Here is a 144,179-nt window from a genome sequence, read left to right on the forward strand (position 1 = left end):
CATCAGCAGACACTGATACACTTAATCTCATTATCCAAACCATTGACATAGATTGTAAACAGGTGGGAGTTCAACATCATCCCACTGGTTGTGTTGTGAGGCAAATGAGGCTACTCGCAACTTTAGTTAAGCTTTAAGCAACTCATTTCTGTAATACATAACTTCAAAGCGTCTGGAAAATATCGCTGATTCCGCAGGCCTCGCTGACCCGAGGCCCCGCACATGCGCACACTTCAGGTTGCCAACATCTCAACCCAAAACGTCACCCATTCCTTCTCTCCAGAGATGCTGCCTGTCCCGCTGAGTTACTCCAGCATTTTGTGTCTACATTTAGTTTACACCAGCATCTGCATTTCCTTCCTACACTTAAATATGACCTTTATAACACTACTTTTCCCTTCCCATCCAAACCACCTGGTACTTTCCCTTGCAACTGCAGGAAATGGTACACTTGTCGCTTTACCTCCCCCCTCGGCTCCATCCAAGGACCCAAGCAGTCTTTCCAGGTGAGGCAGAGGTTCACCTGCACCTCCTCCAACCTCATCTATTACATCTGCTGTTCCAGTTGTCAACTGCTCTACATCGGTGAGACCAAGTGTAGACTTGGCGATTGCTTCGCCCAACACCTCTGGTCAGGTTGCAATAACTAACCTGATCTCCTGGTGGCTCAGCACTTCAACTCCCCCTCCCATTCCAAATCCAACCTTTCTGTCCTGGGTCTCCTCCATGGCCAGAGTGACTCCCACCACAAATTGGAGGAGCAGCACCTCATATTTCGCTTGGGTAGTTTACATCCCAGCGGTATGAACATTAACCTCCAAATTCAGGTAGTCCTTGCTTTCTCCCTCCTTCCCCTCCCCTTCCCAGCTCTCCCACAGCCTTCTGTCTCCGCCTCTTCCTTTGTTTTTCCCACCCCCCCCATCAGTCTGAAGAAGGGTCTCGACCCGAAATGTCACCTATTCCTTCGCTCCATAGATGCTGCCTCAGCCTCTGAGTTTCTCCAGCATTTTTGTCTACCTTCGATTTTTCCAGCATCTGCAGTTCTTTCTTAAACTTTATAACACTACTCTTGGTTTTATCTCTATCAATCAATCCTCAGTCCAAATCAATATATTACTGTGATATACGCGTGCAAATTTAATTTAATAATCTCTTATATGACTCCTAATTGAAGGCCTGAGATTCTAAATACACCACGTTCACCGGTTTCCCCATTTGATTGTCATAGAGGTAAGCCATTCAGCCCATCACATCCATGCCAACCAATGTGCACCCATTCGTATTAATCCTATCTTCCAACCCTTGGCCAATCCGGGAACCCGCCCCACAGAGGGATAGTGTTGAGACAAGCCTGGCCCACAGAGGGTCAGTGCTAAGGGAACACTCAACCCGTGTACGGACTGTCAACTGAGTAGAGGAAGTCAGATTCAATTTATTACAAATGTATTTATTAAACATTGCAACAAAATAGTTGCTCAGCCAAGTATTGTGGCTCTGGAATATTAATGTAACATTATCCGTATTCAATCGGTCTTCCTGCACCCGCAGCTTGCAAATTGTGGTGTGGCCGGGTGTTAGTTGTAGCCGTCAGTAGTTCCTGTACAAACAGTGCTGAAGGAAACCCGACCCACGTAGGGCCAGTGCTGAGGGAACACAGACCAACAGAGCCTCAGTGGTGAGGGACCCCTGGCCCATAGACAGACGGTGCTGAAGGGACATTGTACAGACCATGTACAGAAGCCAGAGTGAATTTATCACAAATGTATTTATTAAAAATTGCATCGGAATAGTTACTCAGCCAGGTATTGTGGCTCTGGAATATTAATGTAACATCATCCATATTCAATTGATCTTACTGCACCTGCAGCTTGCAAACTGTGGTGTAACCGGGTGTTAGGTGCAGTCGTCAGTAGTTCCTGTGGAAACAACACTGTATTGCACTTTAAACCCCGGGTAACTCCTGTGTTTCCCAACAAGCAAATCAAAGAAAGCTTGGAAAAGTCTTTTGAAATTTAGCTACTATCGTTTTAATCAAAATTCCATAACTTGCAAGCTGCACAGCACGGCGCTTAGCACTGCCTTCAATCCAATCCATGAGCCTCTGATTTGCCAAGTCAGACTATATTTTCACAATAAATTTAATACACATTAATAACACGCTTCTAAAAAATGCAAAAAACTTCCAAAAACGCTTTAAAAAAAAAAAAAGGCCTGTACATTCAATATGTTGACAATAATAGTTCCCAACCTACTCAGAAGAGAATAAATTGTTGAAGGCTGATCCAGACTCACATTGTAATGTCACCTTACCAGAGCCTTTCGTCTAGCATTGTTAAATCAGCAAAGTCCACATGTAGGTGTGTACGTGTCTTTTGCGACCACAGTGCAACCTATTACCGGTGGCCACTCTGTGTCAAGGCAGCACTGGCATTTGCTGCCAGGGACCAGAGGCATGCACCCATTCTGCAGCCGGATTCCTTCAGCAGTGACAGTAGCTGGAGGCCTGGCGACAGGTAGGGAGCCAGGTTAGTACCCTTGACAACTGGCTAACTCAGCGAAGACTGGGAGCCTGCCTCCATCATAGTTGAAACCCATTGCTCTATATCAAGGGGGCCGAATGCAGACCCACATCACATCCCTTTGCGAGGGACTATGATTCCCATCAGGGATGGTTTTCCTGGGACAAGAAGCTGAGAGAAATGGAAGAGACTTTTACACCATTGGAATGTAATCATTCTTGTGAAAACAATTGTTATTGAAGCGATTTCTACAATGACTCAATGGAGTAGCTGAAGAATCTGCTTGATTTGAGCCAGCCCCATAACATGCCACAGCAATACAGCACAGATACCCGGGTTTGATCATGACTACATGTGCTGTCTTTACGGAGTTTGTCCGTTCTCCTCCTGACATGCGTGGGTTTGCTCCAGGATCTCCGGTTTCCTCCCACACTCCAAAGATGTACAGGTTTGTAGGTTAATTGGCTTGGTATCATTATAAATTGTCCCTAGTTTGTGTAGGATAGTGTTAGCATGCGGGGATTGAGGGTCAGCGCGGACTCGGTGGGCCAATGGGCCTGTTTCCACACTATTTCTAAGCTAAACTAAAACTAAACTAGGCAGGTGAATGGGAGGATGCCTCGCCCATCCTACAGAATAGCAAGTCCACTGCTCATTTCCAACATCCCAGACACATTGGAAACCGACAGCAGCAGGTATCATTCCTGTCGGAATGTCAACACATTGCTCAATCAGGGAACCTCCAGCAGTTGACCTCAAACCTCTCCTGAAGGAATTTTACACGTATCCTGACATACACTGGAAATGTCAGATATTTACAGTCTTAACCAGCTACATCATCAGAAAACTGAAGATTTTTATGGCAGAAATTGGTGGGAATAGTTTAGAATAACATACTTGCTAAGAACCAGGATTAATGTCAATGGGTTGTATTTGAAATTCAGAAAATGTATGTGACTGGAAAGGAATTTTGAATATTGGGAGTTTGTAGCAATATTGAAACATATTGGATAGGAAAAGCTGACTTGATCTACCTGTACCTTCATATACAAAATGATGAAGAGCAAAACGAATCCAATGTCAATGAAGGAAAATACTGAGAGGTTCCTCTCTGAACTTTAATAAACGTAGAACAGTACAGCACAGGAGGAGGCCCTTCAGCCCACAATGTCTGTGCTGAACATGATGCCAAGACCAACCCTGCTAGCATATAATCCATATCCCTCCATTCCATGCTTATCTGAAAGTCTCTTAAATACCACTATCAGATCTGTCTCCACCACCACCCCTGGCAGCTCATTCCAGCTCGTTCCAGTCACCCACCATGGTCTGTGTAAAAAACTTGTCTTGCACATCCCCTTTAAACTTTGCCCATGCGAACAAACAAATTAGGAACAGGAGTAGGCCATTAGGTCCCTTAAACCTGCACCATCCTTCATACGATCGTGACGAAGCTGATTCATATCTTTCAATGATGATCATAGTTGGTCAAATTGTGGAATGGTACCACCTCTATTGTGTGGACATTGTTAGACTAATTACAGGTAATGATGAGTCAGTGCGTGGGAGGGAGATGATCGTCTGATTGAATGGTGCCAGAACAACCATACTCTCAACGTCAGTGAAACCAAGCAGCTGATTGTTGACTTTAGAAGAAAGCCAAGGAACCACATACCTGTCTTCATCTGCAAGTTGGTGCTGGAGAGAGTCAATAACCTCAAGTTCCTGGGCATGCATATCTCTGAAGATCTGTCCTGGACCCACACATTGATGAAATCATAAAGAAAGCCCATTAACTCCTCTACTTCGTAAGAAGATTGAGAAGATTTGGTATGCAAAAGTGGATTCTTTGAATAAGGTGAAAATAGATGCAATGGATTAGCGAAAGGGGTGATAGGTTACCAAGGACAGACGGGAATATCGTGTCAAGGTTTGAATCAGTTTAGCTGTGATCTCATTGAAGGTGGAGCAGAATCGAGGGGCCATGTTGGCCTACTTCTGCTTGCATGGGAAACCAGGGCACAATTTCTATAGTCATGAACAAGAGTATTACCACATTTAAATGGCTCGTTACATCATTATTGTCACACAATTCAAAGCCAGAAAAAATTACAAATTTACAAGAATTCTTCGGAATAAAACTATCTTTAACCATTTCCATTTGTTTTGAAATGTTGGATTCAGAATAATGCATCTTATCACATGCTGGTTGTGTAAAAGTTCAGTCCTTGGGATACTAACATGCTGATCTCTCCATTGCTCAAACACACTTTAGTGGCCTTAAGCAGTCTAAGATGGAAACATTTTGCCAAAGGTGTGTTTGGTGTAATGTAATTAACCCGCAGAAAGAAGTACTCCACATCAGCTCCCCTAATGTGAAGCACTGCCCATTCTCCTCAGAGTCTGCATTAGGGATGGAATAAGCTTATCTGCTCTGCCAATTACCCCTTTGTTGGTATCCGGATTCCCCTTGTCACATATGGACTGACCACGCCGCAAGCTCTGGAATTTCTACACTGTTTTGTGTACTTCATTTTGCTCCTTTGAGACGATTCGTTAAATTTACCCATTTGACCAACAGTTCAAACTGTTCCTGACCTCCCTTTTCTTTTTAGATTGGGTTGAGAATTGCATTCCAGTGAAATCTTTGCTTGATTCATCACATTGGACGTGCTGCCTAAATGCAGTTGTTGAACAACAAGCGAGATTCTTGCTTAATGTTTGTTGGTCAAATCATTGCTTTTTGCTTTGGAAAGTGCGTTACCTGCTCCTTCTTCCTACCTGACCAGCAGGTGTCTTCCTGCAGAGCAGAGACCTGCGAGCACTCACTGTCAGTGCTGTCATCAGCTGGAGCCTGAAAACTCTATCCCCCTTCCCAGCCCCATCTCATTTCATTTCTGGGAAACACGAGGCAGCTGATCGACAAATGGAAAGGATTAATGAGGAGCTTCATCATTTTTCTATACATATAAATAACCATCTTGGCGTCACTTTCACCAGATGCAAAACACTCCCATTGTCATCTCCAAGAAATCGCCTATTGGTCGCAGGCCTTCCAACCATGGGAATTCTTTCCGAATTTATAGACAAGTCTCCGGCCGTCCACCCGTTCCAAGATCTCGCGCTTGTAATAATATCTGGCAAATAAAAATACAGTTCGGTTTAGTTTATTTTAGGGTTACAGCACAGAAACAGGCCCTTAGGCCCACCGAGTCTCCACCATTCAGTGAACCCCATACACTAGCACTCTCCTACACACTAGGGACAGTTTACAATTTCTACCAAAGCCAATTAACCTACAAACCTGCATGTCTATGGAGTGTGGGAGGAAACCGGAGCACCCGGAGAAATCTCACGTGGTCACGGGGAGAATGTACAACCCTCATACATTCAGCACCAGGAGTCGCGATCAAACCTGTGCCTCTGGTGCTGTATTGCTGTGGCATGTTGTAGGAAGGCTCAAATCAGGCAAATTCTTCCTCAAACAGAGTACTGCTCCATTGCGTAATTGTGAGCCATCTCCTCAATAACAATTGTTGTTATTCCACCACCCATTCTGTGCGCTGGGAGCAATTTACCTACAAACACACACATCCTTCGGATGATGAAGGAAATCAAAGCATCCAGGGGAAACCCTCGAGGGAAACATGCAAACTCCACATGGACAGCACCTGTGGTAAGAATTGAACCCGGGTCACTGGAGCTGTGAGATGGCAGTTCTACTAGCTGCATCACTGTGTTGCTTCACATAACTTGTAACATTGAGATTGAGCAAGTTTGGTAGTATGATGCAAATTAACTGGTTGGCTCCAATAACTTAATTCTGTACAACATGACGCTCTGAAATGTTGGAGGACATTATTTTCTACAAAGGGAGGTCAAAGGTTCTGTTTTGTGGAGAGTGACTCATCCTTGCCCTTTCTTTGTTTCTACCGCCAAGAAAATGTTTACTCCCTTAGTGGGTCACACCTCAGTAAAGTGCATAAAACCCTATCAATGCTGTAAAGTGCAGGTTCATGTTATTTAACAAACCCACACATATTCAGCTTCAACATATCGAGCGGGATTTGTAATCTGAAAAAAGTTGACGTAAAAACAAGGAGAAAATCAGCAATTAAAATGTTGTGTAATATACCTATTGAACATGTTATGTGTAGGAAGGAATTGCAGATGCTGGTTTAAGCCAAAGATAGACACAAAAAGCTGGAGTAACTCAGCGGATCAGGCAGCATCTCTGAAGAGGAATAGATGACGTTTCGGGTCAAGACCCTTCTTCAGACCATGTTAAATATCTCTTCACAGGATGAATTCCAAGATGGAAACAAACTAAAGATTGGAACCTATCTGTTACATACACTCACCAAAGGTCAATTTAAATCAAGTTCATCAAAGACCTTTTAATGAGTGCCCCTTGACTTTCTCCATCTAGATGCTGATGGAACCTGTTCCCCGGAACGTTCTTTTCCAAGGTCCCCTCCTGACTTGGACTATTGTTCCATGGTAGCTGGGAAAGAATCTGGAAGTCTAACTAATAGAGTAGGTCCCTTCACCATCTACATTGCAGTGGTTTGAGAATTGCTTCCTGGGCCGCCCTCATGATTGGGAGTGACATTACCACTCCAGTCTTGCAGCAGCTGAGCTGGCTGATGGTGCCAACATGGGGGCTGCATACTCTGCTACAGAAGGGGCGGGTGGTGGCTGACATAACGGGCAGCCGAGTATGTATGAGATGGTGCACTCCTGCTGCCTTTGCAGGGCCTGTGTGCACTCCCGATCATACTTCTCAATCCCATCCCAGATTGCTCCTTCTCCCTCTGAGCAGACCAGGGATCCCCGGGAAGTCAGTGGAGATGATGAATTGAAAAATACAGCATGGAAACAGCCCTTCGGCCCACCGAGTCTGTCAATCATGTCAAACCGTTCACATTAGTTCTATGCTATCCCACTTAAGCATCCACTCCCTGCACACCAGGAGTAATTTACAGAGGCCAATTAACCTACAAACCCACATATTTTGAGGATCTTGGAGGAAACCGAGCTCCTGGGGGAAACCGAACGTGGTCACAGGGAGATCATACAAACTCTACACAAATAGCACCCAAGGTCACGTTTGAACCCAGGTCTCTGGCGTTGTGGGGCACCAGCTCTACCAGCTGCGCCGCTGTGCCACCCTATGATGCATTTCTGCAAGGAAGCTTTGATTTCATCTTTGAATCTTTTAGACACAAAACGCTTCTTCAGTCCTTTAATCCCCTGGTAATCTCCTCCCGTGACAGAGCTCGGAACATAATGCAGGTATTATCACAATGTTTAAGATACATTTAAACAAGTACTTGGATAGGATAGGTTTAGAGGGATATGGACCAAAAGCAGGCAGGTGGGATGTGCATGTTGGTCGGCAAGGGCAAGTTGGGCCGAAGGGCTTGTTTCTATGTTGTATGACTCTATAATGTTGGTTTAAATTCAACAATTGTAAGAAACATCCCCCCCCCCCCCCACCATCCCACCATCCCACCATTCTTTACTGTGCTCCTCTGCCCCATTGCACACCCATTCTCTCACAATCCACCCCCCACCCCCTTACCCTGCTCCTTTCCCCCACCATACACACACCTCCTACCCCCAAGTCCCTTGTTTCCCTTTTATTCTCCCCAGTTTCTCCTCCCTGCCACCTATATCTCTCCCTCTGGCTTTACATTTCACTGCTCTTCTCTCCTTATCTGACAGTCTTTTGTGTTCATTATATCTTTAGCCTTTGTCACTGACTCCATGCATCTGCCACTCATACCTCCCTCACCTGTATCCCCCATCATATACCAGGACTTGTCCTGCCCCATCTCTGTCTTCCAGCTGAATGCAGCAAGGGCTCAGTGATGGTGATGCCTGGGGAAGACACTCTGATATTGATTCATGCTTCTGAGTCCTGGACTACTTCCTGCAGGCTTCTCAAGACACTGGAAATAATACTGCCAACGCAGTCCCAGCTAAATGAATCGATGCCAGTGTGCTCCCTCAGATCAACATCACCAGCACTGAGCCCCTTCTTCAGTCTCTCTGAAGAAGGGTCTCAACCCAAAACGTCAGCCCATTCCTTCACTCCTGAGACGCTGCCTATCCCGCTGAGTTACTCCAGCATTTTGCGTCTATTTTCACTCACTCAGTTTGCTTGGACAGACCATGTCCATTACACGCCCGACACTAACCCCCACAACAAACAGAGACACAGGAACTGCAGATGCTGCAATCGTGAGCACACCAAAAAGTGCGAAAGTAACTCAGCTGGTCAGGTAGATCCATGAGGAACCGGATCAGTTATCTGGTAGGTGATGAGTTTAGTGCCAGGTGTGAGGTCCTGATCTTCAGATACCACACTCTTCAATCTTCCAAAGTTTGATTAATCCTAATCCCAGCCCTGCCCACGGATCCTTTTCTCAAGAATGGGTTTCTAAATATTGATATATGCCATTATGTCCAATGTCAATAGAATGTACACAGAGGATGAGAATTCTTGAATTATTTTGGATCATGTTAGGCAGATCCATTAACATACTATTCTAATCCTATAAATGCTTGGAAATCAATCTTCTTATACATTTCCTCTAAATTTGGCTCCATAAACAATTGACAAACAATGAAGGGATTACTAGAATTTGGAGTTTCATTACAGTGGGAACAATGAATTTTAAAAGATCTCGTTGTGGTTCTGTAAGGTTTAACATTTGTTGAACCAATGCAAGGTAATGTAATGCAGTGGTAATCTCATATGGGTACATGAAAGCTGAACTGGGACAGCTCTCTGAATAAGATCTTCCCACTCATGCATCTCAGCTCCATCAAGAGGAAGTGGCCCGGGTTTGATTCTCTCTGCAGCCTGGACAGTTTAATTTAATTCAGTTTAGTCTAGTTTAGAGATGCAGCGCGGAAACAGGCCCTTCGGCCCACCAAGTCCACACTGACTAGCGATCCCCTTACATTAATACTACTCTACATACACTAGGGACAGTTTTTTTTTTAACATTTATACATTTATACCAAGCCAATTAACGTACAAGCCTGTACGTCTTTGCAGTGTGGGCGTAAATCGAAGATCTCGGAGAAAACCCAGGCAGGTCACGAGGAGAATGTACAAACTTCGTACAGGCAAGCACCTGTAGCCAGGATTGAACCTGGGTCTCTGGCGCTGTAAGGCAGTGGCTCTACCGCTCCACCGCCGTGCCGCCCTACAGGTTCTTACTTAATGAGTGAGAGGAACAGCAGGAATCCTGGACAAAGGCCTTTTCACTGATATTGCTAGGTACAGTGAATGGTTTCTAGACTGGCGGATGTGGTGGTAAACTGGGCTGAGGGATGGCTTGGGGATGATTGGGCTCTCACTGAGATTGATGGAGACCAGCAGTGCAGGTATCAGTTCAGGAGCTCCCACCTCATGGCACGGCTCAGCTTCTCGTACGTCATGCTGCTGTTGTTTTTCTTCTTGCCCCAGAGCTGCGCCACAGCCTCAGACTTGAGGAAGCGAAAAACCCCTTCCGATCGGTCTTCCCACTTGATCAGTCCGGGATTCTTCTCCGAGTCCAGGAGGATGTCTCGGATAAACTCCCACAAGTGTGTTCCTCGGGGACCTGATCGAGCAGAAGGGAAAGTTGATTTCAGCGGAACTTTGCACAACATCAGCTCTCCCCACAACACTCTGCAACTATCAGAGAACTCTTTAAACACAGTTATTATTAGCATGTAGCAAATGCAGCTGAAAACTCAGCAACCACAATGATACAGCTGCCCACAACCTAGCCTGGACATTCTTCTGAACTGAAAACTTCCATTCAGTTTTGAGGGCCAACTTGTTTAGGTGAGAATTGCCGTACGTGAGTTGGTTGGTTTTTCCTATCAGTGGGACGTGCATAGAAAAGGCTGAGTGTGGGGTGAGAGGGTAGAAGTGTGATCAGGACGTGTAGGAAAGAACTGCAGATGCTGGTTTAAATCGAAGGTAGACACAAAATGCTGGAGTAACTCAGCGGGCCAGGCAGCATCTCTGGAGAGACGGAATGGGTTACGTTTCAGGTCAGACTCTGAAGAAGGGTCTTGATCCGAAACGTCACCCATTCCTTCTCTCCAGAGATCCTGCCTGACCCACTCAGTTACTCCAGCATTTTGTGGCTCCTTTAGTATTATCAGGATTCCACTCTGACAGCAGGATTGAAGGCCAGGATTGAACCCAAGTCCATGATGTGCTGAGGCAGTGGCACTATTTGCTGTGCCGCCTAGTGGCTTAGAACACTGAACAGCTGGTATAGTAAAGCTGAGTTTTAGTGCTGCTGCTACACTGCTCTAGGGACCCAAGTTGAATACAGACCGCAGGTGCTGTCTGTGTGGAGATACCATTTACTCCCTGTCACTGCATGGGTTTCTTCCATGTGCTCTGGTTTCCTTCATTCATGCGTGGGCTACTGGGTTAATTAGCCACTGGAAATTGCCAGTGTAAGAGGTGGCAGGGAGGGGGAAGTTAAAGGATGCGGTATTACTGGTCACTGTGGGCTGAAGGGCCTGTTTCTGAACAGTACGCCTAATGTCTAAATTCATTTCTTCCAACCAGCAGAACTAGTTTCTCTTTATCCAACAAAAGCTTTCACCTAACATTGTGAAATGTCGATCAATTTTCCATTAAAAATAACAACGTCAATATGATACTTGCATTCCAGTACATATCTGATCTATGATGCATGTCAAGCACTGAATAAAGCCCTCCAGCTGTGGTTAAACCGTAGCTTTGTACGACGGAGACATGCCTTCAGTGCCTATTCATTCTTATCCTCCGTAAACCTCCTGAACCATAACCAGGTGAATATTTATCTCTCACTCCAGAGCACCAACCTCCTAAAGTCAGTTGCTATGCGTGGGGAATGTCAGAGCAATATTATAAATGGATGAATTAAGAGCAGGTATGGAGTAATTCACAGCACTTCAGTGGGCTTTTGTAAATGAAGTATAGCAATGGTTGGCTTGGATTTTAAAAGCTAATGAATTATAGGGGATAGAAAGAGTGGAAGGAGTGACGTCAAGTCACGTCGAGTTGAGTTTCTTGTCATATGGATGAGTACGCTTGTGTAATGAAAATCTTGTTGGCGGCAGCATCACAGGCACACAGGCTCGGTTAACACACAAAAATATAAATCATACCTAAAATTACACATAAAATCCTGCAAGACGGTAAAATGGAGTTTGAAAAAAGACTGCAAAAAATACGACATTAGCACTAAACGCAAATAGAAAGCAAGTCTCTGGTGGTGCAAGAGGTGGTCCTTATCAGTCTGTTGCCGAGGTACGATTATGTAAGGCACCAGTAATGGTATCCAGGAAAGAATGAACAGTGGGAAAATATAGTGTTTTGAATTCAAATCTGTGAGGAGTGGTAGAATAAGAACCATAAAGTGAAAATGTATGTTAATACATAATAATCAATTTTCTTTAGCCCATTTTTCTGGGATAGTGGAGTCTACTCAATGAACCATTGAGATATACTCATTTGGCAAGGTTGCTTATCAACAATGTAACTTTAACTGCTCGGTCAATGAGAGGGGCTGGCCCCTGTAAATGTTTAAAGACTTCTCGGGATGTTAACACATTGTGGGATATTGTGTTCAAGTAGGGTGCCATGTTCCCCATAATACAATGCTGACTACACCTTGAAAGAATGTATTTAGTTTAAAAATCATTTGAAGAAACCTTAGGCCGAAAAGTATGATGCAAATTCAATTTAACACACTGTTCCCACCTCTGAGTCAGCATCGTGGAATTAGCAATATGTGTTTTGTGTGGGGGGTGGTGTGTGGGGGGTAAGGAGGAAACCGCTTTGGTCGCCTCCTCCATGGAGAGGCGACTTTTTTTTCCAGGTCGCCTCCCCCGTGGCCTAACATCAAGGATCGGCGCGGCCTTTCCCGGAGACGTGCCGGGGGCTTCAGCGGCAGGCGCAGCATGGACTCTCGGCGTGGAGCGGGTGAGCCCTCGTTGGGGCTCGCTGGAGGGGAGCGCTCCGTTTCGCTGGCCCGGGGCAGCCGGCAGCCTGAAGTCGCAGCCTGAAGTCGCGGTCTGCAGAGCTCCAGCTGGTGCGGCGTCTACAGCCCGGGATCCCTCGTAGGGGACCCGGGGGAAGAAGAAGCCATCACTGCCGGCACGCGACCAACTTCTACCGCGGGCCCGGCATGGAATTACCAACACCCCTGGAGGGGAGCTTCGACCGCCGGCCCTGCAGTCTACGGTGCTTCTGGCTACGGCGGAGACTTTAAATCTCGACCGCCGGCCTGCGGCCTACACCAACTTAAAGCCGCGGTCTCCGGTGAGGAAGAGCCGATCCTGGACCGACTCTGGACTCTGGTCCGGTCCACGGGGGGGAAATGGAGGAGGGCTGGCCAAATTTTTGTGCCTTCCACCACAGTGATGAATGCTGTGGTGGATGTCTGTTACATTTTTTATTGTGGTTGTGTGTTCTTTATTATTGTATCGCTGCTGACAACCCAAAATTCCACCAGACTGGCTGTGTGGTCATTAAAATACAATACAATACAATACAATACAATACAATTAGCACCACTAAATTTATCTGTGGCACCAGCATCAAAACTATCTAAGTCACATGAAGGTGCTCCATATATCAACAAGTTATAACCGAGTCCCAGTACAATTTTCGTCTTCTCCCCTGATTTTCAAATTCATATTTAGCATTTTTAAGCTGGGCATGACCTTGTTTAACTGGTTTTACTTGTTGCTTTCTTACTTCTTGTTAAATGGTGATGATGGAAAGATCGCATAACCTGCCCTATTTAAGTCATCAAACAGGAAATATTTTTAGGCCAATTCTATTAGTAAATGTAATGGCATGAATATAAATGCACATATCCTGTCAACATCCTACCAAAGCAATTCATCATATGAGGAGCAAGGCATTGGAAGCTACCAGAACAATTTAAACCAGAACATGATTTAAGGAGTAAAGTGGGACAAAGTAGATGTTTACCAACCTTAGCTAAAATTGATAGGCACAATATAAGGAGAACCCTTACTATAGATGTATAGGAAGGAACTGAAGATGCTGGTTTACACTGAAGATAGACAAAAATGCTGCAGTAACTCAGCGGGACAGGCAGCATCTTTGGAGAGAAGGAATGGGTGATGTTTTAGGTTAAGACCCTTCCTCAGACAGAGAGTCAGAGAAGATGGGGTCTGGAGATATGGAGGGGTAAGGTACGAAAACAACTGATCAAAGCAGACAGTGATTCCTTATGTGTAGTGCGGAAATAAGGTCAGTGACTTGCCAGTAGAAGTGCAGTGTATAAAGTATCTGCCTGGGTTACTCATCCTGTCAGGTTATGTAGTCTCTCCTGGAACTATATATGGCCCTATCAATTTGCTAAATTCAATAGATTCAAAACAGTAATTGCAGCTCAAAACTGCTTTAGCACAAAGCAGTATGGACCATCGGTAGCAGCAGAGAGATATATCTTCACAGGCTATTGTCTCATGGCTCAGCATGGGCCTCATCAGCTGCTATTCTCAATGAGGAGTGTAGAAGAGTATGTAAGGAACTGGAACGGAGAGTGAAGCTACAGTCAAAGAACACATGCATGCAATGCAGCAACATTGAGGCCTATTGAGTGAAGCAAACACACAACCAAGGGATCAATTCTAACATATCCAGAGCTGGATAGTTGGGAGGGGGCAACACCATGAGTATTCCTGTTCCTAGTGCTAAGAGTACCTGATGTATGTGCAAAAAAGGCAGATTTCTATATCTGCAAACAATTTTGTCTGGAAATCATAGAAAATAATGTAAATTGGCCAATGATGGTCGAGACCTCTGGAGAAGCTCAAGATGAACCAGTGGCAGAAATCCCGGGGGGGCAGGGGGGACATGTCCCCCCTCTGTTTTGAGAAGTGGGGGACGATCCTCCCCACCCCACAATTTTTTGTAATCCGGATTTTAAAACCCTGTGAAATCTCCGCTTTCCGTGAGACTGGGGGTGGGACTGCTGATCGAGGGCGCCGATTGGACAATAGAGACGTCGGTCAGCAGGCAATGGGGGCGGGACATGATGATTGAGTACGATGATTGGAGGAGGGAGGTGTTGGTCAGAGGCTAAAGTAGGGGGGTGGGAATGAGGATAGAGCGCGGTGATAGGAGGAGGGAGACGTGCCCAGGTCACAGGGTCACAGCAGCAGCCCTGGACACAGACCTGTGCCTCATCCGCAGCCAGGATCGATCCCAGCTCTCCGGCGCTGCAATCGCTGCCGAACATCAGATGAACCTTCCCTGTCCTCACCCAAGTGCCCCCCGCGCCCGGGGGTGGCCAGAGACGTCGGTGCCCCCTGGCCCACAGCCAGCGCAGAGAAGCAGCTCTAAACCCAGCTCAACTCTGCCTGTCCCGCCAGGTTAACCTACAGCCCTGCCTGGACTTAAGGTAATTATGGCCTAGGCTTACAGCCAGTGCGGAGAAGCAGCGCTAGCTCCACGGCTCCAGACTGGTATTCCGTAAGTCCAGGCAGGGATGTAGGTTAACCCAGCGAACCAGGCAGAGTTGAGCTGCATTTAGCGCTGGATTGAGCTGTAATTACCGTTCACAGGGCCCACAGAAGCCTCTGAAGCCTCGCGTGTGTGTGTGTGAGTGTGCGCATACGCGCGCGGCCGCCAAGAAATTGTGTGCCTCCTGTCCCCCCGGTCCCCTCCATATTTTGATTGCGATTTCCGTCACTGAGACGAACTGAGACTGAGGTGCAAATAGTGGAGCATCTCTAGCAACAACGCAGGACATAACCAGGTATCCTATTGCAGGAGGTCTGGGTGATTAGATGATGAGGATAATTCTGGATATGACTGTGACAGGGTGTTGCTTGATAACAACTTTCTAAAAAGTAAAAAGCTTTTCTTAATTTTAGATAAGTCCCTAGATGTTGCCAGGACTCGAGGGAGTGATACATATGGAGAGATTAATGAAGCTAAGACTTTATTCCTTGGAATTAGTCCTTTGAATTAATAACTTTAGGGCATAGATTTAAGATGAGATGGGAAATATTTAATATGAACCCGAGGACCAATGTTTTCACATTATATGGAGGGTGTATTTGAGGCAGGTACTATAACAGCATTTAAAAGACATATGGACAGGTATGGATAGGAATAGGAAAGATTCAGAGGGATATGGGCCTGGTAAGGCCACTGGGACTAGTTTAGATAGGGCATCTTGGTCGGCATGGAGGAGTTGAGCGGAAGACTGTATGACTATGTTAATGACTTTTCTGGGGCAACAGGAACAAATATGCTTTTCAGTGCCTAGTGTAGAACCAGGGGAAGTTACAGCATTGAGTGGGAAGGAGTAGAGCCACAGTGAAAATTCAGGATAACAATTAGGCAACTGCAGTGCTGCTGGACTGGGAACCATTAAGACTCATGTGATGAGTGAGTGAGTGAGTGAGGTGTAAGATATGGAAGGCAGAGGTTTGATTCATTCAAATCTTTGATAAGGTGCCATATGTAAGGCTGCTAAACAAGATGGAAGCCTAAGGTGGGCTACGAGCATGGATAGATAACTGGCAGAAGGGAAAGTGGGGTTGAAGGGGGGCCTTTTATGATTGGTTGCCGCAGGGGTAGGTGTTCACAATGGGTCAGTGTCGGGTCCGTTAATTTCCACGATATATTTTAATGAACTGGATAATGTGGCCAAATTTGTGGATAGGTGGAGGGGCAGGTCATAGCCTCAGAATTAAAGAGGTTCTTTTAGGAAAGACATGAGGTGTGGTCAGAGAGTGGTGAAACTGTGGAATTCTTTGCCACAGAAGGCTGTGGAGGCAAAGTCAGTGGATATATTTAAGGCAGAGATAGATTCTTGATTAGTACGGGTGTCAGGGTTTATGGGGAGAAGGCAGGAGAATGGGGTTAGGAGGGAGAGATAGATCAGCGTGATTGAATGGCGGAGTAGACTCAATGGGCCGAATGGCCTAATTCTACTCCTATCACTTTGATCTTAGTGTTGACGAAGCATAGAGTCTACAGAAGGACCTGAACAGGTTGGGAGAGTGGCCAAATGGAATACTGTAGCAAAGTGTACGGTCATGCATAGACTATTTTCTAATAGGGTAAAAGGTGTGCGGGTTCAGAAATTGGATGTGCAAAGGGACATGGAAGTCCTGGTGCATGATTCTCAATAGGTTAATTTGCAGGTTAAGTTAACAGGAAGGCAAATTCGAGAGGAGGATATAAAGGCAAGGATATAATGCTGAGGCTTTATATGGCACACTTGGAATATTGGGCCCTATATCTGAGGAAGGAAGTGCTGGTGTTGGAAAGGGTCCAGAGGAGATTTATGAGAATGATCCCATGAATGATTGGGTTAACACATGAGGAGCATTTGATAGCTCTGGGCTTGTACTCACCGGAGTTTAGAAGGATGAGGGGAGATCGAATTTAAACCTATCAGATAATTAAAGGCATAGATAGAGTGGACATGGAAAGGATGTTTCCAGCAATGGATCAAAGGGTCTAGAATCAAAGAACACAGCCTCAAAATAAAATAAAGTACCTTCAGAATGGAGATGAGGGGGAATTAATTTAGCCAGAGGGTGATGAATCTGTGGTATTCATTGCCACAGAAGCCTGTGGAGGCCAAGATGTTGGGTATTTTTGAAGGCAGAGATTGATAGGTTCTTAATTAGTAAGGGTATGAAAGGTGAATGAGGTTGAAAGGGAAAGGTAGATTAACCATGATTGAATGGCGGAGTATACGCGATAAGCCAAATGGTCTCATCTGCTCCTATACCCCATGCTTATGGTCAATGGCAGGTCTTTGGATGCCCATCTTGCATCAAAAGAGCTTTGTTATGGCGAGAATTGGGAGATTTGTCATTGCTCAAGCTTTTAAAATCGTTGCTCTGACAAAGTTGGGTAATATGCAAGGTTGTTACAAATGAAACATGAACTCCTTCACAACTAAAATATGTCAGTGGCTCTAAGGCATTTTTTGCTTTTTGAAACATGATTTAATAAGCACAGAAAGTCCAGCCCAAGACACCAATGCCAACTCTTTGAAAGAGTTACCAATGCTGCTCTTTCACAGTCGACTCTAAAGGGCCTGTCCCACTTGGGCGTTATTTGCGCATCATTTACGCGACATCATTTATGCGTCACGTTGCACGGTAGCATGTGGCGCCACAGAATTTTAGGATTCTCAAAATCCTCATGCACCACCTGCGTGACACGCAAATGACTCCCAAGTGGGACAGGCCCTTAAGATGGTCAATGTTTAACTCTCTTTCAGGGGTTTGTGTTAAATCTGTTTTAGCCACCCTTTAGGCCCTGTGCATTCCAGTTCAGTTTAGTTTATTGTCACGTGTACCGAGGTACAGTGAAAAGCTTTTGTTGCTTGCTAACCAGTCAGCAGAAAGATAATACATGATTACAATCGATCCATTTACAGTGTATTGATCCATAATAAGGGAATAATGTTTAGTGCAAGGTAAAGCCACCAAAGTCCGATCAAGGATAGTCCAAGGGTCACCAAAGAGGTAGATAGTAGTTCAGCACTGCTCTATGGTTGTGGTTGGATGATTCAGTTGCTTGATAACAACTGGGAAGAAACTGTCCCCGAATCTAGTGGTGTGCATTTTCACATTTCTATACTTTTTGCCTGATGGGAGAGGGGAGAAGAGGGAGTTTGCCAGGGTGCGACTCGTCCTTGATTATGCTGCTGGTAACAAGCCATGAAGTTACTGAATTCACTTGATCCTATTCATTAAATCTGTGTCATCTGTCTCCCAACACTTCTGCCAGTAAAAAGAGTTACAAGGAAATAAGTAAATTTGAGTGGGAAAAAAACATAATGAGCAACCCAATGACTGCATTTACAATGGAAACATTTGGCTCAAGATGTCTTGAATATTATATTTATGGGAAATGTTCCAAACAGGAAACAGTCGCTGAATTAAATCAGAAGCCTCAAAAATACAGTGCTCCTGTTTTTGCCTGAAGGCTAATCTGAAATTCCGAGTCATTATGCAACTGCACAGAACAACGCTGCAACTGATCATCACATTCTCCATCTCTCCGCAATTGATTGTCCAAGATACCACTGGTTTGATGCAGTTTAAATTGGATTATAGGTTTTTAGGATCGTGCTAATAGATTTTAACAATATGCAGATGGAGTTCAATGAAGTAGAATGCGAAGAAGTTCCTGTAGAATATAAACACCAGCCTGTATGAAATGATCTATTCCTCTGCTGTAAAATCTGTGTCATGCTGTGATGTGAAATTTGATGCTTCCTGGGAAAGCCACATATTATCTTTTACGCAACACTTTAATTCTGACTAAAACTTACAGGGACAGTAAAGGGGCTGTCCCACGAGCATGCAACTCCATGTGGCAAGCGCGACCTAACGTGGTCGCTTGAGCCGTACGGCATCGCGGGGCCGGTCCCACTTCGATCGCCGGAGCCGTATGGCGTTGTGCGGAGATGGTCCCGACATTACGCGGGGCTCCGAAAAACTGACCGTGTTCAAAAATTCTGTGAGGCAACGGCCTGCCAGCCCGCAGCCGCCTCGACATCGTACTCACCGCCTCGACGGGCATACGCGGCGTCTCGATGCCGTACGCATGTCTTGACGCCGTACGTCACGCACAAACTTCCCGCGGACTTCGCTCGAACTTCACGTCACTCACTCGACCTCCGCGCGGCCCCCGCTTCTGGTTTGGTCGCGCTCGCCGCATGCAGTCGCATGCTGGTGGGACCGGCCCTGTACGGGGATCACTCAACCTCCGCGCGGCCCCCGCTTCTGGTTTGGTCGCGCTTGCCTCATGCAGGTCGCATGCTCGTGGGACAGGCCCTTCACTCTTTCTTTCTTAGATTCCTAATACATCACAATAGGCCGATAAAGCCAGTGAAATTATACTGCTGAAGTTGGCAAAAGGCCTTAAATGTTTGAAAATAGATAAAGCACGAAATCTGGAATATCACCCAATTTCCCAGGAATGTTTGGAAAAATCCATATATTGCATTTTAACACGATTAAAAACAGCATTTTTTTGTGACATATTACTGGGTGATCTACTCATTAGAAGTGGTTATGGGAGAGGGCAGGAGAATGGGGTTGAGAGGGAATGATAGATCAGCCATGATTGAATGGTGGAGTAGAATTGATGGGCTTAATGGCCTAATTCTGCTCCTAGAACATACAAACTTGTGAACCATTGTATTGGGTAGACCAGACTGCTGGATCACAGTGTAGAATCACACACTTAGATTTGGACAGCATGGAAATGGGCCCTTTGCCCACCACACCATTACCAACTTTGTTGCCCAGCTACACTAACCCCATTTGCTCATGTAAGGAATATATTCTTCTATGTTTTGCCTATTCAAGTCTCTGTCTAAATATTTTCTAAATGCAGAGATTATATCTGTTTCCATTATCTCCCTTTGCAGATAATATTAACTTTATGTAAACAAACCATCCCCTCAAATCCCTTTTAAAACTATTTCCTTTCTCCTTAAACTTTTGCTTGTTATTTTTGAATCCCCGCATGGGGTAAAAAATGATTCAGACTATCAAGCCCATCTATGCCTCTTAAAATGTTATATCACTATCTGATCACCCCTCAGCCTCCTTCATGCTAGAGAAAACCCATCTTATCCAATCTCTCCCTATAACTAAAGTCCTCCAAACCAGACCCCATCACAGTGAAGGCAAAAGAGACTACAGATGCTGGAATCTGGAACAAGAAACAGAACATTGGAAGACCGTCCATGAACTTAATATGAACCTAATATGAACTTAATAAGAACCTAAGAGGCAACGTTTTTCATTCAGAAGGTGGTGGTTGTACAGAACGAGCTGCCAGGGAAGGTAGTTGAGGCAGGTATCATAAAAACATTTAAAAGACACTTAGACAGGAATAGAGACATAATAATGGGCCAAATATGGGGAAATGGGACTGGCTTAGATGGCGCATCTTGGTCAGCATGGATGAGTTTGTCTGAAAGGCCTGTTTCTGTGTGTAAGACTCAATGACACTATGACTCTATAACTCAGTGGGTCATGCAACATTTATAGACACAAAATGTGGATGTTGATGTTTCAGGTCAGAATTGTGCAACAGGATTGAAAGGGTAAATAAATAAAAGCTTAGGTTTATTCAGTGCAGCTTAAAGAAAAGGGAGCTTCCCGGATGAACATCAACCACAATAATAATGTGCATTTATAAAGAGCAACGAAAACAAGGTGTGTCACAGATATTGGCAAACAAAATTTGAATCTGGCTACATAACAAGATCTACATAGCAAGAAGCCAAGATGACCTGATATCAATGAACCTTTTAAAGAAGAGAGTATTGTACGATGAGTGAAGGATTCAGGAGGTTCCTGAGCTGAAAGCATGGTTGTCAACAGTGAAATATTGAAATGGGTGATGGTCAAGTGGTCAGAATTGGAAGATGCAGAAATCTTGCAGGGTTGTGCTATGGAGAATCTTACAGAGGTAGAGAGGGACAAGGCCATGGAATGCTTTTAAAACAATTTAGAGTAAATGCAGGTCAATAATAACTAAGGGCTCGAGTTTATGGACATTATGAATCTGGCTATGGTGTCACTAACTCACAGCCTCAGTTAGTTGTTCACTGCCCCACCATCACCAAAGCACTATCTGCCCAGTCAAGCCTCTGGAAGATACATAGAAACATAGAAAATAGGTGCAGGAGTAGGCCATTCTGCCCTTCGAGCCTGCACCGCCATTCAATATGATCATGGCTGATCATCCAACTCAGTATCCTGTACCTGCCTTCTCTCCATACCCCCTGATCCCTTTAGCCACAAGGGCCACATCTAACTCCCTCTTGAATATAGCCAATGAACTGGCCTCAACTACTTTCTGTGGCAGAGAATTCCAAAGATTCACCACTCTCTGTGTGAAAAATGTTTTCCTCATCTCGGTCCTAAAAGATTTCCCCCTTATCCTTAAACTGTGACCCCTTGTTCTGGACTTCCCCAACATCAGGAACAATCTACCTGCATCTAGCCTATCCAACCCCTTAAGAATGGTGTAAGTTTCTATAAGATCCCCCCTCAATCTTCTAAATTCTAGCGAGTACAAACCGAGTCTATCCAGCCTTTCTTCATATAAAAGTCCTGACATCCCAGGAATCAGTCTGGTGAACCTTCTCTGTACTCCCTCTATGGCAAGAATGTATTTCCTCAGATTAGGAGACCAAAACTGTATGCAATACTGCAGGTGTGGTCTCACCAAGACCCTGTACAACTGCAGTAGAACCTTCCTGCTCCTTTACTCAAACCTCTATGAATGTTGAATCCAATCTAAGAATCTACACTGATAATTGCCCCCGAGCAGCCAGGATTCACCTTTTCCCTGGGTATCTGATAAACTTATTCATCAAAGATGCTTGAAGCCTAATAATGGATCAAGTTTAGACATTTACTTACTGTGCTTCTTCCCATTTCCTCTCTGGGACTGAATCTGGTGATCTTTATCTTGACAATCTGCAAGGACATGATTATTATGGGAACAGTTTTATTTATTTCAGTTGGTTAATCCACTAACTCAAGCCCAATCACTGCAAATGGAGTCAAATAATCAGCCAAAGGCCGTTCCCACCCAGTGACATCCGTCACCACTGACAATGCCTCCATTGCCGGATGCCTGGGCTTGACGTCATTGTATGTCGCTCCTTGATGACATCATAATGCTTCCCACAATGCCTGTTGTCAACCGTGGAGCAGCTGATGGAGCCATGTTCGGTGGACATTTGTCAGAGTAGGAAGAAAGCCTCAGGACTCTTCATCTCTTCTTTCCCCCACCATCATGATGGCATAATTTTGGGATCAAGGTCCCACACCCTCCAACCATGAATAACCCACCCCTTGTCTTATGTCAGGAACCATGTGGTCTTCATTGCCCCCTGCAATGACAGACCTCCATCTCCATTTCCCCAACCATCCATCCACCACCCTTTAGGTTATTCTCACCAACATCATGGCAGATAACAATGTCAGGTATACATATCTGATAGTGTAAATGGATACAGTACATATCCATAATTCAACTAATTCATATCTAAGCAGCAACCTACCGAATCTCAACTCTTTAGATTTGATACTCATGTCAACTTCCTGACCTGGTATTACCTTGAGTGTCTTGGGGGACAGACGTCAATGTAATCTCTGGTCTTCCCACATCTCCCTCGTCAACCGCATCTAGAACAATGAGAATACTAAACCTCAGGCCAGGGCTTAGGCTTCCAGCATGAAAAGCCAGCAATAAAATTTAACATAATAAGGAATTAAGGGATATGGAAGGGAATGGAGGGATATGAATCATGTGCAAACAGAGGAGATTTGTTTCAACTTTGCATCATGTTAGGCACAGATATCACGAGCTGAAGAGCGTGTTCCTGTGCTATACTGTTCTATGGACTGTGGTCTATGCTGGCCATTGTGATTGTTAAGTATCCAACTTCCTTCTGAATCATGTTGATTGTTATGAAATTCAAAACAGACATATAAAGCCATTAATGTAGGGACATTGTATTTCCCCTTTATTTCATATCTGCTAATAGACTTCTGTAATTGCATAAAGTGTGGCAAGGCCATGTAATACTGGTCATCATGAGCATGAGAATTTAACTAATGAGCTAAAGTGCAACTAATCATTGCAATTTGGAAGGAAGGCATTCAGCCCATCAGATCCATGCTGCTTCCCATCAGAGCAATCCCAGCAGTCTTGTTCCCCCCTCCACTTGTTTCCCTGTAGCCTTGCAACTTATTCTGTCCCACGTGCCCGTCAACTATCTTTTGATTCTGTATGCCAACTTACCGGCACCAGGCATAATTTACGGTTGAAAATGTCACTATCAACCAGCACACTTATGGAACATGTAAGAAAAATGGAGCACAGAAATATGTTGTATTGTAACTGATTATAAACGTATGATGTTATTTTTACATATATCTCTGTGTGTTTTTGTGTTTACAGGCCTGTTAAGCTGCAGCAAGTAAGAATTTCATTGTACTGTTGCTGGTACATAAATAATAGAATACTAAAATAGTAAAACGAGGTAATCACACAAGTGCAATGAAAGACACAGTCCAAAGAAGATCATTGTTGTTGAGGTTAGTGTACTGTAGTGTTCAAGAGCCTGATGGTTGCTCGGAAGAAGCTTTTGTCTTTAACCCTGTAGTGATGGTTTTCAGGCTCCTGCACCTCCTTTCTGATGGTGGCAGTGAAATGAGACACTCTTGACACTCTTGACTCTTGACCAGGTAGTGCAAAAAGAGTAAGGAAACAGTGTAGTAAATATTGTTAAGATTACAGAGAAAGTGCTAATAAAAAGTGCAAGAGCTGCAAGGAGGTGGATTGGGAGATTGGTGAGTGCTAGTTAATTTAAAAAAAAGTTAAAATTCAGAGAAAGCCAAACGTGCGTCTGTTCCATGCATTCTTCAAAGGAAGGCATGAATTTTCCAAATCCATTCCTAGGTAGTGTTTGGAAAGAGCTGAGGCTCCTGATCAACAAGCCCTTGTTGCCCTTAGCTCCATGCACAACCTCTGACCGAGTATGTAAGATCCATGATGGGTAACGAACACATGGGAGTCCATTTCTTTCAGATATGGCAGAGATCAATCATGGTATCTGTTAAGTGTTAGTTTTATTCTTGTCATAAGTATTGGTTTATTATTATCATGTGTACCGAGATAGAGTGAAACACTTGGTTTATGTGCTACCCAGTCACATCATGCTACACATGATGGCACTCAAGCCATTACATAAGTACAACAAGTAGTGCAAACAGAGAAAAATACCAGAGTGCAGAATATAATGTTTCAGTGTTATAGCGTTGCTGCTACAGAGAAAGTGCAAATTAAAAAAAGTGCAAGGGCCGCAATGAGGTAGGTTTGGAGATCGGAGACCTCACCCCAGCTTATAAGAGAAGCATTCAGTTATTTGAGAACAGCGGCGAAGAAGCTATTCATGAATTTGAAGATACGTGGTTTCAAGCCTTTGTAACTTTTGCTCAACGGAAGAGCGGATGATCGGAGTGAAGGAATCTATTGCTACGAATATTCACCCACAAACAACGCAGATATGAACATTATGCAATAAAAAGCTGGGCAGGTGGGGCAGAAGATTGATCCCAGCAAAGGTAAAGGAGACACTGAAGATAGACACAAAGTGCTGAAGTAACACAACGGGGCAGGCAGCATCTCTGGGGAGAAGGAATGGGTGACGTTTCAGGTCGAGACACTTCTTCAAACATTCGTTCGACCCGTAATTTCACCCATTCCTTTTCTCCAGAGATTCTGCCTGTCCCGCTGAGTTACTCCAGCATTTTGTGTCTATTTTCAGTGTAAACCAGCATCTGCAGTTACTTCGTGCAGGTAAAGGATTGGGCAGAATGCTATTGTGAATGGAATATCATAGTAGGTGAGGTGGATGTGTGTGGGTGTGAAGAATACAGTGTTTGGGGGAACAGGGGCAATGTGCGGCTGGGGATCAAGCCGTGTGGGTGTGTGGGGAAGGGGCTGTATGTGGCAGGTGAAAGAGCAGTGTGTGTGGGAAGGGGGCAGTATGTGAGCGGAGAGGGAACTGTGGGTGTGGAGGGGTGTGCATTGTGCAAGTGAGAGGAGAAAGCCTGTGGGTTGGGAAGGTGCAGGGTGCGGGTATTAGGAACATTGCCATTGGGGTGTTGGTTGTGTGGGGATTGAGAGGTTTGTTCTATGCAGTGGCAACATTGTGCTGTGTAGATTTGTAGCTGAGTGGGGAATCAGGTGACACCTGTGTTTTGATTGATATATTCTTTGTATTTTAATAAGCATGTTAATTTTTTCTAATTTAATAAATGTAATAAGACTCCATAACGCTGAATCAATTGAATGAATGGACAGGTACTTACCAAACGATTTAATGGTGTCATTCACTGGGAATACCATGTCAGTGACAAAAGAACCTGAATGTAAAGGCACAAAATTAAGTTAATTATTCAATGGAGGTTCATGACAAATACTGTAATCGCCAAGTTTTCTTGATACCTGCTCAAAAGATGATTTAGCCTGTGTTGTGATTAAAATCTTTGATGAGTTCAATTGATTTCTGCAAGATCCAACACAGGCACACATTTCTCCTGAGACAGACACATAATGCTGGAGTAACAGTCAGCGGCACAGGCAGCATCTTTGGATAGAAGGAATGGGTGACGTTTCGGGTCGAGACCCTTCTTCAGAAATAGCAGAACTTGCCAACCCGAAACGTCACCCATTCCTTCTATCCAGAAATGCTACGTGCCGCTGAGTTTCTCCAGCATTTTGTGTCTATCTTCGGTGTAAACCAGCATCCGCAGTTCCTTACTATACACATTTCTCCGAAACCAGGTACTGGCCCTGTAATCGCTGGAGTTTAGAAGGATGAGGGGGACTTCATTGAAATTTACAGAATAGTGAAAGGCCTGGAGGGAGTGGACGTGGAGAGGATGTTTCAACGTGGGAGAGTCTAGGACTAGAGGCCATAGCCTCAGAATAAAAGGACTTACCTTTAGAAAGGCGATGAGGAGGAATTTCTTTAGTCAGAGGGTGGTGAATCTGTGGAATTAATTGCCACAAAAGGCTGTGGAGGCCAAGCCAATGGATAATTTTAAGTCAGAGATTGACAAATTCTTGATTAGTAGGGGTGTCAGGGATTATGGGGAGAAGGCAGGAGAATGGGGTTGAGAGGTAAGTATACTGTAGATCAGCCATGATTGAATGGCGGGGTAGACCTGATGAACAGAATGGCCAAATTCTACTCCTATAACTTATGAACCTATGAACCAAGTGATTGCAAAATGAAGTGAGCATTATTGGTATGAATCCAAATTCAACTGCAGCTGTTAGTTTCACTGACAAGCAACCCCAGGTCCAGTCCCCCACATTCAAAGCAATCATATTTACTTTCACCTTGCAAGCTGTGTTTGCTTATTGCTTGGAATTTGCTTAAGAATAAGATTCAGATTTTCCTCTCTTGTTTGTGCAAGTCTGTTGCGCAGGTCTCATCACTTTAACATTAACAGCTCATTACACAGACCAAGAATCATAATGAGACGTGGGAGACTGCAGAGCCTGGGATCTGGAGCAAAACACAAACTGCTGGAGGAAGTCAGTAGGTCAAGCAGCATCTGCTGAGCCCTGATGTACCGTCTCCAACTGAAACATCATCTGCCCATGTCCCCCCACACAGAGTGGCCGCACTTGACGAGCTAAGTTTCTCGAGCAGTTTTTTTTTGTCATTTTGGCTCAGCCTATCACCCTAACATTCTCCTTGTTAAACCCATCTCTCCCCCATCTTCCCCCCTTCATAAAAGTAACTTGCATCTCTTCCTTTCATGGACCGTTGACTGTTTCTCTTTCCGCTCATGCTGACTGACCTGCCGAGCCTTACCATTATTTTCTGTTTCATTTACTATTTCAAGCATCTGCAGTTTTTTGGATTGTCATAAGAATTGAATTACCCCGGCACTTCATTCTGGCTAGGAGCTGAGTTTATTCACATCCCTCCTGATCGAGAATGCCTGAGAGTCTGCTCACAGGCTCTCTCATACCCACATTCATGTTCTGGCCACGGAGCTAAATGAAGACAGATGGACCAGCCAATGCTGCTTGTAGCTTCCATGTTACAGATTCCATTTCGCCCTGTCATCCTCTCCTCCCACCATGGAACCAGCCAGATGTCAACGTCTCTGTGCATCTAGCCAGATGTGACTGTGAAACCTATTCCACCCACCAGCCTCCACATACAATATCATTCCCTGACATTTCCGCCAGCTTCATCGTGATCGCCACCACATCTTCCCTTCCCCATCTGCTTTCAACCGAGACCACCACCTCTGTGATTCTTCGGTTTGCTCATCTCCGCACATCCTCCTCCCCTTCCCCAGATTCTCTCCTGCAACAGCAGGAAATGCAACATCCATCACCTCTATTCAGGGACCCAGGCAGCCCTTCCAGATGAGACTGATTCACTTGCACCTCCCCTAACTTCATCTGTTGCATTTGGTGCTCTTAATGTGACCTCCTCTACATCAGTGAGACCAAGTACCGACTAGGTGATTGTTTCGCCAAACATCCGTGCTCTGTCCACCACGACCTGCTGGAGCTCCCCGTGGCAGCCACTCCCATCCCCCTTCCCATTCCCACACCGTCTTCTCTCTACTCGGCTTTCTCCCCTGTCAGAGTGGGAACACATGCAAACAGGAAGATCATCATCTCATATTCGCTTGGTTTGCCTACAACCCAAGGACATGAACCTTTAATTTTCTAATTTCAGGAAAAATCTCTTCTCCTTCTCCTTCTCATCTACCCAGCTCTCCACCCCCATACATCTTTCTTTCCACTCTCCCGGCCCCTGTCATCCATTTCCTAGACCCTCCTCCAACTCCTCTGTTCATCACACATCCCTCCTTACTCCGGGTCTCCCTTTTTACTTTCCTACCAACTCTTCTCCCTCTCCATTCCCATCCACCCACCATATCTCACCCGGTTCCACATTTTACTTCCCTCCCTCCATTTCTTATCAGATTCCACAGTTTGCATTCTTTTTTCTTCTTCACGTCACCTCCAGCCTCGGTTATTATCTCCAGCCTTCTCCCCCCCCCCTACCTGACTCTCTGTCCCATCTATCCATCCTTGCCTATATCCACCCATCCCTTTTCCAGTTTTTGCCCCACCCCTTCCCATCTTTCTATCATTTATTGCCCCTTGACTCCATCATTCTGAAGAAGGGACCCGACCCGAAAAGTGGTCTTCCCATTTGCCTCCACAGATGCTACCCGACCCACAGAGTTCCTCCAACAGTTTGTTTTTTATTGGAGAATCAGAGCAATGGGCATATGAAACAAGATGAGGTACAGGACAATAGTGGGGTTATGGGATGATGGGACAATAGGGCTAGTATAGCTTCAATGGCCCAAATGTCCTCCTTCTATGTCATACGGACATATGAAAAATAATTACTACTGTTTCTGGGAGTTTGCTGTGAGCAGATTAACGGCGATATAGCCTGGTGACTACAAGACTAGTTCTTTCTTGGTGAAAATCAAAAATAAAACCTGTAGCTGCTAGACATCTGACATAAAACTAGAAAAAGCTGGAAACATTCAGCACTAAATCTGTGGGAAGAGAAACAGCTAACGTTTCAGATCAAAGACCCTTTGTGAGACCTTCAATCTCTGTGCTGAGGGGTGCAGCAGATATTGCTAATGTTGCAAAACACTTAAAAGTTTATTTTGCTTTTAGCCTGTGAAATGTTTGAATGGGGAGGGGAGGGGGGAGAAGCAACCACATATATTGCCTCCATGATATTGTTGGGTGGAAATTGTGGTAGAGCCGGGGATGGGTTATTCAATGTAGGATGAATAGACATAATGGACTTACTCTCGTCCACTCGTGTCCTTATCTCTGGTGAACACCTGCTAAGTGGCCATCCCGCTCTTTAACATAACTGCATAACATAAATATATTGAGAGTAGACCTTAAGGCTCCAATGTAAAATAAGTCGAGCCACCACCAGAATTAATTCCATGATGTCTGGTGTCTCAGTGGCCTGGTCTGTGCTCTGTTTAACTCACCTGGAGATGCCCAACTAAAAAATGCTTCTGCAAGAGAACAACTCTTGGTTGATTTGCAATTCTTTGATAGAGGCCAAATTCAACAAATTTACTGATATAGACTGGAAAGTGGCATTGGTCAAAACTTGGTAATTTTGGTGTTAACCTTAATTTGACTTTAGACTTTGGACTTTAGGGAAACAGCACGAAAACAGGCCCTTTGGCCCACCGAGTCCGTGCTGACCAATGATTACCTCGTACACTAAAGGGCCTGTCCCACTTGCAAGCGATTGCATGTGTTTGGCGCGACCAAACATGGTCGCTTGAGGCGTACGGGCACCGTATGGCCACATGGGACCGGTCCCACTTAGAAGCGCGGAGTTGTGGGGAGCTGGTCCCGACATCGCGCGGGGCTCCGAACAACTGGCAATAACTGGCAAAATCTTCGCGCGCCAATGGCCTGTCGGCACGCAGGCGCATTGCGGTCTTGCACAGCGCCTAGATGGCGTACAGAGCGTCTTGACGGCGTATGCCTAGCGCGTGGCGTTGCGCGATGACGTCACCGCCCGACGCCGTGCGACACCCAACAACGTCATTCAGTCGGCCCGCCTCCTGCCCAGCTGATTGGTGAGTATGACGCAAATGACGTCACTCGCGAACTTAGCGCATACTTAGCGTGTATTTACCACGTACTTAGCGCGAACTTCACGTGAACTCCGCTTCCGTTTGGTCGCGCCAAACGCATGCAATCGCATGCAAGTGGGACAGGCCCTTAACACTATCCTACACACACTAGGGACAATTTACAATTTTACCAAAGCCAATTAACCTACATCTTTGGACTGTATTAGGGAACTGGAGCACCCAGAGAAAACCCATACAGTCCCAGGTAGAACAGCCAAACTCCATACGGTCAGCAGGATCGAACCTGGGTCTCTGGCGCTGTAATTGGCAGCAACTCTACCAATGTGCCGCTCTGCCACCCTTTCATTAACTTAATTGGTTTTGGTGCAAAGTTTTGCATTGATATGCTGCAAGTTCTCGCTGCTGTCAGCATGTAATGCCCAGCACGTGTAATCTGTAGCCATCTCTCAATGCAACAAACACTCGGCCAATTGCAAGTCATAAGGAACAATGGAAATCATACTGAAGGAGAATGTTGCCTGTTGCACGACTATGGGTCAATTCGGCAACTTTTATGCCAGGAAGAAAAATGATAAGGTGAAGAGAAAAACCACCAAGAATGGAGACGAATTTCCAGGACAGTCGAATACTCCAGAATGTGCCCAAATTTGCTCTATTCCAGGTAACGCCCCTTTTTAACAGCACAGGGATTTTGGGGGGGATTGTGTCTACATGCAGCTGCCATGATCTGTTTTTCGATAATAGCCACGGGATGAGGTTAGGGTGCTCTAACATTGTGCTGCATCTCAGGGTGTTCAATTCGCCCTAATAAAATATCTGATTACTAATGTTATCTCACATAGATCAAATGAAATCTCCTGGAGAGATTGAGTGCAATTGAATTAGACTGACTGGATTTTATGTTCCACTGCCATGATCTCTCATCTTAACTGATGGTGAGAGTTGTTGTGGCGTGCCCATTAGTCACCTATGAGGCATTTTTAACACTAGTTCTACAAGGGAACTTTCCACTGCATTCCCCACAGATGGCTGGAGTAACTCAGCGGATCATGAAACTTCTCTGGAGAATAGTGATGGATGAGGTTTCAGGTCAGGACTCTTCTTCATGAAAAAGTGTCCTGACCCAAAACGTCACCCATCCTCAACCTTATACCCAGCATATTCTGGGAACGTGGACCTATTTGGAGGCAAAACATTGTAATTGTCAGGACTGTGGCAAGTTGGGGAATGGGTGCTGGGGCCGTGGGAATGATGTTTAGAAACATAACCACCAGTGGTTTTAAGCAGCTTACGTAAGAATATTAGGATGCATGATGCATTATCTGCTCAATATCTGTTTCCGTAATTTAGGAGATTTTGTTATGTGAGTGGTGTTGTTGGGGCTCCTGAAGCTGTATGGTGAAAGCTTCCTGTCTCCAGACCTAATGTATAATGTTACTTGCCAAGAGGGCTAAAAATATTCTTAGTGGAGGTGCCAAAAGCCACCCATCAAGCTCTGAACCTTTTCATTCCTGCCACAACACTAATTGCTGCACAAGAGTAAGGCAGCTTGTGGGGCAAAGTGTTTGCGGGATAGGTTTGGGGGATACAAAATGTACAGATAAACAGTACAATAAAGGCTAGAATCACCAGCCTAATCCCAGGTTAATAGCATTCAATTAACAAGGCATGACATGATGAGGACATTGTTAGGCCATAGAACGATAGAGTTATACGGTTTAGAAACAGACCATTCGGCTCATCGTTTCCATGCCGCCCAAGTTGCCTACCTGAGCTGATCCACTTTATGGCAATCTGCTATAGTGTTGCCTCTCTTTAAACGTATATCATCTGAGATATAGTTGGTGGTAAGGTACAGGTTGTGAAGCTGAGTGGCTGTGTTCGCACAACTGATCCCGAGTTTTCGAGCGAGCCAGCGTGATACTTGCCTCTCTGCTCTGCCATTAGTGGCTGCCCCATTGGTGGGAGAAACTTGCTGCTCCATTTTAGGCTTTCCAGGCTGCTGAAGAGAAGTGGCCCCAGAGGACCGGTCGCACGGCTGAAGATCTCAAAGGACATGGCGCACAGCTGCTCCCCGGTCACGTCAAAGTCGTGAAAGCGAATGAAGTTGGCGTCCAGCTGGTTGGCGTCCAGCGTGTGCTGGAGCCATTCCCACACGTGGTACTTGGTCCAGAGATGGGGAGGTGCCTGCAGCCATGAGCCTCCACAATACCCGCCTGGAGCTGGGAGATACAAAAGGCATGGGAATGTTATGTCAACGTGCAGACCACACGGAGCACCTGCCACCTGCCCCCGGAGCGACACTAAGCTTCCCATTGCCTGCAATATTAATTCACCATCATGGACCCACTCTGTTTGTGGCCTTCTGAACAATGCAAACTTGAGAAACAAAATCTCATCTTGTGTCTGGGCACACTGCAATCTGTTAAAGTTTCCAACGTCAGATAACTTGCTCTTGCTTTCTGTGTCGGAAGGAACTGCAGATGCTGGTTTACACCAAAGATAGACACAAAATGCTGGAGTAACTCAGCGGGGGGTCAGGTAGCATCTCTGAAGAAAAGAAATAGGTGACGTTTTGGGGTGAGACCCTTCAGACTTCAGCTCTATCTTTCTCTTTAGTTCAGAGCAATTTTCATGCTACCATTCCTTTCCCTCTTGTTTTCCTTTCAGTTGTATTTTCTGGCCTGCTCAGCTGATCCTAGTTGGCCAGGCAACCACAACCAGACTTCACAAAACTAGGAAGATGTTACATGTTTAAGAATAAGGGGTAAGCCATTTAGAACGGAGATGAGGAAACATTTTTTCTCATGGAGAGTTGTCAGTCTGTGGAATTCTTTGCCTCAGAGGGCAGTGGAGGCCGGTTCTCTGGGCACTTTCAAGAGAGAGCTAGATAGGGCTCTTAAAGATAGCAGAGGCGGGGGATATGGGGAGAAGGCAGGAACAGGGTACTGATTGGGGATGATCAGCCATGATCACATTGAATGGTGGTGCTGGCTCGAAGGGCTGAATGGCCTACTCCTGCATCTATTGTCTATTGTCACCCAGAATCACTAGCTTATTGATGTGGTCTTGTATGTGGCTCCTCTTTGGTGGGACTGTATTCAAGTCACACTCCAGAGCTTTGGATACAAACACATAGACTGACACACAGTGGATCACTGTCCCACCAAAAGATGCCTCGACTTTCTTAGAATTAAAAAATGAATTCAACATGTCACCAATTCACAAAATAATTTCTACAAGCGCACTGTAGAAAGTATCCTGACTGGTTGCATTGTGGCCTGGTACAGCCTGGTACTTGACCAAGCCTGGTCCATCCCAGGCACAGCCGTCCCCACTATCAAAGCCATCTACATGAGGTGCTGTCTCAAAAAGGCAGCATCTATTTTCAAGGATTCTCACCATTTGCGCTATGCCCTTTTTCTGCTGCTACCATCGGGCAGGAGGTACAGAATTTGAAGTCCTACATGCCAGGTCCAGGAACAGCTACTTTCCTACAAACCCTTCAGGTTCTTGAATCGATCTGCACAACCTTAACCCTGCCCCAGCAATGGAACACTCTGAATCACCTCTTGCACTACCATGGACTTCTTTTCTAATTGTGTCTTGCGCTAATGTCTTGTTTTGGCAGAGGCAATCTGAAGGGAATGGGCTTATCAAATTTCCAGGACTTTACTAGAATATCCTGGAATTAACGATGGAACTTCACAACATTCCTGCTAACCATCAGGGGGAGTATTATACGAGAACTATCTTTTTGTTTTGGTTTTCAGCGTTAACATTTTGCAGTTCTGACAAGAATCTTTGTCATGAACTCAATTTCTCTCCCCACAGATGCTGCCTGACCTCCTGAGTATCTCTACCTTGTTCTGCCTTTCATTCAGGTTTCCAGTATTTGCTGGAAATTTGCGATTAGACCTCAGAAACAAGATGGAGGGCCAATTCCATCAAGGGGATGCCAGGTGACTGTGGGAGGGTATGAATACCATCACGGGCTACAAGCTGAAATCAGGGGAAATCTCTGGCAATGCAGCATCTCCACTGGATAAGTTCAATGCCTTTTATGCCTATTTTGAACAAGCAAGAAAAAGGCCACCTAAATGCGGCCCTCACCCCCCTGCAGGATCTGTTCCTTACATCTTGCTGGCAGTTCTCCTTTCATGAGAGTTAACTCTTGGAAAGCAATTGTCCCAGATGGAGTCCCTGGACAAGTTCTGAAATAATGCGTCAATCAACTGGCTACAGTCTTTGCTAACATATTTAATCTCCGGCTTCAATTAGTCTACATTCCCCATCTGTTTCAAGGAAAACTCCATTATTTCAGTCCCCAAGTTAAGTAAAGTGACTGGTCTTAAGCAATACCGCACAGTAGCTCTAACATGGACCATAATGAAATGCTTTGAAAGACTGGTAACAGCCTGCATTGGTACCTGTCTTTTGGTGAATCTGGAATCCCAATTTTGTATAAAGAACAAATAGGTCTACAGAAGACACAATCTCCCTTGCACTACATGCAGTCCTGGATCTTCTTGGCAATAAGGATACCTATGTCAGGAAACCATTCATTGATCACAGCTCAGCCTTCAACACCATAAAGCAGCATAATCTCATCCCTAAAATTCTCGACCTTTCAAATGTTATCACCCAAATTCAATTTGTCTAGAGGTTGTAGACAAGGATGTCCATTATCTCCGTTATTATTCGCCCTAGCTATCGAACCACTTGCAGAAAGTGTTAGAGCCCACCCAGAAATGTATGGGTATAATACTAAAGATACAGTTAATAACATTTCTTTATACGCAGATGATGTATTGCTATACATTACAAACCTAGAAACTAGTATTCCAAACTTACTAAATCTTATAACTCAACTTGGCTCATTTTCGGGAATTAATTGAAATCAAAGTGAAATTATGCCAATAACGGAACTTAACCCACATACATTGCAACAATCTCCTTTTAAAATAGTCTATGAAAAATTTAAATATCTTGGAATTTATGTAACTAAGAAATATACTTCTTTATTTAAATTAAATTTGCCTCCTTTACTTAATAAACTGCACAAGAATATTCAGTATTGGAAAACACTTCCCATCTCAATGCTCGGTAGAATTAATGCCATAAAAATTGATTTTCCTTCCACAATTACTGTACTTATTTCAATCAATTCCGATATATCTCCCCAAATGTATTTATTTTTAACTTGATTCTATTGTTACAAGTTTTATTTGGGATTATAAGAACCATAGAATATGTATAAAACATTTATTTAAATCTAAGATGAATGGAGGATTAGCTTTACCAATTTTTTTACTTTATTTTTGTGCAGTTAATATTAAAAATATGAACTTCTGGTTGGAAGATATGGATCAACAACCAGATTGGTTAAAGATGGAAAAGGAAGATTGTTTACCTTTTGAAATTGGCTCGATCTTGTTAACCCCCACAAAATTCATTAAAAACATAGTGAAAATCCGATAATATATAGTGGTGTCGAACTTGGAAACATTTAAAAATGACTTTAAAATTGGATAATTTATCACTCCTTCTCCCCATTGTAAATAATCCTTCATTTTAACCTTTTGTGTTGGACAAAGGTTTTGTACAATGGAAAAACTATGGAAGTAAAAAGGTACGACATCTTTACAGAAAAGGTTTTTTCTCTTTCATTTCAGGAGTTACAACAGAATCATGGACTACACTCAAATATTTTTTTTAGATATTTACAACTTAGAGATTATGTTAAATCACATACACAATAATATAGAACTAGGGAGCCAGAAATCCTTGACGAATGTTTGAATAAACATCTTAACACAAATAATTTAATATCTCACATTTATAATATTCTTTTAGATAGTGAGATCCCGTCGATGGAACTATATAGACAAGCATGGAAAAACGAATTAGCTCAACCCATAATGGAAGATATATGGGATGAAAGTTTACAACATATACATCAATGCTCATTAAATGCCAAACACTCTTTAATACAATTTAAAGTACTACATAGACTGCACTATTCTAAAACAAAATTAAACAGAATGTTTCCAAATATCTCTCCTATCTGTGACAAATGTCAATATTTAGAAGCTAATTTAACTCATACTTTTGTAAATTGTACAAAAATTAAAAATTTCTGGACGGTTATTTTTAAAATTATTTCTGAAGTTGTTAATATCCATTGGATCCTGATCCAAAACTAATAATATTAGGAATATCAGAACAAAGCATAAAACTTACAAGAAATTTCCTTGATTATAGTATAATAATTGGGGGAAAATCAATATTAAAATTTAGGAAAAACCCAACAACCCCCACAATTAAAAGGTACACAAAATTGCTGGAGAAACTCAGCGGGTGCAGCAGCATCTATGGAGATTACAATTAAAATGTGGATTATGGAAATGTCTGAGACCTTACATTTGGAAAAAATTAGACTTGTCTTAATTGACAAATCAGAACCATTTGCTAGAATATGGTCTCCATTTATTGATTTTCTGAAAGGGTAAATTGGTGCAGAACGGAAGCTTGACTGAAAGTTAAATCCAGGATTGGATGAATAATTATACTTTATAATGTACGGACAATCTCCAAAATTGTGTTATTGGCAATCTCTTTTATTCTTTTTTTCTCCCTCCATTCTCTCTATAGCTCTATCTTTCAAAAAAATCTATTTAAAAAAAAACAGGCGCTGTGTTAATATGTAACTGGTAAACAAATCGTGTTTTGGTTATGATATGTATATGCTTCTAATTAAAATATTTTTAAAATAAATTAAAAAAAAATTCTGTAGCCTTCATCTGCAACTGGCTTCTAGACTTCCTGACCAGCAGACTTCAGTCAATGTTTGGTCGTAACATTGACTCCATCCTGACTTTCAACACTGATGCCCTCCCTCCCCAGGGTTGTGACTCGGTCCTTTGGTCTACTCCCTGCACACCCATGATTGTGTGGCCAAGTACAAAGCCAAATCGATCTTTTAAGTTCACCAAATATAACGCTGGTGTCAGTTGGATCTAAAAAAATCATGAGACAAATTGCATGATTCTGTGAAACTTTTACAGTTGCGCTATAGAAAGCATCTCACGGGATGCATCTCAACCTGCTATGGCAACTGCTCTGCTCTCAATCGCCTGAACCTGCAGAGTCGTGAACACAGCCCAGTTCATCAGAGCCTTTGCCCTTCCTTCCATCCAGTCCATTTTTACAGGGTAGACACAAACAGCTGGAGTAACTCAGCGGGACAGGCAGCATCTCTGGGGAGAAGGGATGGTGAGGTTTTGGGTCGAGACCCAGAAGTTGCCTGACCCGATTAAGTTTATCCAGTGTTTCTGTTTATTTCAGATGTCTGGAGTTAATTGATTTTTGATTACAGCGAGGATCTTGGCCGGCCGAATAGAATTTGTGGATCCAGTGCTCAGGGTATATTCTTGTTATCACATGGAAAGGCTGGAGACTGACTTCTGCGATGTGGTGATCAAGGAAAGGAAAGGAGATTGATCATGCACGACACATCTGAAGGAACAGGGCTGTCTTTGCTAATCACATGGTGGACTCCATTGGCTTGGGAGATGGCGACAATCTCAAAATCTTCACTTCCTGCTTAATTGTTTGCCTTTCATCACAACTGGATTTGGCAGGGTTGGTTGTGGGATCCCTTAGCTCTGTCCACCACTGTGGCTTTGGCTGGTTAACAAGCATGCAGTCCTTCATAAATGCTTTGCCAGGACTTATTTTTAATCATTTATGGGAATGACAATATCACTGGCAAGGTCCCTCGATGCCCTTGAGAAGGTGATGGTGAACGGCCATCTTGAAATACTGCAGTCCTTGCAGTGAAGGTGTTCCCATGTGGCTATTGCAGAGGAAGTTACTGGTTTTAGACTCAGTCACGATGAAGGCCCGGTGATACATTTTCACATCACAGCAGTGTGCAACAGAGGGGAACATACAGGTGGTGGTGCTCCCATACACCTGCTGTCTTTGTCCTTCTTGATGGTTGAAGCTGTGGGTTTGAGAGTCACTATCAACTATTGTAGATGTCAGACTGTGGGCACGGTAAGCTGGTGTTAGAGTAACTGAACATGCAGAGCGATTTAATGGGCGACCACCAAGTGGGCTGCATTGTTCTATATTATATGTTATAGATTTTTCATCTTTCTTTGGGACACAGAAGGGGGTGAATGAGCCCTTTGTCTCTGCTGACTCTCAGAGCAAACCCTTAATCAATTTTCCCGCTTACTTCCCTGAACCTTATCTTCTCGCTCACACTGATCAAATCATACTGATTATCCACCTGCACACAGTGGCCAATTAACTTGGCCAGCCTTTGTTATGTAGGAGAGACTATGTGGGAGATGTGCTGTCTGTACGGAGTTTGTACGTTCTCCCTGTGATCTGCGTGGGTTTTCGCCGAGATCTTCGGTTTCCTCCCACAATCTGATGAGGTACAGGTTTGTAGGTGAATTGGCTTGGTAAATGTAAAAATTGTCGCTAGTGGGTGTAGGATGGTGTTAATGTGCGGGGATCGCTGGTCGGCGGGAAGGGCCTGTTTCCGCGCTGTATCTCTAAACTAAACTAAACTAAACTGAACTAAACTAAAACCAGAGGGAAGCCCATAGGATCACAGAGAGAACATACCAACACCTCATAGATGAAGATGGTTTTGTGCTTGTTAAGTGTAGTTGGAGTCAGCTGTATTCATCCATCAAACTCCTGACTGATATCTTTGGAAGGTGATTCATTTGCTGCAGTACTCGTTTGACACCACCTTTGTTAAGGGCCTGTCCCACTTACGTGTTCTTGGCACGCAAATTACGCGGCCTCGTGGTCGCGTTGAGCCGCAATGGTCCCGCGAAGGTCGGGCGTGATTACATGCGTACGCACAGCAGTCTGGAGCGCGTGACATCATTTGAAGATGGACACAAAGCTGGAGTAACTCAGTGGGACCGGCAGCATCTCTGGAGAGAAGCAATGGGTGACGTTTCTTGTCGAGACTCTTCGTCAGTCTGAAAAGATGGGCCTCGACCCGAAACGTCACCCATTGCTTCTCTCCGGAGAGGCTGCCGGTCCCGCTGAGGTACTCCTGCATTTTGTGTCTATCTTCAATTTTCTTGACCCCGCTTTGGGAGTAGAAGTGGGGGCGGATCTGGACCGCAACAGTCCCCGGCCGAGTTCGGCGATCGTTTGCCTGCTTCTGCTGCTGTTGAAGGTGAGACATTGTGTTGCGCCAGGATCCTGGGGCTGTCCCACTTTGGCCGTCAGTTCCGCGACAGGCTGTTGGCGCGCGATGATTTCGTTCACGACAAAAATTTCAGAGCCCCACACAATGTCGCGCACAACTACATACCCATCCGCGCTTCTAAGTGGGACCGGCCCTGCGCGGCCATATGATGCCCGTGCGCCTCAACGCGACCACGAGGTCACGTAATTTGCGTGCCAAGGACATGTAAGTGGGACAGGCCCTTTAGGCGTGCTTGATGCTGCTTCTAGCAGTCCTTGCAACGTAACTCAGTTATGTTGCATTACTTACCACGTGGCAGAGCAGCACAGCTGATGAAGCTGCTGCCTCACAGAGACACGGGTTCAATCCTGACCTCAAGGGCTCTCTGTGCGGAATGTGCACATTCTCTCTGTTACCACGCGGCTTTTCTCTGGGTGCTCCAGTTTCTACCCAAACCCCAAAGATCTGCAGGTTTATACGTTAACTGTCCTCTACACACATTAGGGACAATTTACAATATTACCAAGCCAATTAGCCTACAAACCTGTACATCTTTCAAGTATGGGAAGGATATGCAGGAGAGAACGTATAAACTCCGTTAAGACAGCATCCATAGTCAGGATCGAACCTGTGTCTCTGGTGCTGGACGGCAGCAACTCTACTTCTGCGCCACTGTCAATATGTAGGGAGTGGATTAGAAAGTGGGATGACATAGAACTAGTGCGAATGGGTGATCGATATTCGGTGTGGACTCGGTGTACCAAAGTGCCTGTTTCCATGCTGTTTCTCTAAACTAAACTGAACTAAACTAACTTCGTGAGTTGTTCACTTTGCTTAATAGTAATAATAAACTGATTCATGTTCTGGGCCACTAGCTGTTCTTATTTTCAGCATCATTGCCATTAAATTTTCAAAATACATGAGAGTGTACATTCAGCTGGTTAATGCTTTTGATCACATTTTTATTGTGTTCATTGATCAAAGCTGAAAAGAGTGCAGCTGATAACATAACAGTCTTGCCCCTTGCATTGGTTCGAATGATGTGCTGATTGCACAAATATTACAAGTAAATTGGAGGCAGGCGGCATAAGTGAGCTGTATGAGAACTGGATGTTTGCGTTGGCAGATGGGGGAAGGAACTTAATGACTGTGTCGTGTTGTCAGCTCTCCATCGAGTCAGAACTTGACATGATGGCGAAATCGATAAATAACAACCCAGCAAGTATTTTCACATCACTTCCAAATTTTATTTCTATTGAAGTCAAGAGAAATGAAAGTCAGAAGAGATTTAAAATGAGCTTTCAATTTGCTTTCAAATACAATTGGCCCCCAGCGTTCTGTTTTTACACATGTCCTTAAGTAGAGTATGTTCACAAGTGAGAAAACAAACAATATTAGATACGCTAACCGTATCCCCATAGTATTGCATTAAATGTCATTAAGATATATGAGAGTGATAGGGAAGAACAATTACTGGACGTGGAGGGAAAGAGCAAACCAGTATATGAATAAACATGGCATTTAATAATATATGGTGGGTTGTTCATATGTAGGGTGCCCATAAGTCAGGCATTCATAACCCAGTAATACATTTTTGTCATATTCATATTCAAAACCTGGAATGGGTGTTTGAAATGTTTTGTTTATTTAGTGTCATTACAAAATCCTACCATTGCTTTCGAGGTTGAGATTGCTCCAAGTTGGTGGTAATTGCTGTGGTATATGGTGGTTTCTGAACTGGCCATTCATAATGCTTCTGTCTTGCACAATCATGATCTGGAATCACATGGAGAGAGTCAGCTTCGCGACCTGTTCCTCTCAATGGCGTCCCTGTAAAGATGCTGGATGTTACTGTGTTGGAAAGTAGTTTCAACAACTTATACACTAGAAACAGAATTCCACATCTACTAGTTTCATAATTTCAGGTATGAGTTCTGACACCCCTATTGGACCCAATGATCATACTTTCTTTATCACAATACCAGTCCTCTGACATTGTACCTTTCTATTATAATTCAACCGATTTGCTCTTTCAGAGAATTTCTTACATCTCTTAAATAAAAGCAGAAACTGCTAGAAACACTCAGTAGGTCAGGCAGCATCTCTGGAGACAGGAATAAGAGTTCCGACCTCTTCTCTCTCTCCAGTTGCTGCCTGATTTACTGAGTATCTCAGCATTTTCTGCTCCCATGTCAGGTTTCCAGAACCTACACTTTTTTTCATTCTAGTCTTAAGTTTTATTCTTGGTTCTCTACAATAAAAGTTTGTTTGATCTTGAACTTTATCCAATAAGCGAGTTCGGTATTACAACTGCACATGCGTGAGTTTGCCCAGGTCATGGGTCATTCGGGATAAACATTCTCACCAGCTGAGCTACTGTGTGTATACATTACGATCGATAATTGTTTTGACCTGCGTTTCATACGTATTTTCCAGTTTGGCTTCTTCGAGGCAAGAAAATACTGCTGTAAAAACTATTAACTGGGTGTATTTAAGGTTCATTTGTACAAAACTACGATGATTTTGGTGGGTTTATTGGCTTTTTCTTGGTCGCTTGCTGGCCCGCTTCAGTGAGTGAGTGAGATTGTGACGATGAATAACAACCATTTTTAATTGTTTTTATTTTAGAGACAGAGGCAGGGGGCGGGGGGGGGGGAAAGAATGAAATGAAATGTATGATTTCTATAACTATCAATAGATAATATGAAAAGTATTTGTGGGGTTGTCACCTCTTACTGCACTAGTTCACAGCCACGGGCTGCATGCACGTTTGTTGACTTCTGCATGTACATGTGTAAGTAAAGTTGTGTCGTACAAAACATAGTCACAAGTCTCCTGACTGATCAGTTGATTAGCTTAGGGCTAGTCAAGTCGTGGAAGAAAATTAGTTAGCCTAATCACACAGGACTTCTGATTAATACCTACTGGCTGGTGGCTGCTGCAGCAGAGTAAATATTTAACCATGAAGGCAAGCAAGCAGTAGGAGCTCACAGAGGTGGAGAATGAGATTTAACCACTACCTAAACTTACTATTTTCTTCTGTTTTTCCACTGTCATGGGAGCCACTTAGACTAAACGTAATAGTTATCCCAACATAAAGAGTATATTTCCACATTGGCATGTTGGCACAGGTAAGATTTGCGTTGTGGGGAACCCACTTCAGTGGGCGCATCAAAATGTTCTGCATAGCTGCTGTTTTGCCCAAGTCACAGCTCTCCCCCCTTTGCCTCGTTGACTTTGGACCTAGCGACCTGCGTGCGGAGATAGATAGGGTGCTACATCCCTCCCTCGCCTCACAGAAAGCTGTTCGCGTTTGCACATGGTTGCGGGTGGTGGTAAATATCCTTAATTTAGTAGGCCACAGAATCGGAAGAAGAAAGACATGTAGTGTGTGTATTAAAATATAACATGTGCATGAGAAAGTATCCAAGACCCCTCTGAAATTTGTGAAATACATTCGTGTTCTTCCCCTTGTGCTGATGCCAAAGAAAATATTTCAATCGTTTGAGGATGGGAAAAAATCTCACACAGATTCTTTGTTTATCCCAAATGACCTTTGACAAATCCCATGATTCATTGCCCGTGTGAGATACCGAACTCACTTATTCTGATGAAGGTTCTATCAGGAATTAGACACATAGTCAGAGAGTACACAAGAATGGAAATTCAAAAGACTGCAGGTACTGGATCGAGGAGCAAAAAATGAAAATTCTGGTGGAACTCAGCAGGTCAGGCAGCATCTGTGGAGGGAAATGGGCAGTTGACAATTCAAGCCAGGACCCATGCAGTCATAGAGTTGTATGGCATAGAACAAGGCCTTTGGCCCAGCTTGTCCATGCCAACCAAGTTTGCATATTGGGTGAGTCCCATTTGCCTGCATTCGGCCAATATTTGTCTAAACCCTTACTATCCATACATCTGTCAAAATATCTTTTAAAAGTCGTTTTGGTATCTGCTTCTGTAGCTTCCTCAACCAGCTCATTCCAGATGTGGACTATCTTATGGGTGAACAAGCTACACCTGAGGTCTCTCTTAAAACTCTCCCCTCTCACTATAAGTCTAGACCCTCTAGACTTCTCTACTCTGGGAAAAAAATTGTGAGTGTTCATTTCATCCATGCCCCTCTTGATCTTATACACCTCAATAAGATTATCCCACAGCCTACTGTGTTTCAAAGAAAACATCTAGTCCAACTTATAACTCGAGCCCACAAGCCCAGGCATCATCCTCTTCTGCACTCTTTGTACTGTAGTTTAATGACATCCTTCCTGTAGCTGGGTGATCGGAACTACACACAGTACTCCAAGTGTGGTCTCACCAACAACTTGTACAGCTGCACCAGGTGTTCCAGGTGCTTCCCTCTCTGCAAATGCTGCCTGATTTGCTGAGATACAACTACTCCATGTGTAGTCGTACCAATGACGGTGCAGCTCTCAACATTTATACAGTATCCTTCTCAATGAAGGCAAGTATGCCAAACACCTTGTGCAGGAAAGAACTGCAGATGTTGGTTTAAATCGAAGATAGATACAAAATGCGGGATTATCTCAGCAGGACAAGCAGCATCTCTGGAGAGGAGTAGGTGGCGTTTCGGGTCGAGAACCTTCTTCAGGCTCTGAAGAAGGGTCTCTACCCGAAACGTCACCCATTCTCTCTCCAGAAATGCTGCCTGTCCCACTGAGTCACTATAGCATTTGTGTCTATCTTTGCTGCCAAACACCTTCTTCACCACACTCTTGACTTGGCCCACTGTTCTATGGGAACTGCACGCATTAACTCCCAGATCCCTCGGTTCTTCAACATTCTCCAGGGCTATACAATTTACTGTGTAAATTCTGCCCAAGTTTGATATACTAAAGTGCAACACTTCACACTGGTCAGAATTAAATTCCATTTGCCATTCTTCAGTCTATCTTCCCAAAGGTTCTAGATCTTGTGATAAACTTAGATTCCTTCCTCACTCTTTTCTAAACTCCCAATTTTGGTGGCATCTGAATACGTACTAACCATGTCAACTACATTGTCATGCAGATCATTAATGTGTATTACAAACAGCGGTGAGCTTAGTCCCAATCCCAACAGCACTCCACTGGCCACAGATCTCCAATTAGAAAAATAAACCCCCCACAACTATCCTTTGACACCTCCTTGCAGGCAAATTCTGAATCCAATTGTCTAGCTTGTCTTGGATTCCATGTGGTCTAACCTTCCAAGCATGCCTATCACACAGGGTCTTGTCAAAGCCTTTACTAAAGTTCATATAGACAATGTCCGCTGCCCCGTCTCTGGACTCAAGATGAAGGATCTTGACCAGAAACATTGGCTGTCCATTTCCATCCACGTATGTGAGAACCATTGTAATGAGCAAGGACCAATTTTGAAACCATTTCTATTCAACATCATAGATGCATTGTCTTTTATTTATACTTATGAGCAGTGATCGTTTTTTTAAATCAGAAGGTGCAATTAAATGAAGGCTACTCGCTATTCGAACAGTTGCTGCAATGTTACTCAGCAGGCACCTACATACAGTAGCTCATGTCACCCAGCAAGTTAACCACAGTAATTATACAGGCAATGATTGGCTCCACGGCATGTATCTGTTCAAAATTCAGACAACGCAGACCGAGGCATTCAGGGACAATTGGCCAAATGTGCAGGGAACATATAAGGTGATGTGGAGAGGGTGAGACAATGGAGAAAGTTAGCAGGATAATCCAGTCCACTCCATTGAGAGCCGTTGATGTTCTAGAACATGACACACTCAGCGAGTCATAGAGTCATAGTCATACAGTGTGGAAACAGGTCCTCCTATATAGCCCAACTTGCCCACACCAACCAACATGTCCCATCTATACTGGCCTCACCTGCCTGAGTTTGGCCCATATCCCTCTAAACCTGTCCTATCCATGTACCTGTCCAAATGGTTGTTAAACATTGTGATACTACCTGCATCAACTACCTCCTCCGGCAACTCGTTAAATAACCCAATACTGGGTGAAAAAGTTACCTGTCAGGTTCCTATTAAATCTTTCCCCATTACCTTAAACCTATGGCCCCTGGTTTTTTGATTCCCCTAATCTGGGCAAGAGACCCGATCTATTCCTCTCATGATTTTGTACACCTCTATAAGATCACTGCTCATCCTCCTGCGCTCCAAAGATAAGAGTCCTAACCTCTCTCTATAGCCCAGCCCCCCGAGTCCTGGCAACATGTATCTTCTCTGCACACTTTCCAGTTTGATGAGATGCCACTGATGAGATCAGTGAGAACAACAAATGAATGCATCAGTCATTGGAGCCGCTGCACATTTTAGATCCAACATATTTGTCACCGTTAAAACATGGTGGGTGCAGCGAGTGGAACCACTGCCTCACAGAGACAAATGTCCAAGCTCAATCCCGATCTCCGGAGCTTTCTGTGTGGAGTCTGCACGTTCTCCCTGTAATGTCGTGGGATTCCTCGGGGTGCTCCGGTTTCCTCCCGCATCCTGTGGGAATTGGTTGGTTAACATGGGAGTGAATAGGTTAATTGCTCACTGTAAATTGCACGGGAGTTGGAGAAAATGTGCAGAGAATATTAAATGGGATTAATGTGAGATTAGTGTTAATAGGTGTTTGATGGCTGATTATGGACTCTGTGGGCCAAAGAGACAGCTTCTGTGACTCACTTTATGACTGACTCTACACAAGAGCCCTCTGATACAATCTTATGTAGAACATTGGGAAATCCCAGGTAACTCCCTGAGCACTCTGTCTCACCAATGATTAGTGATAGCTACATTTAATGGGGTGTCAAGCATCTGTCAATTATTGCCATATCTAAAAAGATATATAAAACAATATATTTTTATTCCTGTGAGATTTGGCTCCATTGCCCATTCAATTATACAAAGATTAATTGCACCTATGGCTCCAGAACCAGAGTAACTGTTCGACCACAATAAGGTCACTGATGTGTTTCTCTCTCCACACATGCTGCCTAACCTCCAGAGTATTTACAACATTCTTTTATTTTGTTGTTTTGGTTAAATTGCCCAGTTAATTTTGGCAATGGATTCCAGAATTCAATTCACCATGACTAGCAAAACGACAATGAATGTCAAGATTCACCTGAATGCTGCCTCAGTAGTTTGCACGTTGCTAAATCAGATACTCTGTTTGTTACTTTTAACCAGACATGCCAGACCAGTTATTTAATGTCATAGTCATAGACTCGTTCAGCAGAGAAATGTGTCCTTCGGCCCATCAGGGCCATTCTGACCCTTTTTGCCCATCGGCACCAATTCCCTTTGCCCTCACTAGGACCATATCCATCTATTCCCTAAAAGACAAAAAGTGCTGGAGTAACTCAGCGGGTCAGGCAGCATCTCTGGAGAACATGTTCTGGGTCTCGAGCCGAAACCTCACCCATTCCTTCTCTCCAGTGATGCTGCCTGTCCCGCAGAGTTACTCCTGCATTTTGTGTCTATCTTTGATTTAAACCAGCATCTGCAGTTCTTTCCTACACATGTTTTCTAGAGATGCTGCCTGACCCATTGAGTTACTCCAGCACTTTGTATCCTTTTGCATTATCCAGCATCTGCAGTTCCTTGCTCCTTCCATACCTTGTCTATTAATGTTCCTGTCTATAAATGCCACTTAAATGTAGCAATTGCATCTGATTTCACTACCTCACTATTACCATTATCACTGTTCACGTTATACCAAGTTAAGCCCTATCTTGGCCATTCCACATTCCTCCAACCTCGTGTACTGCATCCGCTGTGCCGAGTGTCAACTTCTCGACATCGGCGAGACCAAGCGCAGGCTCGGCAATCATTTCGGTGAATACCTCTGCTCAGTCCGTCTTAACCAAACTGATCTACCAGTGGCCCAGCACTTCAACTCCCCCTCCCATTCCCAATCTGACCTTTCTGTCCTGGACCTCCTCCATTGTCAGACTGAGGCCCAGCGCAAATTGGAGGAACAGCACGTCATATTTCGCTTGGGTTGTTTACACCCCAGCGGTATGAACATTGACTTCACTAATTTAAGGTAGCCCTTGCTCTCTCTCTCCATCCCCTCCCCTTCCCAGTCCTCCCACTAGTCCCACTCTCTCCACCTACATTCTTTCTTTGTCCTACCCCCCTCCCCTGACATCAGTCTGAAGCGCCCCATAGCAGAAGCGTCCACATCGTGGTGCTGGAAACTGGAAGTATCCTGAGCTAATTCTGCTACCACCATCATCTATTGCAACAAGTTGTGGCTTCCACTGATTGTCGCCGAAAGCATGCGTCCTTTTCAGGACGGACGATGACAGCGATGTCAACATTTGTAACAAGACTCGAAAAAAGTCTTGAAGAAGGGTCTCGAAAGAAAAAGTCTGAAGAAGGGTCTTGACCCAGAAATGTCGCCAATTCCTTCTCTCCATAGATGCTGCCTCACCCGCTGAGTTATTCCAGCTTTTTGTATCTACCACACTCTGGTAGGATTGAAATAGGATGTTTATGCTTCACACAGACCTGTCCCTGAGGAAATTCTGCACGCAACACATCTCTCAGCAATTGTATTTCAGAGTGCTACGTGGCAAAAATATTTGACTTGCATTATTTGCACATGGTGATTTAGTTCCTGTTTCATTGAGTAATGAGATGTTAAGTGAACTTGTTGAGCAATATTTTACACTTCCAGAGGGAGTGGTTGCAAACGAAAAGGCATTAATCTAATATTTCATATCCCCACACTGCATGTGGAATATATAAATAACAGCTGACATCAAACAGCAGATGCATTTGAGGCTGGGAATCAATATTGTGTGGGAGGGTCTGTGGATCTATGAGACACTGCAAGGTGCTGTATGACTTTGGATTGTGACTTTATGGCAAGGATGGGTGAAGATTCATGATTTGCAGACTGCTGTGTAGACTATGTGTGGTGTGGATGTGTCATTCCTCTCGACCATTGTATTACGCTGGGGCCGGTCTAGTCATCACAGATTAAACAGTGATGTTAGAAACAGCAACATCACGTCCATTTAGCCTCTCCATGAATGGACCACTTTCACACTTTCACAACCACCTGCCTATCGGACATCTCACCATGTTTCAACATTACCTGCTGGGCTTTGTCCTGCCCCTCCTTTCCTCCAGCTTTCTTCCCCCCACCCCGCCTCACAATCAGAAAGGTCCCTTCCTGAAATGTCACACATCAATGTTCTCCAGAGATGTTGCCTGATACTCCAGCACTTTGTTTCTTTTTTTTTTGTAAACCAGCATCTGCAGTTCCTTGTTTCTGCCTCAAAATATTACAGGTTTCAATAAAATCGCTTCACATTTTTCGAAAGTTCAGTAAGAATAAGGGGTAACCCATTTAGAACGGAGACGAGGAAACACATTTTCTCATTGAGAGTTGTGAGTCTGTGGAATTCTCTGCCTCAGAGGGCGGTGGAGGCCGGTTCTCTGGATACTTTCAAGAGAGAGCTAGATAGGGCTCTTAAAGATAGCGGAGTCAGGGGATATGGGGAGAAGGCGGGAACGTGGTACTGATTGGGGATGATCAGCCATGATCACATTGAATGGCGGTGCTGGCTTGAAGAGCCAAATGACCTACTCCTGCACCTACTGTCTGTTGTATTATCTCAGTCTGTTCACGTCTCTGAACTGCCTACTTTGGGCGTATTGTTGCTTAAACAAAGTGCCAAACGTGGTGTGGAGTAGCTGAGGGTAGATTGCGGGAGTGATTGTGTGAGAGGGGTTGTATAGTGGTAAAGCTACAGCCCCATGAGTGCAGTGATCTGGGTTCAATCCTGACCCCAGGTTCTGCGTCTGTGTGCAATTTGCACATTTTCCCCCCTGCGACCATGTGAGTTTCCTCCTGGGGCTCTGGTCCCACCCGTACCCCACAGGCTGTGTTGGTTGGCAGGTTAATTGGCTGTTGCAAATTGAAGTTGAGGGGAGATTACAAGTGGGATTAATATAGGATTTGAAAACCGATGGCCAGCCCAAATACAATGGGTTGAAAGGCCTGTTTCCATGCTGCATCACTCTCTGATTTGAGTCGTGGAATTGTACAGCATAGAACCAGGCTCTTTGGCCCTTTGTGCCTGTACCGACCATCATGCCGGCCTATACTAACCCCACTTGCCGGCATTCATTATATTTCCTTCTCAGCCTTCCCTCGCCTCTCGCACCAAGGCCTGCAGGGTCTCCAGGTTAGTAACCATTGTAACTCTCATTCCCATTCTCACACTGACCTTTCCATCTTTGGACTCCTCCATTGCCAGAGTGAGGCCACATGCAAACTGGAAGAACAGCACCTTATATATCACAGGTAGTTTACAACCCAACGCAACGATATGAACATTGAATTCTCCAATTTTAGATAATTATCAATCCCCTGCCTTCTGCCCCCCCATTTTTCCTGCATCCAGCTTGTCCATTTCGTTAAATGCATTTCGTTGTCTCTGTACTGTACACTGACAATGACAATTAAAATTGAATCTGAATCTGAATCTGAATCCAGTCCTTTTATAATTTTATACGTTTCTATAAGATCTCCTCTTATCCTTCTAAATTCCAGTTAATACAAGCTCAGTCTTTCCAATCTTTCTTCATATGACAGTCCCGCCATCCCGGAGATTAACCTTGTGAACCTACGCAGCACTGCCTCAATAGCAAGGATGTCCTTCCTCAAGTTAGGAGACCAAAACTGCACACGATACTCCAGATGTGGTCTCACCTGGGCCCTGTACAACTGCAGAAGGACCACTTTACTCCTGTACAACTGCTCCTCGACCTACGATGGGATTACGTTCCGATAAACACATCGTAAATCGAAAATGTCGCGTTGAAAATGCATTTAATACAATGCGATCACGTGACCGGAAGTGACGTGCGGCTCGCTGCCTTTGCCGATCGGAAAGTCGAAATATCGTAACTCGAAGCATCGCAAATCGGGGAGCATCTGTATTCAAATCCTATACTATCACTTATGATCTTATGACTTAAGGGGGAGGGACAATAGACAATAGATAATAGACAATGGGTGCAGGAGTAGGCCATTTGGCCCTTCGAGCCAGCACCGCCATTCAATGTGATCATGGCTGATCATCCCCAATTAGTTCCTGCCTTCTCCCCATATCCCTTGACTCTGCTATTTTTAAGAGCCCTATCTAGCTCTCTCTTGAAAGCATCCAGAGAACCTGTCTTCACCGCCCCCTGAGGCAGAGAATTCCACAGACTCACCACTCTCTGCGAGAAAAAGTGTTTCCTCGTCTCCATTCTAAATGGCTTACTCCTTATTCTTAACCCAAAACGTCACCCATTCCTTCTATCCAAAGATGCTGCCTGTCCCGCTGAGTTACTCCAGCATTTTGCGTCTATCTTCGGTGTAAACCAGCATCTGTAGTTTCTTCCTATTGGCTTCATTGCCCCTTTTGAAGGAAAGCTACAACTGCAGTGTAGGAAATGTTGCATTCAGATTGAGGACACATCAAACGCATTAGCAATGAGATGCATCGTGAAGTAATCTGCCTTTTATTATTGACCTCAAGAGTGAAGAAACACCTTGATCTCCTTGGTACCGAGGGAGAGCTTCCATTCTCCTGAACAAGCAGCAAGAGACAGATTAACCCTCCTCCTCAAACAATGGCTAGTGAAGCTCAGCTACCAGAGAGAGAGATACAGATGGAAACAGGCCCTTCGGCCCACCAAGTCTGTACCAACCACCAACTTCCCATTTACACTAATCCTACACTAATCTAATGCAATTATACATTTATTAACTTCCCCCAAATTCCACAACTAACCCACACTGTGCAATAGGATGAGTTGAACCCATGAGCTGCTAATTTGGAGAGGTATTTGAAACTAACTCATCTATAATGATAGATGGTGGGAGTTGGGGGGCAGAATACCGAGCAAATCAGCAGGCATTGAAGAAATACAACTGAAGGTATCCTTCTACAGATACACCTCTCCAGGTGTACAGTAAAGAGCATATTGACTGGTTGCAACTGGGCTCGGCAACTTGAATGCCCAGGAGGGAAGAAGACTGCAAAAAAAAGTGGTGAACACTGCCCAGTCCATCACTGGTACTGACCTCCCCACCATTGAAGGATTTTACAGGAGTCACTGCCTCAAAAAGGCAGCCAGCATCATCAGGGACCCGCACCACCCTGGTCACACTTTCATTTCACTTCTGCCATCGGGAAGAAGATATAGGGGGCTGAAAAGTGTAACGTCCAGGTTCAGGAGCAGCCTCTTCCCTACAGCCACAAGGCTATTAAACACTGCAACCACAAAATAAGCTCTGAACCACATAGACTTGGGGGAATTGGTATTGTATGTTTGTTTATTTGTTTTTATGTGAATGTATGTGTGTGTGTGTGTATATAAATATATAACTATATATATACACTGAACTTGTTTTCTCATTTATTATATTGTTTACAGAGCAAGTAAGAATTTCATTTTGGGACTTATGACAATAAAACACTCTTGACTCTTGAATGGATTTCCGAGCTGGGCTGAGAAAGAAGATGAAGAAAAGACAGTGGGTAAACATGGCATGGTCTCTCTGAGTTTGGCTTATGCTCTGAAGTAACTTCACCCCTACGACTTGAGCAACTCTTGCTACCAGATCGTTGACAGGGCAGTGAACAGGACTGCAGGTGAGTCCAGAAATATTATGCTTGACCCTCTCCTTCACCACACAACAAGCTGGTCTTTTTTGTTCAGTTGTCACCTCCCCTCTTTCACCTCCTTCAACTGTGAGACGGAACCGCTCATCGCAAAGGTATTATCTACTCATGTGTTACAACCACAAAACAGTATTTGCATTTGGATGAACAGGAACTGCAAACCACAAAGGCCCAACAGATCCTCAATAGCAAGAGGATATCCTTACCACTATGTTAAAGGAATCCAAGAACCCAGACTGAAGACTTGCTTTCTGGCCTGAAATCTATTTTCAAATTCTCATTTTCAAATTTTCAAATTCTCATTTTCAAATTTTCAAATTCTTATTTTCAAATTATTTTCAAACTGGAGAACGAGATCAACCAAGACAGTGAATGCACACCCGCGAATTGGAAACCAAAGCCACATCTTTGGAGCTATATCTGTGTCAGCGTACCCTTCAGCATACTGCCTCACTTCCTAGCCAAGTTTCTGCCATACTGATCAATGGATCTGGGTTAAACCACGGGGAAATTGATGCCATTACTCCTTTCAGTCACGACCTTCTGGGGGGGGGGGGGACGGCAGTAGGAGCTCTCGGCAGCATTGGGCGGTCATAGTGTTTCTGATTGCATTGTTGCTAGATGACACCGGACGCATATTGGGGCAAGAGGAGGCCAGGCGTGCAAGGTGTGCCCAGTAGTTAACAATTAGTTGGACTGTGGCAATATAATCCGCTGTCAGCTGGCGGGGGACAAATGTTCATCCAAATCACACAACTGGCAGTAAGACCATGGGGAATGGGAACTGAGGAGACCCCTAGAGTCTGCTCCACACTTCACTCATATCACGACTGACCTCTGACCTTGTTCCATGTCACCACCTTTTGCCAAATTTTACTTCAAATATTTCACCACGGAAATGCATCAATCTTAGTTTAAAATAAATAATTTGACAAGCGCCAATTGCCACTTCCGGAGACAAATTCAAAACCTCCTCTGCATGCGGAAAATATTCCCAAACTTTACCCCAGAGAGAACTAGTCTGATTTCTTACATTACACCTCTAGTTCTAAAATTACCAAACAGCAGAAATCATTATTCCGATCATCCCATTTATTACCCATTTTATGTGATAGAAAAAGCATCAAAAAGCACCTTCCAAGGTTTCAGGAAATGCAGCCCTGGATTCTGCAATTTCTTTCCATAAATAATATTCTGGCGTCTGTGCAGCATTATAATAACCAACCTTTCTCTTGAACTGGAATCAAATTATCCCTCCGAAGATGTGGAGACCAGGTACTCCAGGTGCGATTTATCCAAAACTCTGTGTCATTGTAGCAATGTTTCCACTCCCTTCAAACAGTTGTCTAGGACAAAGATTGCCATTCCCTGCCCCTTTCAACGATTTCATGCATACTTCGTGATTTATTAATGATTCATAGTCATGGATTCCCCTTCCGCATTCTCCTTCGCCTGTACCCTACTCCTGAAGGCTCACAGTTGTCCCACCATCACCAATGTTTCACTCTTTAGAAAGTACTTTCACAATATTTTAAAAGTCAACAACTTAAGTGTACCTACATTTAAAACAATTTGCTACTTTTGCCCCCAATTTATAATCCTCTCCTCCACACTGCACATTGAATTCATTCTGTGCAACTGGAAACAAAGGTCTTTCTATCCTTGTCACCAAAGCTATTCTGTACATTGTGGTCCAACACAGATCCTTGCCCGGCCCACCAGTCGCATCCCTCAGATCCGAACACCTGCCCTTTTACTCCTAATCTCTGTCACTTGTCATACAGTCAACTTCCTGGTCAGGTCATTGACCTGTCCTCAGAATCAGGCATGTCTTACGAGGGATTTTATCAAATGCCTGCAGGAAGACCCTTTATATTACATCTCCATGCACTACTTTAATCACTGCTTGTCAAAAACATAAATAAAAACCAAAAATGCTGGAATACTCAGCAGGTCCGGCAGCATCAATCACGGCATAGATGCACCACATTCTTGAAAGTTGAGAATTGTAGTGGTCAGAGTTGCCCTTTTAAACAGAGTTGCCCCCCCCCACCCACCCCCACCTCACACTCACACTCTGAACCCAGTAACATCTATTTAACTGTGATCCTCTCCAAGATAACTCCCACCCTATTATGCAGAGAGAAAACAGCTAACTCTTCCCACAACCTACCTGTCCTGACTGACGAAGTACTTAGACGTTACTCCACCAACTTCTGAGCCAACTTTTATTAAATCAAAATTTCGAAAGCTTCTTGAACTGTTGAACAGACAACAGGATATTGACAGACAAACTACTAAGACTGGGTCAGGACAAGTGCAGCAGAAGGTGTGAGCAATTGAAGGGTTGTGGAACTTACCTGAAGCAGGTCCTGATGTGTCTCCCCAATGGCATTCGGGCAATGGATTAACCTATGGATACAGAGCACCCTGTAATAGTGGGTGGGCAGGTCGTTTCACGATTCGGATTATCCCTTTTTCTGCGTGACCAGATGAGACAAATTGGGCCAGATGTAATTTAAATAATTCAGAGGCCTCTTAAGGACTTTGCCTTCTATGGGGAGTTTCCCCGCCTTCACTTCCTTTAATTTGATTGGCCACAGTTATGAATAAAACAACAAGGAGCTTGTTAATTTGCATCCTTTATACTTAACATAAAATGCTAGTTTACCTGATCACTGCAGATGGTGTATTCGACATGTTCATTGTAAACAAGGCACCGGGCTTTTACAATCAGGCACCAAACTTCACTGGAGAAAATTATTTATTTTCTATAAATATTGTGCAGGAAATCCAGTGCAGGAAATAGAAGACTAAAATAAAAGGGATGTACCTGGCTCTGCCTCAGGTGCTAGTGCAATGTCTTAACTATTTAAATCTTTACAGTGGCAGTAGGACAAATGGTTAATTGTTAACCAGCTCCTTGTATCAACAGGAAAACCAGTCCTACTGGTTGGCCTGACTCGTGTTTATAGCAGAGGGTGAGAAAACAGGTGTCAGTTTTCTGATTAAAAGCACAGTTCCTCCTCTGATCCGGGACCACACATCAGGGCTTGGTAAAGTGATCGGGGGAATGGCCTCAGCCTTGTGTTACCACCTCCGCCCCCTCCATCCTTCTCACAGAATAGGGATAATGGTGGGAACAGGATCCACGGGCGTGATTTGGCACACAGGTGGGTCCTTCCTCTCTGCCAGTGTTCTCCTTTCCCATTCCTGGCCCAATGCTGTTGACCCCGTCAATGGAGCTGACCAAGGCTAAGCAAAGTCACCTCTCCAGCCTCACGCTCTTCATACACTTCATACAGCCCAGGCACATTCCACCTCCACCTTCCCATGGCACCATGCCCATGGTTCCCCACCTGGCATCTTCCTTTCCCCACCTCCGTTACAGAAGTAATGCAACAGACCATGCCCAGTCTAATATTACCTCTAAAAGTCTGATGAAGAAAACTCCAGCAATAGAGAGCTTTCAATAAACGCTTGCACTAATGTCTCCTGTGTTCTATGTGGACCATATCCTACCGCTACTGGTTAAACAGAGGGCAAATAGAGTTTAAGCTATTCAAGGCCAACTGGTTTGTAAACAGTTCTGAAACCCAGTCTTCTAAAAGTAACCATTCTATTTCCCTTCAAACCAAGGCACTGAGTCTGTCAACAGTTCCCTGTGCCTGTGATCCTGGTCATTACAAGTATGTTTCAGGTCTTTGCTTGGGCTTTACAACAGCACTGCCCATTCCTATGTATTGATAGATAGTAACATTCCATCGCTATCCTATGGCACAATTCACTTCACCGATGTTTATTGCGCATTTGCTGACTGTTCTACAAGGAGTTGTCCATGAGAGTAAAATTGCATTTACTGAAAGGAGTTTGAACAGGGTTTTATACACTGTGTGGATGTAAAATAGGGAAGGGATATGTGGGAAGACCTAACAGCAATATTGGGCACACTGCAGACTTTGCATTTGACAATTGTGGACGCAGCCCAGACTGTCACACAAACCAACCTCCCTTCTATTGACTCCATTTCCACCTCATGCTGCCCCGGCAAGGCCAGCAGCATAATCAGGGACACATCGCACCCCTGCCATGTCCTCTTCTCCCCTCTCCCATTAGGCAAAAGGTATCGAAGTGTGAAAATCCACACCACCAGATTCAGGAACAGTTTCTTCCCAGCTGTTATCAGGCAACTGAATCATCCCACCACCACCAAAGAGCAGTGCTGAACTACTATCTACCTCTTTGGTGACCCTTGGACTATCCTTGATCGGACTTTGCAGGCTTTGCCTTGCACAAAGCGTTATTCCCTTATCATGTAACTGTACACTGCAAACGGATTGATTGGCGATATCCGGTAGGCGGCGCGGCTCTGGCCAGCAGCGGCCTCTGCAGTCTGTCCGCGTTTTTATTATTTTCTGTCTGTGTTTTAATGTAGTTTTTGTTATTTTTTGTTGGGGTGTGTGTGTGGGGGGATGGGGGTGGGGGTGGGAGGGGGGGGGGAACTTTTTAAATCTCTCCCTGCACTGGAGACCCGACCTTTTTCTCGTCGGGTTTCCGTTGTCGTTGGGGCCGCAACGAGGAGCGGCCTCCAACAGGAAGAAGCCGGGGACTCTGGTGCTACTCACCGTCGCCGTCGCGGGGCTGGCCGAGTCCGGAGCGGTTGGAGCGGTGGAGGAGCGCTGCTGCTGCTGCTGCTGCTGCTGCTGCTGCTGCTGCTGCTGCTGCTGCCGATGCCGCTGCTGAGTCGGAGGCTGCTGCTGCGGGTCTGCGGACAGCGGCGCCGGGAGCCCGCGGATCCCTGGAGAGAGACCGCTTTTCGGGGCTCCTGCAACGGCGAATTCTCCCGCCCGTGTTGCGGGGTTGAAGAGCTCCTGGAGCGGGGCCTCACTACACCGCCCCGCGCGGCTGGAATGGCCGCGGGACTTTGCGAGCGCACGCCGGGGGCTCCAACACCAAGACCCGGTGTGCGACCTCGCACCACCCGGCGTGGCTTCAATGGCCGCGGGACAATCGCCATCGGCAGCCGGGGGCTTTGACTTTGACTCTGACATCGGGGGGGGGGGGGGAGTGCAGTGGAGAGATAAGTTTTTTTTTTTTTGGCCTTCCATCACAGCTATGTGATGGATGTTTATGTAAAATGTAATTATGTTGTGTCTGGGTCTATTTGTGTGTAATGTATGGCTGCAGAAACGGCATTTCGTTTGGACCTCTAGGGGTCCAAATGACAATTAAATTGACTCTTGACTCTTGACTCTTGACTCTCTTGACTCTTGATTGAGGTCTGAAGCAGGGTCACAACCCAAAACATCACCTATCTATGTTCCCCAGAAATGCTGCCTGACCTGCTGAGTTACTCCAGCACTTTGTGTCCAGGTAAAATTAGATGGATTAGAGTCATAGAATCATAAGAGTACCCTACCTTGTTCATGACGACTAAGTATCCTACCTAAGTTTGTATAAGAAGATATCATAAGAGTAAAGAGCAGTAGATTGTTTCTGACCTCCTTCTTCCTCATCCATTCCTTGGCATAACTAACACCATAGGACCATTTTCCTGCATTTCTCTTCATGTCCAGAAAGCTATCCATCTCTATCTTGAATAAACTTTGCAGAGTCTTCCTGGACATAGAATTCCAAAGGTTCATCACTATCAGAGTTGGGTGGCACAGTGACGCAGTGGTAGCATTGCTGCCATACAGCACCAGAGACCCGAGTTCAATCCTGACTCTGGTTCAGGGTACTGAAATATCACATTTACATAAGTATTCATTCCCTTTGCTATGACACTCAGAATTGAGCTTAGGTTCATCTTGCTTCCATTGATTATCCTTGAGATGTTTCTACAACTTGATTGGAGTCCACCAGCGGTAAATTAAATTGTTTGGACATGATTTAGAAAGGCACACACCTGTCTATATAAGGTCCCATAGTTGAGAGTGCGTGTCAGAGCAAAAACCAAGCCATGAAAACAAAGGAATTGTCCGTAGACCTCCGAGACAGGATTGTGTTGAGACACAGATCTGGGGAAGGGTATAAAACAATTTCTACAGTATTACAGGCCCCGAAGAGCACAGTGGTCTTGATCATTCTTAAAGGGAAGAACTTTGGAATCACCAGGACTCTTCATAGAGCTGGCCGTCCAACCAAATTGAGCAATTCGGGGGAGAAGGGCCTTGGTCATGGAGGTAACCAAGAACCCGATGGTCAATCTGACAGAGCTCCACAGTTTCTCTGTGGAATGGGAGAACCTTCATGTAGGACAACTGTATCTGTGGCACTCCACCAATCAGGCCTTTATGGTAGAGTGGCCAGACCGAAGCCAGTCCTCAGTAAAAGGCACATGACAGCCTGCTTGTAGTTTGCCAAAGGGGTTGTTTTCTCTGGTGCTCTGGTCAGATGAAACCAAGATTGAACTCTTTGGCCTGAATGCCAAACGTCACATCTGGAGGAAACCAGGCACAAGCTCATCACCTGGCCAATGAAGGATTCAATTCGATTCAATACCATACCTACGGTGAAGCATGGTGGTGGCAGCATCAGGCTGTGGGAATGTTTTTAAGCGGCTGGAACTGGGAGACTAGTCAGGATTGAGGGAAAGATAAACGGAGCAAAGTGCAGAGAGATCCTTGATGAAAACCTGCTCCAGAGCGTTCTGACCTCAGATTGTGGCGGAGGTTCACCTTCCAACAGGACAACAACCCTAACAACACAGCCACGACAATGCAGGAGTGGCTTCGTGACAAGTCTGTGAATGTTCTTGAGTGACCCAGCCAGAGCCCCGACTTGAACCAGATCGAACATCTCTGAAAATAGCTGTGCATCGATGCTCCCCATCCAACCCGACAGAGCTGATAAGGCCAAATTATGTTAAAAATATAAGAAGATATTAAATTGGTTCCTGGGCTAGCTTACAGCTTATATTTAGTCCCAAATTGGGCTTTTCTCCAATAGATTATTACAGAAAGTAAAGTCTAGGCCTGCCTCAGGTTGCGGTGTATTGAGATAATAAATACTATAACATTGTCTCCCAAGTGACGAGAGAGGAAGCAGAGAAGGAGCTAGATTGATCTCTTTGATGTAAAATGCCTGGCACCAAATGTCCGATGTTTATGAGGGAGGAGGTGACGAGAGAGGAGAAGCTAGATTGATCTAAGGGATTGTTACAAAATGCCTTTGATGTGATGCATTCTGTAGAAACCTTTATTCTGCTGTACCTCTGACCATGACTAATGTCTGTGGAATGTGCTAGGGTGACAAAAAAACACTATATAATACGATGTAATTCTGTTGTTCAGAGACGTGGACTGAGGACGGTGAAGTGTCTATATTGGTCACTTGTCTAGAGTTATTCCTCCCTTCCATCGGCCGATAATAAGTAAAGTTTTGAACTGGTCTACCGAACGTTTGTGTTGTCTGTTTATTAAGAAGCGAACCTGTTAAGTTGTTATAAAAGTAACTTTTTCATAGCTTGAGAGGATCTGCAGAGTAGAATGGGAGAAATTGCCCAAATGCAGGTGTGCTAAGCTTGTAGCATGATGCCCAAGAAGACTTGAAGCTGTAATCGCTGCCAAAGGTGCCTCAACAAAGTACTGAGTAAAGGTTCGAGGATAGCTAATGTTATCCCACTTTTCATGAAAGGAGCAAGAGAGAAAACGGGAAATTACAGACCAGTTAGCCTGACTTCTGTGGTGGGAAAGATGCTGGAGTCAATTATTAAAGGGGTAATAATGGGGCATTTGGATAGCAGTAAAAGGATTAGTCCAAGTCAACATGGATTTATGAAAGGGAAATCATGCTTGACTAATCTTCTGGAATTTTTTGAGGATGTGACAAGTAAAATGGATGAAGGGGTGCCAGTGCATGTAGTGTATCTAGACTTTCAGAAAGCCTTTGATAAGGTCTCGTACAGGAGACTGGTGACTAAAATTAGAGCACATGGTATTGGGGGTAGGGTGTTGACATGGATAGAAAATTGGTTGGCAGACCGGAAGCAAAGAGTAGGAGTGAACGGGTCCTTTTCAGAATGGCAGGCAGTGGCGAGTGGAGTGCCGCAAGGCTCAGTGTTGGGGCCGCAACTGTTTACCATATATATTAATGATTTGGAAGAGGCAATTAGGAGCAACACTAGCAAGTTTGTGGATGACACAAAGCTGGGTGGACTATGAAGAGGATGTTAAGAGGTTGAAGGGTGACCTGGACAGATTGAGTGAGTGGGCAGATGCAGTATAATATAGATAAATGTGAGGTTATCCACATTGGCGGCAAAAACAAGGGGGCAGATTATTATCTCAATGGGGTTAGGTTAGGTAAGGGGGAGGTGCAGCGAGACCTGGGTGTCCTTGTACACCGGTCACTGAAAGTTGGCGTGCAGGTACAGCAGGCAGTGAAGAAAGCTAATGGAATGTTGGCCTTCTTAACAAGAGGATTTCAGTATAGGAGTAGAGAGGTTCTTCTGCAGTTGTATAGGGCTCTGGTGAGACCACATCTGGAATATTGTGTACAGTTTTGGTCTCCTAATTTGAGGAAGGACATCCTTGTGATTGAGGCAGTGCAGCGTAGGTTCACGAGATTGATCCCTGGGATGGCAGGACTGTCATATGAGGAAAGATTGAAAAGACTAGGCTTGAATTCACTGGAGTTTAGAAGGATGAGGGGGTTCTTACAGAAACATATACAATTATAAATGGACTGGATAAGCTAGATGCAGGAAAAATGTTCCCCATGTTGGGCGAGTCCAGAACCAGAGGCCACAGTCTTAGAATAAAGGGGAGGTCATTTAAGACTGAGGTGAGAAAAAACTTTTTCTCCCAGAGAGTTGTGAATTTATGGAATTCCCTGCCACAGAAGGCAGTGGTGGCCAAATCACTGGATGGATTTAAGAGAGAGTTAGATAGAGCTCTAGGGGCTAGTGGAGTCAAGGGATATGGGGAAAAGGCTGGCACAGATTATTGATAGGGGACGATCTGCCATGATCACAATGAATGGCGGTGCTGGCTCGAAGGGCCGAATGGCCTCCTCCTGCACCTATTTTCTATGTTTCTATGTCTGAATACTTATGTAAAGGTGATTTTTCAGTTATTTCTTTTTAATTACTTTGCAAAAAGTTCTAACACTTTTTTCTGCTTTTTTATTATGGTGTATTGTGTGTATAAAAAAATTGGTGATAAAAAAAATAATTTAATCCATTTTAGAATAAGGCTGTAACGTAACAAAATGTGGGAAAAGTGAAGGGGTCTGAATACTCTCTGAATGCACTGTAGATGGGAGAGAAGGTCGACATGGACATAATTGACAGAAGGCCCATTTCTGTGCTGTACAACTTTATGATTCTATTATTTGAATCATAATGATTGTGGTGGATGAATTGCAGATTTTTTAAATGAGTATTGTTAATAATGAATAGTTAAAATCAAATGTAGTTCTGCCATAGAGAGACTGAGGAGAGAAACTGGCCTTCCCACCACCATCTATCGCCGCTCATCCATTTACACTCCTACACCAATCCAATTTATTCTCCCCACACTCCCACCAAATTATATACCACAGCGACATATGGGAAGCAATCAGTGGCCAATCATCCTGTCATCCACTCATCTTGGGTTCGTGGGAGGAAACTGAAGCACTTGATACAGGCTTGTATTTTGCATGAATAATTGGTTTATTATTGTCATATATACCACGATTCAGTGTGAAACTTAGTTTGTATGCTATCCAGTCAAATCATACTTCGGAAGTACAATCAAGCCATACACAAATACAACAGGTAGTACAAAGAGAAAAACACCAGGGTGCAGAGTATAGTGTGATAGCATTAGTTGGAGAGAAAGAGCAGATAATATAAAGTGCAAGGGACTAGTTCAATGTTCAAGTTCACATTTATTGTCAGATGGACATGGTGTTCCCGAGTTGGCCGCTTCTCACCGGAGACCACGGCTTCACGTTGTTAAAGTCCACAGGCTCCGTGGTCACAGCACATCCACGGCGATCCTCGGTAAAGGATCGCCCGGTCCACGATGGAAAGTCCGCGCCGCGCTTGTGGCTTGAAGCTCCAGGCCGGTCTCCAGGAAAGGCCGCACTAATCCAGTTGTTAGGCTGCAAAGGGGGGGGGATGGAGAAATATCCATCTCCGTCGAGGTAACTGACTGAAAACGGTTTCCCCCTAATCCCCTCCCCCCTTGCACCCCTACATAAGACATACCGAGAACCATTAAAACATACAATTTAGACACACTAAAAAAAAATGTCGAAATAACACACATTAACAAACAAGGCTGCCATCTCAGCGCCACCCAGTGGTAAACTACACCCTTAGTTTATGAGTTGCCCAGTGGGGAAGAAGCTGTTCTTGAATCTAGTGGTACATACATTCAAACCTGGGATTCTTCTGCTTGACAGGAGAGTGAAGGAGAGGGAATGATCGGGGTGTAAATGGTTCTTGATTACATTGGCTGCATTCCTGAGGCAGTGTGAAGTGTAGATGAAATTGACGGTGGGGAGGCTGGATTATGTGATAGACTGGACCACACGCACAGCTCCTGGGCAGAGTTGTGCCAGACCGAGCTGATAGGATGTTTTGTTCTGTGCTTCTAACTTGGCAACGGTTGTTGGAGCTTTGCCGAACCTCCTTGGTCCTCTGCAGAAGTAAAGGAGTTGGTGTGCTTTCTGGGCTGCAGATTCAATGGTGTTTGGCCAGGGCAAATTATTGGTGATATTTGCCCCAAGGAACATGAAGCTATCGACCATCTCCACTTCTGCATCATTGGTGCTGACTGGGGCGCATGTGCCACCCTGATCCTGGGGTTAATAATTAGCTCCTTTCTCTAGCTGATGAAGGAGTTAGTTATTCACTTGCGTTTGATTGAGAGTCATTCAATTTGAAAGGACAGAGTGCAAGGCGTGCAGAGTTTATGGGTTGCGGAGCTGTGCACTCGGAGACCGATCACTTTGTCGTTTTAATAACACAGCTTCAGTGATTCGCCAAAACAGCACCGAAAGTAAATAACACCTTGTGACGGTTTCTTGGGAGAGTTCCTTACCTGTACAAAGCAGGAAGGGTCAATGTCCTTTGCACATCCATCGCCAGGTAATGCTCAGGTGTAGGGGTTGCTAGCCTGATTCTCTCAGTAAACCAAATGCCGGAGTTGTAGTCCTTCCAACTGACTGGATCTGGGAATCACAAACTAACGTAAGATATGGAACTCCCCATCCCAATGAATCAGCTGCACATGATGAGCCACTTTTCTCCATTAGCAGCAAGAAGGTAGCTCCCTCCGGCATTTTGACTAAAGGTTGCTCTTTGACCAAAACTAGATCAACTGTTCCCTGGAACAGCTTCTGTCAGAGTCGAGACACAAAAAGCTGGAGTAACCCAGCGGGTCAGACAGCATCTCTGGAGAGAAGGAATAGGTGACCTTTTGGGTCGAGACCAGAGGCGACACCTGCAAAATGAGTGACTAGACGGATCAATGAATGGTATTTTGGGATTCGCTGGTGTCTAACCATTGCCCCGTGGCTCTCAGGTGGCAAGGGGAGATGTGGAGCTAATTGAAAAGATTCTGAGCTGTTGCAAAATGATGATCTTTTCCACGTGAGTGTTTGAAGAAGTTGTACTGCCACCTGGTAGGAGAACATTAAAACAGCCGCAACAGTTGAAAGCGGAAATAATTCAGCTTCCTGCATTCTGCATCACTATCTTTCTTGCCTATGTATGTTTTATTTTGTCTTGAATCAAACACACCCCGATCCAATCTCAACCTGATAAAAGGTCTCTGAACTGAAACGTCAGCTCTGTTTCTCTCCCCACAGATGCTGCCCGACCTGCTGAGAGTTTCCGGCATTTTTTGTACTTGTTTCAAATTTCCAGTATCTGCAATATTTGACTTTCCAGGCAGAGATGCAACACAGCAATCACCAATGTGATTCCCCGCATCTCACCAGATTGGAGAGAGGGGATTTAAAGCTAATTTAAACCCTGGAGCAAAGTAACCCGGTCTGCAGATGGGTGCTCTGTTGTCATTAGGTAGGATTCCAATCACCTCCAAAGATTAGGCAGTGTGCCGATCATCATGAGCATTCTGCTGGTGTGAGAGAAGTGTTCCCAAGACAGAAGATCCAAAGGGCAACCTTTGTATAGAGTGAGTTGGGTTGTTCCTCTGGATTCCCGCTGGGTTGATAGGTTGATGGCATTGTGGTGTGCATCACACAGACAGACCCCAGTGGTAGGCGCTGGGGAAGCAATCAAAGTACCGTCTGCACAACATTCAAATCTCTTCTTGGTCAGGGCATAAGCTAGTGAAGGGAGTTATAGAGTCATAGTGCATGGAAACAGGCTTGTGCTGTCTCTAGCTGGTGAGCACATATGGGTGCTGGAAACATGCACTGGGGCACTGCAAGCCTTTTGCTGAGCTGGTTTACTAATCCATATTTAACTTCCATCCATGAAGTTGAGAGACAAGAAAGGTGGTGTTTGTATTGTGCCATGCTGATCATGAAAGCAGCCCAGGTACTCTGTTGCTAAAGATCTTGCCCTTGAGCTGATGCAATACAGAAATGTGGGAATGGTCAGGAGGTTTGTTTTGATCATTTCTGTGAAGGGAGAACTATTGGCCAGGGTGCTGAGGATAACTCCCCTGATTGTTGTCAAAACATGCTGCAAGATGCATCCATGCAAGAGGACATTTAGAGCAACGGTTTAACAACTTAAAGTTGATGCATCAAGCAGTGCAGCACTCCCGCAACACCAGAGGTAGCAAAGTGGCTCTCAGTCCTCAGCAGGACCCCATGGTTGGCAGTGAAGCAATGTTGAACACTTGTTGCATTGCAGGCAAGGCAGACAAATTATACACCAGGTAAGCAAATGGAATGGTATATCATGCTGTGGCTGGCAACAGTGCCCTGACGTTCATATTTCCAAACTTTATGAATACATCGGTCTTTGCGGGAGGGATTGTGAAAAGCCTCGCTGGATGCTGAGAAGGGTGTCGTCTATGACATTGAAATTCTGTACGATTTTTTGTCCAAGAGACAAGAGCAAACTGGATCCTTTGCATCACCAATGCCGGTATGTGTGGGATATTACACACTTTACTAATCCCCTGCCTGGCACCTTCTCCCACAGTTGGATGTGCAAAGCTAACTTGTAAAGAGTACATTTACAGGTTACAGAATAAGAACAAGATGTTCAGGAACTCAAGCTCCAAACAGTACGTGGATGAACTCTACTGAACATCACACATTACATAAAGGATTTTAATAATAATAATTTTTATGCCGTACTGACGCTGCTACATTCCAAATAATAATAAGCTCCTGCTACAGTGATGTTATTACAAAAGATCAAGGGATGGTAATTAACTTAATTGGAGGCAATTATTTTAAAACTGGTCAAATTGCAATCTCTGAAATGGTAGGTTTAATAGTAAGATTAAACGAGAACTTACCAGTTCGAAATTTGATCGTTATTTTATGAGAAGTAACGTTGAGGGATTACGTGAAGAACCCGCCAGGACGCATGTGTGTCATTCTTCAAAGCAGCGGTGTGAAATCACAGATAACAGTAATGACTGAACATAGTAAGATTAGAGAAGAGGATACCAGTTGAACTTTATGATCACGGGTGAGAGCGGAGGGCACGTATTCCCTCAACGTACTCCTCATAAAATAACGATCAAACTTAGAACTGGTAAGTTCTCGTTTAATCTTACTATTTTACTTCGGAGTTACGTGAGTGACTATGTGAAGATTTCAAAGCTCTGTGATTTAATGCCGTGGAAACTAATCCATGCATCACATCTGCCTTAATTGACTAAGGGAGGAATTGTGTTAACATGTTTAAACATGAATCCGACATTGAAAATCCATGATAAATTTATTAACAACAAATTATAGCCCCTATTTCATGGGGTGAAATCATATTACAGAACTTAAAATTGATTCTGCAAAAGTTCCAGGTTTAACCACTGGTTTATGGTAGAATTGTTGGAACGTTTTTTCCCTTGACCATCCTGCTGTCTCCAGGATTTGGTCCATCGGTACGTCCAACTCCATAGCTGCCGATGTAGCTGCAGCCCTGGTGGAATGAGATTTGAATATGTTAGTATCCACCCCAGCTGTTGTTAAAACCTGTTTCAGCCATCTGGAAATAGTTTGAACCGACACTTTTTTGTGGGGTTGCTTGTGGCTGATTAGTAGTGCCATCTCATTGCCTCTGATGTTTTTGGTGTTCTCCATATATAACAATAAATGTCTTATTATACAGAGACGATCATCTATAGGGTAAGCCCTAAATTCTATTTTGAGGCATGATGATCCCGGTCTGTTCTGTTTGACTAATTCGTGAATATGAAAAGTTATATTTCTTGTTGAAGAAGTCATATTGTCCAGCCTTAACTTATGTAAAGACTGTACCCTTTGTGCTGTGGACAAAGCCATCAGCATGACTGTTTTATGCATCAGCTTTTGCAGGGACAGAGCTGTTGCTGGAGACCAGTTCCTTCACAGCGTTAGGACAATACTCACATCCCATATTTGAGAGTACCTGGTTCTTGGGGGATTGATATTAAAAATTCCCCTCATAAGTTTGGTTACCAGGGGGTGAGTCCCAACAGAATGACGCTCTGATTCTCGCCATAGATATGCTGAAAGGACACTGCTGGCGCAGTTAATGGCACTGTAACTGAGCCCCCCATCATAATGGAGGCCTGCCAGGAATTCCAGAACAGACGTTATGTTCATCGAGCTGTAAGTGATGTTGTTTCTGTGACAATATATCTCCCATTTCCTGATGTATACCAGATATTGTTTTTTGATGGACTGCCTGTGAGCCAACTCCCTTTTAACTCATCAATATCCTGATGTCCCTTCTCCCTTTAAACTAACTGGGGCATATTTCCTATGCCCCCTATAAACTTATTGGGTCCACTGGTAAATGTATTATTCTACAGAGCAACGGGGTTACATCAAGGTTGTAGTATCAAAAACCAGAGGGCGATGGTTTAAGGTGAGAGAAAAACTTTAAAGAAGACTTTAGGGGATAAGAAGACAATTTTTTTCACACTGTGTGGTTGAAGTCTGGAATGCTCTGTTTGAGGAGGCGGTAGAATCAGATATAATCACTATGGTTAAGAGACATTTAGAAAGGAATTTGAATAGATAAGGCAGAGACAGATATGGATGTATTGCAGGCTGCTGGGGTTGTTTGAACTATAGAATGGAAATGAACATGGTGAGCTGAAGGGCCCATTACTCAGCCTTACTACTCTATATATCCATGATGTCTTTGGACTTTAGAGATAGAGTGCTGCCCAGCGATCACCCTGTACACTAACACTGTCCTACACACTAGACACAATTTACAATTTTACCAAAGCCAATTAACCTGCAAACCTGCACGTCTTTGGAATGTGGGAGGAAACCGGAGCACCCGGAGAAAACCCACCAGGTCACGGGGAGAATGCACAAACTCTGTACATACAGCACTCATAGTCAGGATTGAACCGGGTCTCTGACACTGTAAGGCAACAGCTCTACCGCTGCGCTGCTATGTCACCCCCAAATGTGTTCTAAAACGAAATGTGAATCAAATGTGTGTTGAGTATTAATAGGAGTAATATCCAAAGGTTGAGAAAGCTTGCTTGCCCAGCTCTACTAAAGTCCCAAAGGTGCCGTATTATCAGAGCTTTATTGCACTTGGCATTAACGTCTGTGCTTGCAAATAGGCATGTGCACATAAACCGAGTGAGGATATATTACTGCATCTAATCAGCAACTTGCAAACACGACAGCAGTGGATCAGCGCAGAATTAAGAGACAAGGCAACAGCTGTATCCGAGGTCAACGTTCGGCTTCATGCTCAGTCGAGTTCTATTAACTTGATGGAAAGAGGCAATTTCACGGCAGTGGCAAGGCGCAGGAATTATCTGCTGTACCTGACAAGTCAATAATGAGGCAGGAAGCAAGTTATTAGACATGTGAAAGCCAATATCGTCCATGCTGTTGGAGGGAGGGAAATGTGCAGGGGTTTCCCAGGTGATGATATGCGTTGGATGAGGATTAGAGGCTCCGTGGAGAGCAGATAAATCAGAGCTGGGACACCCAGCAGGCTTCTCCCTGTCAGCCTAAAGTAATGTAGGTTTGTTGCTATTCACCAGAATGTTCCACCCAGAGGAAAGCTCGCCTTTGTGTTGTCTTCCCTACACTGTTATCACTGCAAATAACGCATTTTATCGGGATGCATCACAGCCTGGTTTGGGAACAGCTCCAACCAAGTCCGCAAGAAATTGCAGAGAATTGTGGACGCAGCCCAGACCATCACACAAACCAACCTCCCTTCTATTGACTCAGTTTTTCCTCATGCTGCCTCGACATGGCCAACAGCATAATCAATGGTGTGGCATCCTGGCCATTCCCTCTTCTTCCCTTTCCCATCAGGAAAGATTTATAGAAGTATGAAAACACACACCCACAGGGACAGTTTCTTCCCAGCTGTTATCAGGCAAGTGAATCATCCTACCACAACCAGAGAGCAGTGCTGAACTATTATCAATCTCATCAGGGACCCTCGGACTGTCATTGATCAGACTTTACTGGCATTACCTTGCAACTAAATGTTATTCCCTTATCATACACTCAATCACCATCCTTGTACTCTGTGTTTGAAATTAAAGTTTCACTGCTCAAGGACTATTTCACACTGTGTTATTTTCCGTGTTTGTTACCTGAATTCTGTTGTAACAACTCAAAGCTTCCTTAAAATGAGCTTTCCAAGAGGTCCGCGGCCCTTTTGTTCTCCACTTCCACTTATTGCCTCCCAATCACTCTGTCTCAAACGCGGGAGCTTGTGGACTTAACATTGTGAAGCTCGCAGTCACGTGGGACCAACTGCGGGAGCTCCAAGCCGCGGGAGCTTCGACTGCCCCGACCGTGGGGGAATAAAGCGAAGGAGATTAGACTTTATTGCCTTCCATCACAGCGAGGAATGTGGAATCTGCTGTGGTGGATGTTTATGTTATCTATGTAGTTGTGTGTCTTGTTGCTTTTCTTTAGTATGGCTGTATGGTAAATCGAATTTCACTGCACCTTAATTGATACGTGACAAAAAAACACCTTTGAACCTTTTGAACCTTTGAGCGCAAGGACAGTGACAATGATACAGCCATTGGATCTTCTGCCTCACAGCTTCAGCGACTCAGTTTCAATCCTGACCTCCGGTGCTGTCCGTCTGGAGTTTGCATGTTCTCCCTGTGACTGCATTAGTTTCCTCTGGGTGCTCTGGTTTCCTCCCATGTCTCAAAGATGTTTGGGGTGGTGGGTTCATTGCCTGCTGTACCTTGTTCCTAGTGTTTGGGTGAGTTAGACGACCTAGGGGGGAATCGATGGGAATGTGGGCAGAATAAAATGGGATTAGTCATGGCCATCCGAAGGGGGGGTGCGACAACCAAAATTATTTCTGAAATATTGGTCATAAATTTGGTGCAAAATTGCTCCAAATTAAGGCTCAGAATGCACCAGAGAGCAACTAAAACCCCAGAGCTTCCAGGGCTTTTAAGTAGGCTCTGGACCCTGGCCGAGAGGGGCTTCGAGCTTCGAGCTTCGCGCTCGTGATGTGCGCTACACGCACATTATTTCACATAATTTTTTTGTAATCCTGTCAACTTTTGTAATCGCATAACTTTTTTGTAATCCCCCTTTCTGAAAAGCTTCATACGGGCCTGTTAGTACTGGATTAGTGTTAACGGGTGCTTGATGGTCCAGTCTAATCAAATGGAGTTTGTTGACAAATGCGCAGGTACGGTGACGAACAGATGCAAACAAAATCTTGTGTGCATCATAGACACAGACTCAGACAACGCACTAAATGTAAATTATACATGAATTCCACATAAATTCTACACGACAATGAAAAAAAACTACATTAGACCAAAACGGTGCATTAGACCAAAAATACAATCAGAAAACAAGTCTATGATAGTGCATAGAGGTGGGCTGCAGTGTTATGTTGCCGAGATAGGATTAGCCACACTTGTGGTGGGCCGAAGGTCCTGTTTCTGTGCTTTGTGACTTTGAGACTTTGCAATGATTTTAAGGCGTGGAATGGTTGTTGGTGATGTTGAGTATGTTACTGCAGCAAACAATGCAGTTTAGGAGTGAAAGAAAGTCATTCTTCTAACAGAAACAGGCTTTGAAAGGCAAGCCATGTCAGGAAATCCTCAAGACCTAGTGAAAACAAGAGCTGTTCCTTTTGCAATGTAGTGAGAAAGCAGCATGATCAGTTTGGTCTTAGACTGTCAGGGATTGCAGAGAGCTGTCAATTTGAAGTTAGGAAAGTGAAACCGGGCGAGTCCAACAGTGCCCTGTCAGCTCTGCTTATCCAGAGTCTTTGTAGAATTCAGGCAGTGAGACAAGCCTGTCTGCAGCTTACTGTTTGTGTGGATGGGCTCAGCAATGAAACACACAGAATTTCACATTGATGACAGAACGTCAAGGAATGTTAACACATTTTGCCCAGTGCAAGATACAAATAATGAGACGGCTTAACGTCAGGGATCAGGAGGAGAAGATAGGATCCCAAAGCAGAAGCCAAAGTCATGTGTGAGATGTGTAAGAATTGCGGTCATGCATGGAATTGAAGCAATCCGCAAACCCGCACTGATTTAAAGCAGGGCTGCCAACATTGGGTGAGAGTTGGGAGTGAGAAATTGCAAGAGGCCAAGCCCGAGGGAGCACAGCGACCGGGGGGGGTGAGGGGGGGTGAGGAGGCTGTATTTGAAATTTGATGTATTCAAATCATGTTTTAGTGCACTGTAGAAGTATGATTTCAATGTTATTTGTATGACGTATTTTTAAGAGGTAACTTTTTAAGGGGTAACTTTATCCACACAAAGGGTGATGGGTGTATGGAACAAGCTGTCAGAGGAGGTAGATGAGGCAGGGACCATCCCAACATTTAAGAAAAAGTTAGACTGATACATGGATAGGACAGGTTTGGAGGGATATGGACCAAAAGCAGGTAGTATAGCTGGGACAAGTTGGCGGGAGTGGGCAAGTTGGGCCGAAGGGCCTGTTTTCACACTGCATTATACCTCCACCATGCATGAATGCTTCAAAATCAAATGATCGAGTTTTATTGCCATATACTCAAGCATAGAAACATAGAGAATAGATGCAGGAATAGGCCATCGACCCTTCGAGCCAGCACTGCCATTCAATATGATCATGGCTATTCATCTAAAATCAGTACCTCTTTCCTGTTTTTTCCCCATATCCCTTGATGTTGTTGGCCCCAAGAACTGAATGTAACTCTCTCTTGAAAACATCCAGTGAATTGGCCTGCACTGCCTTCTGTGGCAGAGAATTCCACAAATTCACAACTCTCTGCATGAAGAAAGTTTGTTCCCATCTCAGTCCAAACTGACCCCCCCTTAATTCTTAAACTGTGACCCATGGTTCTGAACGCCCCCAACATCGGGAAAATTTTTCCTGCAGTTACAGTAAGTGAAAATCTAGCAGGCAAGCAGGATGCTTTCACCAACCACCCCCATTTGAAGTCCACTATCTTCCACCGTTTCTACCGCTTGGTACTTACTTCCAGCAGCCACTGGTTGTCCTCCAGGATGCACCAAGCCGCAGCCTGACCCATGCCGGTCACCTGGGCGAATTCCCCTCCCCCTCTCTTTCCCCTCTCTCTCTCTACTCTCCCTGTTTCTCCTCTCCTCCTCTCTCTCCCCTGTCTCCCCCCTCTCTCATCCCCCCTCTCTCCCCCCTCTCTCCTCCCCTCTTAATAATACACAAACAAACACACACACACACATCCGCATCCAAGATCAGACTTTTAATAGTTACTAGCACAAGCGGGACCCATTGGGGGGGGGGTTGCCTGCAGCATTACACAAACACTAACCCCCCCCCCCCTACACACACACACACTAACCACCCCCCTTGATATTATATTAATATTATTCATAGGCTCCATTTACCCCATCCCCGCCCTATCCACTCACTCATAGCCCCCAACTCGCAGGTGCACCTAGAGAGGGAGGGGGGTAGAGAGAGGGGGCAGAGACAGAGAGAGAGGGGCAGAGACAGAGAGAGAGGAGCAGAGACAGAGAGGGGCAGAGAGATAGAGGGCAGAGAGAAAGAGGGGGCAGAGACAGAGAGAGGGCGGGGTGGGAGAGAGAAGAGGGGGGGCAGGAGAGAGGGGGGGAGACGAGGGGGGGAGGGGAGGGGGGGGGGGGGAGAGAGAGGGGGCAGGAGATGGGGGGGGGGAGCCTGTGAACTGGGCTGGAATCACCAGCCAGTGTTGTCAGTGGAGCAGAGACATGTTGGTGGACAGGATGGCAAGGGATAGGCTTATAGTATATTGGCCAGGATTAGATAAAGATGGTGAATAACTAGCAGACGACCAGTCAAGGTTGTAGAGTGATGTTTTTCATAAACATTATACTGTTTAGTTCCCCCCCTCTCTCTGACGAGAGTTCAGCAACATCCTCTCTCACTGCTCACCCTCTGAGTTCCTCCTGCTCTACGACTCTTCCTTTGCCCTGTTTTCACACCTTCATACTTCCTTATCTATCTGTCTCCCTCCTCCCTGACATCAGTCTGAAGAAGGCTCAAGCCGAAACGTCACCCCTTCTCTCCAGAGATGCTGCCTGTCCCGCTGAGTTACTCCAGCATTTTGTGTTTATCCTTGGTTTAAACCTGCATCTGCAGTTCCTTCATACACATTGCCTTATCATGGATCTATACACTGTAAATGGACCGATTGTAATCATGTGTTTCTGTTTAACTGGTTAGCACGCAACAACAAGCTTATCACTGTACCTCGGTACACGTGACAATAAACTAAACTGAACTGCTGCTCTCAACATGGCCAAAGAACACAACCTAGTCAATGTGGGAAAGGGATCGGTGACTGCTTAGTACTCATCCACAATCACGCAAAATGGTTGAAGTGAGACATGGTGGGTCCAGTCTACAATAGAGTTTACTATCAAAGAATTGAGGTACACTTTCACAGTTTGTGGCTTACGATAGGGATATGAATCACATGCAGGCAAAGGAGATTTGTTTATCTTGACATCATGTTTGTCACAGACATAATGGGCCGAAGAGCCTGTTCCTGGGCTGTACTGTTCTATCATCTATGTTCTGTGGGAGAGCTCATCTCACATCACGGTGGCCAGTGTTGATCATTCTATTTCAACACATAAAACAAGTTGGTGTTGGGTACAGCCTTCTTTCACCGGAACATCCAGGGTCAAATGGTGCAGCGGAGATCAGTGAGAATTGTTGAGAAACATCGACGAAACAAGTATTACAGGGGGTTGTAGGATTTGACAATTGGTACTTGAAGTGACTTAACAAGGGATTTGTTCATGAGTAAAACAAATCACAGTAGATACTGGTACAGTGCTTATAAGCATAACAGATTTATTAAGGAAGTCATATCCTGTACAAAGAAATCATATTTACTGAAGACAATGACACTGCCTTGCAATCTCAGGGGCAGGCTGTCTGAATGTCTGCTGCACACTCTCATTTCCTCACACTTTGCCCTCTTGACTGCAAGTTATCTTCTTTCTGGGTGCATATCTCTCTCTCTCTCTCTCTTTTCTCTCTCTCCCTCTCTCTCTTTTTTACTCCTTTTCTCTCCTTTTCTCTTTCTTTTTTTCTCTCTTTCTCTCTCCCTTTCTCTCTCTTTTTCTCTCTCTCTCTCTCTCTCTCTCTCTCTCTCTCTCTCTCTCTCTCTCTCTCTCTCTCTCTCTCTCTCTCTCCATCTCTCTCTCTCTCTCTCTCTCTCTCTCTCTCTCTCTCTCTCTCTCTCACACACACGCACTTTCTCTCTCTCTCTCTCTCTCTCTCTCACTCTAAATTCATTCTTTATACCTTTCTGCTTTAACAATCATCACAACTGTTTCTCTTGGTTGCTAAGCCATTTGTCATCTTTTATTAACTTTTGTTAACGTTTCCTATTCCTTTCCAAACAACATTCTCTGTTGCATTCATTACCTGCCCTTTCTCCCTTTTGGCAGACGGAGCCATTCCTTGTCATGCTACTTCATTTCCTCCCAGTCTGAGCTGGAATTGTCTGAAACTCTGCGACACATGACACTTGCTTCAACAACATGCTCCTTCGGAGGAGGAGGTTCAAGCCTTCCTTCGCTCACGATATTTCAATCTCAACAATCTTAGCCCACTTGTTTTAAGCACCAAACCTCAACAGTGAGATCCTGGAAAATGTAATGTTGTTGTTCTGTCCCACACTATCTACTTCCAACCTAACACCACAATCCCACAGTCTAAATTAACGTTCTGGTTTTCACACGCTGCAACTTTTAAACATCATCCAGTTCCAGCACATCCTTGCAGCTGGTGTTATTTCTGGCCACTAACCATCATATTTTGTATCTTAATCTCACCCTATTTTAATAGAATTAATACATGTTGCATTTGCTTCAACAAGCTTTACAAGGCTGCAGCCTTGATATTAAACCATAAGTGAACATTTAAAAATAAGCTTCAATGTTCTAATGCGTCACAATCGATTTAAGCTCCCTATTACAGTTGTTGAAATTTAATAAGGAACCACTAATCGCCAACATTTTCACTGAACGATGGAACAATTTACTTTCCATAAAAGGTCACTCTCCCGCTGAGTTACTGTCGGTCAGAGACTCTGAAGGAAGTGGAATTGAGATAACTCTAATCTTGAGGGGAGTGTCCAATACAAAAACCAAATTATGACTCAAGTCATGGAGGGGAACTACTCAAGCAATATGGTGAAGTTTGTGTGTTAACACCTCTGGCAAACTTGGAATTTTATAAAGGCTTGGCGGAGTGATGAGTGCAGAATATATTACAATTAAAAATGTTGTGAAATTGGAGATAAAATTATTAATGAAAATCGAAATTAGTTTGCATATTGGAGGGATATAGGCGCATAGTCCATATTCCTAAAACCTCTGCATATCCATGTGCCTCTCTGAATGCCTCTTAAATGCCATTTAATTTCAGATTTCCATAACCTGCAGTTTAATTTATTTTTCATATTTTCATATTCCTATTCCTATTCAGAAGCATATTCAGAAGCATGTGCCTATCATACTCCAGTGGGAATATCAAGGAGTTCTGTTGTTGGAAGTGCATTCTCAAGTTCAAGTGAGTTTATTGTCATGTGTCCCTATATAGGACAATGAAATTCTTGCTTTGTTTCAGCACACAGAACATAGTAGGCATTTACTACAAAACAGATAAGTGTGTCCATATACCATAATATAAATATATACACACATGAATAAATAAACTGATAAAGTGTAAATAACAGATAATGGGTTATTATTAATCAGAGTTTTGTCCGAGCCAGGTTTAATAGCCTGATGGCTGTGGGGAAGAGCTATTCCTGAACCTGGTTAGGTTCCAGAAATCGATCAAGGGGAATCTGTGGAAGGAAGCAATGACAAGCAAAGCTGAACTGAGTCCAGAGGTGAGACCTTCCTCAAGTCAAGAAGAGGGTACAATGGCAACAACACAGGTTCCATTGAGAAGACAAAAGTGTTTCAGAAAAGCTGTCAACATGACAAATCTGTAGAATGTGAGTCATTCCTTACAGAAAGAGGAGAGCAGGGTGTTGTATACAAAGTGACGTATATTCCCAGATGCTCAGCATTGTATGAGAGTTGAGTCAACCAGCTTCACGAGGTCCAGGAGCTGCTTGTCTCTCTGTATGTTCTGCATTGCTTGATTTCAATACAAGGAGAGTGCACATGCATGCCCGCATGTGCCGACATTCCCTTGTCCAGGAGCTCAGTGGATAATCCTCACTCCAGCACTGTCTTCTGGCTGAGGTCAGCTGAACCTGAATGCAGAAAGCTGAGCAGATCTTCCTGTGCAGTGCAGGAAGTGTGGCACTGTCAGACAGGCTGTCCTTTGGTCAAAAGGCATTTAACTTCTCAGTTGGATGTGAAAGATCCTATTCAGATCCTATCCCATCCCATTCCAATATCATGGAAAGAAAAATATTAAAGTAAATAATAAAAAATAGGGAAATCGAGAACCAGAGGAATATAGATTTAAGGTGAGGGGGAAAGATTTAATAGGAACCTGAGAGGAAACTTTTTCGCACAAAGGGTGGCAGGTGTATGGAACGAGCTGCCAGAGGAAGTATTTATGGCAGGTACTATCGCAACATTTAAGAAACATCTAGCCAGGTACATGGATAGGTTTAGAGGGATATGGGCCAAATGCAGACAGATGGGACTAGTGTAGATGGGACATATTGGTCGGTGTGGGTAAGTTGGGCCGAAGGGTCTGTTTCCACACTGTATGACTCTATAACTATGATTCTTGGACTATTGGATGCCTATTAATTCCACAACCAACATCACAAGATTCGATTACATGATCGTTTTATCATAACCTCAAATGATGCAGTAGAGACGAGCGCTGAGGAAACAAGTAATATAAGGGTACTCGTTTAACAAGGAGACGCTGATTACCAAACCTTGTGCTACAGAATACAGTGTTTGTTGTCATGTGCACAAATGATAGACAAACACTGAAAATCATATAATAGACACAAATAGCTGGAGAAACTCAGCGGGTCAGACAGCATCTCTGGTGAAAAGGAATAGGTGATGTTTCGGGTTGAGACCATTCTTCAGACTGAAGCGATGGAAATGTCACCTATTCCAATTCTCCATGTCTGAAGAAGGGTCTCGACCCAAAACGTCACCTATTCCTTCTCTCCAGAGGTGCTGTCTGACCCGCTGAGTTACTCCAGCTTTTTGTGTCTACAGCTTAAAGCGTAAAGTTGTTTCTTCCTATACACTGAAAATCATAAATTATACGTTATTTACACATAAATTTTACAAGAATGTAAAGGAAAAGACGATACAAAAGACAATTGGAACATTCTATTACTGCTGAGGTTACATAGGTAGGAGACACCAGAAAACCATTAGACACACAAGATGCTCGTACCTTGAGCAAAAATAAACTGGTGGATGATCTTAGTGTCGGTGAAGGGAATGGACAGGCGATGATTCACATCGAGCCCTTCTTCAGACTGATGGAGTAAGGACGAGAAAGCTGGAAAAGAGAAGTGGGGATGGGGCAAATTCCGCCGAGTGATAGGTGGATGCAGGTGAAGGGTGGGGATTAGCAGATGGGTGAAGTAAATGACAAAGGATGAGGTGAACAGGATACAAAAGGGTATCATATCAGGAAAGAAGAGAACATGTGAAATTTAAAGCAGGAGGGAAGGGTATGAGTTGAAGGAAACAGGGGGAAGGGAAAGAGTGGGGATGAAAGGGACATATAAGATTCAAGGGTGGGAGAAGAGTATACAGAGGAGGGAAGCTGGGGTGGGGGTGACGAGGGTGGTGGGAGATGATGGGAGAAATGTGTGAGTCGTGGGTGCTGGTGGGAAGGGGGTGATTGTGGCTGACGAAAGAGAGCAGGCGGTAGTGGAGTATTACGTGAAATTGAAGGATTCAGTGTTCATACCGTTGAGCTGTAAGCTGGCATATGAGGTGCTGTTCTTCAGTTTGTGTGTGGAGTCACTCTGGCAATTGTGGAGGCCAAGGTCCAAAAGGCCTGTGGAAGATTAACTGGCCACTGCCAATAGTCCTGAGTGTGTAGGTGAATCTGAGCAGAGTTGTTGGGAACGTGGGGAGAATAAAATGGGATTAGGGAAAGGTAAAGAAGCGCTTGCTGGTTGCCGGAGGGCCTGTGTCCATGCTTGATGGCCCCTATACTGGAAAGTGACGTTGGATCTTTGTACTCGGGCTACAGCTCGGCTACAGTGGAGCAAGGAAGCGCTGAAGACAGGAGTAATGAGCCCCACCCAATTTAAAGTGGTGGCTATGTGGGCATTGTCCATCCTCCTCGCTGAAGCAATGCCAATGCTTGGCAGAAAATAAAATGGGTGGAGATTGGCTGACCCTGCACCATGCCTCTGCATTTTGGATCATTGTGTTTTGATTGTTCAATTTTGTCTACACTGTGGGAGCTGCTGGAAAACAAACAAGTTCACTCAGGCGTGTAGAGAAAGGTTGCAAACAGATGGGATTGAAGATTATATTTGAAAGACAGCCGCTCACTTTCGCCCTGCAGAAGGTTTCCGACCCCTGGTCCGCACGTCAGCAGCGGCAGTTGGCTTACATCTCCGAATACACCACAGCCATCCGCTACGTCAAGGGGAAAGAGAACCGGGTGGCCGACGCATTGTCCCGCCCTGCTATAAATGCCGTGTTCGAGGTGGCGCCTGGATTGGACTATTCTGCTCTGGCGGCGGCACAGCTCACGGACGACGAGGTGCCCACCTACCGGACTGCCATCTCCGGCCTCCGTCTTGAGGATGTCCCTCTCGGTCCTGGGGGTGTGACAATCCTGTGCGATGTGTCGTCCGGTCTGCCGCGCCCCATCGTCCCTGCCACCTGGCGCCGGAGAGTGTTCGAGGTCATCCACGGACTGGCTCACCCATCAATCCGGGCGACAACGGCACTGGTGGCAGCTCGCTTCATGTGGCACGGTCTGCGCAAGCAAGTTGCCCATTGGGCTCGCACCTGCATCCCGTGCCAGACAGCAAAGATCCAGTGCCATGTCCGCGCACCTCTCCAGGAGTTCGGTCTACCTCACCGGCGGTTCGACCATCTCCACGTGGACATTGTGGGGCCCCTTCCACCGTCCCGGGGCATCACCCACCTTTTGACCATGGTGGACCGCTTCACGCGGTGGCCGGAGGCCATTCCGTTGGCTGACACCTCATCGGCTACGTGTGCTCGTGCGTTGTCCGCGCACTGGATTGCTCGCTTCGGGGTGCCGGCGCACATCTCCTCCGACCGGGGGCCACAGTTCACCTCCGAGCTGTGGTCAGCCATGGCTCGCTTGCTGGGGGTGCAGCTGCACCACACCACGGCTTACCACCCGCAGGCTAACGGTCTGGTGGAGAGGTTCCACCGGCAGCTGAAGGCGGCATTGAAGGCACGGCTCACCGGCCCGGACTGGATGGACGAGTTGCCGTGGGTCATGCTGGGCATCCGGACCGCTCCCAAAGAGGACTTGGCCTCATCATCGGCGGAGCTGGTGTACGGGTCGACACTCACAGTGCCCGGGGAGTTCGTGCCGTCGGCGCCGGAGCAGCAGGAAACGCCCTCCTCCACCCTTCAACGCCTTCGCGAGCGAGTTGGCAGGCTCGCACCCGTCCCAACGTCCCGCCATGGGACATTTCGCCCACACGTGCCAATGGCCCTCACGGACTGCCCATACGTCTTCCTGCGCCGTGATGCCCACCGGACGCCACTCCAGAGGCCGTACGAGGGCCCGTTCCGGGTGCTGGAACACGGGCAGTCGACTTTTGTCCTGGACATGGGGGGCCGGCCGGAGGCCGTGTCGATTGACCGTTTAAAGCCGGCGCACCTGGACATTGACCAGCCGGTGCTGGTTGCTCACCCTCGGCCCCGAGGGCGCCCCCCCTCACGACTCCCTCCACCTGTCACTCCACCTGTCCTCCCGCCGGTCCCTCGACCTGTCCCTCCACCTACGCCCCCGCAAGCCCCGGGATCTGCTGACTTCCGCACGCGGGCCGGCCGGGTCGTGCGCCCGCCGGTGCGTTTTGTGCCTCTGGTTCTGGGGGGGGGGGTCCTGTGGCGGCTCCTAAGGGTCGTCCCATTATACTGCCGAACCCCTCGGCACAGGAGTGGTGCAGTCCGGAGGCGGTCCTTAGCCGGAGGGTATAAAAGGCAGGGTTTGGGTGCCATCTTTCCCTGGTTTCGTCTTCCCCTGAACCGGGAGGAATTAAAGTAAAGTGCTTCTCAAACTTCGGACTACTTGCCTCATTTTGAGACCCACGCACTACAAGGTGATGTTTCGGGTTGAGACCCTTCTTCAGACTGAAGCGATGGAAATGTCACCTATTCCATTTTTCCAGGTCTGAAGAAGGGTCTCTACCCAAAATGTCACCTATTCCTTCTCTCCAGAGGTGCTGTCTGACCCGCTGAGTTACTCCAGCTTTTTGTGTCTACAGCTTAAAGCTTAAAGTTGTTTCTTCCTATACACTGAAAATCATAAAATATACGTTATTTACACATAAATGTTACAAGAATGTAAAGGAAAAGACGATACAAAAGACAATTGGAACATTCTATTACTGCTGAGGTACATAGGTAGGAGACACCAGAAAACCATTAGACACACAAGAGACACAGATGCTCGTATCTTGAGCAAAAATAAACTGGTGGATGATCTTAGTGTCGGTGAAGGGAATGGACAGACGATGATTCACATCGAGCCCTTCTTCAGACTGATGGAGTAAGGAAGAGAAAGCTGGAAAAGAGAAGTGGGGATGGGGCAAATTCCGCCGAGTGATAGGTGGACGCAGGTGAAGGGTGGGGATTAGCAGGTGGGTGAAGTAAATGACAAAGGATGAGGTGAACAGGATACAAAAGGGTATCATATCAGGAAAGAAGAGAACATGTGAAATTTAAAGCAGGAGGGAAGGGTATGAGTTGAAGGAAACAGGGGGAAGGGAAAGAGTTGGGATGAAAGGGACATATAAGATTCAAGGGTGGGAGAAGAGTATACAGAGGAGGGAAGCTGGGGTGGGGGTGACGAGGGTGGTGGGAGATGATGGGAGAAATGTGTGAGTCGCGGGTGCTGGTGGGAAGGGGGTGATTGTGGCTGACGAAAGAGGGCAGGCGGTAGTGGAGTATTACGTGAAATTGAAGAGTTCACTGTTCATACCGTTGAGCTGTAAGCTAGCATATGAGGTGCTGTTCTTCAGTTTGTGTGTGGAGGCCAAGGTCCAAAAGGCCTGTGGAAGATTAACTGGCATCTGCCAATAGTCCTGAGTGTGTAGGTGAATCTGAGCAGAGTTGTTGGGAACGTGGGGAGAATAAAATGGGATTAGGGAAAGGTAAAGAAGCGCTTGCTGGTTGCCGGAGGGCCTGTGTCCATGCTTGATGGCCCCTATACTGGAAAGTGACCTTGGATCTTTGTACTCGGGCTACAGCTCGGCTACAGTGGAGCAAGGAAGCGCTGAAGACAGGAGTAATGAGCCCCACCCAATTTAAAGTGGTGCCTATGTGGGCATTGTCCATCCTCCTCGCTGAAGCAATGCCAATGCTTGGCAGAAACTAAAATGGGTGGAGATTGGCTGACCCTGCACCATGCCTCTGCATTTTGGATCATTGTGTTTTGATTGTTCAATTTTGTCTACACTGTAGGAGCTGCTGGAAAACAAACAAGTTCACTCAGGCGTGTAGAGAAAGGTTGCAAACAGATGGGATTGAAGATTATATTTGAAAGACAGATTGTCGAAATTAATGGATGATGTGACCCACAGATCACAGAATAATGGATTTATTATGGCACAGAGGGAGGCCATTCTATCCGTCAAGTCTGTGCCAGCTCCTAGTAGAGCAACATCATCAATCCCTTGCTTCCTCCCTTCCCCCATTGCTCTCAAGGGCATCAACTACCATTTTAAGCAATTGATTCTATTTCCACCACTTAGCACAATGGTAGGGTGGAGATTGCAACCTTCACGTGGTCCGCCCTGTTTCAACGAATGCAATCAACCTGGCGTGCACTATCAAATAAGATCAAATAGAACAAGTTGCCTACAACTTTAGGCTGTGTCGCCATACACAATGGTGAACCTATAGAGCCGCTCTCTCACAATGCTAGTGACCTGGGTTCAATTTGGATGAGAAGGTACAAGGCAGGATTAGTAACTTTGCAGAGGACATTAAATGGTTCAATGATGTTTATCTGTCACATGCATATATTACACATGTAGGCGCCGCCATTTTTGACACCATTATTCAAAGTCCGATCGGCCCGTGAGCTCGATGTCTCCACTGACTTGTCCCCATGGCCTTCTATTGTTAAACTGGAAATAATTCAGAGATTTATGAGAATATCACCCGGATTTGAGGACCTGAGATATAGGAGAGGTTGGATAGGCCTAGACTGTATTCCTTGGAGATTCGAAGGATGAGAGGTGATCTTATAGAGGTGTAAAAGAACACGAGGGGAATAGAGAGGGTGGGTGCACTGTGTCTTTTACCCAGAGCAGGGGAATCAAGAATCACAGGACTTAGGTAAGTGAGGAAATATTTAACAGGAATCAGATGAGAACTATTTTCACACAGAAGGTGGTGAGTATATTGAATGAACTGCCAGAGGAAGTAGTTGAGGCAGAAACTATGACAACATTTCAAAGACATTTGGACAGGCACATGGATAAGAATGGTTTTGAGAGATATGGGCCAAATGCAGGCGTGTGGGAGTAGTTTAGGTGGGGCACCTTGTTTGGCATGGGCAAGTTGGGCCGAAGGGCATTTAACCATGTTGACCCTTGACCCAATGACTTGCCTTTCCATTCTGTTATCGCCATGGCTGCTACTGGATACACAGGAGTCCTGGCCCTGTCTCCTGCAATGCATTGTGTTGGGGCGACAGTAAGTGATGCTTTGTTGGAACAGTGAAGGAAAATGAGAATCAGGACTGTAGAGGGCAGCAGAGAGCAGCATGGAGAAACCCAGAACAGAGCATGAAGTCATTGGGTCATACAACATGGAAACAGGCCACTCGGCCCAATTCACTCCTGCTGACCATGTTGTCCACCCATGCTAGACCCATTTGCCCGTGTTGAACCCATATCACTCAATACTTTTTTTCATCCATGCACCTGACCACTACCTGGGGAAAGGACTGATCATCCACACATTCTATATTTCCTTATGAGGATAATTTTGTCCCACTGATTCAATGCTGCCTTACGGAGCAATCCCATGTCTCCATGAATTATCCCTGTAACCTATATCCCCACATTCCAACTACTACACAGTAGACTGTGGGAGAGCTGGGAAGGGGAGGGGAAGGAGGGAGAAAGCAAGGACTACCTGAAATTAGAGAAGTCAATGTTCATACCATTGGGGTATAAACTACCTAAGCAAAATATGAAGAAGTGTCTTGACCCAAAACGTCACCTGTTCCTTTGCTCCATAGATGCTGCCTCATCCGCTGAGCTTCTCCAGCATTTTTATCTACAAGTGAAATATGAGTTGCTGCTCCTCCAAATGGCGGTGTGACTCACTCTTGCCATGGATTCGGAATGGGAGGGGGAGTTGAAGTGCTGAGCTACCAGGAGATCAGGTTGGTTATTGCGAACTGAGCGAGGTGTTGGGTGAAGCGATCACGAAGCCTGCTCTTAGTCTCACCGAAGTAGACCAGCTGACACCTGGAACAGCAGATGCAATTGATGAGGTTGGAGGAGGTGCAGGTGAACCTCTGCCTCACCTGGAAAGACTGCTTGGGGACTTGGACGGAGTCGAGGGGGGGGGGGGGGGGGGGGGGGGTAAGCGGCAGGTGTAGCATTTCCTGCGGTTGCAAAGGAAAGTATCAGGGGAGGGGGTGGTTTGGGTGGGAAGGGACGAATTGATCAGGGAGTTATGGTGGGAACGGTCTCTGCTGAAAGCCGAAAGGGGTAGAGATGGGAAGATGTGGCCAGTGGTGGGATCCCATTGGAGGTGGTGAAAATGTCGGAGGATTATAAGCTGTATCTGACGACTGCTATGGTGGAAGGTGAGGAGAAGGGAGGACTCTGTCCTTGTTACGAGTGGGGGGATGGGGAGTGAGAGCGGAGCTACGGGATATAGAGGGGTCCCTGGTGAGACCCTCATCTATAGTCGAAGAGGAGAACCTCCGTTCCCTAAAGAATGAGGACATCTCTGATGCCCTGGTTTGGAACACTTCATCCTGGATGCAGATGTTTAAAATTAAAAGGCCTAAGCAGGTAGGTGGCCATGAGGGGGAGTCCAAGAGGAGGAAGGTCACTGGGAGAACATGCAAACGCCACACAGACAGCATCCGAGGATTGAACCTGGGTCTCTGGGAATGTGAGGCAGTGACTCTAGTAGCAGTGCCACTGTGTTGGCTCCAGGGCAGTGTCGAGGCAATGTAAGCCAGTGTAGGACAAAGCAGCACAGGTCGGGATTGGAGAGCATAGGGCAGCAGGGGGCAGTACAGGGCAACACTGGGGAGTGCTGTACAGGTCAATGGTATAGGCCAGCAGTTGTCAATGTTTTGAAATTAAAGCCGCACTTTTTCACAATTAGTAAAATAACTCCATCCTCCGCCCCCTCCCACCAACCTTTGTGGCACGCTGCCTTTTAGGTGGTTGAAGCAGCCCAGTGCTCTGCCCCCAGCCCTGGGGCCAGACAGACAGAACGCTGAGCAGCTTTACAGTGACTTTTCCGCCTTTACGAGCTTTTAATTCAATTGCTTCAATATCATTGGAGCATCGTCGGCCCCCAGGTTGTGAATCAGTGTCCACCTGCCATCACCTTTACATATAATACATCTCTCCAACACGCGGAGTCTGCACCAAGGAAACCTTGAAGCTCACTTATCAACGAGCCATTCCTGCCATTGGCAAGCCAAATCCACTTGCCTCATGTGTAGGAACGAACTGCTGATGTTTACACCAAAGATTGACACAAAATGGCGGAGTAACTCAGCAGATCAGGCAGCATCTCTGGAGGAAAGGAATAGGTGGCGTTTCCGGTCTGAAGAACGAACTAAACCTGAAATGTCACCTATTCCTTTTCTCCGGAGATGCTGCCTGATCTGCTGGGTTGCTCCAGCATTTTGGGTCTGTCTCCACTTCCTTCATGTCTGTTGAAACCTCTTCCGGTGACAAAAACAGTTCCCTTTTAACGAGCACAGGCCAGCATTGCACTTCAGGCTGGATTTAATTGGTGTTAGCAAGTTGCGACATTAGTCCCTTGCTGTTGACATATGCAGCCAATAAACAGTGTGGTTAGTCCCGGCTGGGTGCAAGGATTGTTGCAATAAGTGGAGAACAAAAGTTGGCCCGCTGCCTCTATTACACTCAACGGGAGCTCCCACGTCGTCTGTTTTCTGGGCTATTTGCTTGAGCTCCTCACATGTGTGGACACGCAGCAAGTGCAGGATAATAATCATACACTAGAGTGCTGACTAATGGGATTTGTGAAGCTCTCTCTATATTTGCTGCTGTAATTGGGAGCAAAAGTGAAAGCACCTCAAGGGAGAGAACGGAATGCATTGAAGGGAACCAGAAGAATGGGTTTGGCAAATTACAAAGGGATTGTAGAATTAGCACTAGGAACCGATGGAACAGATTACATGTTGCAGTGTAAAGCATGGAGACAGATCTGTTATGCCGTCCAAACTGACTTCCCTCCCCCCCCCCCCCCCACCCCCCCCCCCCCCCCCCCCCCCCCCCCCCCCAATCTTTGCACATCCCCAAACCTTTCCACTCGTCACTTTAATTTCATGTTTCATGTATCTGTTTCATGACTGTTGGCAGATCAATTTCCCTCCTGAGATAAGTCAAGTACTATCGTATTGTATCGTGACGTTTCATTGTAGGAAAGTAGATGGTGCTGAACCTGATGATGCGGGACTTCAGGCTTCTGTCCCTCCTGCCTGACGGTAACAATGAGAAGAGGGATTGGCCTGGATGGTGGGGTTCCTCGATGATAGATGCCACCTTCTTGAGACAATGCTTCATGTAGATGCTTTTGATGGTTGAGGAGGGCTGTGCCCGTGATGGTCGGACTTATTCTCTGAATAAAGTAAAGAACCCAAATAATACTGAACTGAAAGCTGTGCAGCTACTGATTGGATATATTATTTAGCAGACGGGTTGCAATATTAACAGACTTCTAACTTGCACAATGGTCTCTTGATATGAAGCCGACTCCCCCGACTGGAAAGCCAGGACTCTGGGGATTGTATGTCTTTGCTGCCTCCTTTCATTAATCATCGTGGCATGTTTGAACAAAACCACATCGAGTTATATGCTGTTGACTTTTGCTGGAGTGTGAATTGTCAAACAATTTCTGGCCTTGACGTGATGCCCAGAAGCTGCAGCTGCCAGAATTGCACTATAACAATGATTCAGTGGTGTGTCACTTGTGGCCTGTGCACTATAAACATTTCACTGGCCTGCTTTCCCTCACTCACTCTGCTCCTGGTCCACAGCTGATCAGAAGGCAGAGGCAGGAAAAGTAAACACTGCTGCTGCTAATAAAGGGAACCATTCTCTTATTTAGGTAAACTAAACTCTCTGCCACCCATCAAACAGTCACAGTGAATGACAGAGTCAGTTATTTCACTTGGTCATTAAGATTCACCACAAACCATAAAGTCAGAGCCATAGAAATTTGGAATTTGGTTACAGAACACAATGTTTACTAGAACTGTGTGTGTTTCACCACTCCTGTACATGTGTGTGTTTCACCATGTCTGTACACGTGTGTGTTTCTCACCATGCCTCTACACGTGTGTTTCACCATGTCTATACTTGTGTGTGTGTGTGTTCACCACTCTGTACACGTGTGTGCGTTCACCACTCCTGTACACGTGTGTGTGTGTGTGTGTTCACCACGTCTGTACATGTGTGTGTGTGTGTGTGTGTGTTCACCACTTCTGTACGTGTGTGTGTTCACCACTTCTGTACGTGTGTGTGTGTGTGTTCACCACATCTGTACATGTGTGTGTGTGTGTGTGTGTTTACACTCCTGTACATGTGTGTGTGTGTGTTCACCACTTCTGTATATGTGTGTGTGTGTGTTCACCACCCCTGTACACGTGTGTGTGTGTGTTCACCACTCCTGTACACGTGTGTGTGTGTTCACAACTTCTGTACATGTGTGTGTGTGTTCACCACTCCTGTACATGTGTGTGTGTGTGTGTGTGTGTGTGTGTGTGTGTGTGTGTGTGTGTGTGTGTGTTCACCACTCCTGTACATGTGTGTGTGTGTGTGTGTGTTCACCACTCCTGTACACGTGTGTGTGTGTGTGTGCGTGTGTGTGTGTGTGTGTGTGTGTGTGTGTGTGTGTGTGTGTGTGTGTGTGTGTGTGTGTGTGTGTGTGTGTGTGTGTTCACCACTCCTGTACATGTGTGTGTGTGTGTGTTCACCACTCCTGTACACGTGTGTGTGTGTGTGTGCGTGTTCACCACTCATGTACAAATGTGTCTGTTTCATCATTCTGAATTGTTTCAGAATTCACACTGAAATAATTTCTCGTGGTTTGCCTGCACTCACTGAAGGTCAGTTAATGTTCAGCTAATGTTCAATTCTCAAATGTCTGGCAAAACAAACATTTATTTTCAATTGCACTCGGATATGAAGCATCAAATATTCAGTAAACAGTGGAGCATCACATCAAAGATTGTGGAGAAAGCTTACAGCAGGCTCATTGAAATTCCAAACTGAATGACATTTTTATCTGGATCTGGCAGCCGTCAGGTTGTTAATTGGCTGGTGTCCGTGGCTTCAAGGCCCCGGATAATGGCATCCCTTCAACACGCGATTTACTGCAGTCTCTTCCATTGAAACTTCCAACGTGAATACATGCGGGATTGCCACCTAATACACCGTGGGGCTGTGAAACCGTATCCAGCTATGGGACTCGGCGTTAATTGCATAAAACTCAAATTTTTTGTCTCCCCACAGTTTAATCAGTGCATTTCATTGTATCAAGTCCATGTTCACCTTGATCATTATGTATTATGTTAAACATATCTCCAGAGTTTATGAGTTTACTTTATCACTCCGATATATGTTTTGGTGCGGCTGAATTTACACGGGGAGATTCCACTCTCTACATCAGTATTGGCATTGGTTTGTTGTTGTTCCAGCCACAGTGGAGTACAGGCCTGTGCGCTATCTGGTCAAATTATGCTGTACATGAGTACAATCAGCTATGTACAAGTACACAGGCAGGGCAATATATCATTACAGAGTACATACACAGGCAGGGCAATATGGTATTATATCATTACAGAGAACATTATCAGTACTGTTAGAAACATAGAAACGTAGAAAATAAGTGCAGGAGTAAGCCATTCAGCCCTTCGAGCCAGCTCGATGATAATGGCTAATCATCCCAAATCAGTACGCCGCTCCTGCTTTTCCCCCATAACCCTTGATACCGTTAGCCCTAAGAGATAAATCTAACTTTCCCTTGAAAACTCCTATAGATTCACATTTCGAATAGAGATTGAAAAGAGAGATTGAAAGGACACAATTGTAGTGCATGATAGTAGATCTTCTCCTGGGACCAGCAGGCAATGAGTTGCCCTGCTCACCTATTCCTTTTGAGTCTGAAGAAGGGTTTCAATGTGAAACATTGTCTATTCCTTTTCTCCAGAGATGCTGCCCAACCCTCAGAGTTACTCCAGCAGTTTGTGTCTTACTTCGATGCAAACCAGCGTCTGCAGTTCCTTCCTACACATGCATAGGTGAACCTTCTTTAGAAGTGCCGAGCCAAAACGTCACCTATCTATGTTCTCCAGAGATGCTGCCTGACCCGCTGAGTTACTCTAGCACTCTGTGTCCTTTTTGTGTGAAGGCATCTGCTTTGTTTCTACAAACTTCTGGAGGGAGTCAGTGACTTGAGCATTATCTGTGGGGTGAGGTGGGGGGAGGAAAGGATTGTCGTTGTTTTGGGTCTCAACCTGAAACATCAATAATTATTTCCTGCACCCACATGTAGATGCTGCTCAAGCACTGAGTTACTCCGACAGCTTTTCACTCCAGGTTCTACAAATTGCAGGCTCTTGTGTCTTCAGAAAGATACTGAGTAAGGGACAGGTGCTCCCACCTCAGGGACTGCAGTGGGCTCGTCTTCTCTTGCTGTTTGCCTCCCTTCTGAACATGTTATGGATCATCCATGTTCCACATAGTTCACAAATTCTGCCCAGTGTTGCTGCCAGACATCCCCAGCAGCAGTTATTTAGTTGGATGCACCATCAAAGGGAAAACTGAATCAGCTCACTTAGAGACCTTGTCACCAAAGTGGTTTTGTCCACACTGCAGGAAGGCCCTCTTCTTGCAGGAGGTACAGAAGCCTGACGTCATGCACCACCTGGAAGATCCACTGTCCTACAACCATCAGCTTCATTAGTTCATAAGGTCATAAATGATAGGAGTGGAATTAGGCCATTCGGCCCATCAAGTCTACTCTGCCATTCAATCATGGCTGATCTCTCTCTCCCCCCTAAACTCCTGCCTTCTCCCCACAACCCCTAACACCCTTCTTGAACCAACCTTAATCTTATTTCAGCAAATGAACTCTATAGACCACCTCATGCATCTTAAAGATAGCGGAGTCAGGGGATATGGGGAGAAGGCAAGAACGTGGATGATCAGCCATGATCACATTAAATGGTGGTGCTGGCTCGAAGGGCCGAATGCACCTATTGTCTATTGTCTCAGACGTGTTTCTAACTGTGTTTTTGCACAAATGTCACATTGTTTTGCAGTAATTTTCACTGTCTTGTACAATTTATGTATAATTGATGTTTAGTGCATTGTCCGAGTCTATGTGCTTGTGATGCTGCAGCAGGCACGTTTCTCATTGTACCTTCACCGCAGAGTACTGGTGGCATGTAACAAAAAATCGCAACTTGACTTGATTGCACCCACTGTATAGGAAGAATGTGACTGTTCTGGAGATTCACCAGGGTGGCATTGGATGGAATTGCAGGTGCTGGTTTAAACCAAAGATAGACACAAAAAGCTGACGTAACTCACTGTGTGAGACAGCATCTCTTGAGAAAAGGAATAGGTGATGTTTCGGGGCAAGACCATTCATCATTCTTCAGACCTTCAGAGTCTGAAGAAGGGTCTCGACCCGAAAAGTCACCTATTCCTTTTCTCCAGAGATGCTGCCTGACCCACTGAGTTACTCCAGCTTTAGTTATAGGGAGAGATTGGATAGACTGGGCTTGTTATGTCTGAAATAATGGAGGCTGAGAGGTGATCTGAGGGAAGTATATGATTATTAGAGGCAAAGATAGGGCAGATATTCAAAATCTTTTCTGGTTGTTATAGATATAAAAACAAGAGGGCATAGGTTTAAGGTGAGAGGGAGGAGTTTCGAAAGAAATCTGAGAGATGTTTTTTCATACCAAGAGTGGTTAATATCTGGAACTCATTGCCAGAAGAGGTGATGGAATCAGATACAATCGAACATGAACCTACATTTAGGTTTGTGCCCTCTATGCTTTGCCTATTTATGTGTCTGACTCAATGTCTCAATATGTTTTAAAGACATTGAGTCAGACACAAAGAAGCAAGGCATAAAGAACACGATTCTAATGTGGGCTAATCAGATGTCTGGATGGGTAAAAGGCCGACATGGACATGATGGGCCGAAGGGCCCGTTTCTTTGCTCTTTCAGCTCCATGACTCCACAGCTGCCTGCTTGAAATTTTTCTTCTACTTGTCATTCATTGGAAGGAGACATCCCTTTAATGGGGTATTGGCTCCATGTGCATCAGAGACAGCTGGTGGTGACCACAATTGCTCCCAGCTCAGGAACAGCGGTTGAGCAGACCTGGCTCGACTCAAAGCTTTGCCTCAGTGTTCTTGCACAGGGAGCCTCAGTGCTCACCCTGAGAGGTCAATGGAGGTGATGGTTTACACTGAGGATGAGTGAATTATTAGGCAGTAGTTTTGGCTTAGTTTAGATGGACAACCGTGACTCAGAAACCTACTCCGGCCAATTTCTTCTGAGCAATTGAGCAATCATGCGCACAGACAGGGAGCAGAGAGGAGAGGGTGGGGGGAAGGGAATGGTGGGAGTTTGCTCAAGGCCGGAGATCAGGCCGTGTTCTAGAGGCAGGCATGGAGGCTGGGGTGAAGGAGATGGGGAGGCAAAACACCACAAAGAGTGGGCGCCAGAGACCAAACGGGAGTGGAGGAACGAGCAGCAGTGGATTTGAGATATCTCAATGAGTATTACAGCCTGCTGATGAGGCAAATGTTCTACCCTCCCACCAGCCCTGACCAGGTTCCAAAGCATTTCATTCCTTGTCCATATCAGTCAACTCAAGCGCTTCTAGACATTGGCAGGTAGGACTGAGCTGGGGTGTGTTTAGCCATTTGGGTTGAGGTTGTAAAAATATCTCTGTCAGGGCAGAATGAAGACTTGTATACCATCGTGCAGAGTCGGACTAGATTATGGATCCCAGGAGTGATTACTAATGCCTGTTATAGGTTCATTATTATTATTGTCACATGCATCGAGATACAGTGAAAAGCTTTGTTTGCTTGCTATCAAATCATATCATACCGTATGCAAGTAAAATCATGCCATTTACAAGTACAAGTGGAACAGGCCCTTTAGGCTATTTGTTTATTTATTTGTCTATTTATTTGTTTATTTATTTATTTATTTATCTATCTATTTACCTATTTACCTATTTATTTATCTATCCATTTATTTATTTATCTATTTATTTATTTATTTATTTATTTATTTATTTTTAGGCTATTTGGCTTGGTAAAATTGTTAAAATAAATCGTCCCCAGTGTGTGTAGGATGGTGCTATGTGCGGGGATCATTGGTCGGCACAGACTCGGTGGCCGAAGGGCCTGTTCCCACTCTGTATCTCCAAACTAAACTAAACATTAAACATTACAGTTACAGAGAAAAGGTGCAATGCCAGCAATGAGGTAGGTTGGAAGATCGAGACAACATCCCAGCTTATGGGGGAACCGAACAGCAGGGAAGAAGCTGTTCTGGAGGTATATGCTTTCAAGCTTTTGTATCTTCTTCCCAACAGGAGAGGGGAGGAGAGACAATGATTGGGGAGAAAATGCTCTTTAATTATGCTGGCTGCTTTCCAGATGCATTGTAAGTGTAGTTGAAGTCGAAGGGAATAGAGGAAGGCCGGTCTGTGTGATGGATCTGGCTACACCCACAGCTCTCTGTAATTTCCCAGTCTCTGTGCAGTTAGCTTGTCCCAGTCCCACTCCATTCATCTGTGTCAATCTCAGTTCTGGTGTGACAATGCCAGTGAAGCTCTGATCCAGCTCTGAATGTCTCCTGACATAATGAGTGACATATTGTGCAAACATAACCTATCCTGTGGGAGAACTGTGGGCCTTATGTGGGGGACTATTTACATGCATAAACATACAAAGCAATATGTTACAGAGTCCCTATGTCACAGAGCAGATAAAACACAGCTGTGAGTCATGCAATGAGAAATCTTAGTGCAGAAACACGTTCTAAATATGGAATAGATGCTTTATTACAGTTTATGGGCTAAAATTCCTTATTAATGAGAACTTAATGTTAGTGGGTCGGAAAGTTGATTAAGAAAGAAAGAAAGACAAGTGAACAGTCCCTATATTTTGGATTATTTAAACAGATTGTCATCTTTCCTCAACCAATGTGTTAATTCAAGATTCAACAGTTTCAAGAGATTCAAGAGAGTTTATTTTCATGTGTCCCAGATAGGACAATGAAATTCTTGCTTTGCTTCAGCACAACAGAATATAGTAGGCATGAATACAGAACAGATCAGTGTGTCCATATACCATTATATAAATATATACACACATGAATAAATAAACAGATAAAGTGCAAATAAACAGATAATGGGCTATTAATGTTCAGAGTTTTGTTTGAGGAGTTTAATAGCCTGATGGCTGTGGGGAAGTAGCTATTCCTGAACCTGGACGTTGCAGTCTTCAGGCTCCTGTACCTTCTATCTGAAGGTAGGGGGGAGATGAGTGTGTGGCCAGGATGGTGTGGGTCCTTGATGATGCTGCCAGCCTTTTTGAGGTAGCGACTGCGATAGATCCCCTCGATAGTAGGAAGGTCAGAGACGATGATGGACTGCACAGTGTTTACTAGTTTTTGTAGTCTTTTCCGCTCCTGGGCGCTCAAATTGCCGAACCAAGCCACGATGCAACTGGTCAGCATGCTCTCTACTGTGCACCTGTAGAAGTTTGAGAGAATCCTCCTTGACAAACCGACTCTCCGTAATCTTCTCAGGAAGATTTGATGTATTTTTGATGTATTGCTTCGAGGTGTCCAATTTTCTATAGCAATAGCACTGAAGAAAATACAGGTGCTGTACGTTCATAGTCAGTGCAAACATTAAATCCAGTACTTTCTGCTGATATTGACAACAGATATATCAAACCAGCATAGGCAATAGCAATCACAAAACATCATACAATGATGTCCACCCACCGCTCCATCTCCCAGCACTCTACAACGTGTCCATCCTTCACACAAACCCCAATACGTAATTCAGTGCATTGTTACATTCCACTATCTCCCGGCACTACATAGTGAGACCCTCCATCCACCCATCTCACAGTGTACCTCCATCCCTGTACTCTACACATTGAGCCAGTCCCTTCCACAACACTTTACACTGGTAGGAGAGTCGGGGAATTTAGTTTAGTTTGGAGATACAGTGGGAACAGCCTCAGAATTAAAGGATGTTACTTTAAGAAGGAGCTGAGGAGGAATTTCTTTAGTCAGAGGGTGGTGAATCTGTGGTATTTTTTGCCAAGAACGCTGTGAAAGCCATCAATGGATATTTTTAAGGCAGAAATAGATAGATTCTCGATTAGTACAGGCGTCAGTGGTTATGGGAAGAAGGCAGGAGAATTGGTTTAGGAGGGAGAGATAGATCAGCCATGATTGAATAGCGGAGTAGACTTGATATGCCAAATGGTCTAATTCTGCTCCTATCACATGACCTTATGATCATTCACTTATTAGTCAAGTGCTGGTGTGTTTAAATTGACTCATATTTGCAACTCCTCCCAGTATCTTCTCAGATTAAAATTGTGTGAACTACGAGCACTGCAGTCCATGTAATGTCTTACATATCACCTTAGTCTGCATGTGTTTTGCATAGAACACATCATGGCCTCTCATTATCCTGTGCACGACACATATCACCCATGCATATTGTACATAACAACTCTCAGCCCATGCATTGTTCGTTAATATAGTCTATCACATATATTATCTTTTTCATTACACTCTAACTGTATTTCTAACATTAAAAAGCACGTTTAAGCCTTTCCCTCTCCTGTTACCCAGTACATAAGACACTTGGCCCATGATTTCACCTGTACACAATGCCCCGTGGCCAATATCTTGTACTCCTACAATGCACTGTGGCCTGTGCATAATACTGCAATGAAGAGGCTTGGACCTACACAGCATTTGTGGCCCATGTCTCTTATTATATACATCACACTGTGGTTTGCAAAAGCCCAAAGGGTACATTCCTCAGACTGTCAAATACTCTGTTCATAACAAATGATACCTATTCACAAGAATAACTGCATCATAAATATTACGCTACTCCCAACATTTTGGATTTCATTTCCATTCTGCTCATTGGTGCTTGAATCAATTATCATCACAGCCCAGTAATCAGGAAAATCCAGTTAGGGAGAGGAAAAAGAAGTATGTTTAATTGTAATGTGGAAGGAGATATTCCCAGAGCATGGTAATGAGACACATTGGGTTTTTAGCGGAAAGAACTTTAATGAGCAATATAAGCTTACCTAGTGCCATGGTTTTCCCGTGTGACTCTATAATCATCCGTGAATGTTCCATTCCTGATCTTACGATGGAAGGAAGGTCAGTGATAAAGCAACTGAGAATAGTCAGGCCTGGGACAATACCCTGAAAAACTTAGTAATGTCCTGAGAAATAGAACAGTACAGCACAGGAACAGCCCTTCATCCCATAATGTCCTCGCCAAACATGATGCCAGGGTAAACTAATCACATCTGTCTGTACATGATCCACATCTCTCCATTACCTGCATATCCATGCGCCTATCTGTGCACCTCTTAAATGTCACTATCATATCTGCCTCCACCATCCTACCTGGCATAACATCACATTCTAGGCCCCCACTACTCTGGTAAAAAACTTCCCAGCACATATTTTTTACACTTTTCCCCCTTCATTTTTAACCTATGCCCTCTAGTCTTTGATATTTCCACCCTGTGAAACACGTCTACCGTATCTATGCCTCTCATAATGTTATACTGTATTCTTTCATAGGGTCTCCCTCATCCTCAGATGTTCCATAGCAAACAATCCAAGTCTGTCCAATCTCTCCCTGTTGCTAATACCCACTAATCCAGGCATCATTCTTGTAAACCTTCTCTGCACTCTTGCCTTAGCCTCCACGTCCTTCCTGTTTGGGGCAACTAAAATCGCATGCAATAATCCAAAATGCAGCCGAACCAAAGTCCTATAAAGCTGCTTCAAGTCTCACTGACTCTTATACTCAATGCCCTGACCAATTCAGTAGGACAGTTAAAATGTTATTTTGCACTGTAACCTTTGCTGTATCCAGAGTCATCAGCCATTCATTAGTATCACACATTGTGAGTTGAAGTGGCTTCCATGTTGGTGGAATCTGTGGAGAACGGTGGGGGTGGAACACGGTTGCGAATGTCTCCAGCACCCACATGGTGGCCCCACCATCACTGACAATGGGGCTATCCTACGAGCTGATTAATCTTCACCACATTGGTGAAGCAGATTAGTAGAGGTGCAGAATGTTGATCTGGTCTATTGGTTGTGAGGTCTGTATGCATGTTATTTTAACATAGAAACATAGAAAATAGGTGCAGGAGTAAGCCATTCAGCCCTTCGAGCCTGCACCGCCATTCAATATGATCATGGCTGATCATCCAACTCAGTATCCTGTACCTGCCTTCTCTCTATACCCCCTGATCCCTTTAGCCAAAAGGGCCACATCTAACTCCCTCTTAAATATAGCCAATGAACTGGCCTCAACTACCTTCTGCGGCAGAGAATTCCAGAGATTCACCACTCTCTGTGTGAAAAAAGTTTTCCTCATCTCGGTCCTAAAAGATTTCCCCCTTATCCTTAAACTGTGACCCCTTGTTCTGGACTTCCCCAACATCTGGAACAATCTTCCTGCGTCTATCCTGTCCAACCCCTTAAGAATTTTGTAAGTTTCTATAAGATCCCCCCTCAATCTTCTAAACAGAATACACATGTTGGAGCTGTGACACATGGAGTCACAGCTCCAACAGGTTGGCACCTCAATCTTACATGGGCCTTAAACTGCAGAACCTCAAGTGTACAGATTGGTGGAGGGAGGGGAGGGGGGGAAGGGGTGAAACATCTCTGCTGCATCAGCATCCAGTGGATTCCCCGTTCTAAGCTGCCAGATCTGTTCTGACTCCATCTCATTTAGCGTATTTGTCGTGTCACACAACACGATGGAAACATCCTCGGTACAATGGGTCTTCGTAAATACTGTGCAGTGGTCTCGTAGACCAACCCTGAGCAGATCCTACCTGAATAGCTTCAAAGTTACTCTTGGCCAGATCTGTTCCCATCCCAGTGGAAATAACTCCTTTGCATTTGGCTGTTTTTATCATGGATAGTCTGTATCATTTTCTGCCTCTACGCTAAACCATATTATGATCATAGTTTCCTATTTGTTCCACCGGGAGTTCCACGAATCAAGGCATAAATAAAGTAGATAGTCAGTATCCGATTCCAATGGTTGTGGTGCCTAAAGTGAGGGGGATGTTTAAAATGAGAGCGAGGAGGTTTAAATGGGACCTAAGGGGAAAATTTGCATGCAAAATCTACTTGGTATCTGGAATTAACTGCCAGTTGAGGGGGTGGAGGCTGAAATGGTAACAATATTTAAGAGGCATTTTGACAGGGATTTAAATGAGTAGGACTTGTATGGGAGTATGGGGGATTTAATGCAGGCAGATACAAAAAGCTGGAGTAGCTCAGTGGGACAGGCAGCATCTCTGGAGAGAAGGAAGAGGCGACGTTTCGGGTTGAGATCCTTTTTCAGATACATTTAATGCAGGCACGTGTGTTCACTATAGATTGGCATGATGGTTGATATGGACATGATGGGCCAATAGGTCTCTTTTTATGTTGTGCAACTCTATAATCCTATGACTCTAATCCCAGCAAAGCCACTTTCCTCACTGGCCTAGAGGTATACTGATTAACACAGTTCTCCTGAATGCATTTTGGCAATGCATCCCATTTATTTTGTTATCCGATCTATGAATAGTTGAAAACCATCTCCCCCCTCCCCCCCTTCCCGTCACTATTATCTGAATGGTGGCCGATTAGGAAAAGGGAGATGCAACGAGACCTGGGTGTCATGGTACACCAGTCATTGAAAGTAGGCATGCAGGTGCAGCAGGCAGTGAAGAAAGCGATTGATATGTTAGCATTCATAGCAAAAGGATTTGAGTATAGGAGCAGGGAGGTTCTACTGCAGTTGTACAGGGTCTTGGTGAGACCACACCTGGAGTATTGCGTATAATTTTGGTCTCCTAATCAGAGGAAAGACATTCTTGCCATAGAGGGAGTACAGAGAAGGTTCACCAGACTGATTCCTGGGATGTCAGGACTTTCATATGAAGAAAGACTGGATAGACTCGGCTTGTACTCGCTAGAGTTTAGAAGATTGAGGGGGGATCTTATAGAAACTTACAACATTCTTAAGGGGTTGGACAGGCTAGATGCAGGAAGATTGTTCCCGATGTTGGGGAAGTCCAGGACAAGGGGTCATAGTTTAAGGATGAGGGGGAAATCTTTTAGGACCGAGATGAGGAAAACATTTTTCACACAGTGGTGAATCTCTGGAATTCTCTGCCACAGAAGGTAGTTGAGGCCAGTTAATTGGCTATATTTAAGAGGGAGTTAGATATGGCCCTTGTGGCTAAAGGGATCAGGGGGTATGGAGAGAAGGCAGGTACAGGATACTGAGTTGGATGATCAGCCATGAACATATTGAATGGCGGTGCAGGCTCTAAGGGCCAAATGGCCTACTCCTGCACATATTTTCTATGTTTCTATGTACCCTATGCAATCTACACATCTCTGCGATGCTACTGCAAATCTCCTAGTCCGTATCCATCCCAGTGGTCAGTAACCCATAGAAAAGCACCAGTAGTGTAATCTCATAACGTTTGCTTGCATGGAATTCACAATGTTGTTTGATTATGTCGAAGGAAACAGTCACTGAAACTAACTCAGACTAACATGTCTCGGGAACAAGCAATCCTTTGAGTTGTGTGGGCCGCATGAATGCATCTAACAGGCCCTTCAGCCCACAATGTCTGTGTCAACCATGATAACTTGATAACAATTTAAACAGCTCATCTGTCTGCATATCATCTATATCCCTCCATTCCCTACCTGTTCTTGGGTCCGTCTAAATCATCAAGGCATAGGAGGCTATCAATCTAATGCAGGTAAACGGGATTAGTTGAGAGATGTACACTGGTCAGCATGGATGTGGTGGGCTGAATGGCCTGTTTCTGTGCTGTACCATTCTATGAATCTATGAGAACAACATGATGAGTTTAATCGTTCTCTGAACATTGCGTTATAAATAAATGTGATATTTGGCATCTGCACAGAATTAAATGAGAACATTTGTCTCTGAATTCTTTGGTCACCAGAGGGAGAGCTGTCCCTGAGCTAGTCCTTGCTAATTTAAGGTCTATTGATCAGCTGAACTGAACACAGATCAATGCTCACATTTGTGAGACATTTGAGTTTCATTGAAACTAACTCAGACTAACATGTCTGGTGAGAAAGCAGAAGCAAACAGCTGTAGATCTATCAGTAGATCCTTCATTCCATTAGGATGTATAAGATTGTTGAGAAGAACATGGAACAGTACAGAGTAGGTCGGAACTACAGATGTTGGTTTCAACGAAAGATAGACACAAAGAGCTGGAGTAACTCAGCGGGTCAGACAGCATCTCTGGAGAAAGGGAAGAGATGACGTTTCTGGTCTGAAGAATGGTCTCAACCTGAAACGTCACCTATTCCTTTTCTCCAGAGATGCTGTCTGACCCGCTGAGTTACTCCGGCTTTTTGCGTCTATTCATAGAACAGTAGATGGGGCTTGTCAGCCTGGGAAGGCAGTCCATCTTGGAGAGGGAACACTCTGATTTTAAAATCTCCACTGCCTTGTGGCCATATCCAGTCATGGAAAAGGCTCCTGAAGTAAACCTCAAACAAATCCCGGAGTCGGAGCCCCCTAAGGCAGTTTGTCGTTGTCTACAACCTCGCCCTGGCAGCTCATGCAACGGCGCTAGTGCCAAACTGTAACGGCCCTGCTGTTCCTTTGGATCGATCAGCGACGTGGAGAGGGGGCACGTGCTGCATGGGCAACAGCCTGTCCTCCATATGACATCGCCCAGGCTTGCATCCGACCACACATCATCGTAAGCGACGCTGCTCAAGCCGAGGTTTGGAACAAGCAGCCAACAACTAGGTTGCAACACCTATGGTCAGTCATGACCGAGGGAGGCCAACAGCACAGGAACAGGACCTTCAGCCTACAATGTCTGTGCCAACCATGATGCCAATTTATTGTCTGTATCCCTCCACTATCTACCTGTTCATGTCTGTCTAAATGCCTCTTAAACATGATCCATTTGCTTCCACCACCATCCCTTGACTGCACGTTCCAGGCATCTATGAGTCTTTGTGCAAAAAACATACTTCACAAATCTCCTTTAAACTTTCACGTTCTCACGTTAAAGTTTTGCTGGTTGTGTTTGTCATTTCTACCCTGAAAAAAGACTCTAACTCTCAAATCTGTCTGTGCCACTCGTACCTTTATATTAGGTCACCTGTCAGGTCAACTCAAACCTCCGATGACCCAGACAAAAAAACAATACGCTTGTCTAACTTTTCCCTGTGATTAACATCCTCTAATCCAGACAACATCCAGGTGAACCTCTTCTGCACCTTGTCCAAAGCCTCCATATCCTTAATGTAATGCGACAAACAGAACTGTAAGCAATACTCCAAACCATTTATCAAGCAACAACAAGACATCCGGACTTTTATACTCTTCATCCCAACTGATGAAGGCAAGAATACTGCATGCCTCCTTTACCCCCTGTGTACCTGTGTTTACCCCCCATCTACCTACTCTCAGAGTCCTGTGAACTTGCAGCCCAGCTCAGGAGGAAACTTAACGGTGTGTAAAATAGGTGATGCCCTTTCATGTTGCCAGGCTGTCTCATGATGGTAAATTAAAGTAATAGTCCTGTCCCAGTGTACGAGTTCATTCCAAGAGCTCTCACGAGTTTAAAAAAAAATCAAACTCGTAAGCACGTAGAATGAACGTAGCGGGTACGTCGGAGCTCGGGGACGTCACTTAACGGCTCGTAACGCTAACGGCAGGTACTCTGGAAACGCGGTAAGCTCGGGAAGACTCGTGAAGATTTTTCAACATGTTGAAAAATGTCCACGAGAGCCCCGGGTACTTACAAGCGGCCATTACCGTAAATCTCCGAGTTCAAATCAGGGGAAACTCGGGAGAACTCTTGAATGAACTCGTACAGTGGGACAGGGCTTTAACTCTGATTTGCAGGCTCAGCGGTAGAGTTGCTGCCATACAGTGCTTTCAGCGCCAGAGACCCGGGTTCGATCCCGACTAAGGGTTCTGTCTGTACGGAATTTGTACATTCTCCCCGTGACTGCATGGGTTTTCTCCAGGATCTTCGGTTTTCTCCCACACTTCAAAGACATACAGGTTTGTAGGTTAATTGGCTTTATATAAATCTAAATTGTCCCTAGTGTGTAGGATAGTGTGCGGTGATCACTAGTATTGACTCGGTGGGCCAAAGGGCCTGTTTCTGCGCTGTATCTCTAATCTAAACTAAACTTGTCTGCCTGCACGTGATCTGTATATCCCTGTATATCCATGTGCCTGTCTAAAAGCCTTTTAATCCCCATTATCATACCTGCTGACACCTCCACTCCTGGCAGAATTTAGTTATGTTTTGCAGTTGCATTTAACTCTTTACTTTGACATTAACTTGTAGTTTCACATTCTTAGTAAGTATTGAACACATTATTTTGTTATGGCAACTGCAGAGTTAATTAGATGAAAGACTAGAACTGGTCACCAGACAATTAGTGTTAACTGGGGCTGCCTCAACCCTGTGGAATAAATAACAGAGGGTTTCATTACTGCATGGAACTAGTAACGAGTTGTCAATCCCGCTGAGTGCAGCTTCCACAGAGTAGACACTCAGGGTTTTGCTGAGCTGGGGAATTCAGTGCAATGAGTGGAAGTGGTTGTGGAACTCAAGTCAATAGATATAGTTAAGGCAGTGATTGACAGATTCTTGATTAGTACGGATGTCAGAGGTTATGGGGAGAAGGCAGGAGAGTTGGGTTGAGAGGGAAAGATAGAGTAGATTTGATGGAACAGATGGCCTAATTCTGCTCCGAGAATTTATGAACTTATGATGTGATTTCTACCCAGTGTGTAAACTCAATGAACAGAGACACACTGGGCATCTCAAACCCACTTCCTGTTCTACATGGCTACACTGGGTCACTACATGCCTCATGGAAGAGTTTGAGCTCCAGGAACTCCAGGAGTTTGGGCTCCTGCTACGATCTTCACCAAGTCCCAACCAGCATGCCCAGCAACATCAAGCAAGCAGGACTGAAGTGAGGACTGGTTGGGCCAGTTGTTGAAGAACATGTCCTTGCTTTTGCTGTGATGGATACTGGCCTTCAAGGCCACTTCAAACCAGATGCAATCAGAGTTCAATCAGTGGACCAACTGTTGGTCGGAGCAGAGGAAGGCAATGCCATCATGTACAGGGAGGCTTTGACCTGAGTGTCACCACTGGCACTTCCAAGGCAAACATCACCATCACATCTGTGTGACGTCACACTCTTTGTTCTTGCTTGTGGACTTGGCAAAAAGAGGACAAGACAGAGAAGAGAGGGTCGGCTTGTCTACCCCTTGAAACTCTTCTTGAAAGTTTCCCATCACTTGCAGACTGCGTTATACATTCCTGTAGTTGGTTCCAGTTCACTGACTGAATTACTTCCCAGGCTTGTGAAATTGGCTTTAACCCAACTTGGAACCAATGCTCCTATCCGTGACCTTTCCCTTAAATCCCCTAAATCCATCTGAATTATGATCACTGTCGCAAAGATTCTGTCCCACTGACTCGCCTTCCAGCATCCTAACCTGATTCTGTTGTACAGGGTCCTGACCCAGTTGTACAGGGTCTTGGTGAGACCACACCTGGAGTATTGCGTACAGTTTTGGTCTCCAAATCTGAGGAAGGACATTATTGCCATAGAGGGAGTGCAGAGACGGTTCACCAGACTGATTCCTGGGATGTCAGGACTGTCTTATGAAGAAAGACTGGATAGACTTGGTTTATACTCTCTAGAATTTAGGAGATTGAGAGGGGATCTTATAGAAACTTACAAAATTCTTAAGGGGTTGGACAGGCTAGATGCAGGAAGATTGTTCCCGATGTTAGGGAAGTCCAGGACAAGGGGTCACAGCTTAAGGATAAGGGGAAATCCTTTAAAACCGAGTTGAGAAGAACCTTTTTCACACAGAGAGTGGTGAATCTCTGGAACTCTCTGCCACAGAGGGTAGTTGAGGCCAGTTCATTGGCTATATTTAAGAGGGAGTTAGATGTGGCCCTTGTGGCTAAGGGGATCAGGGGGTATGGAGAGAAGGCAGGTACGGGATACTGAGTTGGATGATCAGCCTTGATCATATTGAATGGCGGTGCAGGCTCGAAGGGCCGAATGGCCTACTCCTGCACCTAATTTCTATGTTTCTATGTTTGATTCCCAGAACCTCAATCCAACAGTACGCTCCCAGCAGCATGACAGTTCTTTCTGTGTGTCAACCCATACAACCTCATTTGATGACCCTTATAACACATTGTTCTTTAGCAATGTTGCTATTGTTTCTGAACCAATATCGCCACATCCTCCCCTGCTTTTTATCCCTTCTCTTTGTCTGAACACTCTGTAACAGGGGACATTATGCTGCCATTACTGGGTTTTTTTAATCCGTATTGCAATCGCTAAAATGCAATACCTCTCTCTAATAGGCCTTTCTCACGGGGCGACTTGACGCAAGATGTAACCAGAGTGAAGTGGTCGTGGTCTAGCACGATATCACACGATATAACGGGGGGGGGGGGGGGGGGGTAGACAAAGAGTTCCCACGGTACTCGGCATTTCTGTTATTTGTGCGAGTGACTTGTCCGTCTCCCGAGCTTTCCCGTTAAATCTTGAATGACCATTGTAAACTGTCAAGTGTAATTAAATCATCACGTGGCACAAATGATGCGGGGGAGAGAGAGAAATGAGGGGAGGCGTATATGCACACACAAAGCAGAGTTTTACTGTGTATGTGGGAGACACAGATGGACTGAGCACAGTACCTCGGTCTTACTGTGTGTGGGAGAGGGGGAGAAAGAGACGTACACTCACAAAGGCAGAGTCTCTCAGCCAGGGTGAGAGGGAGGGAGGGAGGGAGAGAGAGGCACACAAAATGTGGATGTGAAATCTCACCTGCCTGTTTCAGTGACAGACACCCGCCGCCAGTAAATGAAGACACCCCCATCTGTCTCCCCCTCCTCTCCCTCGACTCCCCCATCTTTCCCTCCCAACTCCAGTCCCGTCCCGACCCCCTGGGAAACTGAAGGAAGGAACAATTAACTGCTGCCTGCCTGCTGAGTTAACGAGTTCCCACGGTAGTAAGACGATGTTAGTTGCGCCCAAGTTTAAATTTCCAACGTGTGTTTCAGAGTAAAGTATCAGCGCAGAATCCTTGATAATCAAAAACTGTCTGAATCAACAAGTTAGACACAAAATGCTGGAGTAACTCAGCGGCCAAGCAGCATCTCTGGAGAAAAGGAATAGATTCCATTTTTGGTCAGGACCCTTCTTCGGGATGATTGTAGGGGGGAACTGGAAGCAAGAAAAGACCGGGACAAATCAGGACCAACAACAGATGAACTCAGCAGTTGATGTCCATATGCAAATCTTTATTTTTTAAATTCAATCCCACAGAAGACAATTTTTACTCGCCTTCTGTCCCCTCTGTCCAGCTTCCGGGTTCACCGTTCGCAGGAGTTCCCACGGTACACGCAAGAGTCAGTACGGATATCGCACTGGCCACTACGTGCATATAATGTTGCAATGTTCAACCACAAGTGTACAAGTTACTCTTGGAGAAATTCAAGCTTGTTTGAATTTTCTCCCGAGTCATCAAGTTACACGAGTACCTGCCGTTAGCGCCACGGTGGTCCACGAATGCCGTACGGTTATCGCAAGAGGTTCCCACGATGTTCAACTCTGGTTAACTCTTGCGTCAAGTCGCCCTGTGAGAAAGGGGTTTAACTGTCCTTTGGTACCTTTCACTCAATGGCCCTGTTTGCTCCACGGCTCTGTTTCCCTGTATGTGCTATTAAACAAAACCAGAACACTTTCTGGCCTATTTTATCAGTGTATTCTGCTTCCCACCCTCTCTCACTAATTTTCTGTCTTCTGTTTCCAGTTCCGCTCTTGTCCCGCCTGAACCCTCGTTTAGCTTTCTTCCACACCGTTGAGATCGTTTAAACCCTCATCCACAAGATGAGCAAACCTGCCCATGTGGACCATGTCCCATCTTTGTGGAGATCCAGCCCACCAGTCTGCACAGATCCCACCTCCCCTAAACCAATCAAATGTGCGTGATGACTTTGCATGGCAGGGCATGTATGAATATATAGATTCTAAATAGTTGAAGCCCCAGCACTGTCCCTATGGCACTCTAATGGTGGCTAATTGCTAATCAGTAAATTATCTATTCATCCCATCACTGTTCTCAATCAGTTAACCACTCCTGTATCCTGGACCATTACCCCATGATTTGTTTTCCTGTGCACTAACCTTATATGTGGCACCTTGTGGAATGCCTTCTGAATATCCAAGCATCTTGCATCTGAAGAAGAAGGTATGAAGAAGGGCCTCGACCCAAAACGTCACCCATTCCTTCTCTCCAGAGATGCTGTCTGTCCCACTGAGTTACTCCAGCATTTTGTGTCTATCTTTGGTGTAAACCAGCATCTGCAGTTCCTTCCTACACATTGCATCGACATCTGTTTGTTAAATCCTCAAAGAATTCCAGCTAATTCTCAGTCATAACAGAGTGATGGAAGGTGTAGTGGACAACTGTTCCCAATAGTCCGGCCTCTGCTGCCAAGTTTTGGATTTTGATTGATGTTGATAACAGAACTAGTGTAAACAGATGATTGAGTGTTTAAATGGTCTCGGAATCAGAATCTGATTCAGAATCACACTTTATTCGCCAAGTATGTTTTGCAACATACGAGGAATTTCACTTGCCTGGTCAGTCATACAATTAAAAGCAACAGATCACTCAAAAACACATTTTAACATGAACATCCACCACAGTGACTCCTACACATTCCTCTCTGTGATGGAAGGCAAAATAAAGTTCAAGTCTCGTCCTTTTGTTCTTCCTAGGTTGGGGGCTTCGAGCCCTCCGTTGACGGGATGGTATTGACTCTCGTAGCCGGTAACGTTTGGGCCCTCTGCGTCGAGGCGTTCAGTTCCTGCATCGGGGGGTTGTCAGCTCCCTCGCGCCGGGTCTGGTCGAGCCTTCCGCGGCGTTGGAGCTCCCGACTAGCCTCTCCCAAGACTGCGAGCCCTTGATGGTAAGTCCGCAGGCCGTGGTGGGAGCGATCCCAGGCAAGGGATCAGCTCCGATGTTAAGTCCACGCCCCGCGGTGGGGCTTGCGACAGTCCGAGGAGGCTTCCAACTCCATCGATGGTAGGCTGCAGAGCCCGGAGAATGTGATCCAAAAAATGATCACATCTCCGGGAAGGTAAGAACTTGAAAAAAAGTTTCCCCCGATCCTCCCCCCCCTCCACATAAAACAGACTGAAGAACATTAAAACAAACTCTTAACAGACGCTAAAAATAACAAAACGAACAGACTGTCGGCAGGGTTGGCCTTCTCCCAGCGCCCCTCAGTGGGCCAAAGGCCCTGTTTCTAAACTAATCTAAACTGATTGAATTGATTGATATATCTTGGAAACAGGCCCTTCGGCCCACCAAGTCCACGCTGACCATTAATCATCAATTGACACTAGTTCAATGTTGTCCTACTTTCTCATCCACTCCCTACACACTTAGGGAAATGTACAAAAGCCAATTAGCCACAGGTCTTTGGGATGTGGGAGGAAACATGCGCACCTGGAAGAAATTCGCATGATCACAGGGAGAATGTGTAAACTCCACAAAGACAGCACCCAAAGTCAGGATTGAACCTAGGTCTCTGGCACCGTGAGGCAGCAACTCTATCAGCTTGGTCTGAAAATGGATCAAATGCTGAATTCCTGAGAGTGATGGGAGAGTGACTGCCCTCGACATCAAGACAAAATTGACCAAGGCCCCCTGTTTATGGGCGTTAAAGGGAAAATTCTCTCGCACAAAGGAAGATGTTTGCGGTCATTGCAGGTCAGGCACCCCAACCCCTCAGCACTGAACCAGCCCAAGATCTGGACAAATATTCAGGCATGGGATGAGAAATGTCAAGTAACACTTTGCCACACAAGTGTCAGGCAATAACCAACTCTGAAAGAGAGAATCTAGCCAACAAAGTAGGCACACCTTGAGGAGATTTTATAGTGGTGCAGACAAAAGTAGAAACAAGGAACTGGAGAAGCTGGTTTATGCCAAAGATAGACACAAAGTGCTGGAGTAATTCAGCGGGTCAGGCAGTATCTCTGGAGAAAGCGATGGGTAACTTTTCAAGTCGGGACCCTTCTTCAGACAAAATAGGAGAGTGCTTACTCCAGCCCTTTGTGTCTATCCAAACATTAATCATTGATGATCTATAGCATTACCATGCCCACATTCCAGGAGGCAACACTGACCAGAGAGTTACCAGGATTACACACATAGAGCTACCTCACAACTTGGTTCAGTCCTGATCCCCAATGCTATCTGTATGGAATTTACATGTTCTCCATTTCATGGGTTTTCTCCAGGTGCTCCTGTCTTTTTCCCACATCCGAAAGACACGTGGCAGTTTTTATTAGTTGCTGTAAAGTGCCCTTGGGCAAGTGACAACATTCAATGGGGAGTTAGTGGGCATTTAAGATAATTTTTCTTTACCGGAAACAAGAGTGGGAATGAGAGTGATGGGAACTCATGAATTCAGTCTGAAAAAGGGTCTCGTCCCAAAACATCACCCATTCATTTTCTCTGGAGCTGCTGCCTGTCCCACTGAGTTACTCCAGCATTTTGTGTCTATTTTCAATGTAAACCAGCATCTCCAGTTCCTTCCTACACATACTGACTATTAGTGTGCTGGCACAGAAGATCTACAATGATTCCACTCATTTAAATTTCTATTCCAATATTAAATCAGGATTTTTGTTCCGCACGAACTGTGCTATTTGTGTACAGCTTGTGTATAGTTTGATTGTACTCATGTATGGTATGATTTGACTGGATAGCATGCAAACAAAGCTGTTTACTGTATCTTAGTACACATGACAATAATAAACCAACCAACCAACCGAGTGAATAATAAGTACCTAAACACTAATAAACACTCTAGTGACTGCCCCTTTGTTTCCCCTAAGGTTCCACTCACACTCACACTCTCCAACTTTCCCCCACATCATCCCTTTTGCGTACCCTACCACTTTCTCTCTCTCTGTGACTCTCACACTTCCACAGCCTCCCATACCCGCTCTCTCACAGTCTCAAACACCCCCTGACATAGACTCCCTCTCTCAGAGTGAGGCCCAACGCAAATTGGAGGAACAGCACTTTATATTTTGCTTCGGCAGCTTACAACCCAGCGGTATGAAAATTGACTTCTCTAACTTCAAAATAACCCTTGCTTTCCTCTTCTCTCCATCCCGCTACCCCACCCGCCCGTACCCTTGTTCTCCGACCAGTCTGACTGTCCTCCTGATTAAATTTTATCTTTGTATACTTTGTTATCACCTTTCCCCAGCTTCCCGAGGTCCACTCTACATTTTCCTTGTACTTCGTCCACTTTGATGTCTCGTTTTCACACCTTACCCTTCCATATCTCTGTGTCTCCCTCTCCCCTGACTCTGAAGAAGGGTCTCGTCCAAAAACGTCTATCCAGAGATGCTGCCTGTCCCGCTGAGTTACTCCAGCATTTTGTGTCTATCTTCAGTGTAAACCAGCATCTGCAGTTCACACAAGCTCGTACTCACACTTCCTGATGTGGTCTCCAAAACTTCAGCCGCACCATGTAACAGTCTCAGCCACAGTCTCTACGAATTGTCATGAGAATACAACACAGAAGCAGACCCTTTGATTGCACCGACCATCAAACATTTACCCTGATCTTAACCTATTTTATTCCCCTCACCTTCCCATCAACTTCCCCAATTTCTACATTGACCTTTCAACTGGGGCAATTTACAACGGCCAATCCGTAAATCTTTCGGATATTTGGGGAATCTCCACATGGTCACATAGAGAGCATGCAAACTCTGCACAGACAGCACCTGAGGTCAGGATTATACCTGGGTTCTGCATTTGTAAGGCAGTAGTGTTTTTGTTTGTTTTTGGAGATCCAGCACGGATACAAGCCCTTTGGCCCACTGAGTCCACACCAACGATCACCGCACACTAACGCTATCCTACACGCACTAGGGATAATTTACAATTATACCAAACCAATTAGCCTTCAAACCTGTATGTCTTTGGAGTGTGGGAGGAAACCAGAGCACCTGGGGAAATCCCACTCAGGTCACGGGGAGAACGTACAATCTTCGTACAGACATACAGACAGCATCCGTGGTCAGGATCGGACCCGGGTCTCTGGCGCTCTAAGGCAGCAACTCTACCACTGCACCATTGTGCCGCCCTCACCCCCACCTCCCCTCCCCACACTAACAGGCGCTGATTTACTTTGGTCCACTCACACGCACGCTGACAGACAAGGTCCAACTGGTGGATCGTGGCCGAATGTAAGTCAGCTCAATAAATTGAGCAAATTCCCAGCGGAGGCCGATAAAAAGGACAAGCTGCTGAGAAGCTGTTGGCGAACGGGTGGCTTGTTTTCTCTAGGCTTGTGAAGTATGTTGTTACAGTTCAGATGAACGGCAGTGGCGTTGCTTCTGGCTCTCTGCTCTAATTAATCCTTTAGGCTGGCAGGCGGGATGGGAAAGGGCAGCATTGGTGATTAAAACCCCCTCACAATGCAGTGGCAGAAGGTCTGGGCTGCTGCTCAAATGACAGGCTTGCATTAGTAATGGGATCAATTAGCATTTGCCAGGAGGTGTATTGTGAGTTCTGGGGCTTGGCCGTGGCTGCTGGAGCTGGACTCACAGTGAGATGGACCTTTCTCGGACAATGCCGTGCTGTATGCATCGACCTCAGGGCCCTCTGCTGTGCCCGGTTACTGCCGACAGCAAACAGCAGGGGATGACATTATTCCGACGATGGTGATGTCCATACTCCAGCTGCTCCCTCAGGGGTGGGTACCTTGGCCTTCAGCTAATGTGCAGACACCTCAGTCCATTCAGTTGGGCTCAGGGCCGCGAATGGGTTCATGCTGTTCTCGTCAGCTCCTATGCTGAGATGATGTTTGCAAAACAATCTTACTTATTATCTCAAGGTGATTGTGTTTTTGGCACGGACAGGCAACCAGGTGTGGAGTTCTTCAATGCATCATTCCGTATAAACTGCTGAAAAATCTATTGTTCCCTTTTCAATTAGTGGAGAACAGCTGGATGACCTCAGCCGGTCAGGCCACATCTGTGGAGGGAGATGGACAGATGGTGTTTCGGGCCGGGACATTTCTTGATACTGATGGCATTCAATCCTAATTAGTGGCACAGTGGTAGAGTTGCGCCCAATCCTCACTGCGGGTGCTGTCTGTATGGAGTTTGCTCTCGCTCTCCCTGTGAACGCGTGGGTTTTCTCCGGGTGCTCTGCTTTCTTCCCAAACTCGAAAGACGTGCAGGTTTGAAGGCTAATTGGCTTCTGTAAGTTGTCCCTAGTGTGTAGGACAGAACTAGTGTACGGGGTGATTATGATCGGCATGGACTCAGTGGGCTGAAGAACCTGTTTCCACGCTGTATCTCTAAACTACACCAAACTAAACTAGTGCTCCACGAATGTGAAACATTCTCAATATATGTGCACTTCGAAGCAGTTCTCTGTGCGAGCCTCTCTCATGAGCGAGTTTGGTATTACAACAGCACATGCGTGAGTTTGCCCAGGTCACGGGTCATTCGGGATAAACATTCTCGCCAGCTGGGCTACTGTGTGTATACATTATGATCAATAATTGTTTTGACCTGTGTTTCATACCTATTTTCCAATTTTGCTTCTTCGAGGTAAGAAAATCCTGCTGTCAAAACCATTACATAGGTGTATTTACGGTTCATTTGTACAAAACTACAATGATTTTGATGGTTTTATTGCCTTTTCCTTGGTCGCTTGCTGGCCCGCTTCAGTGAGTGAGCGAGATCGTGACGATGAATGACAACCATTTTTTATTATTTTTATTTTGGAGAGGAGGGGAGAGAATGAAATGAAATGTATGATTTCTATAACTATCAATATATAATATGAAAAGTATTTCTTACTACAGTAGTCCACAGCCACGGGCTACATGCACGTTTGTTGACTTCTGAATGAGTTCTACATGTACATGTGTAAGTAAAGTTCTGTCGTACAAAACTTAGTCACGAGTCTCCTGACTGCTCAGTTGATTTGCTCCAATTAGCTTAGGGCTAGTCAAGTCGTTGAAGAAAATTAGTTGGCCTAATCACACAGGACTTCTGATTAATACCTACTGGCTGGTGGCTGGTGCAGCAGAGTAAATATTTAACCATGAAGGCAAGCAAGCAGTAGGAGCTCACTCGGGTGGAGAATGAGCTCAGCTCCCAAAGACCGCTACCTAAACTTACTAATTTTTTCTGCTTTTCCATTCTCATGGGAGCCACTTAGACTAAACGTAATAGTTATTCCAACATAAAGAGTATATTTCAGCATCGGCATGTTGGCACAGGTAAGATTTGGTTGTGGGGATCCCACCTCAGTGGGCGCATCAAAATGTCCTGCATAGCTGCTGTTTTGCCCAAGTCACAGGACTCCCCGCTTTGCCGCATTGACTTTGGACCTAGCGACCTGTGTGCGGAAATAGACAGGTGCTGCATCACTCCTTCGCCTCACAGAAAGCTGTTCATGTTTGCACATTGTTGTGGGGGGTGGTGTTCACAGCCTCTCCGGTGGGGATAGTTGCTGCTTGACCAGGCCTGAGTGACTGAGCTGCCAAGAATCCATTTGGCCCACAATGTCCATACTAGCCCTCTGGAAACCAGTCCCTTTGGCCCACACCTATACTAGCGCTCCAGAAAGCCCCCCCACTGGCCACCAATATTGGAATTGGTGGAGAGGTGGAATATTGCGTTGGGGGACCAGCCGCCCCATGTGAACATGGGACCCAATGGGTCCCACTTAGTCTGGTATCCTTTATTTAGTAAACCGCAGAATTGGAAGAAGACATTGGCATTTAAGAGGTTTTAGAAGAAGACAGGCATGTATTGTGTGTATTAAAATATAACATGTGCATGAGAAAGTATTCAAGACTCCTCTGAAATTTGTGAAATACATTCTTGTTCTTCACCTTGTGCTGATGCCAAAGAAAATATGTCAATAGTTTGAAGATGGGAAAAAAATCTTGAACAGATTCTTTGTTTATCCTGAATGACCTTTGACAAATCCCACGATTCATTGTGCACACGAGATACCAAACTCGCTTATTGCACCCTCTCTATGATTTATTCGTCTCTCCTGCTCTTTGACCAGGATCTCACCCAGTCTTGCTACCACTGAGTTCTTGGAAACTAAGACTTTGCCTCCATCACAGTGAGGATGTGCTTGGTGAACTCACTGTGGTGGATGTTTAATTGGTGTTTATTGTATGTTTTGTTATTATTGATTCTGTGTATGACTGCAGGCAACATAGTTTCGTTCAGACCGTAAGGTCTGAATGACAATAAAGGATCTATCTATCTATCTATCTATCTTCCAGCAGTTTTGCTTTTTGCTCAAAAATCTACACCTGCCGTCTCTTGCTGTTATTGAAGATTGGAGCTCGTCCTCTCTCATTGGGTCACAACTGGGTGAACGTACATCATAGAACAGTAGAGTAGAGGAGCAGGCCATTCGGCTCATAGTATCCAGGTCGAAGAGATTGCCCAGTTAACCTAATCTTCTCTGCCTGCATGTGATCCATATCCCTCTATTCCCTGCATATCCAAGTGTCTATCCTAAAACCTCTTAAATGCCAATATCGTATCAATTGCAACTACCACCTTGGCAGAGCCTTCCAGACATCCCTCCACTCTCTGTATTCAAACTTTTAACCTTTGCTGCTCTTACCTTAAAGCCATGCCCCATAGTCTTTGACATTTCCACCCAGGTAAAAAAGGTTCTGACTGTCTACCCTATCTATACCTCTCATAATCTTATATACCAAAGATCTTATAGCGGAGCGGAGCTATAAGATCTTTGTTATATACTATCAGGCCCTCCCTCCACCTCTGACGCTCCAGAGAAAATAGTCCAAGTTTGCCCAACCTTCTTTTATAGCTAACCTCTAATCTATGGAGCATTCTGGTAATTAACCCTCTCCAAAGCCTCCACATTCTTCCTAGAATCAGGTGACCTGAACCGCACATAGTTCCCCAAACGAGGCCTAACCAAAGTCCCATAAAGCTGCAACATGATTTCCTGACTCTTATACTCAGTGGCCCAACCGATGAAGCCAAGCATACCACAAGCCTTCTTTACCATTCTATCTAATTGTGTTGTCACTTTCAGGGAGCTATTGTCTTGGACCATAAGATCCAGCATTGTACATCAATGCTGCTCAGGGTTTTGCCATTAACTCTATACTTTTCCCTCACATTCAACCTCCCAAAGTAGCGCATGTCACACTAGCTCCAAATAGCTTCAGATAGCAAAACCATTTATCCGGCTCTGATTATTAACTCTCCACGGATGCTGCCTGACCTCCTGAGTGTTTGAAGCATTTTCAGAATTCAAGCATCTGCCGTTTTTTTGCTTTTTCATAAACACAAATCTAACATTGAGGACAACAGATCAGGCAAAGAGTGGGTTGGATGTTAATTGAAGTTCTGTTCGTGCAGCTTCCAATTAAACACCTGAGCACTGCCTCTGGAGAAATAATTATTCCATAACCATAAGGACAATAAATAAGATGATTCAGCGTTTGTTTATATTAGCTTAATTAGCCATTGAATAGAGGAAGCGACTCATTGTTTGCACAAATAATACGAAAGAATCAGGGTGGTTATAAAGATTACACAGCTGGTAAATAAAATGGTTCCAGCGGGAGAAGTTGCCGTCGCGGAGCTGGGAAAAGCGGTCTCCCACCAGGAACCTGCGAGCTCCGATGTTACTATCCACTGGGCCTGCGGCCGGAGCGTCCGATATCCAAAGTCGGGTCGCAGCCGTGCGCCACCACAGCTCTTCCCGCTCCGAAGACGGCGAGCTCCGCGATGTCAGGGCCGCAGGCTCCGCGACTGGAGCCTTCAGGTTAGTCCCGGTCGGTCACGATGTTAGGCCCAATGACATCCGAGACTCGACAGGGAATAGTCGGGTCCCCGTACAGGGAAGAGATTCAACGGTTTCCCCCCACAGCCCCCCCACCACCCCGCACATATACACAGCTAAAAAAAATAATAAAATCTAGCTCAAGACATACATTTAACAAGACAAAAATTTAAAAAAAGACAGACGACTGTAGTCGAGCCGCTGCCATTAGGCACCGCAACTTACAACAGTAATAGAGAAATAGTCCTAAAGTGGGTAAATGGGATGATTGTAGATGGACAAAAATGTTGGCATGAATGTGAAGGGACGTCGAACAAGGGCAGGACCTACTTACGGGATGGTACGTCCACGCCACACCCGCAACTAGAATCTCTCCAAACCACAGCCCCATGATGCCAAAGTCACCAGGCCAGCGATCGGAGCACTCCTTTCTGGCGACCCCCAGCAAGGATTTGCCCGCTCCGCGATGGAAAAGCCCACGCTGCGCCCACTGCTGAAGCTCGGGCCCGACTCCGGGAAAGGCTGGTGGAAATGTGTCAGCCTCAATAACAATCAGCAAGGGAGCACCTCAAGGCTGCGTGCTTGGCCCCCTGCTGTACTCACTCTATACTAATGACTGCGTAGCCGGTCATAGTGCGAACTCCATCATCAAGTTCGCTGATGATATCACTGTTGTGGGATGTATCACTGATGGGACGATTCAGAGTACAGAAGTGAGATCGACCGACTAACCAAATGGTGCCAGCACAATAACCTGGCCCTCAACACCATCAAAAACTGATTGTGGACTTTGGAAGGTGGAGGATGGGGACCCACAGTCCCGTTTACAACCAACACGGAACCAGTGCGTCCGTGCTGGTTGTTATCGAGGCTGACACATTTCCACCAATACGGACAGACTGTGGTCTGTGAATGAGGAAGTCGAAGATCCAATTGCAGAGGGATGCGCAGAGACCCAGTTCTAAGAGTTTGGTAACCAGCTTGGAGGGGATGATTGTATTAAATGCCGAGCTGCAGCCTGACATATGAGTTTTTGTTGTCCAAGTGGTCCAGAGCGCAGTGGAGAGCCAGCGAGATCGCATCCACCGTTGATCTGTTGTGGCGGTAGGTGAACCAGTGGGTCCAGGTTTTTGTCGAGGTAGTAGTTGATTTGCACCATGATCAACCTCTCAAAGCACTTCATCACCACTGAGGTTCGTGCCACTGATCAAATTCCAAAACACTCATAGGAATGAATATGTGCGGGAATACAATGGGAGCTCAATCCTATGTGGGGGCTTTCACAAAGTTAAGTCATCATAACTTAGAGATGGCATCTATGTCCAGATACTGTATATAGTAAAAAGTTTTGAAGTTATTTTGTCTCCCTTTTATACTTTAATCACTGAGGGATGTGTAACATATCCACACACACAGTTTACATGGCTGACAGCTTCTTTTAAACATACAAGGTTTATTAAACTAGTCTAGTTTTCAGAGACTTCGAGTTATGAACATCTGATTTATGTCACCCCTGCATACAGATGGAAAGCTGGAGGACATAGGTTTAGAGTGAGAGGCTTTGAGAGGATCTGAGGATACCCTCCCCTCACTGTTGCAGTGGCTAAAAAGACACGGAAATGAGTGATGTTGTTAGTTGTGAGGAGAGTACTCCTAGGCTACAGAATGATACTGATCAGCTGGCATAGGCCTTAGCAAAAGACTTTAGATTTTAGAGATACAGCGCGGGAACAGGCCTTCGGCCCACTGAGTCTGTGCCAACCAGTGATCACCACATACACTAACACTATCCTGCACACCAGGGTCAATGAACTATTTTACCAAAAACACTGAAGCTACAAAGCTATCCATCTTTTGAATGTGGGAAAGAAGCTGGAGCCTCAGGGATCACCCACATGGTTACAGGGCGAACGTAGAAACTACGTACAGAGATCCTGTAGTCAGGATCGAACCCGGGTCACCGGCACTGTAAAGGGCCTGTCCCACTTGGCCGTCATTTACGCAACAGGCCGGTAGTGACTGTCGCGCACGTCATCATGCGTCTTCATCCGTCAGCGCAGCCTTCTGGAGCGCCTGACGTCATTTGAATACCCAGTTTATGATATTTATCCAGTTTATGATATTTATGGTGATTTTCTAAAATGTTCCAGTTACTTTAGTGGTGCTAGCAATTGGTAAACTGCGGATGTAATGCCCCTATTCAAAACAAGAGGCGAATGAAAAGTAGCAAGCTGCAGACCAAATTAACCTGTATGAAGGATCTGCAGATGCAGGTTTAAATTGAAGATAGACACAAATTGCTGGAGTAACTCGGCGGGACAGGCAGCATCTCTGGAGAGAAGGAATGGATGATGTTTCGGGTCGAGACTCTTCTGCAGTCTGAAGCAGGGTCTCGACCCAAAACGTCATCCATTGCTTCTCTCCAGAGATGCTGCCGGTCCCGCTGAGTTACTCCAGCACTTTGTATCACTTATCTGGTTTGCTCTTCCATTTCTACCAACTGCACCCCTTCTCATGTCATTCGTTCATCCAGCTGTAGGAGATACAACATTTGTCTTTTTAACCTCTTCCTTCCCCACAATCCAGGGACTCAAGCAGTCATTGCAAGTGAAGCATCAATTCACTTTTGTACTTTCCAGTTTAGTATATTTTGGTTCACCACTTAGTTTTCTCTACGAAACTGTGCAAATGTTTTTAATCGCGCGCGCTTATATCCATGACGTGTAAAAGGTGGGCCGACTGCGCATGGGTGGCGCGCGGCGGCATTTGGTTACGCACGGTGACGTAATCATGCGTAACCACGCACTACACGCACGAGGTCAGGACATCGGCGTGCGACCGCAATAAGTCCGCGTGCGTACGCAATACGTCACGCCGGAGGCTCGCAAAGATTTTGTGCCCAACTCCCTACCCCTCCCCGCTTCTCCATGCGACCATCCCGCGCCGCCTACACGCTGCCCGTGCGTCTCAACGCGATGACGAGGTCGGGTAAATGGCGCGCAAATGACGGCCAAGTGGGACAGGCCCTTAAGGCTGCAGCTCTACTGCTATGCCATTGTGATGCCCTTAATCCTGCCCAAATACACATAACTGTATAAGCATTGGTTGGGCCACAGCTGGAGAACTGTGTGCAATTGTATTCACCACATTATAGGAAAGACATGATTGCACTGAAGAGGGTGCAGAGGAGATTCGTCCGGGTATTGCATGGGATGGAACGTTTCAATGATCAGGAGACTGGTTACGCTGGTTTCCTTGGATTGGAGGGGGAGTCTGATGGAGGTGTACAGAATTGTGAAGACCATAAACAGGGGAGATAGTAGGGGAATTTTACCCTCAATAGAAGTGTCAAAATCTCAAGGACATATGTTTAGGGAGAGGAGTAGAAGGTTTCGAGGTGATCTGAGGAAGGTTTTTTTTCCCCAGCCAGTGGTTGCAATGTGGAATACACTGCCTGCGGGAAATCTCTGAGGGAAAACTCTCACAACATTTATGAAACATCGGGATGAGCACTTGCTTCACCAAGGAGAGAAGGCTACGGAACAAGTGCTAGCGAACGAGACCTTTGTAGGTACGTATGGGAAGAGACAGGTCGGCATGGACATAGTGGGCTGAAGGGCCTGTTTCTGTGCTGTATGACTCCATGACTCACTGCCCCAGTGCCTCTCTCAAAAGTTGGGTATACCAGATGCCTAGTTAGCCCCTCTGCACCGTTTATTTGAATTGAGTTGCTTTGTAGGAGTTTTAATTAATGTTATTTTAAAACATAATGGATAAACATGGGAATAAAAGCAAAGCCATTTGCTGAGATCCTGCAGAGGCAGAGATGTTGTTTCTGTGCCTGGGCGTTACTGGAGGGGAACTCATGGTTCTGTTGCCTTTTTGGAGGCCGTTTGGGATTAGTGATTGCCGCAGGGACCGGGATGCATCTTGCAGAAGGAACATAGTGTTTTAGTTAACTGTTTGTTGTCCGATATTCTAATAAAGCTAATTTAGAAAAGAATGCACCAAAATTGTAGTGGGTACAGAGTAAACCTCCCAGGACAATGCCCCATCAAACATGCCCAGCGGGTGCAAGCAACTTCCACTTCCTTACCTCCAGGTATATAATCATGCCCTAAGTCCCATAGGAAAATTTAAAAAGAAAATGTCTTTAACATCCAGTCGCACGTTCCTTGCTTTGGGAGACCAACATGTGGTAAAATGAGGGCAACCTTACAGCTGAGCTACAAGGGTTTAGTTTAGTATAGTTTTATTTAGAGATACAGCGTAACAGGCCCTTCGTCCGCATCGACCAATGATCCCCGCGCATTAACACTATCCTACACACAGTAGGGACAATTTACACTTATTGCAAGCCAATTAACATACAGACCTGTACGTCTTTGGCGTGTGGGAGGAAACCGAAGATATCAAAGAAAACCCGCACAGGTCACGGGAAGAACATACAAACTCGGTACAGACAGCACTCGTAGTCAGGAGCGAACCCGGGTCTCTGGCACTGTAAGGCAGCAGCTCTACCACTACGCCACCGTGCCACCCAGGTGCATGGTGGATTCATTTATTTTAGAGATACAACATGGAAACAGGCCCTTTGGCCCATAGAGTCCATGCTGACCATCAATCATTTGTTCATACTAGTTCTTTGTTCTCCTATTCACATCTCCACTTCCTACACACTAGGGGAAATTTACGGAGGCCATTTAACCTATAAATCTGCACATCTTTCAGATGTGGGAGAAAACCAGAGCACCCAGAGGAAACCTAATTCGTCACGGGGAGAACGTGCAAACTCCATCCTGACAGCACCTGTGAATCATCAATGGACCGAACGGCTGGGTCTACATGGTGAGTGGGGGGGGAGGCTGCACTGGGGTCAGAGGTCACCTCCCTCCGTCACTCTATGGCTCTCAGTGCACTCGCGCTTGTTAGCCTTGGATGGTAAATGGAGTGTGACAACCACAAACAAATCAAATCTTAATCTGCAGCAAGTAGAAAGGGTTCTGAGAGGCTGTCTGTCCCGTTGCCATGGAAGCAAAGTAAGTCAGGCAGCGAAGGCCAAAGATTCTGCCTGGTTAAGTGGGAACGCATTTACTCAGTCGTTAGATCATTCCGGAGGCCTGATTTGCATAAAATGCCAACACTTGACGCTTATTGTTTTGTCTCTGGAAACAGCAAATCACCGGGAGAAGATAATGTCCTTTTACGCCCAACCTAGTGTCTGCTGACAACCCCAGGCAAGAAGAATGCCCATGGTTCTGCACACCTCCAAAGGCCCTCTCCCTCCTGTCACTGGGCTAATTATGTTGCTGGGCTTCACTGGGCCTACTCTGCATGAGTGGTCACCAATCAAGGGCCAAAATAAGCCTGGTTATATATATTTTTTGTGCATTCTGTTGAAAGGACAAGGCACGTACAAACAACGTTACACCCAGACTAAAGCTCATTATTTCTACACACTTGGCCTTGGTTGTTCCTTGACCATACCTTTTTCACAAAAGCCAAGGCCAACTGTGTCTGGCATTGGCATTGCCCTAGAAACATAGAAACATAGAAAATAGGTGCAGGAGTAGGCCGTTCGGCCCTTCGAGCCTGCACCGCCATTCAATATGATCATGGCTGATCATCCAACTCAGTATCTGTACCTGCCTCCTCTCCATACCCCCTTTAACCACAAGGGCCACATCTAACTCCCAATCATGGTTGACACAGACATTGTGGGCTGAAGGGCCTGTTAGATGCATTCATGCTGCCCACACAACTCAAAGGATTGCTTGTTCCCGAGACATGTTAGTCTGAGTTAGTTTCAGTGACTGTTTCCTTCGACATAATCAAACAACATTGTGAATTCCATGCAAGCAAACGTTATGAGATTACACTACTGGTGCTTTTCTATGGGTTACTGACCACTGGGATGGATATGGACTAGGAGATTTGCAGTAGCATCGCAGAGATGTGTAGATTGCATAGGGTACATAGAAACATAGAAAATAGGTGCAGGAGTAGGCCATTCGGCCCTTAGAGCCTGCACCGCCATTCAATATGTTCATGGCTGATCATCCAACTCAGTATCCTGTACCTGCCTTCTCTCCATACCCCCTGATCCCTTTAGCCACAAGGGCCACATCTAACTCCCTCTTAAATATAGCCAATGAACTGGCCTCAACTACCTTCTGTGACAGAGAATTCCACAGATTCACCACTCTCTGTGTGAAAAATATTTTTCTCATCTCGGTCCTAAAAGACTTCCCCCTTATCCTTAAACTGTGACCCCTTGTTCTGGACTTCCCCCAACATCGGGAACAATCTTCCTGCATCTAGCAACAATCTTCCTGCATCTAGCATCTAGACACCCTGGGCAAAAATAGTGCTCATCAGATAACCCCTAAATCTCTTACCCCTTACTCTAAACCTATGGCCTCTAATTTTATATGCCTCTGGTGCAGAGAATAGGTTCCTGGAGTCTTCCCAATCTATACCCCTCATTTGGTTTCCTTGTCCCTATGCTACCTCCATTCCAGGTCTAGCTTCTCCAGTCTCTCTTCTTTGCTGAAACAATCCACCCCAGGCAACATCCCTGATGACTTGAGCCACCCATGTCCAGGCAATGACCATCTTCACGTACCCTGGACATTTAATGGCACTAATGTCACTGTGTTCCTCGCCCGTCCTCAGATAACCGCTGGCACTCACGCGGGCGACGGCTCTCCAACGGCTCTCCACGGGGTGAGAACACAGACAAAAGAGCATAGAGCATAGAACATGAAGAATGTAAGAGTCGCAAAATAGAGAGCAAGAAGAATGGCCACAGGTCAGGCCGGGTATGTCCTCCACTCCCAATGGGAAAGAAAGGGAGGATAAACCGGCAGAGAAATTGAGTTTAGTATATGTTGTAGAATTTGATATTAAGTCCAGAAGACTGCAACGTACCCAGACAGAAGTTGATCTGATGTTCCTCAAGTTTGTCAAGTCAAGTCAAGTCACTTTTATTTCTATAGCACATGTAAAAAAAAACTCTCATTGACCAAAGTGCTTTACATAGGTGGAGGTACTAATGTTATACAACAGTGGTTCATAGATAAAGTACATACATAAATACATACATATAGCCCTCCCTCAGTGGACGTCAAGAAAGGCTTGAGAGTAAAGATGAATTTTAAGTCTCGACTTAAAAGAGTCGATGGAGGGGGCAGTACTGATGGGAAGAGGGATGCTGTTCCACAGTCCAGGAGCTGCAACCGCAAAGGCGCGGTTACTTGCACCTTACCACGTCTGCCTGCTGAGGTCAGGGAACATTTTACTGCACGACCAATGTCTAAGGGGTAGCCAGGTGGCAGTGGTAATATCACTTCCATCTGGGTGGGTTAGAAATCTTCATTAATAGAAGCTAGATACAATATGCTGGAGTAACTCAGCAGGTCCGGAAACATTGCTGGACAAAAGGAACAGGTGGCGTTTCGGGTCAAAACCCTTCTTCAGACTGAGGGTCTGACTGAGCTTCATTCTTCTCTGACCCGACTACAGATGGAATCATTAAATGAAATGAATAATATTAGTAAGGCATATGGTTAAGTAATTTGGGAAGTTGAAGATCTAAAGATCTTCCTTTGTTCTTTTTTGTGGTCTGCTGACAAAGTGAACAGTGCATTTAAACAGTAGTTTATCTTCGCTCATTACTGGTTTCACACCAAATTTTCATCAACACATCTGCCTATAGGCAAATATTACTACTTGGTCTACATGGACGTCGGTCTGAAGGGCCTGTTATCATGCCTTACTGCCCCATGATCTATTAATCTCCCAAGAAACTTCAATGCATTCCCCTCCAGCACTGAAAATATTTTTTGTGCAACCACAGTCTAATTGCCCAAGCAGTTAAAACAACAAATTAGTTGCATTTTAAAGTAAGCAGTCTTTATCACAACTCTATTGGGATAAAAGGCAGCAGAGAGATAAGGGACGCAGCTCGTAAAATTAAGGGCCATGCGTATGTGAATTGATTTCTCTCACCACTCACTTTAGCCTAGAGTTGCTGTGTGGTATATCAGTGAAAGATTTCAGTTACGGTAAAGGGTCTCATACATCAGTATAAATGGAGGCTGCAATATGTCAATATTAATGCGTGATATTTCATTTCCAACTAAAGGTGTGATAGACAGTGTAAATGGGGGCTGTGATGTCTATGATACTTCAGAGCCTCTTTAAATCAAGTTTATTAAGCTCAACCCTTTCTCAACCCTGCTTGCTCACAAGAGCTTTCAAGCCTTCAGGAAAGTTATCTCTGACTCACAGATCAGATCTCAAAATGCAGCCATAATGTGAAAAGAAAATCAGAAGATTGACCAGTTTAGTATTTGAGATTAGAAAAAGCTAAGATCTGTCACTAGCTGTTCTGTTTATTAACATATCAGTATAATAAAGGGACACAAAATGCTGGAGTAACTCAGTGGGACATCTCTGAAGGGATGGGTGACGTTTCGGGTCAAGACCCTACTTCAGTGTAATAATATGTAAGGTATCATTAGATATTGTAACATTATAAACAGGGATGATAAATTATATTATTATTGAGTCATTATAAAATTACTTGCAATTAATTGTGTAAATATAAATAAAAATGAATTAACTTGTTTTAATCTCATTGTAAAACAAACGTGGTAAAGCTGTTTTGCATTGTGCAAAAGGAAGAGGGAGTGAGTGCAGTGGGAATAGGAGGCAAATAGAGAAAGGGGAGTGGGCTCAGTAAAACGGATAGGTCCTGCAGAACTCAATTGAAGACATATAATTAGGAATGAAAGATATGCAAAAAAGTAACAATGATATAGGAAACAGGCCATTGTTAGCTGTTTGCTTGTAAACAACCCAGTGGTATGAATATTGATTTCTCTAACTTCAAATAACCCTTGCATTCCCTCCCTCTCCATCCCTCCCCCACCCAAGGTGCACCAGCTTCTCATTCTCGCCTAGCAAACAGCTAACAATGGCCTGTTTCCTTTATCACCGTTACGTTTTTGCATATCTTTCATTCATTTGTCCTATATCTCTCTACATCACCATCTACATCTCTCGTTTCCCTTTCCCCTGACTCTCAGTCTGAAGTAGGGTCTTGACCCGAAACTTTACTCATTCATTCTCTCCCGAGATGCTGCCTGTCCCGCTTAGTTACTCCAGCATTTTTGTCCTCTTCAATTTAAACCAGCATCTGCATTTCCTTCTAACACTAATGTAAATGAAAACCGTTGTACAATTTGTGCCCTCGCTGTGTGTTTTTTATGCTGAATCTCCAATTAACCTTATCAATATCTTTTTGCATCAGTCTGAGAAATTGCAGGTGAAAGGCATGGACCTACCAAACCCCACAGCAAATTAATGAACAACCATTAACAAAAAATCAGCTCTATAAAAATAAATGGAGAAATAGGAGTTTAGTCCCTGACAGGAAAGATCAGATTAATGGGAAATTGAAGCAGCACATTGCAAAGTGCTCATAAAATCAGGACACTGAATACTGAACTGGCAACAGCTTGGTACTTTGCTTTATGCAGGCAAAAACTGTCTGAGAATCATTAGTCTAAACACACCAAGGAAATGCTCAATTTAAAGGAGTCCATGGGACTTCTTAGAATTGATTCATAAAACCAGAGAATTAGATAGCCACTTAAATTAAGACCGAGTTATGCTCAGTTGCAATATGGCTGAATATCCTGATATTCAAGACCAAGGAGAGAGAGTTTATCTCCTGGAAACACACCCAAGTTTTGAGAATATAGAATTCAGAGCAGGCCCACAATTTCGAGTTTAAATGATGCCAAATTAAACTCATCCCTAATGCCTGCACATGATCCAAACCTCTTCAGTCTTTGCCTGTTCATGTGCCTATCTAAAAGCTTCCTAAACACAACTAGCATATCTGCTTGCACCACTACCCTGGCAGCAAATTCCATACACTTACCACTCTGTGTAAAAAAAATAAACTTGCCCCTCTAACCGCAAGTATTTGAGAGGGATCATGGGGTCCAATGAATTTGGTTGAACTAGGAGTAGTGGGACTGACTCCTCCTCTGGCCCCGATGATGAATGTTTGGGATTTCTCCTGGACCACTGCCTGCCATTAAAGAGGGCATGATCCCTTCACACTAACCCATTCCCCCTTCACCCCATATCCATGATGCTAAGGAACGGGCTGGCTCTGGGCTCTGAGGTTGTGGCCTGACTGAAGGCAGGCTACTGCATCTGAACACTCTTCCCATGTGGGCAGATGTCTGGGGAGATGTGCTCAGGCCCCAGGTCAACGGGTGGATTAAACGCCCGTCCTGTCCCTGGATTGAGAGAGGGGATGGCGGTGGAGAGATTGTTGATGTGGTGTTTACACCAGTGTAGTGTGGTCAGAAACTCATCACTGCCATCCCTTCACCATGTCCCACTGGAACCATGAGCCCGTGGCCACAGGGTGAGCTGCAGTCTCGTGTGTTCACTGAAGACAAGCTTTGACATATCTGGCACTGCTTGTGTCAAGACTCATTTCAGTCAGTGCAATGCCCACATAAATATTTGATGTATTTCTCTGCCTATTAGCAACAATGAGGTTAAAACAGAGGTGATTGGTGTATCTGTTCCTCTCACACAGTTCAGTTCTCCTGCATTAATACACACTGGGCCCTTCAACACCAGTCCACCAATGTACAGCATGGATTAGGTGTAGAGTGAAGCTCTCTATACTTGCCCAGTAATACACTCAGATTAAGCTTAGACAGGGTTAGCTGCCGAGGAATCCTCATTCCATCAGAGTTATAATGAGGTGGTCACACCTAAGGTGCAGACAGAAAGTAGTTGTACGTCCAACACTAAATAGAAAGAGAGTAGCAGAATGTGGCCATTCCCCTTGAAGATAAACATAATGTTTTGGATACAGTTGGGACTGTTCAGAGGAGATTGGGACCGGCAGCAGTCAGGTGAGTGGCACTGGATGGGTGGAGTCAGTCTCCCATTTTGTCTCGGAGGAGCAACAGAATATTCACAAGGGGGAAGTTGAACAGCCAGAAGCTGCTGCGCACATCGGCACTAATGACATTGGTAGGAAATAGAGATGGGGTTCCTGGACAGTTTAAGTGTTAGATGTTAGGAAAAAAAATCCTAGACCTCAAAGGTAGTAATGTCTGGATTACTTTTATTGCCATGTTAGTGAGGGCAGGAATAGGAAAATAGAGAAGGTGAATGCATGGCTTAGGAATTGATGCAGGGGACATGGATTTGGATTTGTGGACCATTGGCATCTCCCGGGGCAGAGGTGACCTGTACAAGAGAGACAGGTTGCAATCACCAGAACTCCAATCCCAATGTTACCTTGAAACTCACCCGGTTCCGTATCCCACATTTCCCTCAGACTTGCCAGATTCACTGAAATGTTATGGCGTAACATTTACTATTACTTTAGTCTTTAGAGATACAGCACGGAAACAGGCCCTTCGGCCCACCGACCAACGATCACCCCATACACGAACACTATCCTGCACATGGGTAACAATCCTGAGTTTGTACGTTCACCTCGTGACCGCACGGGTTTTCTCCGAGATCTTCGGTTTCCTCCCAGAATCCAAAGACGTACAGGTTTCTAGGTTAATTGGCTTGGTATAAATGTAAGTGCGGACTCGGTGGGCCGAAGGACCAGTTTCCAGGCTGTATCTCTAAACTAAACTAAACTAGACAAAAAAATTAAACCTGCAAACACCAGCATTCCCTCTGCGACACACTCCTCGAAAGCTGCAGCTAACGTATGCTGTTGCTGACTATTGTTTGCTGTTCTTGGCCCATTGGCTCGACCATGAAACAGCTGGATGAGATTGGCTCAACTGAGGAAGGCTGCATACCAGTCACACAAAGTTACTTAGATGATCCTCAATGGCAAAGCAGAGTCCGTAAAATAAAACTTAATTTACTCTGAGCCATAAAGCTTGACTCTGCACCAAGTCCCACCCTTGATTGTTGCCCCTGTTCATTCATTGTAACCTCACTGAAGTAAGCTGGGCCTGAATAACCTGTAGATACCCCAACTATAGCATGGCCACTCAGCCCAGTAGCACAGCTTGTCGGCCTACTGCTCACAGTTCCAGCAAACCAGATTTGATCCTGGCCTCTAGTGATGACTCTCTGTGAGGAGTGTGCACGTTCTCCATGTGATCACTCTGTTTTAGTGTCATGCAGGTTTGTACGTGAACTGCAAATTGTCCTTCGTGTGTGGGTGAGCGATGGAATCTTGGGAGAGCTGTGGTGAGATTAAAATGGGATTAGTGTACATGAGCAGTTGTATCCAATTCCGGATTCCCTCCCAAAGCCCCTTTAGGAGAGCACATCCATCGTGTATGAGTTGGTATGAGTTGATCAAACTCGTCCAAACCCTTGTCCCACACATGAGTGATAGCAAGCAATGCAAGGCTGTTCGAGGTTTTCCTGCTGGGTACAGCACAGGTTTGATCCAGGCACAGATGGGTTGTCAATTTCCTGAGGTTCTTCCCTTCCTACTTAGAGTTGAGGGTGAAGATGTTGTTCCTCATGGATTCTTATATGCTACCAAATTCAGGCCGGTTTGGGGTAATCGTGTTCCATGGAACCAACATATTTTGGTCAATTCGGGTGTCAGGGGTTATGGGGAGAAGGCAGGAGAATGGGGTTAAGAGAGAAAGAAAGACCAGCCATGATTGAATGCTGGAGTAGACTTGATGGGCCGAGTGGCCTAATTCTGCTCCTATCATTTATGAACATGAAATTCATCCCAAGGGAATAGCTGAAACCTGCCATCCCCTCCAGCCCAGACTCTCCCACTTTCTGCAGCTAATAATTCCATGACAGAGGACAGGGAACTGTGGGAGACTGTGCTGTCTGTGGCCTTGCTGTGTACAGCAATTATTGGTGCTCCACTCCCTTTCCTGCTGGACATATACAGGAAGAGATGTATCAGCAGAGCCATCTCCATCATCAAAGACCCCTACCACCCATCGCATCACATATTCTCCATCCTGCCATCTGGGAAGAGGTACAGGAGCATTAGCTGCAAAACCAGCAGGATGCTCCTCAGCTTCTTCTCACAGGCTATAAGACTGCTAAACGGACTCTGCCCCCTGCCAAAGTACCGCGCACCAACCACCAACCTGGACACACTGCAGCAGAGCCACTGTTGTGCCGCTGCCGATCGGAACGCCTGTTGAATGTTTAGTAGAGTGTTAAATTTGTTCATGATATATGTATTTTTATTTCTATTTATTTTTAATGCACACTGAATGGACACTGGTTGAGCAACGTTTTTTTGTTTCCTCTGGGTATGTGAATACTCAGGAAATGACAATAAAGATATACAATACAATTCAGATCGGTGTGGAATCCTCAGCCTGTCTGTCATGAGGCTGTTGCTGAGCAGCTTCCTCCTAAAGGATGTGATCACAGGATTCCCTTAGTGCACCTTGTGGAAGATGTGATGTGAGCACACCCCATCCTGCTGTATGGGAGGATGATCTTGGAGGACTCCAAGGCAAAGAGCGAGACATGTGTAGTGTACCTCCTCTACGTTCACTCCTACCGGGAGCAGATTCTGCAGACTGTTCTGGAGTTGGTGCAGTTCGTCCTGAATTTCTCTCACTCTCTGAACATCTTTGAGGATGAGCAATATTGACGTTATAGAGTTACATAACATGGTCCAGCACGTCCATGCTGATGAAGATGCCCATCCACGTTAGTCCCATTTGCTCACTTTTTACCCATGTCTCTTTGAATCTTTCATATACATGTACATTTAAAAGACATGCAAATGTCTTTTAAATGTTATAGTATCTGCCTCAATCACTTCCTCTGGCAGTTTGTTCCATGCACCAAACACTTTGCTTTAAAAAGTTATATCTAAGGATCCTATTAAATCTTTCCACACTTCAAAATTACTTAAGTGCAAATTGCTTTTGATATTCTTGCTTTTGATATTCTTGATATGCGTTAAACCTTTGCCCTCTAGTTCTTGATTCCTGTACTCTGGGATTCAACATTACGTTTCCATGACGCCTGCCTGCCTGCCAGCCCTCTGGTGTTAGTGACAGTCAGCCAGCAGGAGGCAGTGGTCTGAGATTCACACATGACGTCAATGGATCTGACCCTGACTCTGGGCACAAACAGTAAACCCATCGAGACTGGACCGAGCTCTCCATTCAAATAAATTACGCACAAACAGCACAGGTCCGGCCCTCATTCTGGGTAACTTTGGAAGCAGCCAGCTCTGTGACAGACCCCACCCTCTTTCCCATAAACTCCCACGGAAATCTCACATTCTTACGCTGCAGGACTTCTGCTGCAGAACAAATTCTAGGAAGTGGCCATTTTAAATATGAAATGCTGCATTGTTACTAATTCTTTTTCATTTGCAAATTCACAAAAAGGGTTTGTATTTGAAACAGGAAGTGCAACCACACCCTGCAAGTGTGAAACTTATAACACATTTCACTGTGTTTAAAGCCCTTCCGGATTTGTGCTGAATTGTGTAGTATCATAAATCTCCAATTCTCTCAAGTGGGAAAGCCTGAGCCAGACACTAACTGGAGGAGATGATGTTTCAGCCATTCCCTTGGGACGAATTTGACCAAGAAACGTTGGTTCCGTATCACCTTTAGGACTTTGGTGCTAACCGCTTGGCAGGATTTCTGGATTATTGGATGTTATTCTTATTAGCACCACTATCTACTTTATATTTACTGTTTTTTACATGTTACACAACTGTATAATCCATTTTCGATAAAACGGGTGAATATCATGGGAGCTGGAAATATACAAGCACCCTGTCCACATTTCTGACTCCAGGCATTCTGGATACAAATCCCAGCTCCGACCTCAGTCTCTACCCGGACTCCTGGTTCTGGCCATACATCCCATGTGCACTCCCGAGCTCCCAGCTCACATTCCAAACTAAAGAGTGAACCAGGTGCTGGACCATCAGGATATTTGGATATTGGATTACCTAAATTTTATTGGACTCCCAAAGTCTTGTGCTGGATAACATTCAGCGATAGGATAGCATGAGAAAGGTGGATGCCATAATACAGAACTTGACAGCCGTTTCAGGTCAGGACCCTTTTTCAGATTGATGAAGGGTTCCGACCCGAAACGTCACCTATCCATGTTTTCCATAGTTACTGCCTGACCCCTCTGAGTTATTCCAGCACCTTGCGTTGTTTGTTAGGTACCAGCATCTGCGGTTTCTTGTTTCTAGGTTTAAACATTCAATTTTGCTACTTATGCCAGCTACTGTAATATGACATGCAGCACTGTTCATGACAGAATATCAAAAGCAATTTGCACTTAATTAAGTCATTTTGAAGTGTAGTTAAGTTGTATCATCGGAAACATGGAAGTCAAGATGTGCTTAGTTCTTTTTCTTGTGATAACAACCAGTAACCTGTTGGACAAGTTCATAAGTTCATAAGGTATAGGAGCAAAATTAGGCCATTCAGCTGATCAAATCTACTCCGCCGTTCAATCATGGCTGATCTATCTTTCCCTCTCAACCCCGTTCTCCTGCCTTCTCCCCATAACCCCTGACATCCGTCATAATCAAGCATTTATCATTCTCCACCTTAAAAATATCCATTGACGGTCTCCACATTCTTCTGTGGCAATGAATTCCACTGATTCACCTCCTCAATCCTCAATAAGGGATAAACCTTGGTCAGGATGATGGAGGAGTCTCTGCTGCCCTGCTTTAAAATGATGTCACTGGATCTGTTTTCTCCCACAGACAGACAGAGACCTTGCCTGACACCTCCTTTAGTTCTGCACTGATATGGCAGCCTGTTAGCCTGGATGCTTTCTAACACTTGGCAGCCACCTGTCTGCAAAGAGAGTGATGGCATTCACCACTTCCTCCAACCCTACATTGAGCTGGGGAAGGTGCAGAAAAGATTCACAGGAATATTGTAGACACAAGGAATTAAAGATGCTGGTTTACAAAAAAAAGTCGCAAAGAACTGCCATAACTAAGCATGTCAGACAGCATTGCGTAGGAAGGAACTTCAGATGCTGACTTACACCGAAGATAGACACTAAATACTGGAGTAACTCAGCGGGTCAGGCAGCATTTCTGGAAACATGGAAAGATGATGTTTCAGGTCAGTACCATTCTTCAGACTGATGCCACCAACATTTTGCCTGGCCCTGAGGTCTACTGTCATAAGATAAGATCACTCGCTAACAATTTTAACTTCCCATTCCAAAATTGGCCTTTCTGCCCTTGGATTCCGCTGTTGTAGAATCAGGCCACATGCAAACTGAAGGAACAGCATCTCATATTCCACTTAGGCAGCTTACACTCCTCTAGCATGAACATTGAATCCCACAATTTTAGGTAATTAACTATCAAACCTTCCCCTCTTTTTTCCCCCTTCTCTTCCCGGTTCCCCATCTGGATGCGTACCCATTTCTTCCACTATCACCCCCCCTTTCTCCTTCCCCACCCTGTCCCTTCACATATAATTGATGCGTCTTTGCTTATTTCACACCATTTTGTCTCCCTTTCATCTCTTGTCTTTGTTTACCCATCTTGCTAACCAACCTCCCTCACCTGTATCCATATATCACTAGTCTGGTTTTGTCCTCTCTTCCAGCTTTCTTCCTCTTTATCAGAAGAAGGGGTCTGACCTAAAACAACACCAGCCTATGTTCTCCAGAGATGCTGAAGAACGTGAGCTGCACAGAAGCTCAGCGGTAGAGTTGCTGCCATACAGCGCCAGGGACCCGAGTTAGATTCTGACCATGGTGCTGTCTGTACGGAGTTTGTACATTCTCCCTGTGACCTGTGTGGGTTTTCTCCGGATGCTCCAGATTCCTCCCACACTCCAAAGGCATACAGGTTTGTAGGTTAATTGGCTTTGGTAAATTTGTAAATTGTCTCTAGAGTGTGTAGTATAGTATTAGTCTGCGGGGATCGCTGGTCGGCGCTCACTCAGTGGGCCGAATGGCCTGTTTCCGCACTGTATCTCTAAACTAAACTAAACTAAACTAAACTAAAAGATTCTGCCTGTCCTGTTTAGTTACTCAAGCACGTTGTGTGGTTTGCTTTGCATAGGTTGGGACTGTTGTCGCTAGTGCAAAGGAGGCTGAGAGCTGATCATATAGAGGCTTGAAGATTATGAAATGATCTATTTCCCAGGGTATATGAATTGCAAAGTAGAGGCCATAGGTTTAAGGTGAGAGGGGAAAAAATTAAAAGTAATCTGAGGGGCAAGTTTTCATTCAGAGGGTTGTATGGAATGAGCCGCCAGAGTTAACTGGTAGAGGTGGGTCCAGTACAACTTACAATGTAGGGAGACTTGTCCATGTATGTTGCACTGTCCTTACAGAAGAAAGCTGAAGTGAACGGTAATACAAAACATGATGACATGCCAAGGTGTTTACACAAAAATACATTAATGAACTGGATACAATTTGCATCATGAGAGCCATTATCTCTACTAGCTGATTCGAGTCATATTGCACAGAAACATGTCTTATGGCCTATCGAATCCACGCGAATACCTGCACCCAGTTACAGTCATTCTATTTTGTTCCCCCCGCCCATTCCCATCAACTCTCTCCACGTTCGATCACTCGTCTACATGCTGGGGGTAACATAGTAGCAAATTAACCTACCAACCCACAAGCCTTTAGGATGAGGAAGGCAACCTGAAAAAAAATGCAGGAACATGGAGAACATGCAAACTCCCCAGAGACAGCATCCAAGGTCAGGACTCCTATGGTAAAGTGTGAAGCATCAAGGTCTACCAGTGCATCTGTGCTGCCCCAAATTATTTTCTATTGAAAAGTGGACTACAACATTCCAGGTGAAAGCTCAGTTTCAAGCTAAGTTTTCTTAAACTGGGCCAATATAGTCAACAGGTGCAGGCTGTCTGAGGAAGACAAGCAGAACTATTAGTAGATGGCTTGGGAAGTTGGGTGGGAGGAGGCTTGTTTGATCAACACCAGCACTCTGCTTTGATATGGGAACCAAGGCTCCCAAACCCCTTTCAGGCCGAAACCTGCCAGGACTTTGAGCCCACGGACATTTTGCCTTCACAGCAGTGTGTGTGTCATACTCAAGATTATATACATGATCGCCTCTCTGGATACCAATTATCATTCCAAATTACCATGGCAACCAGCCTCTTTTCATATCTGAAGTTGAGATAACAATATTGCTTCTGATATTTTAAGATGCATTTAAAACCAAAATTACTTTGCTTGGCTATTATATATAAAGCCCAAAACACTCAGTGTCGGTTAGACCATAAGTTGACTGGAGGATGTATTTTGGCTGTCTTCCGCTTTAGAGAGATATGACTTTTATAACCACCATCACATTCTCCAGATGAATGATAAAGGCTGGAGAAAAACAACGTGTCCCTTTTAACTTTGCCAGTTGCCACACCCGACCCCCCACCCCCGACCCCACCCCTCCCAATTCATTTAATTTCAAGATCTTTTTGATACCCAGTACAAGGTAAAAACGGAAGAGGTGGTGGCTTCCCCACACTCACCACTGCATCCTGAAGTCCACACGGGCTAGCAAGCTGAAAGGGTGCAACTGTATAAAATAGTGGTTAGACCACATCTGGCGTGCTGTGAGCAGTTCAGATTGTGACATTATAGGAGGGACGTAATTGCATTGGCGAGGGTGCAGAGGAGGTTCACCTGAGATGAAACATTTCAGTTCAGGAGAGAGTGGATAGGCTGGGTTTGATTTCCTTGGAGCAGAGATCGCTGCTGGAGAATTGATAGAGGTATATACACTATAAGGGGCATGGATAGGATAGATAGTAGGGAACTTTCCCCACAGGAGAGGTTTCTCAAACAAAAGGGCAAGGGTCGAGTGAAGAGTGTTTTACTGTCATATGTCCCGACACAGAACAGTTAAATTCTTACTTGAGCAGCACCACAGATATGTAAACACAGTGCTCTGTAAAACCATTGGTTTAGGATAAGAGTTAAGAAGTTCAAAAGCAATCTGAGGTAGATCTTTTCCAGCCAGATAGTGATTGAATCTGGATTAGTATAGATGAGTAATCCTTGGATAGCGAGGAGTCTGTGGGTTGAAGAGCCTATTTCTGCTGGATGGCTCTATGACTCTGGCACTCCAGATGCTGAGTGGTTCCCCACACTATGAGGAAAGCAATTTTCTCTCTCTGTCTCTCTGTCTGTTTCTCTCTCTCTCTCTCTCTCTCTCTCACTCTCACTCTCTCTCTCTCTCTCTCTCTCTCTCTCTCTCTCTCTCTCTCTCTCTCTCTCCATCTCTCTCTCTCTCTCTCTCTCACCCTCTCTCTCTCTCCCTCTCTCTCCCCCTCCCTCTCTCTCTCCTCTCCCTCTCTCTCCCTCTCTCCCACTCTCTCTCCCTCCCTCCATCCCTCTCTCCCGCCATCTCTCTCCCCCTCCCTCTCTCTCCCTGATCCCCTCAATACAAAACAAAGAAAGCCAATCAACAAAAAACCAAGGCCATCTACTTCCCCCTTCTCTCTCTTAATAACCCTTACCCTCTGTGGCAGAGATAACTATAAAAAAAGTTCTCCATGCCTGTAATATCAGCATATCCCCTCCACACTCTCTCTGCTACTAATCAACCCCTTCTCATGGGTGCATCTTCATAAGTTTCTGTTTGTGTTATAGGAGCAGAATTAGGTCATTCGGCCCATCTAGTCCACTCTGCCATTCAATCATGGCTGATCTATCTCTCCCTCTCAACCTCTTTCTCCTGCCTTCTCCCCATAACCCCTGGCACCCTTACGAATCAAGAATCTATCAATCTGCACCTTAAAAATACCCAAGGGCTAAATCTTCTGCTTAGATAGAGCTCTTAAAGATAGCGGAGTCCGGAGATATGGCGAGAAGGCAGGAACGGGATACTGAATGTGGATGATCAGCCATGATCACAGTGAATGGCAGTGCTGGCTCAAAGGGCTGAACGGCCTACTCCTGCACCTATTGTCTATTGTCTATCAGTGCATCAGTTAGTAATGTGAAATATTGTGTATGAACACACCACATGGACAGCACCCGAGGTCAGGATCGAACCTGGGCCTCTGGAGCTGTGAGACAGCATCTCTACCAGTTGTGCCCACTGGCTGTTGACAGATGGAAGATGACGAAAATGAGGAACTCCCTACATAGACTCTGGCAGAGCTATGCCATCTGCTGCAGAGAGCGGCTGATGGAATTACAGAAGCTTCCAAAGTATTCAACTTAAACTAAACTTAAATTCTTTACACAGCGCTGGCCTCCAGAGGAACATTTATTGAAGCATTACCATAAGTTTAATTCCACCCACTCAATTGCAGCAGTGGTGTTACGTTGATTTAACTGGTGAGCTTGAAGGGAGCTCTTGAAACCATTAAAAGTAAGTTGAAATATTTCTTGCCGTGTTTTGGTTCCACCCAATGTGTTTCCATTAGGGGTTTGCAAATAAGCAACGGGCTTCCAAATCTTTCGGCTCTTTAAGGTTAAAGTTCTCTCGAGGAGCTTTGTTCAGGCGGTTGATCTGTGGGGAATCAGCAATGGGGAAAAATATATTGCAGAATAAGAACAGCCAAGGGTGAATAATTTATCAGAATCCTCCTGCCTCAACTAACATGTAAGCCAAGCTCAAGGCAAGGCAAGGGCCAACTGCTTATCTTCTTGCAACAGATGCAGAGACAAGATGGGGAGTGGGTCCTGTTACCTCAAGCTAAGAAGAGAAGGTGCAAGGGGAAAAATGAACAGGACAACAAAGTGAGACCCTGCCACCTCATCTTACCAATCATTTGTACAACTCATTAACGACTGCAATTCCATGAAGGAATCACTTGTCCTATAAAAGTATTTAGGCTTGTGATTTAGAACTCAGGAAGGTATCGCAAAGCGGCAGTGAAACTGGAAGCTGGATTTAACGAGCAGCTAAAAAGTGTTGCATTTTTCATTGACCTCGTTCAAGCTTCAATTGATTCTGCAAATACATTCCCATTTTTTTTAACTTTGTTTATGCTAGTCGTGATATTTTGCCAACAAATGTTCTCAGTATTCTCACTTGAATCATTAATCGCCCCCGCTCCTTTCCTCCCCAAATGATATCATGTTGAGTCATAGGTACAGTTACAGGGCTGATCCCCTCATTCCCAATCAAAATTGCAGCTAAGGCGACACTTGCAACCAACCTATAGCATGAGGGTGATAGCTTCATTCAAAGGTAGCTCTGCAGGTGGAGACATCTAATTCAGAGCTAATTTATTAGTCCACCAAGAAAAATAATCTACGTTGGTCTTGACTGAACACATTTCGGACTTTGAGGTGAGACCGACAGAGAAATAAAAACCTAAAAGGACGCAAAGTGCAGTGGTAAGTCAGCAAGTCAGCTGGCATCACTGGTGAACATGAAAAGGTGACATTTTGGGTCAGGTTCGTTCTTCAGTCTCAAGATGCTGGCTGACCTGAAGATCTACACCAGCACTTTGTGGTCCTTTTGTGCAGCCCAGCATCTGCCGTTCTTTGGTTTAACAAAACAGGGACCTAATTTAAAAAAAAAGTTGGAATGATATGTTCAGATCCCTGTCAGGGCCGTCATTTATTGCCCAGCCTTATCAGCTGCTCATGACTTCTCTACCCTACTGGGCCTTCCCATGGGCTATTTAAAGTCAACCACATTAGTAGGTCTGGAGTTTCATGGAAGCAAGACTGGGAAAGAGTTCTCCTGTCTCTGCATAGTCAAAGCTTTTGTGTACTGGTCCAGTAACACGCTGCCTTAAAATGTGACACTAATAAATTAACGAGAGCAATGGAGCAAATGCTGTTGAGTTTACAGGCACCGCTCTTTCGACTGGTTGCAATGTGTCATTCTGCACGGACAGTGGTGTCTGGGGATCGTGCTGCTGGAATTTCAGGCTTACAAACTCTCTGTCAAAAGGCTGGCGGGACCTAAAGCTGTTGGCCGAGACCTTCCTCCTATGAGGCCTTTTTTTAGAAAAGGAAAAGCATGACAAAACACATTCTCTTGCTATTAATTGGTAGCAACAGTACAGGCACTCCCAGGGGCATATTAGAAATCAACCAGTTTTTGCAATCCTGAAATTCACTGGATTGTGTATAATGCATTGTGTGAGCACTTTTTTCTCCTGATCATCACGAGTCACCGTACGGTTCTTGGGCGAGAGTTGCCCAATCTTGCCCTACCCACTTGGAACTCATAATCGACACTCATTAAGAACTACCTCCCCCCTGACTGGAACTGACCCCACCAGCCTGTGCCTCTCCTGTGGTGGGAACCCTCTCTGTCCCCAATAACTAGAATCCTCCCACACTGACCTGGGGCTCTCTATTGATTGGAACCACCCATCACCTCTCCAACAGAAACAGCTCCACCCTGCAATCTTTCCCACAGAAGCACAATGGCACATCTAGTAGAACTGTCACCTTACAACCCCAGTGACCTAGGTTTGATCCTGACCTCCTGTGCTGTCTGCTTGGAGTTTGCATGCTCTCTTTCTGACTATGTGATTGCTTCCATGTGCTCTGGTTTCCTTGGTGCTGGTTGGTAGGTTAATTCCATTTGTATTTCTGGCTTCCATACATTCAGAAATGGGTAGTGAGATTGGGATTGGTGTTGGAATGAAGGCCTCCAGCTCCCGTGCCAGAGGCTGCTAGTAGGAAGACTAGAATCAAATCCAGCAGGTAACTAAGGAGCCAATACCAGGTAAAATGGTCTTTCCAGCACTGACTGTTTTTCTAGAGCTAGAGAAGGGTTTGAGTCACCCAGTAAGCACTCCACATTCCCCTCACCTCTATACCCCACCCCCAGGCTGGTTCTCCTTCAGATCCCCTATTGCATCTCATCTGCTGCTGTCAAACCACTATCTATCTCAGCCCAGATCTGTGACTGTACTTCCCACATCCACCACACGACACACTCACGACACCCAGTGCCTGCGTCATCCCTGGTCCGTCTCCAGCAACATGTTATTAAGGTTCGCCTTGGGAGGGCACCCATGAAAAATGGTTATAAACTAGACTAAGTGGGACCCGTTGGGCCCCTGTTTTGGATCCCCAACGCAATATTCCACCACTCACCCATAGCCCCCAACGGCTCAGGCGCAGCTCATTTCCCCTCATCCCTAGCCCTCCATCCCCCTCCTCTTCACCCCCCCTCTTCTTTCCCTTCCCCAACCCCTCCCTCCCTCCCTCCGGACTCCTCTCCCCTCCCGTCCCCCCTCCCTATCCCTCTTTCCCCCACCCGTACTCCTCACCTCCCCCACTGACGTCCTCTATTCCTCACTCCATACCTCCACCACTACTCCCCTTCCTCTACTCCCCCCTCTCTATGATGGGGACCCGGCTCCTCCCATTGCACTACAGTCTTTCTCCTCACCCAGCATACCTCTTTTTTGCCCTCTCCGCCTACCTTCCGGTCCTTCCCCAACAATCCCTCCTCACCTCCTCTTTCCTCTGTTTTTAACTCAGTCCTTTTCCCTCCCTCCAGCTCCATAACTCCTCTCCGTCTATCCTCCCCAGATAGATAGATAAGAATAGATAGATAAGAATAGAAAGATTAGAAAGCTCAGGGCACTGACTGAATCCATGTTCCCTAAAGGGCCTGTCCCACTTATATGACTTTTTCGGCTATTGCTGGCACCCGTCATAGGTCATTACAGGTCGCCGAAAATTTTCAACATATTGAAAATCCAGCGGCGACCAGAACAAGGTACGACTCTTTGGGCGACTACTCACGACCATACAGGCTTCACCCCGTGACATGTCACCAGGGTGTCGCCTGCATGGTCGTGAGTAGTTTCCTGGTGACCTAAAGAGTCGTAGCGTCTTTCTGGTCGCCGCTGAATTTTCAACATGTTGAACATTTTCGGCGACCTATGACGGGTGCCGGCAGTCGCCGCAAAAGTCATGTTAATGGGACAGGCCCTTAAAACTAATCCCACCTCATTAAAACATTTCCAGAGATTGGGCGGCATGGTGACACAGCAGGAGAGCTGCTGCCTTACAGGCTGCTAGTAGGAGGATTCTGGCTACGGGTGCTTGTCTGTACGGTGTTTGTACGTTCTCCCCGTGACCTGCGTGGGTTTTCTACGAGATCTTCGGTTTCCTCCCACACTCCAAAGACGTACAGGTTTGTAGGTTAATTGTTCTGGTATAAATGTAAAAATAGTCCCTAGTGTAGGATAGTGTTCATGTGCGGGTATTGCTGGTTGGTGCAGACTCGGTAGGCCCAAGGGCCTGTTTCCGCTCTGTATCTCTAAACTGAACTAAACTAAAGATGGGATCAATGATGGAGACCAAAATCTTAGATGTCCTATCTTACGTTGCATGTTTTGGAAGAAAGGCTTCACTTACATGAGGAATAATGTTTATGGTGTAAATCCCTCAGTCACAGTGGAAGTCAGAAAGCAGCTTTTAGAAATTGAATTCAGAGAGCTTTTTTTCAAAAGAACAAGCTTTGCATTTCAAACATCAACTATTGTGTGAAGCCCATTAGATGTTTTAACATGAAAACACATTATACAAGTGAACGCATTATTAATAATGGAAGTTGCATGGCAAGAACTGCAATGAAAAAGAAACATCAAAAAATAAACCACTTACAAGATAAGAGGATACCATTGAAGTAAAATAAATCAAAATAAACTCAAGATGAAAAAGATAAAACTTGTTTGGGGCAGAAGTTGCTTGCGTCGGAACTTGTGCCTTTGTGGCAAAACGGTGTCTAAAGCATGCATGCAAAGGTGGAGGCAAATCATGCCCACTGCCACTTGGTGAGGCAGCATTTAGTTTATTTAGAGATGCAGCATGAAAACAGGCCCTTCGGCCCACCAAGTCCGTGCTGCCAGCGATCGCCCATACACTAGTTCTATCCTACACACCAGGGACAATTTACAGATGCCAATTAACCTACAGACTTGCACGTCTTTGGAATGTGGGAGCTAACCGGAGCACCCGGAGAAAACCCACGCAGTCACAGGGGGAATGTACAAACTCTGTACAGACAGCACCTGTGGTCAACATCGAACCTGGATCTGTGGCGCTGTAAGGCAGCAACTCTACCGCTGTGCCACTGTGCTGCTCATGAGCACACACATACCGTATGTGCCAGAGGTGTGCCTTGGTCTGTGCTTCACTTATTAACCCTTTTTGTTCACTTGGATGATTGCACCCTCAGCCAACTTGGGAAAAACCTTGGAAGTTGCAGGTGGAATCTGGCCATGGAGCTCCTCGACTGGAGATGGACCCTGGAGGAGGGTATGCAGAGGGTTTACCGGGTGGCTGGTAATATCTGAAGGGAAGCCTTGAACTAGTGCTTTGTGGGCCATGTACCTTAGGCGCAGCACCCTTGAGTATTTTCACCTGCTGGATATGATACCATACCACCGGTCATAGAAACATAGAAAATAGGTGCAGGAGTAGGCCATTCGGCCCTTCGAGCCTGCACCGCCATTCAATAAGATCATGGCTGATCATCCAACTCAGTATCCTGTACCTGCATCTGTCGCAGCAGAAGGAAGCCTCCATTCAAATGCTGCCAATAACACAATTAGCTACTTCTCATTAGACCGCACATTTACGCTAATACAACACTAAGCCCATTTAATTCTCCCCACATTCTCATCAACGCCCCTCCCATTCTAACAGTCACCCACAACCTAGGGGCAACTAACAGCGCCCAATTAATTTTCCAAACTGCACTTATTTGAGATGTGGGTGAAAACCAGAGCATCAGGGAGGGGGAACCCACACAGTCACCGGGAGATCGAGCAAAGCCCACACAGCATGGTGGGGCAGTGGTAGACTTGCAGCCCTACACGGCCAAAGACCTGGATTCGATCCTAGCCACGGGTGCCGTCTGTACGGAATTTATACGTTCTCCCCGCGACCACATGGGTTTTCCCTGGGTGCTCCGGTTTCCACCCACATTTCAAGCATGTAGATTAATTGGCTTCGGTAAAAATTTCAAATTGTCGCTAATGTGTACGACTGTGCTAGTGTACAGGGATTGTTGGTCGGTGGGAACTTGGTGGGACGAAGGGCATGTTTCCACGCTGTATCTCTAAACTAAACTAAATCCAAGATAAGAATTAAACTCACACTGTGAGGCTGTGGCTGTACTAGCTGCATCATTGTGCCAGGCTTCCATTGTCTATTGATTTCCACTGGAACTTGCTTACAATTGAACAATACTTTATTGTTTCATTGGACTTAAAAATATTTCCAAAATTGTGTGCCAGCAGCTGTGTTCTAATTGCATAATGAATAATCTCATGGGACACCTGGTCTATTCCTGTTCCTTTGTTATTCATTTTCTTCTTGCTTACATCCAAGTGATTAATTATTTTGGCCCTTCCCTCCCCCATTCTCTCCCCCACTTTCCCCACTTACCCCACATCCCTGTAAACCTACCTTTTCCTATCATGGGTCATCGAGTGGAAACATTAGCTCTCTTTCTCACTCTTGCTGAGTGTCTGCAGCATTTTCTGCCTGTATTTTCAGATTTCCATTCCTTTGATGGTGAAGTTCCTGGTTATACAGTGGCATGTTTCCTCAGCATCCTCCCACAGACCTTGATCTCCTTCCCCCAGAGTCAAAATTAGACACAATACTCTAGCTGATGCCCAACCATTGATTTGTTTCAAGGTTTAATGTAATTCCCTTGTGTTTTTGTACCCTCGGTCGCTATTTATAAAGCCAAAGATCCTACGTATCTTTTAAACATGTTTACTGACTGCGGCACAGTCCCTCAGCTAGAGAGTCATTGCCTTGTGGCACCAGCAACCCAGATTCAATCCTGACCTTCGCAGCTATCCATGTCAAGTTAGCACGTTCTCCTTGTTACAGTGTGTGTTTCCTCTCCGTTTGCTCCGGTTTCCTCCCACATCCCAAAGACACACTGATTGCTATGTTTATTGGCTGCAGTAAATTGATTCAATTGTTTATTTGTGCTACGTTGGGCCTGGTGAGTAGGAAGGCCCGTTTCCTTTATCATCGTTACTTTTTTACATATCTTTCATTCATTTGTGTTATATCTCTCTACATCAACGTCTGTATCTCTAATTTCACTTTCCCCTGACTCTCAGTCTGAAGACGGGTTTCGACCCGAAACGCTGTCTATTCCTTTTATCCAGAGATGCTGCCTGACTCGCAGATCCAGCTTTTTGTGTCTATCTTCGGTTTAAACCAGTATCTGCAGTTCCTCCCGACATACACAGCTCCTGATGAGTAGTTGGGTGTTAGAATATGGGAGGAGAGGCGAGGTGATAGGAATTGGATTCTTCTGTGAATTTCACGGGCCCCCTTATATGTTGTGGAGAAATAAATAAATTAAAAACTTATGCTACCACTTTCAAAGCTTTATGCATTAACACTCACAGACAGGTATCTCTTCCAGTATTCCCTCTAAATCTTCCATTTTAAAATGAATTAAAACTGTCTCTCGCCACATTTACTGTTAAAATTCCTTCTGTACTTCACTTTCAACTTAATTTGATTAATCATATTTAATTAATAATATTGCAAGGGGAACTGGTTAAGTCTTTCAAAAAATTTTTTTTGCAGTGGCCTGAGGCACAAGGAGGGAGTGGGTCATGAGCTAGGAGCAGAATTAGGCCATTCGGCCCATCAAGTCTTCTCTGCCATTCAATCATGGCTGATCTATGTCTCCTCCTAACCCCATTCTCCTGCCTTCTCCCCATAACCTCTGACACCCGTACTGATTACAAATCTATCTACTGTATCTCTGTTTTTAAATTTTCCATTGACTTGGCCTCCACTGCCTTCTGTGGCAATGAATTCCACAGGTCCACTGCCCTCTGACTAAAGAAATTCCTTCTCATCTCCTTCCTAAAGGAACATCCTTTAATTCTTAGGCTATGACCTCTAGTCCTAGTCTCTGCCACTGTGCTCTTTATATCCATTCTATCAAGAGTGGAGTCATATTGCTCTTTTAAATAGCTGGAAAACATATCAACTGGATCATTTTGTGTTGATATTTCCAACACTAAGTAATTGAAAATCGAACTTGGAGGTGGTTCGTTGAAACATTGAAAGGCCTCTATGTGTTCCACAGGATAGTTACAGGAGAATGCCCCCATGGGCAAAGGACTCTCAAACACTCTCAGAATATGGAGCAGGTTGTTTAGAGCTGTAGCAAGGAGAACTTTCTTCAGACATTTTTCAGATTCCCTACCCTGTCCAGCTTTGTCCATTGAAGTCAGCGGAAGGACAATACATGATTACAATCGAGCCATCCACAGTGTACAGTACAAGATAAAGGGAATAACGTTTAGTGCAAGGTAAAGTCCAGTAAAGTCCAATTAAAGATAGTCCGAGGGTCTCCATTGAGGTAGATAGTAGCCCAAGCCCACTCTCTGGTTGTCGATAGAGTGGTTCAGTTGCCCGATAACAGCTGGGAAGAAACCATTCTTGAATCTGAAGGTGTGCGTTTTCACAATTCTATGCTGACTCTAAAAAGATATTCAGATAAATGGAAATGTAACAAGCATGTTGAGGGCGAGGATCAGAGTTGATCAAGAGAGGAGAACAACATGTCCTACTGCTGCTGTTCTTTCTTATGCTTTATGGAACAATCCTGGGTGGCGAGGATGGGTACCAAAAGACTGCCCCAAACCTAGTGCTCTATCTCTCATGTGGTTGTCCATCCCATCCATTCATTAGCCACTGTAACAATGGCGTGTAACAACACTGATATCAACTAACATGTTCACCCAAATCTATTTGTTTCCTATTGAACAAACATTAAATTAAAAATTCCTCTACCATCCCACATCTTTAGCAAGTAGCAGTTTAGGAAGGATTCCAGAATAACATTTCCCCGACAATATTCTTTGGAAACCATCTGAGTGAAATCTAGAAATAGCTGAACCAGACAGATGCAGAATGCCTGGTCCTGAAAACTGAAGCACAGTTGGTGAGAGAGGGGTGAGAAATGGGTGAGAAAGGGATGAGAGGGGGATGATGAGAGGGGGATGAAAGGGGGGTGAGAGAGGGGTGAGAGAGGAGTAAAGGGAGGGGTAAGAGATGGGTGAGAGTGGGGTGCAAAAGGGGTGAGAGGTGGTGAGAAAGGGGTGAGAGAGGGATAAGAGGGGTGAAGGGGGTGAGAGAGGGGTGAGAGAGGAGTGAGAATGAGGTGAGAGAGGAGTGAGAGAGGGGTGAGGGGTGTTATGGCCACCACAATGGTTCATTGGGAACAAATCCCGTGCGAAAACCCTGAAAGAAAGAATAGAGTTATTAACAAAATATATTCAGAAAAAGGGTCTCGACCCGAAACGTCACCCATTCCTACTCACCAGAGATGCTGCCTGCCCCATTGAGTTTCTCCAGCATTTTGTGTCTATCTTTGATTTAAACCAGCATCTGCAGTTCCCATCCACACAGATATTAACACTTGTTCAACGACTTAAAAGCCTGACTGGCAGATTGAAAAATATTTTGTGACTTTTCTTGGCAAAAGGCTTTTGAGTGTAATATTGGAATGCATATTATTCAGTAGTAAACAACATTGTAATTAGAATGTAAAAGCACAGGTCAAAATCAAGTTCCTGGGGATCGATGTGACTTAATAAGGATGTTCGCCATTGAGACAGTGGCATTCAAATCCTTGGGGGTTATGAAGAGAAAGCAGATTGGGTTCAGAAAAATGGAGAAGTCTGTTCCGCTCATAGACATAACATTGTACAGCACACAGTTGTACAGGAAGGGGCGCTTCTGCCCATCATGCTGTTTGTCTTTTATATGTACGACTTGGATGAGCATGTACAAGGCATGATTCGTAGGTTTGTACATGACACTAAAGTGGGTGGTATCATAGAGAGTGAAAATGGGTTATAAAAAATTACAGCAGGCTCTTGATCAGCTGGGCAAGTCAGCTGAGGAATGGCTAATGGAGTTTAATGAAGAGAGTTGCGAGGTGTTACATTTTTGGTAGTCAAACCAGGACAGGAGCTTCTCAGTGAATGGTAGGGCCCTAGAGGGTGCTGTAGAGCAGAGGGATCTAGATGCTGCTCCTGAAAGGGGCATCAAAGGTAGATAGGGTGGTAAAGAAGGCCTTTGGTACATTGGCCTTCATCAGTCAAGGTATAGAAAAGTTGGGACATTATGTTATTATTGTACATGACATTGGTGAGGCCACCTTTGGAGTGATGTGTTCTGTTTTGGTCACCCTGCTTTAGGAAGGATGACATTAAGCTGGAAAGAGTGCAAAGTGGATTTACGAGGCTCAATTTACCAAACAATAAGTACGGAAAATTCCATGGAGGTTCGGGCCTGTGGTGTTTGCAGATTGCAGGTTTAATCATTGCTCTGTGCAGAGACCGGCGATGAATCCATGCGGAAATATCCTTCCTCTCCCCTCCGACCTCCCCCCTCCGACCTCCAACCTCCCCCCTACCCTCTATCCCCCTCACATCTCCCCATCCCTTCCCCAACTAGACTATTAACAATAAATCTTGCAGAAGCAAGGGACTGTGGATGCTTGTTTACCAAGGTAAGACACAAAATGCTGGAGTAACTCAGCGGGACAGGCAGCATCCCTGGAGACCATGCGATGTTTCGGGTCAGTACGCTCATTCAGATCCAGCATTTTGTATCTTTCCAACAAAAAGCTGGTAAAACCCAACCCAGGGGAATAATGTGGTCGGTGTGTAAACATCCACGCGGCAGCGACTTAGTTGCTACCTCGGGTTTTACAAAGCAAGGATTAGGCTTGCATTGAATCGGCATGACCAGTGATCTAAACACAAGAGCTCCACAGACTGTGTGACATGGAAGCTTGCTTTCTACAGGAGCTGAAGTCTGTTCTAAAACTAATTAGCGAAGCATGACTCAGTTGCTGCAACTACGGCTAACACATAAACAGCGATTCAATCGATAGCCACAGTGTGGTGGACCATCTGGACATGGAACAAAGGCAATGGAAAGGCACTGAGATTGCATTAATTCCACTGTGCAGGTGGCTCAACGTGTTTTCTTTTCAGTATCTGAGGCATTTAAGGACAAGATGCTCCAGACATTGGTGCTTGGTCTTCGTCAAGATTCAGTTGCTGAATTCTGCAAAGGCAGACAAAGCACTTCTAGTATCTGGTGTCTCCCACTAGAATTACTTAAATGAATAAAAGATCAAGTAGAAGCTATTTAAATTGCAA

At 45.1% G+C, this 144,179-nt stretch overlaps 1 protein-coding gene across 10 annotated transcripts; it reads right to left on the reverse strand.

Annotated features, from left to right (window-relative positions):
• Positions 1 to 951: 951 nt before the first annotated feature.
• On the reverse strand, positions 952 to 55,968 carry LOC129705889 (ETS homologous factor-like). Of its 10 annotated transcripts, XM_055649769.1 has the most exons (10): positions 54,362 to 55,968; positions 54,051 to 54,102; positions 53,864 to 53,950; positions 40,680 to 40,839; positions 31,712 to 32,005; positions 25,458 to 25,511; positions 22,695 to 22,763; positions 21,993 to 22,049; positions 9,943 to 10,138; positions 953 to 5,656 (listed from the first exon to the last, which is right to left on the reverse strand). In XM_055649769.1, the coding sequence occupies exons 4-10, from the start codon at positions 40,780 to 40,782 to the stop codon at positions 5,557 to 5,559; spliced, it is 873 nt and encodes a 290-aa protein (XP_055505744.1). In that variant the 5' UTR covers positions 40,783 to 40,839; positions 53,864 to 53,950; positions 54,051 to 54,102; positions 54,362 to 55,968; the 3' UTR covers positions 953 to 5,556. The 10 variants fall into 10 exon arrangements, with proteins under 10 accessions (XP_055505737.1, XP_055505744.1, XP_055505736.1 ...); XM_055649761.1 differs by lacking the exon at positions 53,864 to 53,950 and having other exon boundaries at positions 40,680 to 40,785; XM_055649770.1 differs by lacking the exon at positions 53,864 to 53,950 and having other exon boundaries at positions 40,680 to 40,850.
• Between the last annotated feature and the right edge of the window lie 88,211 nt (positions 55,969 to 144,179).

Source organism: Leucoraja erinacea, chromosome 18 (assembly GCF_028641065.1).
Source record: "Leucoraja erinacea ecotype New England chromosome 18, Leri_hhj_1, whole genome shotgun sequence".
NCBI lineage: Eukaryota > Metazoa > Chordata > Chondrichthyes > Rajiformes > Rajidae > Leucoraja > Leucoraja erinaceus.

Coding starts and splice junctions, on each gene's coding strand:
- LOC129705889 (XM_055649761.1), bottom strand. CDS start 54,396: ATGAACATGTCGAATACACCATCTGCAGTGATCAG. Junction 54,103..54,361: donor ACACCATCTGCAGTGATCAG/GTAAACTAGCAT, acceptor CTGTATCCATAG/GTTAATCCATTGCCCGAATG. Junction 25,512..31,711: donor ACTAATGGCAGAGCAGAGAG/GCAAGTATCACG, acceptor CTTTACATTCAG/GTTCTTTTGTCACTGACATG.